We start from the raw sequence: 144,179 nt of genomic DNA, 5'->3' as shown, positions 1-144,179 counted from the left end.
TCTGTGAATACCAAAAGTCTTAAAGTTAGGATTTTTCTCAGTTTAGGCGTCCTAAAGTTAGGAGTCCTAACTTTACTACTCCTAAACTGAGAAAAATCCTAACATTAAGACTTTCGGTATTCACAGAATGCATTTAGGAGTCCTACAGTTAGGACTCCTAACTTCTGTGAATACCGAAATGAGTAAGTGCCTTCTGTGAATACAAACATGAGTAAGTGCCTTCTGTGAATACCAAAATGGTAGTAAGTTTAGGATTTTGTCTTAAGTTATTTCTGTGAATGGGGCCCATCAATGGGCCGGATCAGTGTGAGAAAGGGAGCGACACCTCTGCTTGTTGATAAAAGGGAGGAAATGGACGCCTATCTGCCTCCAGAAAGACCACTTAGGCACCCACTGGGCCGCTAGTGGCAATCAAACAACATAGACACAGCCCAAATCGGCCCCCAGGCTGCCCAAAAAGCAGCCCACAGCTGTAACTTGGATACCGGGCCCTCCGCCATTGCCTGATGCCCGCCTTACCAATCTGACTCTGCAAGTTGCAATATTATGCTACATTATATAAATCCTGGTTTCATAACAACACCAAAAATACATCTACGTGTGTGTTAGACTTGGCAGCTTTTGGCGTGTTTCCCCTGAGTTTTTGCTTTCTCCCCCCACCCCCCCTCCCATTTTGACTCTGTTTTTGCTGGCGTAGTGTTTCTGCACACTTTTCTCACACCTGATCAGTGGTAAAGTGCAAGTACTCCTGTGGGAAATTGTAGTAAACTGTGGTAAATACTGGTTCCTATTCTTTTTGGCCTATTTTTGATCTTGCCAGTTTGAACTTGCTACTTCATCATGCCGGAATCAAGAGCACCATCCGTTGCATCCCTGGAAATTTGCTTTGAGGAGGATATGTTGGAAACCTACAATGTTAGGGAATTTAAATCAATTTGCAAAAACCTAAAAGTCCAAGTCAGAGGCCTCACTAGGAAGGACGAGCTACAAAAGGCGCTGAGGGCCTGGGTAGCCGCCAGACATGCTAGCGAGCAGTCTGATGATCTCAGTGGAGAGGTGGAGGAGCCTATTCCTAGGGTGGATGTGCTTTTGGGAGGGGGGAACCCTCCAGGCCAGGCAGCAGTGGCCTGTCCCCATTAGAGCTGGAGGACAGGCGGGAAGCAAGGATAGTGGCAGTAGAACTGGAGAAGCTTAAGTTAGCTGTGGAAAAGAAAAGGATGATGTTAGATCACAAGATCAGGATAAAGGAGCTGGATCAGAGGAGTAGCGCCAGCTGAGATGGTGGCAGCAACCCATCAAGACAGGCAGACAGAATTGTACACATCCCTAAGAATGTAGGCAAGGAATTCAAGAAGTGGGATGACATTCAAAGGTGGCTTCAGGGTTATGAGGCAGCGATCCACATGAATGGGGTCCCTGAGAAGAATTGGGAGCAGGATTGTGGCCTCTCTTCCCAGAAGAAGCAAGGGATACTTTAATAGCTTTGGGTAAGGGGTATCACTTTACCTATCCAGACATGAAGGACGCCCTTCTCACTAAGTATGGCCTTACTCCTGAAAAGTACAGGGATCAGTTCAGGTCCAGTAAGAAGTCTGATGCCAACACTTGGTTGGAATGTGTGGATGGTTTTGCCGGTCACTGGATGGCGGGGGGAAGGGCAGTAATGTGACAGATTTTCGGGGCTCTACAATTTGATTGCATGGGAGCACTTGTCTAGTCTATGTTTTGCAGATCTGCTCCAACACCTAGTTGATAGTAATCTGACTGACCCCAGGAAGCTTGCTATGGAGGCGGACCGCTGGGTGAGTACCAGGGTCCACAAGAAAGTGTGTGGGGGAGACTCAGCCAAAGGTGGGCAGGGTCCCCAGCAGAAAAGTGGGGGGACAAGGGTAAAGAGCAGGAGTTCTCTAAAGGACCTTAATCCAACACCCAGGGTAAAGGTTCCCATCCCCCCGGAGAAAAGAAACCAGGGGTCTCATCAGGAAAGCCTGCTGAGACCGGCCCCCGCAAGTGTTTTGCATATGACTAGGTGAGTCACATGAAGGGGGACCCCAAGTGTTCCAAGGGGACACAGCCACCCACCGGTGGGCAGTCCAAGGTGTTGGCTAGTGTAGTGCTTGTGGAGGAGGAGTACCCACAGAAGGGTGGGGACCCCGCAGAAATGACCCTCGTCTCACTAGGGGACATTGAGATGGTCCCAGGAAACCAGGTACCCCCTAACACAAAGAAATGCAGCACCTGGGTGACCATCAATGGGAAAGGGTAGAGGGTCTCAGGCATACTGGTGCCAGTGTGACCTCAGTCCAGTGTCACCTGGTCTCTGAGAAGCAGGTAGTCCCCGGGTCATTCCACCAAATAATTGCTGTGGACAATTCGGAGCACCAGTGTCTGGTGGCGCAGGTTCCCTTTGAGTGGGGGCGGGTCTCAGGTCCCTTGGGGGTGGTTTTGAGCCCTTCCATGCCTGTAGGTTGTTTGCTAGGCAACGACCTGAATATACCAAAAATTTCACATTCACAAAGAGTGAGACACAAGCCTGTGCCTTCACGCTAACGAATTGGCAAGATAGAACAGGTAGAAAAAAGGAAGAAGAAAAATGTTTAGGCAAAAGGTGAATGATTTCTGAAAAAATAATAAATTACAGAAATTCAAATTACATCATTATATGCATATCACATTCAGTATTTTTACATATATGATGTTACATCAAGTCGACGGCGTTTCGATCCCTTAAACACAATATGTAGGATCATCATCAGGACAAAAAGTTATTGCCTAAGAATTGGTTGGCCTAAGAAAAGAAAGAATGAAATAGATCAGCCGAGAAAAGTATAATCAAAAAAACTTATTAGGTGACTTCAATTCTATAACGTGAGTGAAGGTTCTAAGGAGAACGTCTAAAATAAGAATGCGTGCAATCACGGTCACTGGAAGGTACGGCGGGTGTTTGTGGGGGAACAAGGATAATCTTGTGCTATAAATGAGCAGTGAGTTGAATAGAATCATGCACATGCAGCATATCTTATTGGCGGGGCGTAAAGTATACAAGTATCATGCATAACACGTCCGTGTATGGGATACCTGTTTTCTGTGGCAGAGAGACCAACTTCATATCCAACTATATGACATCTGTGTGGAAGGAGTGTGGTGTAACCTACAAGTTCACCACCCCGTACCACCCACAAGGTAACGGTCTGGTGGAGAGAATTAACCAGACTTTGAAGGGCATGATTAAGGGTCTAACAGAACCCATGAGGTGTAAGTGGGACGTCCTCTTGCCGTACCTTCTCTTTGCTTACAGGGAGGTACCACAGTAGTCTCTTGGGTTCAGCCCCTTTGAGCTCCTGTAGGGTCACCCTGTGAAAGGACCTCTGAGTTTGGTGAAGGAAGGCGGGAAGCAGCTCCCCGGAAAACTCCCCAGGATGTGTTTAGTTACATGCTGGCCTTCAGAAACCAAACTGCCCACTTCAGGAAACTCGCTCAGGCGAACCTAGAAGCAAGCCAGGGAGAAATGAAGAAGTGGTATGACCAGAATGCCACTCTGGTCGAATTTTATCCTGGAAAAAAGTGTGGGTCATGGCCTTAGTGGAACTTTGTGCCGCGCAGGACAAGTGGACTGGGCCGTTTGAGGTGGTGGAGCGCGAAAGTGATGTCACCTAACAGGTGGATTTGCCACGTGAAGCGCCTCAAGCCCCACTTCGAGAGGTCTGAGGTGAGCATGCTCTTGGTGACAGATGATGGGGTAGAAGAGGAGAGTGAGCATCTCCCTGACCTCCTGTCTACCAAAGAGGGCGATGGGTCAGTGGAAGGTGTGATCCTCTCCCCTACACTGACCACAGACCAGCAGAGCAACTGTTGTTAGGACAGTTTGCCCCACTGTTCTCCCTGACCCCAGGTGTTACTCACTGGTGTACCCACGACGTCGACACCGGTGACAGCCCTCCTCTGAAGCACAAGATTTAAAGGTTGACTGACCGTGTCAAGGCCAGCATTAAAGAGGAGGTCTCTAAGATGTTGGCGTTAGGGGTGATCAAGCCTTCCAGCAGTCTTTGGGCCAGCCCAGTGGTCTTGGTCCAAAAGGCTGCTGCACCCGTTGCCACTCCAGAACTGCGGTTTTGTGTGGACTACTGTGGGCTCAACACCGTCACCAGGACTGAGGCACACCCCATCCCCCAGAGCTGAGCTGAGCTCATTGATCGGTTGGGAGCTGCCAAGTTCATCAGCATGTTTGATTTAACGTCTGGGTACTGGCAGATTGCCTTAACCGATGGGGCCAAGGAGAGGTCAGCATTTTCAATCCCAGAAGGACATTACCAGCTCCGTGTGATGCCCTTTGGGTTGAAGTATGCCCCTGCCACCTTTCAGAGGTTGGTAAACCAGGTGTTGGCTGGGCTGGAGGATTTCAGTGCCACCTGCCTGGTTGACATTGCAGTGTTCAGTTCCAGCTGGGAGGAACGCTTGCAGCACCTCAGGGAAGTGTTGAAGACACTACAGAGGGCAGGCCTCATGATCAAGGCTAGTAAGTGTCAGATCAGGCAGGGTTCAGTGTTGTATTTGGGACACCAGGTAGGAAGCAGCTAGGTGGTGCCCCCACTACCCAAGATTGACACCATTCTGGCTTGGGAGCCCCCAAGACCGAGACAGAGGTGAGGGCCTTCTTAGGACTCACCGGGTACTACAGGAGGTTTGTTAAGGGGTACGGCACCATTGTTGCCCTCTTAACAGAGCTGACTTCCAAGAAGGTGATCTGGACTGAGTCCTGCCAGAAGGCTTTTGATGCCCTGAAGGCAGCCATGTGCACAGCACCTGAGCTCAAGGACCACGACTTCTCCAAGGAATTTATCGTGCAGACTGATGCTTCAGAGCATGGAGTAGGAGCAGTGCTCTCACAACTGAATGAAGAGGGCCTAGACCGCCTGTAGTCTTCCTTAGCAGGAGACTACTCCCCAGGGAACAGAGATGGAGTGCCATAGAAAGGGAAGCTTTTGCTGTGGTCTGGGCACTGGATAAGCTGAAGCCCTACCTGTTTGGGACTCACTTCCAGGTTCAGACAGACCACAGGCCCCTCAGGTGGTTAATGCAAATAAGGGGTGAGAATCCAAAACTGCTGAGGTGGTTCATCTACCTACAGGGAATGGACTTTATGGTGGAGCACCGTCCTGGCACAGAACACGCCAATGCAGATGGTCTGTCCAGGTTCTTCTGTCTTAGAGAAGAGAGCTCCAAGGAGGTTGGGTAGTTGTCCCTATTTTCAGCTGGGGGGGGACATGTGTTACACTTGGCATCTTTTGGCATGTTTCCCTAAGTTTTTGCTTTCTGTCCCCCCGGTTTTGACTCTGTTTTTGCTGGCGTAGTGGTTCTGCGCACTTTTCTTACAGTGATAAAGTGCAGGTGCACCTGTGGTAAATTGTGTTATGGATTAGTGTTTACATGATTGGCCTATTTTATTTACTTGTCAGTCCCTAGTAAAGTGCACTGCGTGTGCCAGGGCCTGTAAATCAATCGCTGTTGGGGGGCTGCAGCACTGGATTGTGCCACCCACCCAAGCAGCCTGTAAAGTGTGGCTCAGGCCTGCCATTGCAAAGCCTGTGTGCAGTTTGGGACTGCCATGTCGACTTGGCAAGTGCACCCACTTGCTAGGCCCTAAACCTTCCCTTTTCTATAAGTTAGTCACCCCTAAGGTAGGCCCAAGGTACCCCTGTGGGCAGGATGCAGTTTATGTGAAAGGTATGACATGCCCAGGTGTGTGTGGCATGTCCTGATAGAGAATTACAGCCCATTTCGTGTTTTACTATGGCAAGGCTACCTGTTCCCCATAGGACAGAATGGGAGGTTTGTTTATAACATCTTATAAACATAGCTGGCCCTTGGAACTAGGTAGGAAAATAAAATTTAGTAATCCTGAACTCAGAATCTAAAGATGCATCTTTTAGTGAAGTTGATTTTTACATTCTGTGTTTGACAATACCACTTTTAGAAAGTTGGTATTTTCTTGCTCATTCATTCCATGTACCTCTGCTGGAATGTGGTTTACCTGTCTGGGTTTTGGATGACAGAAGGCTGGGGAGCAGGAGTGGCTCCAGAGAGTCTAGGTGGGTCAGGAAAGAGCTGAATAGACCTGGACTGCGGAGAAGGGGAGGAGATTTCCTTGCATCTCAAACGGTCTAGTCTGCCTCTGACAATGCAGCCTCCACCTCCTGCCAGGAAATCACACCAGAGAAGACAGAACTGGTTCTGGCTGGGCACAGACACTCTGTCTAAGAGATCAAAGGATTTGGGGATATAAGTATTGGGCGAGAAAGCAAAAGACGGAATGCAGAACAAATCGAAACATTCTCCCACAGTCAAGAGATCTGGGTTAAATCCATCATTGTTTTGCTCACCATGCCACACCAGTTTAGACCTGGCCATATGCAAATCAGTCTTGACCCTGTGCCTCATGGGAACAGACCAGCCTGAACTGCAAAGCCAGGTCCTCTCTGGACCGGAAACAAGCATCCTAGGACCGGTTTCGGGGTTTCACCCCTCTTCAGCCAGGATAGCTAGCCCAGGACCCACGTCTGGGCATATCTGGCGTACTTAGGACGAGAAAGCAAAAGACACACAATTGATGAACAAAATGCAGAACAAATCAAAACATTCACCCCCAGTCAAGAGATCTGGGTCAAATCCATCATTCCTTTGCTCACCATGCCACCCCAGTTTAGACCTGGCCATATGCAAATCAGTCTTGACCCTGTGCCTCATTTGGAACAGTCCAGCCCGAACTGCCAAGCCAGGTCCTCCCTGGACCGGAAACAAGTATCCTAGGACCGGTTTCGGGGTTTCACCCCTCTTCAGCCAGGATAGCTTGATTCTAGTGGCACAGTGAGCCCAGGGCCCATGTGTGGGCATATCTGGCGCACTTTGGGTGAGAAAGCAATAGACACACAATTGATGGACGGAATGCTGGACAAATCAAAACATTCACCCCCAGTCAAGAGATCTGGGTAAAATCCATCATTCTTTTGCTCACCATGCTACCCCAGTTTATACCCGGCCATATGCAAATCAGTCTTGACCCTGTGCCTCATGGGAACAGTCCAGCTCGAATTGCCAAGCCAGGTCCTCCCTGGACCGGAAACAAGCCTCCTAGGTCCAGTTTCGGGGTTTCACCCCTCTTCAGCCAGGATAGCTAGTCCAGGACCCACGTCTGGGCATATCTGGCGTACTTAGGACGAGAAAGCAAAAGACACACAATTGATGAACAGAATGCAGAACAAATCAAAACATTCACCCCCAGTCAAGAGATCTGGGTCAAATCCATCATTCCTTTGCTCACCATGCCACCCCAGTTTAGACCTGGCCATATGCAAATCAGTCTTGACCCTGTGCCTCATGGGAACAGTCCAGCCCGAACTGCCAAGCCAGGTCCTCCCTGGATCGGAAACAAGTATCCTAGGACCGGTTTCGGGGTTTCACCCCTCATCAGCCAGGATAGCTTGATTCCAGTGGCACAGTGAGCCCAGGGCCCATGTCTGGGCATACCTGGCGCACTTAGGGCGAGAAAGCAATGGACACACAATTGATGGACGGAATGCAGAACAAATCAAAACATTCACCCCCAGTCAAGAGATCTGGGTTAAATCCATCTTTCCTTTGCTCACCATGCCACCCGAGTTTAGACCTGGCCATATGCAAATCAGTCTTGACCCTGTGCCTCATGGGAACAGTCCAGTCCGAACTGCCAAGCCAGGTCCTCCCTGGACCGGAAGCAAGCATCCTAGGTCCGGTTTTGGGTTTTCACCCCTCTTCAGCCAGGATAGCTTGATTCCAGTGGCACAGTTAGCCCAGGACCCACGTCTGGGCATACCTGGCACACTTAGGGCGAGAAAGCAAAAGACACACAATTCATGGACGGAATGAAGAACAAATCAAAATATTCACCCCCAGTCAAGAGATCTGGGTAAAATCCATCATTCTTTTGCTCACCATGCCACCCCAGTTTAGACCTGGCCATATACAAATCAGTCTTGACCCTGTGCCTTATGGGAACGGGTATGCTCCGACGTGGGTCCTGTCCTCTCCATGCTACTGAAGTCAAGTAATCCTGGCTGATGAGGGGTGAAAGCCCAAAACCCGTCCTAGGATGCTTGTTTCTAGTCAAGGGAGGACCTGGCCTGGCAGTTTGGGCTGGACTGTTCCCATTGGGAGCAGGGTCAAGACTTATTTGCATATGGCTGTTTCCAAACTGGAATGGCATGGTGAGCAAAGAAACAATGGATTTAGGTCCAGATCTCTGTACTGGGGTGAATGTATGACATTGTTCTGCATTCTCTCCATCAATCGTTCTTTTTGCATTTGTCACCCAGAGTGTAGCGGGTATGCTCAGACGTGGGTCTCGTGCTCTCCATGCCACTGCAGTCAAGCTATCCTGCCTGATGAGGACTGAAAGCCCAAAACTGTTCCTAGGATGCTTGTTTCCAGTCCAGTGAGGACCTGGCCTGGCAGTTTGTGCTGGACTGTTCCCATTGGGTGCAGGGACAAGACTGATTTGCATATGGCTGGGCCCAAACTGGAATGGCATGGTGAGCAAAAAAACAATGGATTTAGGCCCAGATATCTGTATTGGTGTGAATGTTCTGCATTCTGTCCATCAATCGTTCTTTTTATATAGGTAATGGGGCCCAGACCCCTGAACTTTTAGAACTCTTTTGGATCAAGAAGACTGCTGAGCAGAGGAGCTGGAGAAGCTGTGAGGAGGGACTACCACTTTGCTGTGTGCATTGCTGTGTTGGCCTGCAGTGGCTGCTTCTGTCGTGGGCAGTGAAAGGACTGGACTGAACTTTCTGCAATCTACTTTTATGAGTTTCTCCAAGGGCTTGAGGTAGAGCTGGCCCCCTGTTCAAGAAGTCTCAGGAACATCAAAGACTTCAAGCTCTTCTGCCCTCAGCACTGGGGACTGTGTGTTTTGTGCTGCAACCGAGGAAAAGCAACCCGATGACGTCTACAATGCCGCTGCCGACTCCGTGTCCTGAAGGCACCGTAGAGGGCACCGTTGTAACGCTGCACCGCAACCCTGGTCTCACGGCCGACGCTACCACCGAGCCGCTGCTCGCACCGCGACCTGTGAGCACCGCACTCGGCACTGCCTCTCTTCACAACAATGCCTTGGTTACCCCGACACTGCCACTCCAGCTTGAAATCAACGCCGCTGCTTGCACCATGGTTCGAGGGCACCGCTCGTAAAGTTACACGATGCACCGCCCTCATCCCACACCGCAGCCTTGGCCTACTGACCGCGTCGCCATCAACTCCAGTTCATCAGCTGACGGCAACCCTTCAGCGCCGCTGCCTGGACCGTGACCTGCCAACACTGTGACGAGCGCCACCTTCATCTCGCACTGTGACCGTGGTCTCACCGACGACACCTTCTGATGCCGCCACCGAGCCGCTGCTCGCACCGCGACCTGAGGGCACCGCACGCCGCGCCACTGCACTTCGCACCGCAGCACACAACGCCTGCCGATGCCAGCGCTCCTGACTCCATCAGAGAGGAGATAGACCTGCAACGTGTGTGACTTCGAGGGCCCCCGATGATTCCTGCACCTACCTCCAGAACAGACGTCTGCGGACGCCGTGTTTTCAGAAGCTCAACGAGAGGTTATCGATGCCCTGTATTTCTAAAAGGTACTATTTGCGGGTCTTCCAGACACCGTAGCTGCCCTGGGACGCAGAACTGTTTGGATTTCTTTGTTTACAACGCCGTGATAGCCCTGGACGGAGCTATTGACATCAAGGAACTATTTGTATAGCATATTTTGATGACTGTAGATTTTTAAGTACTGTATTGTGAATTTGTATCGTTTTTGGTCTTGTCTTAAAGTATATAAAAGTATTGGATAATTCTCTAAAATGGTGTGGTGTCCTTTTGTAGTCCCTACACTGTATTACTGTTGGGAATGTGCAAATGCTTTACATACTGCCTCTGAGATAAGCCTGACTGCTCGTGCCAAGCTACCAAGGGGTGAGCAGGGGTTATATTAGAAGTGTAACTCCCTTATCCTGACCAGGAAATAGTATTCCTGTTTGGACAAAGGTGCAAGCCCTTGCCAACTAGAGACCCCCATTTCTAACAGTGTGTTTCTGAATAGGTTGTGTATGGTTGCTGTAGCGATTTCAGTGTACTCTATCTTGCTTATTGTGTAAATCACTGCTAAATTTCATGATGTGTTCTGGGAAGGATATGCATTGGAATCTCATTTATTTACAACCATGTTTAAACAGCTCATGTGCAATCATGGTGGCTACTTTTGACATTGTGTGTATTTATCACTTATATGTGTCCATTTTTTGTGTCACGGATGCACTGTATGCATTGACTATGTCAGTTCCTCTTCCCTTACCGTGATCAAGACTATGGCTGAAATGCGTTGGTGCAGATTTACTGTGTGATTAAAAAGCACTAACATTTCAAGAGTGGCCGTGACATTTTTTCTGTTTGAGGCTTAACATAACATATGTATTTGTAAAGTACACATTCACCCCCGACAGGTTATCTTGGCGCTGAATAACAGATGTTTATTCTTAACCAACTCAATGGTACTCATTTTATCGAACTTCAGAAAGGATGAGGTCGAACACAAACCCCTGCAATTAATGCATTAGAACACTAAGCCACCAGACCCGACTGAGGCTTGCTTCTTGACTATTTATATATATATATATATCTATACTACTATTATAAAGGAAGAACTTTGAACCTTTGAGGCGGGTAAACTCGGGAACCACAGCGCCAATCCACACACCCGATAGATCGTTGTAATTGTCAGGGTGTGTAGATGGACATAGGCTATATAAATTTAAAAAATATAAGTTATTTAAAAAATGTACAAGAAAAAAAAAGTAGTCCCATGGAAGTAGCGCCGGCCGCGACGTGCGTGCTGACATCAGGAGCGCGGGGAGGAGCGGCGTCCAGGAGCGCGAGGAGCAGCGGCGGACATGAGCGCGGGGAGAAGCGGCGGACAGGTGGGGAGGAGCGGTGAGGAGCTGCAGGCAGGTTGGGACGAGCGGAGAGGAGCGGTGGACAGGCGGGGAGGAGCGGCGAGGAGCGGCAGGCCGGTGAACTCAGGAGCGCGGGGAGGTGCGGCGGATGAGGTAGGGCTCCGGGGGACCCATGGGCAATGTCAGGGCGGGAGGGGGCCCTGAAGCCAAGGTCGGGACGGGCTGCTACTCCGGGGGACCCACGGACAATGACGGGGCGGGCGGGGGCCGGGGCGGGCAGGGGCCGTGAAGCCTGATTGCTCCCAGACAAGGTTGGGACGGGCTGCTAGTATATATATATATATATATATAGCCAAGAAACAAGCCTCAAACGTGAAGGATGTCGCAGACACTCTTGAAATTTCAATGCATATAAATATATATATATATGTATATATATATACATATATATATATATATATATATATATATATATATATATATATATATATTCTTTTTGCCTATATTTCAATGTTTCTTTATTCTTAGATTTTCTTCCTTTCTGTAACATTTAAATCTTTTTGCTATGTTACAGATGACGTTTCCCGTGTACAGCTTTCCTGTGTGAATACAACAGATGACTATATTAATGCAAGCTATGTGCCTGTAAGTAATCAAACATAAAAAAAGATATGGTTTACTCTCAAGCTTTCAATGTTATTTGTCTTAGGCACTTGTTTATATATTCTATCCACTGACACATGGTCATTAAACCCAGGTCTCTCTAGTCCTTGTCCCATTCATTACTAATGGAGATATACCATCTCCCAGACATAATAAAGAACTAAAGGAAGCTGATCCCCTGCTGCATCCACCTCCCACCGGAAGTACTTAATAGGTACTTACCCAGCATTCGTTCTGTTCTTTATTCTGTCTGCCAACAGAATTGTACAAAGGGTGCGGTGCTCTGCTCCTGCTGGGCTAGAGTGGGAGTGTTCCTCGGATTGTCATCCTGCCACTTAGGCGACAAGGCGGCAATCATTCTTGTGCCTCCCGGTCTGCTGGGCATACTGGGAGGAGTAGATCTCGGAGACCGGCTCTTTGCGGCAGGTATGGTTCTGTGTCGTGGTGTGCTTCTTCCTGTTTGCTGGGCAGGAAGGAGGATGTGCAGTTCTTGATAAGCGAGAACTGGCTCAGAGGAGCAGGAGCCGGGGTTTGCTTCCTGAGGTGCCTGGCTTTAGGTTGAGATGGCAGGCTATGGTTCAGGTGTACTGGGATTTGAGGGTGCAACTGGGCTTTCCAGGAGACATTTTTTAGGCATAGGTTTTTGGGTGCCTATTTCTGCCACCCCCGGGGTAAGTACTGTCTAGTGGTTTTTTGGGTGTCAGAGTGCACAATGGGGAAATTCTAGGAAAAGGAAGCATGTCCCTGAGTCTTCCTCTCCTCACTTGGTTCGTCATCCTCTTCTCCTTCACCACCTGGCTCCAAACGTTGCAGGAGATGGGAATCTTGGGAAACCAAAGGGGGTGGTTCCTGTCCTATCTTCAACGTTCTCGGGGTCAAAGGAGGAGGGTCATGGTCCTAAGGAGCAGAAGGGTAGGTATGTTAGCAAGGAGATGTTGCCTGGTTTGATTAGGCATGTGAAGGCCAACATGGGGTTTCAAGATGGGAAAATGCCTGAAACGTACTCTGGTGCCCTCTATTTATTTATTTATTTATTTAAAAGTTTTCTATAGCACGAACAAGACCCTTGGGTATCAGAGCGCTTCACATTATATGAGGTAGAATAGATACACGTTTAGTATATAGTATGAGGTAGCATAGATACAAGTTTAGCATAGTGCAACTATATCCGAATCAATTTTGAACTAAGAGTGCAAACAACATGAAAAGGCAAATTACAATGTTAACACTATTATGCAGTGCATTAGTAAGATATGTGAAGAGACTCATTATGTTGGAAGATTCGACTTCCTCCTTGCAGTCCCTTTTAGATGACCTTTTCCTAATCATTCTATGTTCATCTAGAAACTCTGATCAGGAATTTGTATAGTACTCTTTGAGCGGCTATCTCCCAATGAGTTATGTCTTAAAAATGATAGGTTAATCAGACTCCCATACAGGGGCCCATACAGTAATCTAACTACAATACAGTGGCCAGAGGTATGTTCGGGAGATGTCTTCACTCACACGACTATTAGTTGATTAGAGTAAGAGTTTTGGACAAGACTATGCCATGGTGCTACAGCAGAGCCATCTTGGCTATGGTAGGAACTTGCTCATTAGAAATGTTTTCATTTCCCTCTTGAAAGTCACTGTGTTTGTTATTTTCCTAATGTTTGGCGGAAGAGAGTTCCAGATTCTGGGTGCTGCTCCTGAAAAAGCTCTATCATATGTTCTTTTCTTCTTGAATAAGGGTGGTCTCAGAATCAGCTCCTTGGCACTCCTAGCCGGTCTATTTCCTCCAGATATTTCAATTTCCTGGGCAAGGTATCTTGGTGTATTGTGGCGAAGCACTTTGTGTGTGATGCATGCCAATTTTAGTTGAATTCTGGCTTCATACGATAGCCAGTTTAATGCTTTCAGATGTGGCGAGATATGGTCAAACTTTCTTGAGCTGGTGATAATTCTTGCAGCTGTGTTGAGGTATGCTTTTAAAGGTACTGTGGAAATTTTAGGAAGACCTGAAGTAGCGCAACCATATTCAATCCTCGAAATGACCAATGATTGAACTGCTAGTTTGAGATCCGCTTGAGAGATAAAAGGTTTAACTTTTCTAATGTAGTTCAAGTGAAAACGGGCACTTTTGGCCATTACTTTGATGTGAGCTTTCATGTCAAGGTTCTTGTCGAGTGTGATTCCAAGTGATTTAGCCGATTCAATTAACGTAGGGGTACAGTTAAGAGCCGTGATCATTTTAGACCATTCGTTGACCTCAGAGTTGTTCTTTGGTGGAAAAATTAGTAGGAATTCTGTTTTCTGGGTGTTTAGCTTCAGGTGATTGATTGTTAACCACTGTAATGTCAAATGTAGCGCCTCGTTCATTAATCTGATGTCTTCTAGGGACGCGATCTTGATGTAAATCTGAGTGTCATCTGCGTACATATGAAAGGATATTTTGGACTTTCGAAGAATTTCCGTCAGTGGTTCGACATACAGGTCAAACAATGAAGGGGATTATGTAGATCCTTGCGGGCCTCCAATCGTATTAGGGCATGAAGGTGACAGCGCTTGGTTGACCAGGAATCTTTGCGTTCTATTTTTCAGGAAGGATTCAAACCACTTCAGCACATTACCAGAAATTCCCATCCTGTCCTAGAGCCTGTTCAGTAATTTTGCATGATTTACCGTGTCAAATGCGGATGACAGGTCTAGGCGGATGAGTTGACATGATCTATTTTGGTCTAAGGCCTGGAGGGCATCATCGACTATATGTAGAATTGCTGTTTCCGTGCTGTGCCCAGATCTGAAACCCGACTGACAATCATCTAGTAGGGAGAATTTGTCTATGTGTTCGCTCAGTTGTTTTTGTACACACTTCTCTATAAGTTTGGCAAGTACAGGAATGTTGGTTACCGGTCAAAGTTATTTGGATCAGCCGGATCCGCTGGGTTTTTTTGATAATGGGACGACTTGTCCACTTTTTAGGCAATCTGGGAGTATCCCTTGTGAGAGAGAGGCGTTAATAATTCTTGTTCAAATTGGAATCACGATATGGCTGATTTCTTTCAAGCATTTTGCTGGGAGCGGGTCGTTATAGTGGTTATTAGGTTTGATATCTGGAAGGGTTTTGGTGATGTTATTCTGGTCTAGCAACTTGAACGTATCCCAGTGTGCGTTATTTTTTGTCCTATCCTCCTTAAACATTGATTTGGTAGAGCAGGTTTCACTCGTTGTGGGTTCTTGTTTGTCTAGGTTATCCACTGCACTCCTGAACTCATTTTCCAACGTGTTAGATTTATTGTTGAAGAATGTTGAGAATTCTTCGCAGCTTAGTTGTATTTTTGTTCAAGTTCAAAAATTTGTATAGCGCACTACTCACCCAGTGGGTCTCAAGGCGCTTGTGGGAGGGAGATGAATTTACTTATCGAATATCCAGGCTTTAAGTAGCTTCCTGAAAGCGAGGTGGTTCTGAGTGAGGCGGATGTGGGAGGGGAGAGAGTTCCAGGTCTTAGCCGCTAAGTAGGAGAAGGATCTTCCCCCCATAGTGGATCTGTGGATGCGCGGAATTGCGGCGAGGGCTTGATTGGACGATCGTAGTTGGCGGGAGGGGGTGTAGAAGGATAGACACGTGTTGAGGCATTCGGGTCCTAGGTCGTAGAGGGCTTTGTGTGCGTGGGTGAGGAGACGGAACGTAATTCTCTTGTTGACAGGGAGCCAATGGAGGTCTTTCAGGTGGTCGGAGATGTGGGCTTGCCGAGGGATGTCCAAGATGAGTCTGGCTGAGGCGTTTTGGATGCGTTGGAGTTTTTTCTGTAGTTTGGCTGTGGTTCCGCGTTAAAGGGTGTTGCTGTAATCCAATCGGCTTGTGACCAGTGCGTGGGTGACCGTCTTTCTTGTTTCGGTGGGGATCCAGCGGAAGATTGTTTTGAGCATTCGTAGGATGTTGAAACAAGATGATGAGACGGCGTTGACTTGTCTGGTCATCGAGAGGGAGGAGTCGAGGATGAAGCCCAGGTTAGGTGCGTGGTCCGAGGGCCGGTGGCCACCATGAGTCGTCCCAGGCAGAGGGGGATGGTCCTAAGATGAGGACTTCTGTTTTGTCCGAGTTTAGTTTTAAATGGCTGTTCTTCATCCACTCGGCTACTTCTTTCATTCCTTCGTGTAGGTTTTGGCGGTGTTTGGGTCTTTTGTGAGGGAGAGGATCAGCTGGGTGTCGTCTGCGTAGGAGATGATGTTGAGGTTGTGTTGGCGCGCGATGGGTGTGAGGGGACTCATGTATACATTGAAGAAGGTGGGACTGAGTGATGATCCTTGTGGAACGCCACAGATGACTTCGGTGGCCTCTGATTTGAAAGGGGGGAGGCGGACTCTCTGTGTTCTTCCGTTGAGGAACGATATGATCCAGTCCAATGCCTTTCCTTGTACTCCGATGTTGCTGAGGCGTTGTATGAGGGTGCTGTGCCAGACTGTGTCGAAGGCTGCTGAGAGGTCAAGTAAGATGAGAGCAACTGTATCTCCGTTGTCCAGTAGTGTTCGGATGTCATCTGTTGCTGCGATGAGGGCGGTTTCGGTGCTGTGTTTGGCTCGGAAGCCTGATTGAGAGGAGTCGAGGGATTTTTTGGATTCGAGGTAGGCGGGCTGACTGTTGACGGCTTTCTCGATGACTTTGGTGGGGAATGGGAGGAGCGAGATGGGGCGGTAGTTCTTAAGTTCGGTTGGGTCAGCTGTGGGTTTCTTCAGAAGGGCTCTGAGTTCGGCATGATTCCAGTTTTCCGGGAAGGTGACGGAGTTGAGGGAGCAGTGGATGACGTCTCGAAGCTGGGGTGCAATGATGGAGTCTGCTTTGTTGAAGATGTGGTGGGGACAAGGGTCGGTTGGTGATCCTGAGTGGATGGAGTTCATCAGGCGGGTGGTGTCTTCAGTGGTGATTGGGTTCCAGGCGTAAAGGTTGTTAGAGGGGTGTTTAGGTTCGGAGGTGGGTGGAGAGGGCTGGTCATCGGAATGGTTTTGAAAGCTGTTGTGTATTTCAGTGATTTTGTTGTGGAAGAAAGACTGGCGTAGACGGGCTTACCTTTGGCGCACCTTCGTCGCGCATGGGGCGTGACCGCTGCGCGTGAACTCTGCGCTCGTAGGCATCTGTCATATGTGGATAGTGGAAAGGGAGGGGCGAGGGAGGATCAGCTGGGAGGAGGGTGCGGGGTGGAGATCCGGTGAGTGGGGCACCACAACAACAACAAAATGGCAGCGAGCCAAAAGCGCTACAGTATTGGGGCACAAACAGCGTGAACGCGAAGCAAATGGCAGTGGCACCGGCACAATCAGGCAGCAATCAATATTACAGGCAGCGCAGCAATATTTAAAATAAAAATAAAGCGTACTTCGGCAATCAAAGCGCTACGATTTTAAATGATCAAACTAATTAGCAAACTAGCAAACTAGCAGTCTAGCGCTACAGTGTACTTGCGATATTCGAGCAGGCAGAGGTGAATGTGGGAGCGAGGCGAGGTATCAGACAGCAGTCCAGGTGGCAGGCAGAGCGGGGAGCAGTGTGAGGAGCGACCGCTTCTGTTAGGAACAGGACGGTCACAGCGCTACAGCGGGGGGAGTGGGCCTAACTGTATTAGTGGGAGGGAGGATCAGCTGGGAGGCGGGTGCGGGGTGGAGATCCGGTGAGTGGGGCACCACAACAACAACAAAATGGCAGCGAGCCAAAAGCGCTACAGTATTGGGGCACAAACAGCGTGAACGCGAAGCAAATGGCAGTGGCACCGGCACAATCAGGCAGCAATCAATATTACAGGCAGCGCAGCAATATTTAAAATAAAAATAAAGCGTACTTCGGCAAACAAAGCGCTACGATTTTAAATGATCAAACTAATTAGCAAACTAGCAAACTAGCAGTCTAGCGCTACAGTGTACTTGCGATATTCGAGCAGGCAGAGGTGAATGTGGGAGCGAGGCGAGGTATCAGACAGCAGTCCAGGTGGCAGGCAGAGCGGGGAGCAGCGTGAGGAGCGACCGCTTCTGTTAGGAACAGGACGGTCACAGCGATACAGCGGGGGGAGTGGGCCTAACTGTATTATTGGGAGGGGGGATCAGCTGGGAGGCGGGTGCGGGGTGGAGATCCGGTGAGTGGGGCACCACAACAACAACAAAATGGCAGCGAGCCAAAAGCGCTACAGTATTGGGGCACAAACAGCGTGAACGCGAAGCAAATGGCAGTGGCACCAGCACAATCAGGCAGCAATCAATATTATAGGCAGAGCAGCAATATTTAAAATAAAAATAAAGCGTACTTCGGCAATCAAAGCGCTACGATTTTAAATGATCAAACTAAATAGCAAACTAGCAAACTAGCAGTCTAGCGCTACAGTGTACTTGCGATATTCGAGCAGGCAGAGATGAATGTGGGAGCGAGGCGAGGTATCAGACAGCAGTCCAGGTGGCAGGCAGAGCGGGGAGCAGCGTGAGGAGCGACCGCTTCTGTTAGGAACAGGACGGTCACTGTGGTTTCATGGGCTGTTTGTGCCAACTTGCTGGATTGTTGTTTTAATATTTTGAATAGTTTCCGGGGTCTATTTTTGGCCAGATCTAGTTCAGATCTAATATGTTCCTTTTTGGAGTTGAGGATCTTCTTATTGTATTCAGTTCTAGTTTTTCTGAGGGATTTCAGTTCTCTCTGCTAGTCTCAGTTTCCTTCTTTCCTCATTCAGCGATCCGTTAAACCATGGATTTTTGTCCTTCTCTGTAACTCTTTTCAGTTTCAGAGGCATAGTGGTGTTAACTATATCTGTTATTGTGGTATTGTAGTGGTTCGTTAGATCATTCACGTTCTTCAAGTTGTTAGGTGGATAAAGTTCCTTCTCGCAGCCTTCTATTAGTCGTTCAATGTTCCGTTCTTTAGTGTCCCGCATCCATTTTTTTACTTTACCAGGTTGCGCATGCCTGTTCTTTTTCCATGTGGGAATCAGAAAGGTTATGGCATGGTGATCAGACCAATCGCACTTCTCTATTGATAGGACTGAAGTATTCTCTTTTTTTTAATTATCCAATCTAACCTAGCTCCTTTCGTATGGGTTGGCTGTGTGCATACTTGGGAGAGGTTAAGCTCGGCTAGGAAATCTTTAATAGTGTTGACCTGTTTGTCATTGTTGTCGTTCCAGTGTAGGTTAAAATCCCCTAGGAAAATATTGTTTGCGTCGGAATTAGCATTTGCCGTGATGATCTGCATTAGTTGTTCAATGAAAGATATATTGTTACCTGGTGGGTGATAGATCGCATGTAGGTTGCAGCTTTGGTTGTGTGCCGATCTTATATTGAGACCCAGGTATTTGTATGTTTTGATTGGATCTGATTGTATTTGGCTTACTTCTATGTCCGATCGGTGTATGCAGGCTACACCACCCCTTGACTTTTTTTGTCTGTCCAGTCTCACAATGCTATAGAGGGGGGCACTAGTAGGTCCATGACCGGAGATGGTGACTCCGAGAGCCAAGTTTCTGTGAGGATTGTTATATCAATTTCTTTGTTAATGATGAGGTCAGCTATGTCTGATGCATGTTTAGCTGCGGACCTACAGTTGATCAGAAGGCATTTCAATGTCTTCCCCGCGTTGTTAGGGTCTAGATTATATGGTTCAGTGATTATCTGGACTTGTTGTAAGTTATTATGGTTGGGTTTCCTATCATTCTTCCTTGAAGTTCTATTGTTATTGATCCGGACTGTTCTGATTTCCTCTCCTCCCCTATGTTCCGTCACCTCATACTCCCGGAGAAGGGACAGTGTTTCTTCTTCTGTTAAGTCTTTTTGTTTCCTGTCAGGTCGATTATTCCTGTTTGTTAGTGGCATCGCAGTCTTCTTGTTCTTTTTTGAGGGTTGTATATTAGATCTATGAGGTGCTCAACTTTCTTGTGGGTGCCATCTATAGCTTCACGTAACTCTTCCATCGCTTGTATAGAGCTAATCATGTCCAACGCCAAGCTGTCCATTTTTGTTTGAAGCTCTTTAAATTCTCTCAGGGTCTGGGGTGGAGTTTTGGGTGTGTTCCCCGTGTTTTTCTGGATGCCCTCCTGAGTAGGTTTCAGAGCTCGGCACCTCTTGATGTTCCTGTGCACCATTATAACAATGAGTTCCTGAAACATGAATAGAAGGATCCAGACATTATGTTACTGCACTTTATGGCCAAATTGTACCCCTTGCAGCGTATGCAGAAGGAGTTGCCTGACACCATACCCATTGTCTATGTCTATATGGGGTTATTTATAAAGCGCAACTGTTACTCCAAGGAGGGTCCTGGCGCTACTGCTGAAAGGGTGTCAGCAGGGGAAATAGAGTAGGAAACTAGGGGTTGGAAAAAAGCCAAGTCTTGAGCTTTTTCCGAAACACAGGCATTGCCTAGATGCATTTGAGGGTCAGTGGGAGTTTGTTCCAAAGGGAGCGGCCCAAGAAAGAAAGAGCTTTGCCCCCTAACCTCACCTTCCTGACACGTGGAATTCTGGCAGTAATCAAGGATAAAGTGGATAAAACGGTTGATGCCTCCCGTAGAAAAGTGTATTCAGTCTCTCATATGGCTCTTCTTGTTAGGGTTTATTTATTTATTTATTTATTTAGCTGTTTTATAAAGCGCTAGCCGGACCTCAAGGTATCGAAGCACTTTACAACACTTACTAAAGAGGAAAACACATATTATAGCAATAGTAAACAGACACATATTATAGCAGTAGTAAACAAGAAGCCTCAAGGTGCAGTAGGAGACTTCACGCATTGTATAATGCAAGACGCCGGGAAGTTGCATAGTCTCGTAGTAATGAGCACAGTAGTTCAAGCTGCGCATCCTTCCGAGCAGGGGAATAGTGGGAAGGAGTTGGGCTAGGCGTGAGGTAGAGGTCTTAGTTTCAAAGTGTCCTTGTGCCATAGTGTGCCTGCTTGTAAGTTTTGGTGGCACTCTATCCATTTGGAAGAGTGCTCTTGAGGAAGAGGTCTTTGAGCTGCCTTTTGAGTTTTGGAAAGGAAGAGATGGTCTTGATATGAACTTGGATTGGAGTTCCAGATTTTGGGCGCATTACCAGAGAAGGATTGTGCTGCGTTTTTTTTGTTTACAGGTTTTCGGCGGGATGCGGAGTAGAGTGTTGGACCTCCTGAGGCTACTTGTCTGACCGGCCTTGGTGAGTTTGGAGGCCAGTTATGTGGGTTTCCCTGTATGAGGGGCTTTGTGCGTGAGGCAGGCAGTTCTGAAATTGGCACGCATTTCAACTGGGAGCCATTTCAACTCTCTGAGTGCGGGCGAGATGTGGTCATATTTTTTTACTCCAGTGACCATTCTTGCAGCTGCATTAAGGGATGATCAGTGTGATTTTGCTGTGCCTGTGAGGGTTGCATTCCCGTAGTCCAATCTGGAAAGTACCAAGGATAGTGTCGCTTGTTTGAGGTCATTGGTCGGGATGAAGGGTTTTATCTGCTTAGTAATTTAAGGTTGAGGGAGGCACTCTTGGCTGTGTTCTTGATGTGTTTGACCATGCTTAGTTTAGGGCCCAAGGTGATTCCCAGCGATTTGACGGAGTCGGCCATGGAGGGATTGTCGTTGAGAGCATCAATTGCTTTTAGTCATTCTGTGATTTGAGGGTTTTCCGTTTTGTTGGAAATGAGGATTTCTGTTTTGTCTTGATTCCATTTCAAGTGGTTTAATGAGAGCCAGTGTTGGACTTCTCTAAGAGTGTCGTTGAGTCTCTGGATGTCTTCAATGGAGGAAGTTTCAAGATAGATCTGGGTGTTGTCTGCATAGAGGTGGAAGGGAATGTTGGATCTTTGAGTATAGTGGTGAGGGGTTCCATGTATATGTTGAATAGTTGTGGGGAGAGAACTGATCCTTGGGGGGGGGGGCGCCTCTGCTGACAGGGTGAAGGTCCCACTTGAAATTGTTGATTTTGACTCTTTGAGAGCGATTCTGGAGAAAGGAGTTGAACCAGTGTATGACCACCTCTTCAGCCCCTAACCTTTCTTGGAGTACCTTAATGAGTAGTTGGTGGTCAACCGTATCGAAGGCTGCCGATAGGTCGAGGGGGATGAGTAGGGAGCATTGATCTGAATCGAGGGAATTGTGTATATCATCCATGATATTAAGAATCACTGTCTCTGTGCTGCACACTTTAATGAAGCTGGATTGTTGGGGGTTCAGGAGGTTGATGCTGTCCATGTGTTGTGTCAGTTGGAGGAGAACAAACTTTTCCAAAGTTTTGGCCAGGAGAGGAAGATTGGAGATGGGTCTGTAGTTGTTCAAATCATTGGTGTCCAAGCCTGTTTTTGTCAGTAGTGGCGTGACTTGGCCAACCTTGAGGCAGTCCGGAATGACTCCAGAGCTCAGGGAGCTGTTTATGATCCTGGTCCAGAGCGGTGCTAGGGAGAGTTTTAGTTTTTTGGCCAGTTGGGCAGGAATAGAGTCCAAGGCATGTGAGGAGGGTTTAGAGTCCACTGGTTAAGAGGGTGAATGGGTGTGTTACCATCTGCTCCTGGGGCCAGGCTCCTATGGACGAGGTCACGGTTGACGTCCAGAAAGAGCTCAATCTTGGAGATTTTGTCGTTGAAGTAGTTGGCAAACTTCTCACACTGGGCATTAGAGGCCTGTGTTGTGGATACGGGAGGCTTGGAAGTTTGTTGCCTGATGAGGGTGAAGAGCTCATTGGGTCTGTTTTTCACGTTTTCAAGGGCATTGCAAAAGTAGGACTTTTTTTCACGCTTGATGTGGTTTTTGTACTTCTTTTGTGTTGATTTGAGTTGGTCCTGGAGGATTGTAGATGGATAGTACTGCCAGAGTCTTTCCATTGCTCTGACTTGTCTTCTTTCGGCGTTTATGTCTGTGTTATACCAGGATCTGGAAGGAGTGGCCCTGGCTATTTTTTGTTTTAAGGGTGCTATTTGGTCCAGAATGTTGATCATAGTGAAGTTGTAGTGAGAGGTGAGTTCTGTAGTGGATAGGTCATCAGAGGAGGTGGGGAGGAGAGAGCTTATCCTTTCTTCCAAAACTTCCATGGGAATCTGCTTTAGATTTCTTACCCAATGGGGGTGGTCCTGATTGGGGGTTTGCGTAGGATCGATTGGTTGATGTGAAATAGGATGATATGGTGGTCAGACCAGTAAACGTGCATGATGCAGTCATTCCTGACTGCGTCAGGTTGGGCAATGATGACATCCAGGGTTAATCTTTTGTTGTGGGTTTACTCTGAGCAGTGTTGGGTGAGGTTGTTGTTGTGTAGGAGTTCGTTCAGGTTTTGAATCAGCACGTTGTTTTCCTCATTCCAGTGGAGGTTGAGGTCTCCTAGAATTAGGTTGCTGGCGCCTCGGAGTGTGCAGTTAGATCTCAGATCTGATAGATGTTCTCCAAATGGGGTGTTGTTGCCTGGCGGATGGTAGAGGAGATGGCAGGATAGCGTTTTGTTTTCCCTCGTCTTGATGTTGGCGGTAAGACATTCAAAAGTGTTGTACTTGATGGCTTCAGTTTCTGTCACAGAGATGGTATTCTTGTGCATGATTGCTATACCCCCTCTGTGATGGATTTTTCTGCCTTTGCATGTCCATGATTGGGGAGGAGAACTCATTAAGCCAAGTTTCAGTGATTAATCATTTTACGAGGATTGTGTAGCTGCCTTCAGATTGTTGCCGCTGGGAGTCGAATCTTCACCAGGACTTTAACCCACGACTTGCAGGACCCGCTCCGCGGGTCCCGCTGCGCCATCAGGAACTTGGGGCTGCAGGAACAGTAAGACCAATATCAACTTCAGGCACCGGCAGGGCTGCGAGCAGTACAGCAGGGACTCAACTTCCCAGGAGTCCCTGCTCGCCACACCTGAGGCTGCTCTCCCTGCCGGTAATGCCCCCCGCCCCTTCATAACCCCGTCGGTGGAACCTGTCTGTGGGAATCATTTTACGAGGATTGTGTAGCTGCCTTCAGATTGTCGCCGCTGGGAGTCGAATCTTCACCAGGACTTTAACCCACGACTTGCAGGACCCGCTCCGCGGGTCCCCCTGCGCCATCAGGAGCTTGGGGCTGCAGGAACAGTAAGACCAATATCAACTTCAGGCACCGGCAGGGCTGCGAGCAGTACAGCAGGGACTCAACTTCCCAGGAGTCCCTGCTCACCACACCTGAGGCTGCTCTCCCTGCCGGTAACGCCCCCCGCCCCTTCATAACCCCGTCGGTGGAACCTGTCTGCGGGAATCATTTTACGAGGATTGTGTAGCTGCCTTCAGATTGTCGCCGCTGGGAGTCGAATCTTCACCAGGACTTTAACCCACGACTTGCAGGACCCGCTCCGCGGGTCCCGCTGCGCCATCAGGAACTTGGGGCTGCAGGAACAGTAAGACCAATATCAACTTCAGGCACCGGCAGGGCTGCGAGCAGTACAGCAGGGACTCAACTTCCCAGGAGTCCCTGCTCGCCACACCTGAGGCTGCTCTCCCTGCCGGTAACGCCCCCCGCCCTAGGTCTACATAAGTGTTAGAGGTTGCCGCTGCACGGAAGCGCGCGGGATCGCCCGGGGCTAAGCCCGGGCAAAGGGCGGGCCCTCTGTGGCCCTCCGAGGCCTGCAGAGCCTGGCCTGGGCAGGCCTCTTTATCTTTTACTTGTTATGGTCACTTCCTTTGGGTTGTAAGAGAAGCAATTACTCTTTTTTCGTACCGATTATATATACAGCTAGTCTTTTGCGCCATACATATTTTAACCAAATTGTAGTTTGGTATTTGTCTAGCATTGTTATTTCTCTTTTTACCCTGCCTCCCCCTCTAGTCTAGGAGCGATCTTCTAACAATTATCATGTCTACTTGTAAAACACGAAGCCAGAGAGCGGGCAATGCTAAAACTAAAAAAGTTATTGGCACCCTAGATAACTTCATCACCCGCACTAATTCTCTGATTGATCAGGGAATTTCGCTCATGGAAAGGAGGGTTTCGATGGATCTTGTCCAAGCCAAAAGATCATCATTAGGCAATATTGCTTTAGCCCGCTCCCCGATCCAAGGATTAAATAATTCTGCTCTTCTCTCCAGCCAGTTTGTTGCCGACCCACTTCCCGCTATGTGCTTACCACCATTACCCACTGATCCTCCCCCTTTGAGTATACCATCTATTGTTACCCCCATGTTGAATAATATAGTATCAACAGTGGTGGAAATTCATCGAGAGAATGAATCCCTACATATGGGTAGCTCGGAAACTATCGTGTCAGTTTTAAATACTCTGAACACTATAACTGACATCCCTATCACTAATGCACAAGAGGTCATGGGACCAATTGATGGGGAGGTCAACCCGGGTGTTCGGGTGGTCGAGGAAAGGATCCCCCTGGCCACAAATGATCATTTGGAGATTGATATGCTGGATTCCACCCCTCATTTACTATCTATGGGTGTCCCAGATGACACAACTCCTGATAGCAGTCTGGCTAGTATCCTGGACGCTAGCGGTAGCAATGATTCTTCAATCGACCCAGAGGGTGGGATTGATTCTTTAATGAATTCCATGTCCATCCTTATTAAATCATTACTCTTGTCTTTAGAGACTAGACTTGTGAACATCGAACATCAACTTGAGTCTATTCTCTCAATGCAAGATTCTAAGATGGACAACCCCATTCCTTCTACCTCTGTCGTAACATCTTCTGTTCCTAATAAGGTGCCTATTATTAAAAACCCTCCTACAGGGGCCATCACTGTACTTATAACTTGTTTGCCCAATATTCCACTACTGGCGAACAATACAACTAGTACCAATAAACCCCCTACCTCTGTGTGTCCCCGAGTTGTGAAGGGTAAGGCTCCTAGTATCCCAGCTCTCATTACTCCACCACCACAGCCAAGAAATTCCAACATACGTCGAAGCATCAATTTACCACCTGATGCCTGTCCATATGTGGTTGTTTTGACTGGCATTCCTGAACTGGCCCCTTCTGTTTCAGAGCCCTTTTGGGCAATTAAAAACAAAATTTGCCACTGGCTTGACAAAAATTATCCGCCACCCCCTAGAATAAATAAGAACATTCTTATGGTAGAGAGGGCCCCCTGGGTAGGTGGGAATAAGAAAAGTATAAAGGGTGATTGCGTCGTTATCACGTTTGAGGACCCACGATTAGTGGAATTTATTTGCTCCTTTCCTCCTTGTGATAACAAGTCTGTGGTATTAGCCAAACCATTGTCATTTTTTTATACCCAAGAGGGCCATCAAGATGCCAGGTGGAGCTGGCTGAGGCCGTCTAATAGAGGGTCAGGGAGAGGGAGTAACAGGAGGGAGAATTCTACCTACCAGATCCCCCAAAAGTGGGGGGGGGGGTTAAAGAGGAAGGTTGGAATCTAGTTCCTGGGAGGGGGGGAGACATTGGATGGGTGATCCCCAGCCGAATGGAGAAGGGTGGGGTCCGCAGCTCAACCATCCTCTATTCCCCTGCTATAATCATTACAGTGGGTTAGAAGGGGTGGACTGACCATCATCCCAGCCCCCTGAACTTCCCAATGAGAGAGGGGTACTCACTTCCCCGGGCACTGGACCTAACAATAACAGCAGGTAGGTACCACTCAGTCAGGCCAGTACTAGTTCTCATATAATAGTAAGGGAAATTGTTAATGTGACACTATCTAAAGATCTATCATCATCCCTTTCCCCAATTAAAATCCTGTCTTGGAACATAGCAGGTTTAAAAAAAAATCTTGTTAACCCTGCTTGGAATAATTTTTTAAATGATTATCATATTTGTATGTTCCAAGAAACTTGGTGTGTCCGGCCAGAATATAAAAATGGATATTCTACATTCTTTATTCCTGCCGTCTCAATGGGGAAGGGACGTCCATCGGGACGTTTACTCATCTGGGTTAGGATAGATTTGAATTGTGTCACTATTGTTAATCATATCCCCTCAAACGACATTCTGCACATTACTGTTAAAAGTCCGTCTGGCAATAATGTCTTGGAACTTTTTTGTGTTTATGCCAGAGGTTCACCGGGTGGTCAAACCTCACCCATATTGGAGTTGCTAGATAACAGGCTATCTTCCCTCCCCACTAAATCCAAAATATTGTTGGGGGGTGACTTTAACTGCACCTTTGAGCCCCTGGATGAGGAAGATCTTTTGGGTTTATATAATGAAGTTGGGAACCAGTCTATACCATCTTTAACTCTGGCTCCAATCAAGAAGTGGTCTGCACGAGCAATTCAGTTAAATGCCCTGGTTTTAGATCATGACTTACGGGCCCTAAATGGTCGTACCTTATCAGATTGTGCGGGCGCAATGACTTTTAATCAAATAGGCTGCCCATCACGGATCGACTACATCCTCCTGGATGTTCAGTCATGGGTTAACCTAGTGGATATGAAGGTCAGTCAAAGGACAGATAGCGACCATAATCCTCCATGTATGGGAATCTATTGGGGAGACAAGTTTAGCAATAGTGGTCCCAAAGAGATGATTACCAAAGAAGTAGTTCCTTCTAACTGAAACCGTAGGCTCAAATGGAATGCAGTCAGGTGCGATGAAGGGATACTAGATAACATCAAGGTTCTAGTCCTGGCCGCATTGAGTGACCTGTCATCTGTTACTCCAATAGTCCCCCATTCCCAGGGGCCTACCACAGCAGCCAGGTGTACGAACCTAATAGGTGAGATTGGTATGCTTTTTATTAAAAAATCTAAGGGGCAGAAACAGATTAAGCATACTCAAAGTAAGGGCAATCCCTGGTACACAGCTAACTGTAGAGAAAAGAGAAAAGCTATCTCTTGGCCATAAAAAGTAAGGATCTAACAGCTGCAAGAGTTGCAAGACATGACTATCGCAAAAGTATTGCGACAGCCAAGAAGAAATGGGAAGAGGACCATTGGCAGGCGCTGAAAGAAGCAGCATATGGAAAAAATCCCACTGTGTTCTGGAAACTAATAAATACCCTTGATAGGCGAGGGGCTGAGCCTATTCCCAACCACATCACTGAGTGCCAATGGCATTCTCACTTTTCCAAGTTATACAGTGAAGGCAGTATGGAAGTTGTGCCAACATCTCCTGCACTGGGCATTGGCAGTTTGTTCCAATCGAATTGTGACAGTGTAGATGAGTTGTTCACGCCCCGTGAAGTCCAGGATGCAATCCATAAAATAATTCCGGGTAAGGCTCCTGGCCCTGATGGAATCCCGGGGGACTTACTGTCGTATAACCCCATAGTTTGGGCTGACTTTATTGTTAAAATTATGAATCTCATCCAGTCCGGCCACCAAGTACCCGATTCCTGGAAGGGCGCTGAGGTTATTACTATTTTCAAAAAGGGTGAAAGAGAGGACCCTGCCAACTACAGACCAATTAGTTTAATTGATACTATTCAAAAAGTAGTTGGCAGGGTCATTATAAATCGGACAGAGTGTTGGCTTATGGAAAACAACATTTTGTCCCATTTTCAGGCAAGTTTTAGAAGTAACGTAGGAGCCATGGACCAGGTTTTTAGATTCTGTGCGGTCTTCTGGAAATCAGTGCCAATAGTCAGAGGGAGTCTTTACCTGGCCTTTATAGATTTAAAAACTGCATTTGATGTAATCCCCCGCGCCAAACTTTGGGAGGTTTTAATGGACATGGGATTCCCGTCCTATTTGTTGCAATTCATAATCAAATTACATGAGGGCAATTTTGCTAGGATTTGGTGGGGGACCCAGGGGCAACTCACTAAGAGTATTTCTGTTAACAGAGGGGTGCGGCAGGGGTGTGTGATGGCCCCGACCTTGTTTTCTCTGTTCATAAATGGAGTGGTGGACCATCTGAGAGAAATACCGGCAGACGCTCCCATTATTGCCGGGGAGAAAACACCATTGCTCCTCTTTGCCGATGACACCCTTCTGTTATCTAAAACCCCCAAAGGCCTGCAAATCCTCCTTGATCGTTTTGGTGTTTTTTGCCAGGTTCGGGGACTAACGATAAATACCACAAAAACAAAATTAATGGTTATGACTGTTAAAAGAAATCATAGGAAGATTTATCTTTCCTTGAATGGGTCACCTCTAGAGGTAGTGGAAGAGTTCGACTACCTCGGAGTTAGAATCAGTAATAAAATGAACTGGGAATCCCATTTGTGCAAAATGACTTTAAATCTTAAAAGAGTATCCGGCGCCATTTTAAAGAACCAGCGCCTTTCAGTGAGTAGACCAATAGCTCCTGCCCTGTCGGTCTACGAGGGAAAGGCGTTAGCATCAGCAGTCTACGGTACAGAAATATGGGGTACTGAGAATACTAAAGCTCTTGTGATAGCCGAGAATAAGTTTATGAGAGACTTGGTTTCGCTTCCAGTCTCAACTCCATTAAAACCATTATTTGCCGATCTGGGTAGGAGGTCCATTTGTGACATTGTCCAGTTACGTCCTCTATTATTTTGGGTGCGCCTCAGGAGGACCCCGGAATTAGCTAATTATGCTTTGGTGTTTGACGAATTATTAAAACTAAATATCTCGGGTAAGATCAAGTGGCTCAACGATTTAAAGAAGCTTACAATTAGCGTGGGTTTCAGCGACGCTTGGGCTTCCCAATCTCCCCCACCGAAACAAACGGTAAAAAAACTCTATTGGGACTGGATAGAGGCTAAGGCTTTGCACAACCCAAACTGGGGCCAATTACCTGAGAATTTTTTATCCCACAAGCCTACCACAAAGTTAGAACCGCTTTTGGATTTTATTCAGATCCCCCGGGATAGGACTCTCTATCTGAAATTTAGACATGGCACTCTCCCTCTTAAAAATTTTACGTCAGGGTGGGGTAGGAGGGGGGAAGAGGATAGGAAGTGTCCGGGTTGTTCTTGCCCAGAAGAATCTTTAGGTCACTTTCTTTTTGCCTGTAAAGCTTATATTCAGGCTAGGAACAAATGGTTAAAGTCAGTTTTTAAGAATCTTGGAGTAAGGGACTATAAAACAGCCCTACGAATTATTGTCTCCAATACCACATGTATGGTTACTGTCTGTGGGGTTGCAAAGTTTTTAGCATGTGCGTGGATAATCAGGTTAAGGTTGTTGCAACACACGTCTACAGTCAATATCCCCATATGACTTTTATATGCATTATTCCTACTTTGTTTTAATAATTTTTCTTGTAATGATGAAGTGGTTTTTGTAACATATATGTATGTATTCTATGTTTGTACTTTTTATGATACATGTATCGAATAAAGTATAATGAAAGAATCAGCACGTTGTTTTCCTCATTCCAGTGGAGGTTGAGGTCTCCTAGAATTAGGTTGCTGGCGCCTCGGAGTGTGCAGTTAGAACTCAGATCTGATAGGTGTTCTCCAAATGGGGTGTTGTTGCCTGGCGGATGGTAGAGAAGATGGCAGGATAGTGTTTTGTTTTCCCTCGTCTTGATGTTGGCGGTAAGACATTCAAAAGTGTTGTACTTGATGGCTTCAGTTTCTGTCACAGAGATGGTATTCTTGTGCATGATTGCTATACCCCCTCTGTGATGGATTTTTCTGCCTTTGCATGTCCATGATTGGGGAGGAGAACTCATTAAGCCAAGTTTCAGTGATGAACGTAATGTCTATGTCATGGGTCAGGGTTGTTTCAGCCAGCTCTGTGCCGTTTTTGATGGCTTCATGCTCAATCTGAGGAGCAGCTTCTTTCTAATCTGGAGGCGGTTTGTGCGTTTCTCAGGGCTCATTAGTTAGTACTGAACAGGGAGAAGTGTCATTTGGTGCCTTCTCAGGATCTGACCTTCATTGGGGTGTTTCTTTCTGCTCCAAATATTCAGGTGTTACAATCTGTGGATAGGGAGCGAATGGGCAAGATCAGCTTGCTTGTACGTTGGCAAGGTCAGCCTCCTTGTACGCTTGTGGTTGCGCCTGTGGGGTGAAATGGCAGCGACTCTGTTCACGGTCCCGTGGGCCCTGTTTCACCTCCATCCTCTGTGGATTTATCTGCTTTCAGTGTGGGATCCATACTCAGGCAACTTCGAACTGATGGTGCCTGTTTCTCCTGAGGTTTTTCAGCAGCTGGAGTGGCAGACTGTGCTGCACAATCTGTCGCGGGGTATGCCTTTGCAGCCAGATCCTCTGCTGGTGATGACAACAGATGTTCATTTGGCTGGGGGGCAACTTTGGGGGACAGATCCCAGCATGCCCATTGTTCTCTGAAGGGGAGGCATTCTTCCAATTATAGGGGGCTGATGGCATTTGACAGGGCTGGTATGGGATTTGACATCTGCTGGAGGGTCACACCCTGGTGGTATGGTCCTGTAACCATGTGATTGTGGCGTACCTGAATGGTGCTGCCTTTGCTTTAGTAGAAGATGCATCTGCAGTCCCTGCTGGCTGTGCATATTCCAGGGTGAACAATGGGGTGGAAGATGCTTTCAGTTATTTGTTTCCTCCCTCTTACGAGCTAACTCTTTAGGGAGTGCAAACCACTCTTTCCCTCCCGTACTCTATCAACAGAGCAGCTGCCCTGTCCCACCCGCAAAGCTGCCTAGTGACACTGTTTAAAAGCAGTGGAGCAACTGTCTTTTGGTTTTTCCTCTATGGGGATAAGGCTTCCTCACTGTCCATCAGTAGGTGGCTCAAGCAGTTGATTGAGTTGTCTTATTCTCTGGCTGGGGCCCCTCCTCCTATGGGGTACAGGGATGCTTGACTAGGGGTAAGGCAGCTTCCTGGGCGGGATTGAGAGGTGTGTAGATTGCTGAGGTATGTGGAGCGGCCCATTGCTGTCTGCCAATACCTTTGTTCGCAGGTATCGTTTCCTGAAATCATTGAGGGATGATGCAAATTTTGGGTGGAGGTGTTCCAGGCTGCAGGCTCCTGACTGTTTTAATCCGGTATTGTTGTGAATAAATCACTTTGGGTGCTGCTGTATGATGTGGTGTATGAAGTGGTGTCCTTGGTGTTGTTATTTTGTTTATTAAGGCTGGTGTCTGGCTTGGGTAGTCTCTATTAGTAATGAAAAGGACGAGGACTTTAGGGACCTGGGGGTCATGTCCTATTGCTTACCAGTAATCTTCATTACTCCTGGTCCTGTTGTCCTCGTCCCATTTAATACCCCCCACCCTCCCTCTCGAATGGCTGGCCTTCATATGGAGGGTGTGGTAGTTCAGGACGTATGCTGGATAAGTACGTGTTAAATACTCCCAGAGCGAGGGGATCGGGTAGGGGTTCAGCATTCCGTTTGTTCATTTTTCTGTCTGGGAGATGGTATATCTCCATTAGTATTGAATGGGGCGAGGACAACAGGGCCAGGAGTAATGAAGATTACCGGTAAGTAATAGGACATCAGTATCTTCCAGTTTGCATTCCAGTTGCAACCAGCATTTTCAGCATTGCTACCTTTAGCACAATGTAGGTACTGCAATAGTTTATTCATAATCAGTATCTTTGCATTTGTATTTGTAACCCATTTGTAACCATTACCAGAAAAGGGCTCTTGAATCCATTTCTCACCAATGTAAAACACTCTCTGTAAATAGTGACCTGTAAGAAAGAGGATTATTAGTTTGAGAGGATACAAATCCATCTCAAATAGGAAGTCCAAAAATGGAATGTTATTTTTGCTATAAAGTGCGCAGAAACAGCATAGCATGTATGGGTGCAGTTGACTGAGAGATAGGCACAATTTCAGGCCAGCTGTGACACCCCTAAGGCCATTTAAGCCTAGTTTTTTTACCATACCAAAGATTGCACCTTTTAACTAAATCTTTTTTAGTTAAAAACTGTAACTGGCTGAGTCCTCTCAGACAGCTACGTGTTAGACAAGGTCTTGCTGAAGTTGATGGCTTAGGCAGGAAAGGTTCAAAGTTGGAAAAATCATTTTTCATGACAGCTGAAGTCCTCTAATTGGTCAGATACCTGTGGCACCTTTGCCCACGTAAAGTTTCTACATTGTCTTCTTTTTGAAGCATCTCTTTTTAGCCACTTCTAAGGCTACAAGGGCCTCAGGGACAGCACTTAGAGACTAGACTCCCTCTGGTAATGGCCACCAACTGAGTCCAGTGAGAGTCCACTTGCCACTGGTCAACAGGTCAATTCCAGGAAAGGCGTCCTGCAGCTTGCTGTGTTCCTGTGACCACACAGGAGGTCAGCCAACTGAACCTTGAAGTTCACGTATCAGTTCTAAATATAAATGGAAGGAGATGCAGCACTTCAGGTCTCCACACGGGTAGCAGACAGCAACTGTCTTTTCCCTCTGTTCCTCCACAGGCCCCTATGTGTTCTTAGGGAGCTGCAGGTGAGGTGTTACAGTGCACTTGTTGGTGGGTGAGGATGACTCCAGCTTATTCCCTAACTAATGGGTAAAGGGTTATTCATCTTTTTCAGCACATCCTGTATTTTCTACTGCAAACTGTCCATAGTGCACCATTCTCAGGCAAAATCAAGATGGCGGAACCTTTCTCCCTCTGGCAGCAAATTGTGGTCCACCAAGAATATGTCCATGGTAATGAGCAGCTCCTTCCTACCTCTCCACACCAAACCGGTTCCGGACCCAGCTTCCTTTTTCCTATAAGTGGAGTCAGGGTGGCTTCCAGGACAGTGTGGTGGAAGTGTACCCTGGGATCAGTAACCCCATATTCCCAGGCCTCACTTATTATTTAGCCATGAATTTAATTTGCCTCATCCAAGTTCTTTTTTAAGTTAATAAAAATCCTGGACCCTCCCAAATGGGCATTCTTGTAAAAAAACAGAACCACATGTCTCATACCTGGGTCATTCTACTAAAAAGCCCAAGCCTTTGTTCCTGCTTTCTGAGTAGTTTCCTACCTAATCCAGGTGTGATGGACTGGCAGACATGGCATGCCTTGCAGGATATTGGTAGTTAGCTTACTGGAGTTTTAAATAGGACAAGTATAACGTTCCAAAAGTCACCTTTCTTATATATTTATCAACAATTGAACATCACCTTTTAATTGTCATTTTAATACATACCAAAACACTGGTTGAATGTACTCTGTTTCTTTTTTTTTAGCTAAAGTTACACAAATAGCATTTTTTTGTACTTAAACTTTTTTTCATAGAAAAAGTTGCAGTACTTATGCAATGAAAATAGCTTTTTGAGGATTGTCACTGTAGGAACATGTTAACAGTTAAATTCTACATATTCCACTTTGAAACACTATCCACACTACTTTGTCAGCTGCAAGCCCTGCTTAGTTGTGACGTATTTAGTCTTTAAAAGAAGGCGTTTCTTCTGTCAAAATTATTTTGACAGGTCTGCCTGTAGGTTTTTAAGCTGCAGCAGTCATGGTAAACACATAGTCCTCAAGTAATTTTTGCCTTATCAGCATAGTGGTTGGCATGGCAGATGCTGCAATCCATATGTAAAAACAACAGGTGATGCCCAGACGTGGGTCCCCTGCTCACTAAGCCACTGGAGTCAAGCTATCCTGGCTGAAGACAGCTGATAGCAGAAACCGGTCCTAGGATGCTTGATTTCGGTCCAGAGAAGACATGGCTTGGCAGTTCGGGCTGGACTGTTCCCATGAGGCACCAGGTCAAGACTGATTTGCATATGGCCATGTCTGAACTGGGGTGGCTTGGTGAGCAAAATAACGATGGATTAAACCCAGATCTGTGACTGGGTGTGAATGTGTTGCCATTGTGCAACATTCCGTCCATCATCTTGTGTGTTTTGCAATCCATATGTAGCATTAAACTTCCATGTCATTGGTGTAATTCTTGCACCAAATACTATGTCCTTAATAGAAAGCTAAATATGCCAATTAGGAGTTAGCCAATATTACCATGTTTTAGGGGTCAGAACACTTGCACTGAGGACTGGACAGCAATGCCTCGGTGTGCAGGGTTCAAAACCCAGCAGCATGTGTCCAAAAAAGGAAGAGAACCACTAAAAAGAGTCACTGCCTCACATCATCCACAATTAATAATATACATATTTTTAAAGATGTTATTGAGTTTTGCTTATTAAATATGTATCTATATTTATATGTATTAGATGTTCACTTACACAATACACTGAACCATGTTTCTAAATAGTTTTGGTAGTGCTAGGATTTCTTTATTTTCCATACTTATAACAGGATCACCAGAGGTGAAACAAAAAGAAGGATACAAATTGTTTAAGCACTGAGCTCACTAACAGTCGTGGTGATGATTGGAAAACAATCATTCCCTCAACACAGGCACCCTTGCACTATGATGAAAGGGTGCCTGCATTGGGGCTAGGCAGCTGAATTTAGCACCAGTGCAGGGAGAAACACAAGTGTGCCATATTATTGTAAATATGGCACATCCCTGCATTTCTAAAGTGACGATTCACGGTGTCAGCATATTTGGAGCTAACCAGCACTCCACCACTGTCATGTAAATATGCCCCAATATGTTTTAGAATGCGCTTAAGAAAGTGTATAAAATAAAGCCATGGGGGCGTGGCGAAGATGGTGGACCGGTAGAATGTATTGACCCTGTCTCTCCGTCCCAGTCGCCACTTGTACAGCACATAAATACACCTGTGAGAGTGGAGAACACACCGGGAGTATTAGCGACCCTGATTCTGGTTCCGGTGAATGCGACAGCTGTCCTGATAGGGACTGGATAAGCTCCCGCAGCAAATTGAAACAAGTCCCTTGAGCAGCAACAGAGCGGCCTGCTGCCTAGACCCACAAGCCATGCCAGAGGAGCCGACAACCCCGGACCCGACTCCAACAGGCTAAGCAGCCAACGAGCAGAGCGGACAGCCCAGAGGGACGTGAACAGATCGCTCATGGCGATCTGGAATGAGCTGTTGGTGATGCGCTGGAGCCTTGTGACAGTGAGCAGGGCTCCCAGTGAGCAGAGCAGCGGACGGAGAAGTGATTCCAGAGTGGAGACGAACCTCTTTGTGGCCTGGTCTGATACACCGCACCAAAGCGGTCGGAGTCAAGTGGTCAGCTAGCGGAGGAGGGACCTGTGGTCTAGAGCAGAGTGACATCCTGGAGACCTGCTGATGGAGAACGGGACCGATGGTGAGCAGAGCAGCCACACAGGGGGGAGAAAACGTACAACCACAGAGGTCTGGAGAGAGAACACACCAGCGATAATTACGCAGGCCCTGGGAAGTGGGAGAGCTGGTCCGGTCCCTCGCGCTCAGAGCAGCTGGAGATGGGGAAGGCCCAGATGGAAAAGATTTTCAGCACACGGGGTGCTGTGACCCACGTTAGCTGCGGCCCATACTTGCTCAGGTGAGACCACTGTGACAGCCGAACTGTGACACCTTAGGCCTGCGGAGGCTGATAGAAAGAGGCTCTCTCACCACTGCAATTCCTAGGCCCAGAAATAAATGCGCTACAACGAGGAGCCAGATGTGTACAGGAAGAGCCAAGTAAGCCTAGTTAAGGCTATAAACATGACCACCCACTCGCAAACCACAACCCTGATACCTAAGCATGAACTCTACCATCAGTTTGCAATAGGAAAGTAGTGGGCACTGCAAAGAGACTCATCTAGGACCCTAGACGAGACTGCACCAGACGAGCAAGTGGCCCGAGTTTTTCCTGAATCCTTGTTCTTCTCCCTTAGAGACGACCTCCAGGAAATCAAAAGAGACCTCTCGCAGGATATCAGAGAAGCCCGAAAGGACATAGTCTCCTTGGGAGATCAAGTTGTAACACTAGAGGAACGTGGAGACAGTTATGAAGGGGAGATGCACACCCTACAACAGGAGGTTCTCAGACTCCAAGAACAACCTCTGGACCTCCAGACTTGCACTGAGGACCTCGAAAACCGGTCTAGATGTAGCAGCATACGCATACGGTGAATAGCGTCTAAGGCTGAAGGAGAAGATATATTTGCATATGTGGGGGACCTCTACCGCCATATCCTGGGGACAAACCCCAAAACTGTTGTTAAAATAAACTGTGCTATTCACTTGTATCCCGAGGGTGCAAGCTCTACATCTCTTCCTGATATAATAGCCTATTTATGGTTCCCGCCCTCCCCTCCCAGCCACATTGAGATGGACTACTCGGATCACTACAGAAATGTTACTTAAGTTTTGTAAGTTATGATTTACTTGTCAGCTCCAAAGGGCAGGGCGCAGAGTCACCCAGGGATTGGTAATGGATGTAAGTAAAGCACTGTAATGAGGGAAAGGCTGAGCCTCTGTATGACTAATAGTTTTGCTGAGAACTTGTGAGGAAGCTGTGAATTGTCTTTAGCTAACTAAGGTTCTTGGCATGTATATTGAGCTTGGATGAGCTACAATTGTTGTGGTTTTTCTTTTTGTTATAAAACCAATAAAAAGATTTTTACAAAAAAAAAAAACATGCACAGTGGGGTGAGCACGTCCAGAAGAAGCTCCCCGGCAGACATTTTAGTGTGTCTCCATGACTTTCCTGTGAAGGAAGACATACTTCGTAAGGCACATGAGAAACGCCCCCTTAACTTTCGAGGTAAGACACCTATATTACTTCAAGACCCAGCAGCGATTACATTACAAAGACACAGTGAATTCAGGCCGGTCACCCAGCACCAACGAGAAAAGGGAGTGACCTATTCCTGGAGCCATCCTTTCCGTATAATATTCCACCTAGGAGGAAAGCTTCACAAAATACGTTCCTTGACCAAAACCTGCCAAATCCTTGGCATTGACCCTGAATATGAGGACCAATCATCAACCACATCTCCTTCTCGCACAAGACTTTGGAGAAACCAAGGCAAGGATCGCGGGAAGAAGAGAAGTCCGACTTGTCCGGATTCAGCCAAGATAGCAGAGGGACAACAGACGGCGCTCTGATCCATTCCATAGGTCCTGGCCAAAACAGATGATTCATAAGGCTCCTACAGAGATGAGTACCTAACACACACACAGCCTGAGAGGGGCAGGGGGAGGGACGGGATCACAGGACACACTATGGACCCCTTTTCTTTGATCTTTAGACCAGGAAGACTAAAGTCTGACTCAGGAACTATGTTACGAACACTATATACTATAGTTTATACATTGATGGGGAAACAATCATCCTGGGACCGGTTGCGGGGTAACACCCCTCATCAGCCAGGCTAGCTTGAATCCAGTGGCAAAGTTTGGAAGGGACCCACTTCTGGGCTTACCCAGCCAACTTAGGGCAAACAAAGCAATTGGCAGGGTATGCCCAAATTGGGTCCCTTGCTCACTTTGCCACTGGACTCAAGCTAGCCTGGCTGAAGAGGGGTGTTAATCCGAAACCGGTCCCAGGATGCTTGTTTCTGGTCCAGAGAAGGCCTGGCCTGGCAGTTCGGGCTGAGCTATTCCCATGAGACACAGGGTCAAGACTGATTTACATATGGCTGGCTTTAAACTGGGGTGGCAAAGTGAGCTAAAAAACGATGATGGATTCAACCCAGATCTGTGATTGGGGGTGAGTATCTGAAACATTTCAACACTCCATCCATCATCTCCTTGTGTTTGCTTTGTTTGACAGGGTATGCCCAGATGTGAGTCCCTTGCTCACTTTGCCAATGGATTCAAGCTAGCTTGTCTGAAGAGGGATGTTACCCCAAAAACGGTATCAGGATGATTGTTTCTGGTATCCCTCCATCTTTAGTAGTTCCCAAACCAGGAAAGGACAAACAACAGTTGAGATCCTCTGACCTATCTCCTTGCTTAACATTGATTTTAAATTATTTACCAGCATCCTAGCACATAGATTGAGACCACTCCTTCCCACAATCATTGATCTAGACCAAGCCGGATTCATTCCACACAGACAAACAGGAGATAATACCAAACGTATACTACACACTATTGAAAAAGCAAAACGGGTCCTAAGGGAGATCATGCTATTAGCCATAGATGCTGAGAGGCCTCTGATAGAGTGCACTGGCCTTTACTAGAACAGGTCATAACACACTTTGGCCTAGGCTAAAAATGTAAAGCACAAATTATGAACTGCTCTGCTACCACTTCCCCATGGCATCCGTGCGGGTAAATGGCCACGTCTCAGACTGTTTTCAGATAGGCCGAGGCATGAGACAAGGCTGCCCATTGTCCCCCCTCCTATTTTCTCCATACATGGAGCCCCTAGCCCAGCGAGTAAGGGCAGATCCTAGGACCAGCTATGCGATCTTTGGGGGGGAGCACCACAAATTACGCCTTTATGCAGAATATATACTGCTCACTTATCTGGGAATCAAACTGGCACCAACACTCCAACAAACCTCAACAAGAAACTACCAAAACCTCTTACGGCAGGTCAGACATGAGATGGCTAACTGGAAACACCACCAGATCTCCTGGTTAGGCCGCATTGCCACGGTCAAAATGACCATACTCCCCAAAGTACTCTCTCTATTCCAAACTCTGCCTCTCGGCCCACCTAAAGAAATGCTTGCCAAGTTACATGCGGAAATCTCTCAATTCAAATGATTCAGTAGGAAACCAAGCATGCAAAAAGAACTGTGCCACACCCCATCCAAATCCAGAGATTTAGGTATCTCTGACCTCCGAAAGGAATATCAGGTAGCACAGCTACGGTACTTAGTGGAATAGTATCAACCAGAATCGGAGAAACACTGGCTTTTCCGAGACAAAGACAAAGCAGTGGCAGGAAGTTCCCAAAGGAATGTGCCCTTCCTTAAGTAACCCAATTTACCAAGAATCGTTTATCTCTTCCTTATCACACGAGTGAGCATGGAGGCATGGGACCAAGCAAATACCAAATGTGGTCTTTCCTCTTTCCCCTCACCACCAATGTTCCCTCTAATTTTTTCCTCTGTGTGCGGCAGTGGAGGGTCTCTGTGCGCTGCAACCATGGCTATGTCCCCGGAAGCTTGTTTCCTTCCCAGTATAAGAATTGGCTTGGTAGTTTGGTTTGCCCTGTTCCCATCATGCACTGGGACAGGAACAGACTAATTTGCATATAGCCAGGTTCTGAGCTGGGATGGTGCAGTGAGCTAAAAAACGGTGATGGATTAAAACCATGATCTATTGACTTGGTAAGAGTATTCTGCATCATTCAGAAACTCTGTCCATCACCACCCCCCTTTTCCAAAATCGGTTTTATCCACACTATGTGTGGGAGGGTATACTCAGACGTGAGTCCCTTGCTCATTGCACCATCAGGATTCAAGCAAGCCGGGTCGAAGAAGGCTGTGATGCCAGAAACCGGTCCCCGGAAGCTTGTTTCCTTCCCAGTATAAGAATTGGCTTGGTAGTTTGGTTTGCCCTGTTCCCATCATGCACTGGGACAGGAACAGACTAATTTGCATATAGCCAGGTTCTGAGCTGGGATGGTGCAGTGAGCTAAAAAACGGTGATGGATTAAAACCATGATCTATTGACTTGGTAAGAGTATTCTGCATCATTCAGAAACTCTGTCCATCACCACCCCCCTTTTCCAAAATCACCATGGCTATGTGCGTCAGGAACCAAACCACGCGTGTCTGCGGCGCCAAATGGCACTCAAAACGTTTACTTTAAAAAGTGAAAAGATGGTGCATTTTCATACATACAGGTCCACCATAAGGGTCTTAAGGGCAGTTTGCAAATTGGATAATCACGCCATGACATGAATAGGTTACACTGGCAAGTACACTTCAAGTTTAGAAAAGCACAAGACTTCAATGGTGGTACCATCATAAGATTTTAATAAATATTCTTAACTGGTGCACAGTTCATTGGGTGGGGAAATGTTGCGAGCCTATACAATATCACATATACACAAGATGGGAGAGGGCTGTTCAGAAACGTCAAGTGGCGTCACTAGATGGGTGACAGGGTTGCTTCTCGCGGCGATCCTTGCCATTTTTCCAGTGCTGATAAACTCAGTCTACGTCAACTTTCGCATTCAGGAGGTAGGCCTTTGTCCTCATCAGCATATCTAAATGCTTCTATTTACTCAGCAACCGCCAACCCAACGAGGAACGTAACCAGAATTACCTTGTCTTTGTGGTACTCGCACCTGACCACTCAAATCCAAATACCTTACAGACTGAAAACCTACAAGTGAAGACAAGTAAGTCAGCAAACGCCCGAAGAATTACAAACTATGCATGGGACCGGTCTAGAGGCCCAATAGGAAAAATGACCAAATAATTACCTGGGATTCCAGCCTAGGACAAACAGGGGTGCGCCCATGTGTTCCATTATTAGCATCCATTATCTTAAACTGGTCTATAAATCTGAATCCCAGGGGAAAGCGGCATCACAGACGGTGTAACACAAAATACAAACTGTGCAAATGGTTAAGGTGGGTGAACAAGGTAACCCACAGGCTGGCTGAGAAACACACAATCCATCAAAAAATCCCACCTGAAGATGCTGCAGTGGCGCGCAAAAAATATGACAACTACGTTCAAGCAATTTTCAGACAACCATAAATATGTCAATATAACTGAAGAATGATGGACCTGCTGCAAAGAGATCTAAGTTTTGCCTACTGAAAGTTGACTCATTAAGTAGTCGAGGAGTTTAAAATGCCTGATGAAAAGCTGGTGAACCATGCAGATCAAAAATCACATGCAATGTAACTAGGTCAGTGCATTACTGCTTCTGTCAGAAAGCTCATTTTGTTACTTGCAGTTTATAACTTTAAATCCTAATATAGAACAGTAACCTATTAACTACCAAACAGCTGCATTACCATTCATTGCAATGGCAGAAAACCTGTGACAGACCACCCGAGCGGAAGAGTAACAGCCTTTGATTTTAATAACTTAATGGTGTTTTTGAACAGTAAATAAAACATTTTTAAAAACGGAGCCTTAAATTTAAAAACCTGCATCAAGAGGAATAACCTTCAATCGTGTTTTACTTGTAGAGATGTTTACATATTCCCCACATCTTCATTGCTTTGATTTTGTTCACAAGAAAATGTCACCCTTAGCCATCAAAAGCTAATCATAAGTACATTGACATTATGAAAATGTCACATAAGCAATCTGAAACCTTGGTCCAGCCTGCGGCGCATGATATTGGCATGTAATTCATGCAACAAACGTCATGTAAAAAAATGGCAGACTCACAATTCCAAAAATGGATACCCTAAGGAGTGAAATGCTTTTGTCTGTACACATACTGAAGTTGTGGATTCAAAGCTGCTATCAAAAGAAGGAAAAAGGAAGCACTGTGAAATAAAATAACTGCCTAAGATCACACAGTTTGGTCAAGTGGGGAAGCCGGCAGTCTGTGTTACATCAAAGAGTATGCTTTATATTTAAATATTTGATGGGCTACATCAGTACTGTACATTAAATAAATACACGAATAACGTGTCAAATCAAGTTGTGCAGGAAGCCATTCTGCCCCTATATTTCTGTATTCTGTATTTTGCCTGTCCCACTAGTTTTTTGTGCCATTCTGCCCTCTGTCCCACTCGTTTTTTGTGCCTTTCTGCCCTCTGTTCCACTTCGTCTTCCCCTTGTTTTTTGTGCCTTTCTGCCCTCTATTCCACTCGTTTTTTGTGCCTTTCTGCCCTCTGTGTCACTTGTTTTTTGTGCCTTTCTGCCCTCTGTCCCACTCGTTTTTCCCTCGCTTTTTGTGCCATTCTGCCCTATGTCCTACTTGTTTTTTGTGCCTTTCTGCCCTCTGTCCCACTCGTTTTTTGTGCCTTTCTGCCCTCTGTCCCAATCGTTTTTCCCTCGTTTTTTTGTGCCATTCTGCCCTCTGTCCAACTCGTTTTTTGTGCCTTTCTGCCCTCTGTCCTACTCGTTTTTTGTTCCTTTCTGCCCTCTGTACCACTCCGTTTTTTGTGCCTTTCTGCCCTCTGTACCACTCTTTTTTTGTGCCTTTCTGCCCTCTGTTCCACTCGTTTTTCTCTCGTTTTTTGTACCATTCTGCCCTCTGTCCTACTTGTTTTTTGTGGCTTTCTGCCCTCTGTCCCACTCATTTTTTGTGCCTTTCTGCCCTCTGTCCTACTCGTTTTTTGTGCCTTTCTGCCCACTCATTTTTTGTGCCTTTCTGCCCTCTGTCCCACTCGTTTTTTGTGCCTTTCTGCCCTCTGTGCCACTTATTTTGTTTTCCTTTTTTTGTGCCCCTTTTGCCTTCGGTTCCGCTAGTTTACCCAGCCGCTGTGGCCTTTTGTTTAAGTATTGCTGTTAATCAGAACCCCTTTCATGGGCTCCGATTAACAGCAATACTTAAACAAAAGGCCACAGTCTGCCCCGCGCTTTACTAACAAAAGTGTAGAGACAGTACACGCTGTGTTTAGAAACTGTCTCTACGCTTTTGTTATTAAAGCGCGGGCAGACTGTGTCCTTTTGTTTAAGTATTGCTGTTAATCGGAGCCCGTGAAGGGGCTCTGATTAACAGCAATACTTAAACAAAAGGCCACAGTCTGCCCCGCGCTTTAATAACAAAAGCCCTGCCTCGCGCTCCAACATAGCCCAAGCGCCGCAAGTGCCACAAGCCCCACCAGCCCCCCCGCCTCCTTACCTGCACTCCTCACTACCGCTCCGCCGCCACTGCCACGAAAAGTGCCTCATGTTCGTGCCGCTTGCCTCTTTAAAGCGGCCGGCGGCGCAACTCTCTCTAGCGACGTCCTGTGTGCGCGCTCCATGCGAGGTGGTGCGCGCTGACGTCAGGGGAGGTGCGCGCGTGCCCTAGAGGGAACAGTGGCTATGAGCATGAGAATTTCTTACCCCCAAACAGTCTGTATCTGTTTCCTTACTCAAAGATAACACCACATCATCTCTCCAACTCTCATTCGTTTTACCACACTCACATTCACCTCCACACTGCTCCCTTCCTGACAAACGTACTTCACCTACATAAGACACCTTAAACTTCCAATTGGTATTATTTTTCTTCAAATCCTTGCACACTCTGGCAAAATGTCCAATTCTCCCACATTTCACACACTGTTCCCCAATAGCAGGACACTTAGGGAAAGAAGCAAAATGAGTTGTGCTACCACAACAATAACACGCAGCTCTATCCTTCCTATAAACTCCAGGTTTGTCATTCCTTTCCGCTCTTTCCCCTTGTTGATCAATCTAATAATTAAAAGCGCTCGATGCACACACACTGCCACCTTCATCAGCCTTTCCTTTCTCCGAATCATGCACCAACTTCATCCATCTTTCTGACTGCTCAAATACCTTAGCTGTAGTTTTGACATCTTCTAACTTAGGGTCTCCCATAACCCACAATTGTTCTTGGTCTTTCTTACTCTTGGTGTGTACCATTATCTGATCCTGTATCATTTTGTCATAAATTACACTAAAACTACAATGCACAGATAGTCCACCTAACGCAGTAAAGCATTCATGAAATTATTCATCCGTTCTTTGAGCTCTATTTTAAAACTTATATCTATTTAGAACAACAATGGATGTGGGTTTGAATCTGTTCTCAATGCGTAATAAGGCTTCCATGAATACATCCTCATCTTCATCTTTATCTTGTGCTGTAGTTAGTGGTAAAGTTCTGAAGACAGCTTGTCCCTCGGAATCCAAACAATGAAGTAAAATAATATTTTTCCTTTCTTGTCATCATCAATAGCTTTCATGTAGGTCAAAAATCCTTCTTTCCAGAGCATCCAAGGTATCGGGGATCCCCTTCTTGTTGAAGGAACTTAGTGGGTGGCTCAAACTGCATAGTGTACAATACTCAAAACAAACTTACAGAACAATAAATCAGTACTTTTGTAAATAGCTGGAAAATCTGTCACAAATGATGCAGAGTGGTACCCAGCGTATTATTTTCCAATGACAGGTACGTACTGTCCTTCCGATGTGGAGATCCACTGGTAAGTGCCATTCCAATATAAAGTTTGTAAAAGATTCGCTGTTGCCTGAATATAAGGCCAGATCAGGCAGAATCAAAATGTCCGCCACATACGATGTACAATGTGGGAGTTTCCTAAGCCCAACAATGTGCAGTCGATGACAACACAGAGGCCAAACGTGTGTTCTTCTTCCATCATTCGTTCCTACGTGCGCAGGACAGCGAAGACCATTGTAGTATTTAAAAATAAACAAGACGGTAAGAGTTATAAAAATAAGCTAATTTACCAAGTAAAGCACACAGCTGAAATGTAAATTCTTGATACCGAATCTGCCATCCATAAAATGGAAAATCCGAGACTTTCCTCAACAGTAAATGTTCAATTCCTCCTCCGGTGTAGTTTGAGGAAATACAGGGTTCCCACAGTGCCGCAACGTAGCAGGTGTGTTCTCCAACTCGTCGCCAAATTTTGTTGTATTCATTAGCAGATAATTTTGAAGACGATTTATTAGTGTGTGGCACAGTGCATCCTCACACGACCAAGGATATCTCTGTTCTCCACCCACCATTCTACATTCCAGAATCTCTTGAAAAGTTCAAGAGATAGACATGAAAGAAAGCATGTATTATTAATGAATGTACAGTACGTTAAACATCATAAAATACAACATATAGGTGTTGGAGGAACTGTGTTAATCAAGGGACCTTGGAACATATACTATGGGACTGCCCCCGACTCCAGCCATACTGGACCCAAATACTAAACGAGATAGACACTCATTTCGAGATGCAGATACCCAGAATCCTGACCTACGTTCTACTAGGCCTACCAAATCCCTTAACATGAATGAATGAATTAAGTTCTTATATAGCGCAACTGCCATCCTGCGGGTATCCTGGTGCTCAGACTTAAATAAACCAACCTTAGCGTAGACCGGAATGACAGCGGGGACAGGGCTAGGGATCGGTCCTAGGAAAGAGCCAAGTTTTCAGGCTCTTTCTGAACTCAGCCAGAGAATTGACTTGTCTGATATTCTGAGGCAGCTTGTTCCATAAGTGAGCGGCTGCCACACCGAAAGCCCTCCCCCCCCATCCTGGAGCACCTAAATCTGGTAGTTGTCAGCAAATTTGTGCTGGAGGAGCGGAGCTGCCTATTGTGATTGTACTAGGTAAACTTCTCTTGCTGTGGGGCAGGACCCAAGTCGTGTACTGCCCTGTGAGCAATACAGAGTGATTTAAAGTGAACCCTTTCTTTAATAGGCAGCCAGTGAAGGTCTCTCAAAGCCACCGTTGCCGAGGCCCTGCGTTGCCTATTTAACACCATCTTTGCCGCCATAGACTGGACTCTCTGCGGCCCCTGAAAGATGTATTGCGGTGCTCCCAAATACAGGGAGTTGGAGTAGTCCAGCCTACTCGGCACTATGTTCCTCACTACAAGGGAGCGCGAGTCTTTAGGGAGTAGCGGAAGGATCTGTTGTAGCATGCGCATTAAAGAAAGGCACATGCTAACAGTTTTATTGGCCTACAACTACATTTGGAGGTTACCGTCCATCAAAACTCCGAGATTGCGCACCGTTTCGAGGCTCCTCCTCAGGAGTGAGCCTGAACTCCAGAGGTAGATGTTGGAACATTCTGGCCGTGGGGCAGTTTACCACCTCTGTTTTCCCCCTGTTGAATTGTAAAGAGTTTCTCCTAAGCCATCCAGCAGTCTGACGCATGCACTCCTGGAACATATCCATGGATACTGCTTGCTTCCCCTCCAGGGAAAACACCAGTTGAGTGTCGTCAGGGTTGTTGACCTGGTCAATGCCAAAAGATTTAATAATGGGGAACAGGGGCTGTAAGTAGATATTAAAAAGAATGGGACTGATTGCAGAGCCCTGCGGCACCCCATGATGTACTGGAGACTTACTGGAGGTGAAAGGTGTCATAGTCACATCTGATGTCTTCCTGATAGGTAGGACTGTAGCCATTGTAGGGCCCGTCTTGACAACCCTATCCTCTCCAGTATTTCAACCAGTACTGCGTGGCTCACCGTATCGAATGCGGCTGACATATCTAGTAGTACTAGGATGGTATCATTCCCATTGTCAGCACACATTCGTAAGTTGTCTAATACAGTGCCCAAAGCGGTCTCGGTACCGTGACCTGGACGAAACCCAAATTGGTCCCTATCCAACAGATGGTTATCTTCCAGATAGCATGAAAGACTTTTGCTGACTGCTTTTTCCAACATTTTAATTGCATATGGCAACAGGGAAATGGGTCTAAAATTCGCTGGTGTCTTAGGGTCTAGTGAGGTTTTTTTTAACAGAGGTGTCACTACTGCCTGCTTCCACGCCTCTGGGACTATTCCTACTTCCAGGAACATATCTCTTTAAAACTAGGCGCGGCAGGCAGATCGGTCTCGCATTAAGAGCAATGACGCAGAACATCCTAACACACGAGGTGCACCACAACTACCTACCCATGACTACATAGGTTATGGACTATTTTGGACATGGAGAGAATATCTTTGACACTCACAAATTAGGGTAATAACTTTGGGAAGCTATAACGTACCTATTTATTCCTTCTAGCACAAGACTTTAGAGACTGTTTTGCCCAAAATACCTATGACTTCAATGTCTACTAGAAGCAAACTCCACTACATTAGTGACTACGAATACGTATGATGTGAACCAACTATGCTTAAATCAGATGGCAATGCTGAACCCACCCTGGGGATGGGAGGGGTTAGGGGTGGGAATGCTTTCTTTTACTTATTCTTGTTGAGATGTCTTTCTCACTCTCTCCTTTTCTTTTAACTTCTGAATGATGGCAACTATCCTAGCCTCAATGTCTAACATGACGCATATAATCATGTAAGTTCCTTGCTTTTCGCGCTTTCCTCAATAAAAAGATTTAAACCATAAAATAAAGGCTATAAAATGTACTAACAAAACATAAACTGCATCATAGATTGCACAGATGTCCCATCACAGGGACAAGCAGGTAAACTATCTCCCCAAAGACTAGCAACAACTGGGAAACATATAAGCCTCCACACAGTAAAAATACTAATCATAGTATAAAAATATTGAAAACATGCCTACTAAAGGTTAGCCATAAAGCCTCAACAAGGCACCAACCTCTTTATGGGCCATAAACAAAACATTCACGCACCACACACAAGACTTTCATACTGCCAGCCACTGGACCAATCCAACACATCAATGCACTCACATAAGCTTACGCCGCCATTTAAGGGTCTGATCCAGCGCCCCTATAGAAAATATGTCATAGCAACACTACCCAACTTCACTATACTCACCATTAATCATAAAACTCTCACAAGGCCCATAAACTAATGTGACATATTTTGAGCAACTGAATCATGTGACCTAATTAATAAAACCTATTCACAAATTATATACACATTTATATACAACTGCAGTATAATAATTTCACCATGGTTTTTGTAAACCTTGCATTTAATTAAGTCAATTAGACTAATGGATCTGCTGATGATAACATGACTCTGAAATAACAAGACCAGCTTGTCTTTTCAAATATCTTAATTATTAAATATTTATTCGAGGAAAGTGCATTTTATTAGAATCTTTTTATTCAAGCAGCATTATTTGAAGTATAGTAAATAGAGCCAACAGTTTTAAGCAAAATCAATTAGCATGATTTAATGAAGACTAAACAGTTTTCCATCACCTAAGTCCTAACTTCTCTGTCTAAAACTCACTTCAGCTAAGGAATAAAAGTAAAGTCATTCAGCCCTATTGATCCTTACGTGCTCCAAAGAGAGTCCGTCAGCACGTCACGCCTAACAGGAATCAGGAGAAGAGGAGCAGCAAGAGCCCCCTCCCTCCCATGGGGACAGTTTCTATACCTTTTCTGACTAGCTAAAGTATCATTATCAGACATTTTTCTGTCAATCCAAACGTCTCATTGGCTAAGCCATGTCAGTCCACTGACGGGTCACGTACTCCTGACCAAGTCCGGAGCCTCATCATAGCCCTTATTGTTCTTAGATTCACCATCCTCTTTGCTTCCTCAAAATGATACTTTTTCCCGGGGAGAATCTTTTACTTCCTAATCTTGGCAGGCCACTCGATATCCTGTCCTTGGAAATGTCACCAAGAACACGTTCAACTCGACCAGGATTACTTCTGTATTAAACGTTGTCAGCTCAGCAAAATATTCTGAGCATGTGTGAAAGTTTCACTCTGGTCAAGTTTGAAAGCTGCAGTACTGGCAGCCATTTTCTTTAGGCCCACCCGCAAAACTAATGTATAAACAAACACAAAACATCGATTAATGTGAGAAATAAAGTTCGCTCTGTTACCCACCCACCTTTGCTAATTATTAACCCATTAATCTATGTTACCTAGCAGAAGCAAAGAAAGCAACACACAGATTTGTGCAACATAAAGACAAAAAGGACAAAACATGAGCACATAGAAATAAGCACATGCCATTATTAAAACAGCCGCATTTAATTCTGACAAAATCGATAAACAAAATTAGTTTATTATTTTTCTCAATCATGCATTTGCAACATAAAGCACATAAATGAGCACATATATTAGTTTACCGCGTGTAATGATCTGCAATTTACTCTAGGTTGATTAGTAATTTTTACTCATTTCACGTTTAGTATAATTATTTGTTATGGAAGTTTAACTTTGCGAGTTAAAATAAATATATTTCTAAATCTCGCTCCATCGACTCCCTCATCTGATGATTTCAAAATCACCAAAATACACCCAAAATTTAAAAAAAAAAATGTATCCCACAGAAGAACATGTTTTGATTTTCACTGTGTTAGTATTTCTAAAGACTTGTCTCAGCTGTTTGTTTGCAACTCTCATATTGAGTTCTACGAAACTCTTCCAGTTCTATTTCTCTCTCCTGTTCCTTTCTAATCTTGTATATTCTTTTCTTTACCCTCAGGTATTTCTTTCTCTTGTGTAACATGCAACTGATCTTTAACACCAATATCACAAAAACTATAACTAATAAAGGTGTCAGTATTTTGCCAAGAATTTAACCACCAATCTCCTGAAACCAAGTTTTAATTGCTGCAAATCTTTTGGATAAATGTTCTGAAAAATCATCCTCTTTCAAGGGTACAATTTCTGATTGCAACTCAGTAATATTTTTGATATACATTTCAAGGTAGTGAGACAAAATATCGAAATTAAAATATCGATATACAATAATATCGATGTTTTAATTTCGATAGTAAAGAATATCGATGTCCAAAATATCGACAGACAGAATATCGTTTTTTAAGGTATGTATCTTACTAATATCGAATTTTACTAATATCGAAATTTTGTTTAGTGTTATGTATTTTATTATGTTGTTTATATGTTTGTTAAACATGTTTTGTAATGTATGTTTGAAAATTTGTAAATTTGTTTACATTTTGCGTTTTAGTATCAGAGCGGGTTGTGGGTTTATAGGGGAATAGGGTGGGAAGTAATTTAATAATAATTAATTAATTAATATATGTTTGTAAATATTTTTTATTAATAATTAATTGGTAATTAATTAATATTAATTAGTTAATTAATTAATATAATTTTGTACATATTTGTAATTATTAATTAATTGGTAATTAATTAATATTAATTAGTTAATTAATTAATATAATTTTGTACATATTTTTAATTAATAATTAATTGGTAATTAATTAATATTAATTAGTTAATTACATTAATTAGAGTAATTTTGTAATATATATAATTTTTTGTTATTGTTAATTAATTATTTGGGTAAAATTAATATTATTTAGTAAATTAAATTAATTATAGCTAATGTGCTAATATATTTACTTTATTGTTATTGTTAATTAATAATTAATTGGTAATTAAATAATGTTAATTAATTTTGGGTAAAGGAGTATTTTTAGGGTTCAGGGTCAGTTTTCAGTTCTTGGGTAAAGGGGTATTTTTGGGGTTCAGGGTCAGTTTTCAGTTTTTGGGTAAAGGCGTATTTTTAGGGTTCAGGGTCAGTTTTCAGTTTTTGGGTAAAGGGGTATTTTTAGGGTTCAGGGTCAGTTTTCAGTTTTTGGGTAAAGGGGTATTTTTAGGGTTCAGGGTCAGTTTTCAGTTTTTGGGTAAAGGGGTATTTTTAGGGTTCAGGGTCAGTTTTCAGTTTTCGGGTAAAGGGGTATTTTTAGGGTTCAGAGTCAGTTTTCAGTTTTTGGGTAAAGGGGTATTTTTAGTGTTCAGGGTCAGTTTTCAGTTTTTGGGTAAAGGGGTATTTTTAGGGTTCAGGGTCAGTTTTCAGTTTTTGGGTAAAGGGGTATTTTTAGGGTTCTGGCTCAGTTTTCTGTTTTTGGGTAAAGGGGTATTTTTAGGGTTCAGGCTCAGTTTTCAGTTTTTGGGTAAAGGGGTATTTTTAGGGTTCAGGGTCAGTTTTGGGTTTTTGGTATTTTTACGGTTCAGGGTCAGTTTTCAGTTTTTGGGAAAAGGGGTCTTTTTAGGGTTCAGGGTCAGTTTTGGGTTTTTGGGTAAATGGTTTTTTTTAGGGTTCAGGGTCAGTTTTCAGTTTTTGGGTAAAGGGAAATTTTTAGGGTTCAGGGTCAGTTTTGGGTTAAGGGGTATTTTTAGGGTTCAGGGTGAGTTTTGGGTTTTTGGGTAAAGGGGTATTTTTAGGGTTCAGGGTCAGTTTTGGGTTTTTGGGTAAAAGGGTATTTTTAGGGTTCAAGGTCAGTTTTGGGTTTTTGGGTAAAGGGGTATTTTTAGGGTTCAGGGTCAGTTTGGGGTTCTTGGGGTACAGGGGTATTTTTAGGGTTCAGGGTCAGTTTTGGGTTTTTGGGGTACTGCGGTACAGGGTAAAAATCAAATAAAATTAAATTTCAATTAAATAAAATTTAAAAAAAATTACATTAAATTATATTAAATTAAATTATATTATTTTCAATTTTTTTAAATTAAAATAAGAAATATATTCTTACCAATACTGACGTTGTAATGGTATGCGTTGTAAAGGTACCTGCGTTGTAAAAACATGCGTTGTAAATACATGCGTTTTAATAGTTTTTGTGTTAATTTATATGTAGAGTTTTTAATTTATTTTAAATGTATATGTATTAGTTTTAATTTTTTAATTATGTTTTAATGTTTTTATTTAATATTTGTAAAATTATATGTATTTTAAAATTATTTTTACATTATTAATAATACATTTAAAAAAACGATATTTTTAATTTCGATATTTTTGTACTACGATAATAATTTTTCGATATTTTTGTACTTACTTTTATGAAGATATGACTCCGATATTTTTGATTTCGATATTTTTGTGTCGATATTTTTGTATGTAGATATTCTGTCTGTCGATATTATGTCATAGATTCACATTTCAATATTCTGACTTTCGTCAGGAATATAGGTACAACAGTGTTGGACATGTAAAATGCCACAAACTCCTCCCTCTTTTGATAGCAGAATGTCGAAAGCAAGACGATTCTGCATTACCATGGACCGTATAGCAATCACCTCAGTATCCACTAATTGGAACCCACTAGCTGTGTCAGTTGACAATCTGTCAACAATTGTAAACAAATTTCTGATTCTACCTGCATTCAGGGTTATACCTACTAAAGGTATTACTGCTTCAAAAATGTCTCCCAGAATTTCTGAAAAACTTTCTCTTTTAAACCTATTTACATGACTACTGATTTCAAATGAACCTTCTGTATTTCTGTCAACATGGAATATTTTTGGAAAAACAAGTCCAACAAAACATGTCCCATACCAGTGATCTGGGAGGTTATAGTAAGCTTTGTCTCCACATACAAAATAAATTCCAGGAAAAATTGGGTCTTTGCCACCCTTGAATCCCCAACCCCCCATGATTTGATAAGTGTCCTCACAATGGCTTGCACCCACAAAATAATTATCGAACAAAGTGTTATCTCTCCTGATTCAAAATTTGCCACTAATTGGTTTGTCAATGTGAATTGCAACATTCTCAAATGTTTTGCCATTAATTTGTTTGTCCTCTTTCTGCCAGAACTTTGATTTGGTCTGTTTTAACATCTCATTTCTTTTGTAAATTGCTCTACTCTCCTCAACTAAATTCAAGAAAGACTTTTCCTCATTTCTCAATTTACATGTCAAATTGTTCTTAAAAGCATACTCATAGGTGAGTTCATTTGTCACAATGAAAAATTTCCTCATCTGTTTGGCTTGTTTGTGCTTATTTAAGCTTTTCTCAATTTTCAGGTTTGCAAAAATTTCGTCGTAATTTGAATAATAATATTCCAAACGACCAGTCTGATAAAATAAGCTAGCTATTACACTACAGGTTATACCATAAGTAAGAGGAAGCATATTATATGTCACTCCCTCTGAAAAAGAAGCAGGCAATTTTACGCAAATATAACAATCCTTGACTTTCATGACCTTTACATACTCAGGCAGAAGTCTTGAAAATGTATTGCTAGAAAAATCACTAACAGATCTATCTTGATGAATCTCTGGTCTATGATCAATAACTCCGTTAGTTTTGCTTGTCGCACTATGTTTGTCTTGTTTAACTGAAGCTTTGCTTGTCATATTGACCTTATATGTTTCCTTATCAATTCCAAAAGGGAAAATAACAGCTAGAACTAACCAAAGTACGAATATTAGAATCACACAAATCAAATACATCTTACAGCATTTCCTAAGAATGGAGCACCTTGAACTGTTATTAACAAAAACGTAAGGCATTTTCACTCCTTTAACAAAGCCTTGTAAAGAAAACAAAATTAAAAAATAAAAAATTTCTAAGTTTTCTAAATTTCTAATACCTCCCTTATTTTATTATTTATTATTTATTTTTTTAATAAAACCCCACCTTCTAACAACTTTTCTTTGACCTTGCGTCACAATTTGTTGTCCAGCTAACAAGATTTCTTCGACCTTGTGTCACCTAACACAATTTCTTCAGCCTTACGCTAAAAACAAGAACTATAAAAACATTTTTTAACAGAAAATATTTCAATCGTTGTCACTATTGTCTTCTATCTCTTCCTGACTACTGCTGTTGACCTCTACAACAGGTGGAATAATTATATAAGTCCACTCAGGGGACTTATACTTTTGATTTGGTTTTACAACTCTCTTTGCTCTACCACTAATGACTTCTATTTTCTTTCCTGTTTCACTTTTCTTTTCAGGATTCTTTTGACTTGAAATCTCATTAATTTGCTCCATAGATTTCTTTAATAATTTGAATTTCAGGCCTTCATTTTCATTTGGCCAGTTACCACCTTTTCTCAGTAATTTCCTCTTTGGCTCGGTCACATTACACTCTGTTCTCCAAGCCCTTTTTCTGAAATTTCTTATCTGAAATTTCTTATCTGAGAATCTTCATCACTCTCTTCAGTTTCACTGTCAGAGATTTGAATTCTCGACTCAGGTACTTCTTTACTCGGCAATTTCACTCCGTTAGGAACTCTATCTTCATAGCTGGTACTCGGTAATTCGTCTTCTTCTTCTTCAATTACCTTCAACTTCCCAGTTTCAGATTTTCTGTTCCTGCTTTCAGAGCTTCTTTTCTGCTTTTCAATACTCTCCTGGTCTTGAATCACAACTAGATCAGACTCTTCCTCTGCTTCTTTTTCTAGCAGATCTTCATCATTTTCAGAATCTAGTATCACAATTTCCAAATCCTTTTCTTCAATGCTTCATTCACAGTAGAATTTTCCAGATGTCGACCTGCCTGTCGATCTTCAGAATCTGGATTTCTCTCAGGTTCTTCTTCAGAATCCGAATCAGCTGTAGTGTCACTTTCTTCATCAGAATTTTTAGGAGTAGGTACACGAATTGTATGACTTGCGTGGATCCACCTCTTTAGACCCTTACACTTTACTGCATTTGTTGTGACCAAAATGACTTGTCTAGCTTTCTGCCATCCAGGTACTAGACAGTTTCTTCTTCAAAAAACTTTTGTTCTTACCCAGTCTCCTGGTAACAGATCATGTGCTTGTTCTTTTTCTCTTGTTTGTACTTCAGTTCCCACCTGATGGAACACAGAAGTCATGACTTCAGACAAGTTCCTGCAGTATTCCAAAATGACGCTATCATTAATAGTCATCAACTTTCCTACTGGTATAAATGCTTGTCTCATGACCCTGCCCATGATAATATCATGTGGACTTAAACCTGTCTTTTTATCAGGTGTACTTCTCAAAGACATCAAAACAAGTGGAAGAGCATCAGTCCACTTCATGCCTGTAGCTAGACACATTTTTGCAAGTCTATTTTTAAATGCTCTGTTTACTTGCTCAACAACACCTGATGCTACTGGTCTGTATGCACAATGTAGCTTCTGTTCTATGTGTAAAGCTTCACAAATCAATTGTAACAATCTGTTTTCAAAATGTGTTCCACGATCACTTTCCAGAGTCACCGGAAAACCGTACCTAGGTATAATTTCCCTTAAAAGTAATTTTGCAACATTAATTGCATCATTGTGACGTGTGGGAAACGCTTCAACCCATCTTGAAAACAAACATATTATTACGAGGACATAACGTAATTTGTTGTGTTGTGGCATCTCAATGAAATCCATTTGTAACCTTGTGAATGGACCACCCTCCCGTCCTATGGTTCCCATGCTCAGAACTGTTTTTCTGTTAGGGTTCATTTATTGGCAAATCAAACACCTTTGGCAAAAAGACTCTGCTATTATTCTGCACTTTGGATTGAACCAAGTCTGTCTGAAAAGCCTAATCATAGAATCTCTACCAATATGTCCTTGACCATGATACATCCTGGCCATGTCAGCAATCATGCTATTTGGTAAAACAGGTCTGCCATCTTTGTATGTCCAAATTCCATCTTCATCTCGCTGTCTACATTCTGCTTTCAACCATGTGTTTTTCTCCTCATCACTTGCTTCATCTTGTAAATATTTTACTCCCTACCATGTTTCAACTACTGATGTTAGCATAAGTGAGCTCAGAACATGTTCATCATTTTTCTCCCGATTAATTGGACGATTGTTTTTTGCACAGTACCTAGCAATCTCATCTGCATAGGCATTTCCTTTTGAAATGAAATCTTCACCCTTTTTGTGTGCTGCACATTTCACGACAGCAATCTTTTCTGGTAATTGAATGCCATCGATCAATCTTTTAATCAATTTTGCATTTCTGATAGGAGAACCTGCAGAGGTTAAATAACCTCTTTGAGACCAGAGCTGTCCATAATCATGCACAACTCCGTATCCATATTGGCTGTCAGTCACTACAGTGATTTTTAAATCTTTTGCTCTTTCACATGCACGAATGAAAGCAATCAATTCTGCTACTTGAGCTGAACGAATTCCTTCATGACATGATGCTTCAATCACATCAGCAACTGTGCAGACAGAATATGCTGCTCTCAGAAAGCCCTCCTCTGTTCTTAGACAAGAACCATCAACAAAGTAAATAAAATCTGACTCAGGCAAAGGAACATCTTTTATGTCCTGCCTAGGCTTGGCGCAATATTCCAAAACATCCAAGCACTCATGGTCAATATCATTTTCATTTCTGATTTCTGTCACAGTACCATCAGGCAATAATGTGGAAGAATTTAAATTCACACACCTTGCTATTGAAACGTTATCTGATCCCAGAATAACTTTTTCGTATTTTGTAAGTCTGTTACTTGTTAAATGCTGAGTTTTACTTCTAGTAAGAAGAATTTCAACAGAATGGGGTACATAGACTTTTACAGGAAACCCCATTATAATTCCCTCACTTTGCTCAAGACTCACACTAGTTGCAGCCACTGCTTTTAAGCAGCCTGGTAATGCCTTTGCAACAGGATCAAGTACTGCTGAGAAATAAGCAATTGGCTTTCTCAGTTTTCCATGTCTCTGTATTAGAACAGACAATGCACATCCTTCTCTTTCACTGCAATATAACTCAAAATTATTTTCGTAGTCTGGCATACCTAGAGCAGGTGCTTCACACCAAAATTCTTTTTAATTTTTCAAAAGCTTCCATTTCAATTTCTGTCAGAACAATTGGATCTTTTATATCTGATTTTGTTAATCTTTGCAGTGGTTTTGCAATTACTGAAAATCCACTAATCCATTGGCGACAACAGCCAACCATCCCTAGAAACATTCTGACCTGTCTCTGTGTTTTTGGAGGTTGCATTCCCTGAATCATTTTAATTCTTTCAATTGTTACTTGTCTGATTCCTTTTGCAATTCTGTGACCAAGGTATTTTACCTCTTGTTTACAAAATTGTAATTTTGCAGGTGACACTTTATGTCCCTCATCTGCCAGATGATTCAAAAGAGTAATTGTATCTGTGACACAGTTATCTCGAGTTTTTGCTGCAACAAGTAGGTCATCAATGTACTGAACCAATGTCGATTTTCCAGGTAAATTTAGATTCTCCAATGATTTCTTTAACAACTGATTAAAGATAGATAGACTCTCTGTATACCCTTGAGGAATACGACACCATGCTAATATGCGACCTTGAAACTGGAACGCAAAAATTTGCTGGCTGTCTGGATGCAATGGAACAGTAAAGAACGCATTGCAAAGGTCAATGACAGTATACCATTCTGCATCATGCGGAATCTGGTAAAGGATCACTGCTGGGTTTGGAACAATTGGACAACACGGAACAACTATCTGGTTAACCCTTCTTAGGTCTTGAACTATTCTATACGTACCGTTTGGCTTTTTGATCCCCATAATCGGTGAATTACAAGGACTGCTTTCAATTTCTTTTAAAACACCTTGTTTTATGAATTTATCAATTACAGGAATGACACCTTCAATTGTTTCTGTTTTCATTTTGTACTGCGGAATGTTTGGAAAATCTATTCCCTGTTTTACTGTGATTTTAACTGGATCTACATTTTTCATTAAGCCCATCTCATTTCCTGACAAATCCCAAATTTCAGCTTTGACTGTCTTTTTCAGTTCCTCAGGTAAATTGTCTTTATCAAATGCAGGAAATAATTTACTTTCCTCCGCTTCAACCATTAGCATTGTCAATCTGTAAAGCCCATCTTCTTCTAGTGTTTGAAGCTCAATACCCTCTGGTGAACAATATATTTTGCAATTCATCTTGCAGAGAATATCTCTCCCTAACAAGTTTACAGGACTGCTATTACAAACTACAAATCTGTGTTTGTCTTTAAACTTACCAATTTCAATTTTTACAGGCTCTGTCAAATCTGTTTTAATCTGTTGATTAGCTACACCAACTACTTGGATGCTTTCACCAGAGAGAGGTAGGTTTTCTATTTTCACAGTAGAACGGGTAGCACCAGTGTCCACAAGAAAAGTGATTTCTACATTATTCACTTTGCCATTTACAAATGGACCAGACTGGTCAACCTCAAGAGTGGCTCCAAGCACACACTCTACCCCCTCTCTCAGGCGCCGTCATAAATAATCCTCAGAATCACTTCCACTATTTTCTGTCATCAAAAATTGTCGAGAAACATTTGGCACATTCACTCTTTGTGGTCTAATTACCTGATCACCTCCGCTGAATCCTGTTTCCGACTTATACCTCTGACCACTCACACAATTAGGAAGAGGAGGTTGTGAAATCTGATTTTGCTGATTCGCTAACTGTCACTGTAGCTGTAGATTTAGCTCATTTAACTGTCGCTGTAGCTGTTGCTGCAGATTTACATCATTCTGCATCTGTGGATTTAATGATGTATTTTTAAAATTTCTGGGCGGATTTTTACACTCGCACTTCCGGTGTCCAATTTCGCCGCAATTAAAACAAGGCAGTTTTTGTTTTAATTCTTCAATATTAACATTAAATTTCGGTTTATTAAAATTGCCCTTACATTTTCCTTGACTCTGATTAAAATTTACATTTTTATTCTCCAAACTTGCAATCTGCTGTTCAGCTACTTTTACCTGTGCCCACATTGCCTTTTCCTTAAGCTTTTTCTGTCTTGCATCTATCTTATCACTACAATATTTTGCCTTTCTCAATATATCGTCAACTGAGAGTGATTGCCAACCGACAATTCCATTTCTAATCATCTCTCCAATTTCAAGTCTCAGGCCATAAACAAACCTGTATATGAACTGACTCATGTCCTTTTCACTTAATTTTTCATAGCCACTGTACTGTTTAAAAACCAACAATAATCTTTTATAGAATGAATGCACTGACTCCTTTGGTTGCTGATTTGTTCTGTCAATTTTAACCCAGTCTACTTCTTTAGGGGCAATTTTGTTTTTCAACCATATGTATGTATGTATGTATTGCGACTTATATAGCGCACGTATCACCCGAAGGCATCAAGGCGCTTGCCTTGGGAACCCGTCCTGGCTTTTCCCTGTGAGATAACCCCTGGTGGGTATCCCCAGGGTGAAAGCCAGGCATCCCGCAGCGGGTGAGACGCCGTAGTGGAGATTAAGCAACTATTGCCCAGAGTTGCAGCGTGGGACCCCATGATTAGAATAGGCACCGAGGCGAGAATTATCGAGTCCGTGGACATTTTGGGCCCAGGACCCTGCCGCGTCGGGAATTGAACCCTGGTCCCGGGCCAGACCTCTGCATCAGGGTCTGCCACTCTAATCAGTGAGCCACACTCCTCCACTCCACCATACAATTACTTTATCATATAAATCCATGACAAATGGTGATGGAGCGCCTGTTACTTCATCTCGAGCAGGTTCTACCTTAGGCCAACTTACAGAAACTTTACATTCTGTCCAAAGATCTGACGGGACAACAATGTCAAAGAATCCATCTAGATCAATCCACAGAACTTTCAAAACTTTTATGAATCTGTCTACCTGTCGATACCATTCCACTGGTTTTTCTCTCAACTGAGGAAAGTCATTTGTAAACAAAAGAATGTCCTGTCTAGACCAGGGAACATGCACATAACCACCTCCTGCTATTTCTCTCATTGGGTACTGATTAGCCACCATGCCCTTTTCTCTCCTTTCTTCCTCTCTTTTCTTTGTCCACTTCACTCTCCACTTACTTAAATCACCCAATTTTTTGATGTACACAATCAAATCTTTTATATGAAGAATTCTTCCCATCGCATTAAAATTCCCAATGTCTTTTTCAGTAAAATCTAATCTGTAATGTTTTCCCAAATCTTTTCGTTTGCTCAGGTCAATTTCTAATTCTGTAGCTAATTCTTCTAACTGTTCATATTTATTCTTTGTTTTCCATTGAATGCTTTTACAAATGAATAACAATTCATCATCTTGATAATGCTTTAAACTATCAGGACCAATTGTGCCAATGATTAATTCCTCCGAATCTGCTTTAAGTTTTGCGACATCAAGCTTTGATGTTGAGTCTGTTTTCTCAACACTCTTTTCTGGAGATTCAGTATCTGACTCTGCATCCATTGGAGTTCTGCATGATGAACCTGGATTAAAAGTTAAATCAGGTATCATCGTTTTGTTCACGATGTATTTCAGTTAATTCTGAGTAAAATTTTTCAGCCACTTTCTGAATTTCTGCATTTAATAGAATAGTCAAACCTGGATGTCTAATTTCTCCCTGATCAAAAACAGGCTGAACAGGACCAATCGTTACTGGAACTGTTACTGCTTCCATACTTTTAGTTAATTGCCGAATTAATTCTTCTTTTGATCGTAAATGTTCTGAAGCACTTGGAGTTTCCTCATCTCTTCCAGCACCCATTAGACCTCTGGAAGGAATCTCATTTCTTGAAATTGGAGTATCAGGAAACTTTCTACTTTCACCATATGCACTAGAATTAGTTCTTGTCTCTAATCTTTCAGGGGTTTCTGTATTATTCGGGTAAAATCTAGGTGATTCCTCATTAAGTGGAGGTGCACTCGGTGTGGTTCCTGTAGAAACCATTGGGGTAGACCATGAACAAGCTGGTTTTAAAGGAGTCTGTTTCTTATTTGTAAGGTATATTTCTTCTAAAACTGGATCTTCCAAATCAGTTTCTTCAAGATTATTTCTCTTTTGGGTATTCTTTTGACCTGGTATTTCAGTAATCATTACTCTCACTGGATAGAGACCATCACACATGTCTGCTTGTCTCCATCGACGCATTCTATCCTCATTGGTTTCTCTTTTAAAATTTGATTTTGGAGGTCTTATTATACCACTAGCTTCCCGTTGAAGTTCAAACATCTCATCCTCCCATTCAACTAAAGCCTCAAATTGCGTTGGTCTAGGCTTCGGTACAAGAGCCATCATTTTTTCTCTCAAATTTTTTTTAATTCTCATATTAAATGAGCCATCCTCTGGCCAAGCTAAAACACCATAATTTTTGGTATAATCCATCCAATTATCAAACCAAAGGCAAATATGATAACCATATTCACCTTCCATATAGGCTGCCGGTGTTTTATACCTATGAAGTAACTTTCCACCTCGTGTCTCAATTTTCTTATCAGGTGAAAAGAATTTTTTTTATTTCTGAAACCATGTAAGCTTTTTCTCCTTTTTTTGTAGTAATAACTCATGTTTTAATCAAATTCACTTAATTTAAATTGATCGTAAATGTTTCCCGGATGTTCCGCAAAACCAACCAATCCGTGCACGAAACACACCAACAAACCAATCAGGTTAAGCCACGTCACTACCCTGCTCAACCAATAGAATTGTTGCGTTTTAAAGAAGAGCCAATCAGCTAACAGCTCGTTAGAGTTACATGAACTAATTAGCGCGCTAGCTGTGACGTATGTTAGCCAAACACAGCGCGGACCCTGTGAGGTACAGAACTGCTGCAGCTTCTCGTCTCTCACTCATAGCGCTCACCCCTCTTTCACAAAATATTTTCACAGCGCCAATTTAAGAAAACCTTTTCAATGAGTTTTAATTCATAACAACAAATAAACAAACCATTTGTCTGTTTTGCTAAAACAAAGTGATAGTTTATACTGTCATTCAAGTATTCTTTTGCGTGGAATAGATGACGCTACTCTCACAGAATATGCAATCAATGATAAAGTAAACTTTTACTCCACCCTTCTGTCAAGTAATATCAAACTCGTTTCCCTCTGTTATGTTATGTTATGTTATGTTAAATTAACTTGTTGAGCGCGCTAACACCATTAGGTTTCTTGGCGCTGTTCGGAGAGAGCAAAAAGAGACAAAACTAACATAAAAGAAGAACAGAAGTTAATAATAAGCCTCAGTGAAAAGATGAGTTTTAAGGGAGGATCTGAAGCTAGAATAAAGAGAGGCTGACCTCAGCGGGAGAGGTAAGGAATTCCAAAAGGACGGGGCTAGGAAGGAGAACCTAAGACCACCGTGTTTCTTCCGCTTGAATCTGGGGATGGATAGAAGAGCCATGTGGGAGGACCGGAGGGTGCGGGAGGGAACGTAATGATGTAGCAGGGAAGAAATGAAAGCGGGGCCCTGACCAGAAAGAGATTTAAAGATGATACAGCCCAGCTTAAATTTACAGCGGGCTGAGACCGGGAGCCAGTGAAGGTCCTTAAGAAGTGGTTGGACATGTTGGTCTCTCGGCTGATGATAAATCAGACGGGCAGCCTGATTTTGAATCAGCTGTAGTCTCCTAAGTTGATAAGCAGGAATGCCTACATATAATGCGTTCGCGTAGTCAAGCCTAGACATGACTAACGCGAGTAAAGCCAAGATAAGAGCATCGGCGGTAAGTAGGCGCGAGATCTTACGTATCTTCCTGAGCTGAAAATGGCTAGAGGAGACTACAGCGCTAATCTGGGGTGTCATCGATAGATCGTTACTGATGACAACACCCAGACTTTTTGCTGAGTTGACCGGACAAGGCGGAGAGCCCAGGCTGGCCGGCCAAAAGGAAGAATGCCAGGGATTGGAGGGTCCCCCGACAAGCACCAACTCGGTCTTGTCGGGGTTAAGTTTCAGATGGTTTACACCCATCCAATCACTGATGAAACAGAGGGCATTTTGGAAGGTAGAGATAGATTCGGGTCCAGAGTCAATAGTAAAAACCAATTGAATGTCGTCCGCATAATTGAATGCAGAGACATTAAAACAGCGGAGGGAACGGATTAGTGGGGCCAAATACAAATTAAAAAGAAGAGGGGATAGGGAGGAGCCCTGAGGGACACCGCAGGTCAGCTCGACTTGAGAGGCAGAAAACTGAGACAATCTGACAGCCTGGTGGCGGTGGGTCAGAAAGGAGCGCACCCAGTCCAGGGCAATGCCCCGGATGCCGGCCTCTCTGACACGGTCGACCAAAATGTCATGGTCGACCGTGTCAAAGGCGGCCGACAGATCCAGAAGGACCAGGGCCTGACAGGTGTTGGTGTCAGCGCCCCTGCGGAGTTCGTCCATCACAGAAAGGATGACTGCTTCTGTGGAATGTGCTGGTCTAAATCCAGCCTGCTGGGGGTCCAAAACACAGGAGTCCTCCACAAAAGAAGTAAGGGTCTGGGTGACGTGAGACTCCAGGACCTTGCTAAGAAAGGGGAGGAGGGAAATTGGGCGGTAGTTGCTCATGTTGGACTGGTCGGCCGTGGGTTTTTTCAAGATAGCAACCACTTCTGCCCGTTTGAATGCATATAAAGTAGCAATTCAAAGTTTGACTCGAACGAATTTACAAAATCATTTACACACTTTCAAACGGAAAGTTTCCCTAACCATACATACATGAAATCTTGGTAGGACTTTAACCAACCATAGAAATCGACATTCGCTAGTAAGAATAGACGACACTTCCTTACCCTTCACACAAGCTCGGATAAAATTCTACTACTCTTTTCACAGTAAGTTTTAAAACAAGCTCTAAGTCCCTATACTTGAAAGCTACAATTTCATAGACAATCCTCACTATACATTCTACCTAACACACCTAAAATCCCTAAATCTGTGCTGTACGTCCACAACACTAGTGATATATGACAATACCACTAATTTGAAACAGAACAAATGCACTGTGTAACTTCACTTTGTCACACCACTCATATGCCGGCACAACTAGAATTTTTTACACTGCAGGAAAAAAAAACTTTCAACTACATGTAACAAGTGAACAAACTCAACATATATTAAACATAGATCCTATGTAATTACCATGTAGCATGTCAGTTACCATAGCAACCGAACTCTGCTACCAGAGAATTGATCCAGCGCCACTATAGAAAATATGTCATAGCAACGCTACCCAACTTCACTATACTCACCATTAATCATAAAACTCTCACAAGGCCCATAAACTAATATGACATATTTTGAGCAACTGAATCATGTGACCTAATTAATAAAACCTATTCACAAATTATATACACATTTATATACAACTGCAGTATAATAATTTCACCATGGTTTTTGTAAACCTTGCATTTAATTAAGTTTCTTAGGCTAATGGATCTGCTGATGATAACATGACTCTGAAATAACAAGACCAGCTTGTCTTTTCAAATATCTTATTTATTAAATATTTATTCGAGGAAAGTGCATTTTATTAGAATCTTTTTATTCAAGCAGCATTATTTGAAATATAGCAAATAGAGCCAACAGTTTTAAGCAAAATCAATTAGCATGATTTAATGAAGACTAAACAGTTTTCCATCACCTAAGTCCTAACTTCTCTGTCTAAAACTCACTTCAGCTAAGGAATAAAAGTAAAGTCATTCAGCCCTATTGATCCTTACGTGCTCCAAAGAGAGTCCGTCAGCACGTCACGCCTAACAGGAATCAGGAGAAGAGGAGCAGCAAGAGCCCCCTCCCTCCCATGGGGACAGTTTTTATACCTTTTCTGACTAGCTAAAGTATCATTATCAGACATTTTTCTGTCAATCCAAACGTCTCATTGGCTAAGCCATGTCAGTCCACTGACGGGTCACGTACTCCTGACCAAGTCCGGAGCCTCATCATAGCCCTTATTGTTCTTAGATTCACCATCCTCTCTGCTTCCTCAAAATGATACTTTTTCCCGGGGAGAATCTTTTACTTCCTAATCTTGGCAGGCCACTCGATATCCTGTCCTTGGAAATGTCACCAAGAACACGTTCAACTCGACCAGGATTACTTCTGTATTAAACGTTGTCAGCTCAGCAAAATATTCTGCGCATGTGTGAAAGTTTCACTCTGGTCAAGTCTCGAAAGCTGCAGTACTGGCAGCCATTTTCTTTAGGCCCACTCGCAAAACTAATGTATAAACAAACACAAAACATCGATTAATGTGAGAAATAAAGTTCCCTCCTTTACCCACCCACCTTTCTATATATTAACCCATTAATCTATGTTACCTAGCAGAAGCAAAGAAAGCAACACACAGATTTGTTCAACATAAAGACAAAAAGGACAAAACATGAGCACATAGAAATAAGCACATGCTATTATTAAAACAGCCGCATTTAATTCTGACAAAATCGATAAACAAAATTAGTTTATTATTTTTCTCAATCATGCATTTGCAACAGCAAGCACATAAATGAGCACATATATTAGTTTCCCGCGTGTAATGATCTGCAATTTACTCTAGGTTGATTAGTAATTTTTACTCCGTTCACGTTTAGTATAATTATTTGTTATGGAAGTTTAACTTTGCGAGTTAAAATAAATATATTTCTAAATCTCGCTCCATCAACTCCATTACAGTCATACCCAAAAGGACGGAATCCCCAATCAAACCACATCTCACCAAGTCACCAACCAACATGCATACAAACACACCACAAGCAAAGCTCTATAAACACATATGCTGATAGTTGGTGCCTCAACAACCTTCAGAAAAGAAAAGAAAGTTTGACTATGCCTTTGCTATGTCAAGTATCTGCCTCGTCAACATTCTGAGCATTACCGAACACGTGCCTAGTGAACCTTCACTAACGATGCTCACGAGAGTAACATGAGGTTTAGGAAGATGTGTATTTCATGTGCCTGTAGCACAATCACTGTGCTAAATCCAGCTCCTTCCAGTTTGTGTGCGAAAGTTAGAGGTATCTGAGAATTCCTTCTGAGGCCCACATTCCTTGAACTGAGTGAGCATATCTACCTTTGAAACCAACACAAATATGCTGGGGAAAACTGCATATGTTCCCTCAAAACCTAATAAAGACTTTAGGTTTTGCTTCACAGGGTACTCGTGACAATGTGGCCTATGTTCTGTCCACTGTTATATCCTGCGTGGTGACTGAAATGTGCTTTTCACATGACAAACAGAACACCAACCATGTTCTGATGGTGGATAAAGGTGTCAAGCAGGCCATAAGCAAATCCATGATTTACTAAAGTAGAGGAACTTTTGGTAAGGTGTTTTGCCTAGTGAAGTAGTGGCCTTTGGAAAGTTAGTATCCATGCACAGCCATTCAGAGAAATACATGAGGGCAGCTCCACCTCAGTCAATTTCTCAATACTTCACCTTTGCATGGTACAACATAAAGCAAGTTGGAAAACATAGGCCTGGCTGAGATGGACACTTGTTAAAGGAACAATGTGCCTCCTGCCTCTTTCCTTGCTTAAAGTAGACTGTTTAATGTCAGCATGCTTCAGTCATTCTAGTTGTCGCACGAATACGGTTGGCAAAGTGCCGATCCTGCAGCCTTGCCATGTCCTCCACCTCAGATGAAGTGGAGGCTGCTGCTACTGGAGCAGAAAGACATTTAGTGATGGCTAACTGAAAGTCAAAGACAGACATTGGCCTCCCTGTGGTAGTCTGACAATAAACAACATACCCATTGTACGTTGGCATCTGGATCAAGTGGTTAAACATCTTCTTATACCAGCTGTGAGTTTTACGACTCGTGTTGTATGGCTGAAGATTCTGATCATTCTTATCCCCTCAACCTATGTGCATGTTGTAATCAAGTATCCAGGTGGGCACACGGCCAATCTGGAATACTGTGCAATGTGTACTATGTATTCATGCTTCGTTTTATGTTTTGTTTTATTTGGAAGAGGCAATAAAAAACAATTCTAAAAAAAAAGTATTCAGGTGGGCTTGTGAAGTTCTGCTAGCTGACCCCCAAACTGTGATGGAGAAGTGCTTTTGTCATGGAATGTAGCGAGCACGTACACATCCCATTGCTCGTTATGTACTGCCTGAACAGCAGCTGTCCTTTGTACAGGATCAAGGACTCATCAATAGCTATATTCTTTTTAGGAGTGTATTTCTCTGGAAAACAGGCAGACAAATGTTCCATGACAGGCCAAATTTTGAGCAACCTGTCATGGTCTGGATTGTCCCGGAACAATGCAGCTGAATTATCAGTGAAATGCAGGATATGCTGCAATCGCAAAAGACGATCTCTGCTGTTGTACTTTGCAAAGATGGTAATTACCCAAACTGTGAGAGTGCAAGTAGATCAGTAGGACTGCAAGCTTGGTTTGTATACTATCTCCCTGTTTGAGCATGAGGCCCAAACCTTTCTTCAACTTTTCAAGTGACTTCTCAAGTGAAGTGAGAGTGCACCGCTGTGCCTTAGAATGAGGCCCAAGAGTGCCTCCTGGCTCCCTCTGAAATTGTTCTGCATGCAAATTTGGTTGTTGCACAATTTCTTTTACTGCACAGACTGTGCTCGCCAAGACTGTGCTCGTCAAGGGGCATCACGACTGCCATCACTATATTCTTCAAAATTGCTGGAAAATGAGTCATCGGATGGAACTCAGCCAACTCAAAACTCGCCTCCAGAATCTTTGCTATTTTCCCTCCCTCCAAGGTTGTCACAGTATCTTATCCTGCCATTACTTGAGTTAGGACGTGGGCAGCAGTCATCCTCCGAGACATCATCTCTGTTGATTGTCTAAAACCTGCCTTTTAAAACACTGTGTCCTACGAAGAAGGTGTAATCAGTGGTCTGCATCTGTAAGATGTGGGTGGCAAAGCATAAAAGCAAAAAAGCACTTAGCTTGTCAAAACTGCAATGCGATTGGCTTTTCTAAAGAACCTCTACAAAGTCACTAAAAAAGAACAAAAAAACTTAAATTATGGCTTCAATTTGTCACATACCCAATACCACAACATACTTTATGGCACAAGTGGTGCAAAGCAGTGGGCAAATTTGCTGCACTGCATCGTCTGGGGAGAGCAAAACTGTGTCATATCTTCCAAGACATGGCGCAGTTTTGCTCTCTCCATGTGCCGCCTTGCGCAAAACCAGAAATCCTCTTGCCATAGTGCAAGAATGTCTCCATTATGAACAGGATAATTTTTATGCAGGAAGGCACTCCTCCCTGCATCCCTGTATAAAACAATGCTTTGACTGTTTTTCCTCTATGTATAGGAGCTGCTAAGGACAGCACAAATGCGAACAAAAAATGATGAAAGGAAAATACTTCTCCATGTTAAGACCGCCTCAGGCTCGTGCGAGAGTTAGTTGTAAGTCCAGGTCTACGAGTCTGGACCAAATTTGCCGCAAATTGCATTGGATTAGCATTAAAAAAAACGAGCATCTCTTTGTAAATCTCAGCTTGGCTTTTGTATCAGATCTGCGTGCCACATGTTTGTGAATTTGATCCTATATTTATTTTAGTAAAATATAAAGGTTCATGCAAAACCTAAAAGGTAGCCCACATATGAACTTACAACTTGGAAAGGCATGCTGTACAGGTGTTTTGCATGTTATTAGAAAACTACATCATTTTTTTCTTGCTACAACCAGTGTTTGTGGCAGTATCGGGGAAATCAAACGTATACGCCTGACTTCATATTCCCTGGTGGTCCAATGGATTTAGATTGTATTTGTTACTGGGGAGGGAGATCGCGCATTCACAAAAAAGAGGGCCGGCCCATATGCTACAAGATTTACTAGTGGCAGCAGCCACGATCCAAGAGCGGAAAACAGTTTAAGGGAGGCATCGCAGGAAAGGGGAGATTGTTCCCTTTCCAACACTGCCTCTCTCAACCCTGGAGATCGAGGCTGTTCTTTTAGGCCTATAATCCCCACAGGTACTCTAGACTCCTAGAGAGCTCTCACCTGCTTCTTCGTCGCTCCTGTGGGGATTAGTAACCTAGCAGGCTAACATCAAGGGTGGGCAGGAAGAGGGGTTGGGGCTGAAGCGGAAGAGATTTGCTTTGCCCCGACCCTGTCTTTTAAAGAAGCATTTGCAATGCAATAGGTGATAGGTCTCGCTAGTGCGAGATTTTGAGCTACTGGCATTGTAAATGGCAATGCCTTTTATTTATGTGTTTAAAAAAACCTGCAATAATTAAAGGCATTGTAATTTTATAATACCAAAAGGTCAAAGTTTCGAAAATGCTTGTTTACTGAAACCTCGAGGTTGGCATTAACCCTTCAGATACAGTTGCGTTTAGTAACAAAAAAGTAGGGAAAAGGCATGTCATGCTGATCGATTCTACCCATTTGAACCACCATTACTGTGTATTATCTATAATAGATGAATAAGGCCGGTTAGGACAGTACTCGATGTAAAATTGTGTTGAAGGACAACAAATATCTAGATCAAAATGCAAGAAGAAATGGCTTTGTCTATGCTTGTTTAAACTTTCTTAGTTACTGTTTGGCCGGTAGATGCTCTGCATGGCCTATTTTACCATTTTATTGGCCAGTTTTTACATTTGATTTCCATGATATTACCACAAACATTGCTTACAGCAGGCACAAATGGATGCAGTACCCCTTCCTTGCAAGACACCCGTACAACTTATATTTACAAGTTCAAAACGACCTGGTTTGGAAATGGGGGACACTTTTTTGGCCCTCTGATTTGCTAATCAGAGCCCCTTTTATTTTGGTGCTCCAGTCTACTTTCTGTCCCAGTCCGACCAAGTGTAAATGGAGAGATGCCATATCTGGCATATTACTATGTGCGTATTTCACATATTAAAATGATGCAGTAATGCACTAACCCACATCCAACTCTCAAGTACTTGTTGCTAGACAAACAAACATCTCGATCCAAGGGCAAAAAAGAAATGGGAGAATTAATGTTTGTTCAGGGCTTCTATCAAAATTGGGCCCAAGTCTGTTAACATGGAATGGATACAGTGGTGTTTCTTTGTGGCATTCATCTACGGCTTATCTTATCCCTCACCCCCGCCTAGTCAAAAGTGTGCATTTCTAAACCAAGCAATGTTTCTACCTCTATACATTAGTTCAGATCTGTACAGATTAGGACAGTACATTTTTGAAAGGGGATTTGCAACATAGGTCCAGGAAAGTTGAGTACTTAGCACAGTTTCACAAATACTGACCCCACTTAGCTCCATTGAATGTACATTTATGTTACATGGTTATCCAGTTAATCTGGTAAAGATATGGCTATCCTATCCTGAATATATGTTGGACATCACAGATTCAGAAGTGTAAGGTAAGGGTATATGATGCAACAGGGATAATGTACTGAAATGTGTAAGAAGGTAGAAAAAAAGTAGAAGGCGTTATTTAGAACAATCTTCAGTAGTATATGCAGCAGGTGTGGAATTTTAAAGGTATCATAGAAGTAGGTAATGCTTCAAGTTCCCCATGGATTTTACAAGGTGGGGTCGTAAGTCCTGTTTTGAACTGGATCTCATTAAAATTTCAGTTGGCCCAGGCCACTCCTACAAGGCTCTGGGTGGATCCAAAGTCTCACAACCCTGTTCAGTGGTGGGTTAGTACTTAGGGCTTTAAGTGGGCTGGGTCTCAACGGTGCTGAGCACCAGCAGTTTTTTAAAGGGGGCCTCAAATCGGGTCTCTATCGGGCTCTGTTTTGTGCCCTGGCACTGGGTCCATTTTTTTCCAGACTGCAGTGACAGCGGGCACATCGATGTGCACGTGCTCACATTGCTCAATTCTCACTAGTGTGGGCTGCTCACACTGCTCACTTTTCAATAGTGTGCGCGTGCTCACACTACTCACTTCTCACCAGCGGAGAAGTTATGGCATAACGTCATGCCAGGTGAGCCTTGTAGGGGAAGGGAAATCCTTTAAAGAGAGTAATTTTCTCTCCGGATTTCCCTTCTCTTTTTGAAACCCAGGAGCAGCAACATTATCGTGGTGTCACCAGGGCTTTAAGTGGAAGCTTTTTCAATATTATATACAAGCCATAGTTGCTGCTTATTTATCTTATGCAACGACCAACAATTGGCAAAGCCAATAGTCATGACTTCTTGTAGGTATGATGTTACTTGTTGTATCATATATCTGGATGCAATGACGGAAACAGCAAAATACAAGTCGGGCGGCACACTATGCTAAGCACAGCTTTTTAGCTTATGTGTTTGTAAGCCACGCCCTTAATTACATTAGCCACGCCCTTTTGAGAAGCCCCCCCAGTTGTTTCAACCCACTTAAAGCCCTGTTAGTACTTACTGCTCACTAAGTCACCTGTGCATGCCTGCGCACTGAGCAGATTGGCGGCCTAGTTATAACGAGCTTTAAATAAGAAAAAAAAAATGACTATGTTAATGAGGAAAGAGAAACTCCACCTCCAATAGAACCACTGTGAACTGAGATCCTATCCTTTAGCCCCTGTAAACTCTTGTCTCTTCAGTGGGTATATTAGGATGAGAGTCCCTAACACACATCACTAACAGTTACGTAATCATGAAAACCAGAACTTACATACAGTCCAGTGTGCGTTTCTTCAAAGAAGGGGAAGGGCACCGAGATGGCAAAGAAAACCGAGATACTATCATTCTGCTTGTTGTTCACCGCGTCGCCTCTCTCCAGCCTGAAGTGTTAGAAGTCCTCAAGGAGCACCCAGCCCCTCACTGCTGCAAAGCTCAATCAATCAATCAATCAAAGCATTTGTATAGCGCACTACTCACCCGGAGGGTCGCAAGGCGCTGGGGGGGGGGGGGGTCCGCTACTGTTCGAACAGCCAGGTCTTGAGCTGCTTCCTGAAGGCGAGGTGGTCTTGGGTCAGGCGGAGGTGGGTCGGAAGGGAGTTCCAAGTCTTGGCGGCCAGGTAGGAGAAGGACCTTCCTCCTGTGGTGGCTCTTCGGATGCGGGGACGGCGGCGAGGGCGTGGCTGGTCGATCGAAGCTGGCGTTTGGGAGCGTAGAAGTTGAGGCGGCAGTTGAGGTATCCTGGGCCTTGGTTGTGTAGGGCTTTGTGTGCGTGGGTGAGGAGCCGGAAGGTGATTCTCTTGTTGACCGGGAGCCAGTGCAGGTCTCTCAGGTGTCTGGAGATGTGGCGGGGGATGTCCAGGATGAGTCGTGCTGAGGTGTTCTGGATCCGCTGGAGTCTCTTCTGGAGTTTGGCGGTGGTTCCGGCGTAGAGGGAGTTGCCGTAGTCCAGACGGCTGGTGACGATGGCCTGGGTGACCGTCTTCCTGGTCTCGGTGGGTATCCATCGGAAGATCTTACGTAGCATGCGCAGGATGTTGAAGCACGACGAGGAGACGGCGTTGACTTGTCTGGTCATGGAGAGAGAGGAGTCCAGGATGAAGCCCAGGTTGCGTGCATGGTCTGTTGGTTTGGGTGCGCTGCCCAGGGCGGGGGGCCACCAGGAGTCGTCCCAGGCGGAGGATGAGGATCCCAGGATGAGGACTTCAGTCTTGTCCGAGTTCAGTTTCAGGCGGCTGTTCGACATCCATTTGGCTACGTCTGTCATCCCTTCGTGCAGGTTGGCTCTGGCGGTGGCGGGGTCGTTGGTGAGGGAGAGGATCAGCTGGGTGTCGTCGGCGTAGGAGATGATGTTGAGATTGTGCTGGCGTGCGATGGCTGCGAGGGGGCTCATGTAGATGTTGAACAGCGTGGGGCTGAGCGACGATCCTTGTGGTACGCCGCAGATGACTTCGGTGGCCTCCGATCTGAACGGGGGGAGGCGGACTCTCTGTGTCCTTCCGGCGAGGAAGGAGATGATCCACTCCAGTGCCTTCTCCTGGATTCCGACGTTGCTGAGGCGCTGTACTAGGGTACGGTGGCAGATAGTGTCGAAAGCTGCGGAGAGGTCCAGGAGGATGAGGGCCGCTGTTTCTCCGTTGTCGAGCAGGGCTCGGATGTCATCGGTAGCTGCGATCAGGGCGGTCTCGGTGCTGTGGTTGGCCCGGAAGCCAGACTGCGAGAGGTCGAGGGAACCGTTCGTCTCGAGGAAGGCGGCCAGTTGCTTGTTGACGGTCTTCTCGATGACTTTTGCCAGGAACGGGAGCAGCGAGATGGGGCGGTAGTTCTTGATGTCGGTGGGGTCGGCTGATGGTTTCTTAAGTAGAGCGCTGAGTTCGGCGTGCTTCCAGCTCTCCGGGAAGGTGGCGATGTCGAAGGAGGTGTTGATGATGTCCCACAGGTGGGGCGCGATGACGGCGTCGGCCTTGTTGAAGATGTGGTGAGGGCAGGGGTCTGTCGGAGATCCGGAGTGGATGGAGTTCATCGTGCGGATGGTGTCTTCGGTGCTGATCGGGGTCCAGGCTCGGAGGGTGGTGGTGGGGGGCGGTGGTTCGGTCGTGGCGTGCGTCGGTTGGGTGCTGAAGCTGTTGTGTATGTCCGCGATCTTGTTGTGGAAGTAGGAGGCGAGGGAGTTGCAGAGGTCTTGCGAAGGGGTGGTGTCGTTGTTTCCGGCGTTGGGGTTGGAGAGCTCTTTCACGATGTTGAAGAGTTCCTTGCTGTTGTGTGCGTTGTTGTCCAGTCGTTCCATCATGGCGATACGCGGCATCCTGGGGGTGATTTCACACATGCCAGCCGACGTCCTAATGGGTGATGGGGAAGCAGTGCTTAATTTGAGCAGGTGCTTTCAGGTGCTCAGCACCGGCACTTCTTTCATAGGGCCGGGGCTACAATTTCTGACCCTACAAGTGGTGGTCTCAATATTAATTGTTCAAATTCAAAATAAAAATAAAGACATAAATTGCAGGGTGACTGGCTGGTAAATGTTCATAGACAGGCCAGCATACGCCTGTCTAGGCAGGCATGATTGTGTATCACCACGTTAGTGATGATGTCATCACGCCGATCCCAAATCCAAGAGGTCATCAACAAACTATGGCTTGCATTCTATTCCCTTAGTCTGCTGCACTGCCTGAGCATAAGCCTCCCATTGGATAATTGTAGCTGGGGGCTGGCTTATGATGGAGTTGAGGCAAGGAAGCTGCGAGAGCGCATTTGGAACTTGGGAGTGAGAGTTCTCGTGGAAGAATACATGAAAGTAAGTGTGGACTTTCCACTTGCTGCGTAGCCAGAGTAGCATATCATGCAGCCCTGCATTTTTGCTATCCTCAAAGTGCTCGATGTGACTGTGGCCCAATACAACTTTTGTGCGCCATGGTGTCACCTGTAGAATCTGTGCGCTGCACCCAAGCATGGTAATTGCTGAGCATGCGTCAGTCCAGTAGGCACCACAGCCCTACTTACCGGCATTGGCTGTATTACGGCTGGGGACAATGCCTATGCTGTAGCAGGCAGGCTCACAGAAATCTGAGCAGTGGATGCCAATGCCATCGTCATCCCTGGACCTACTAATTACATGCAGCACGAGCAGTAACATCACCTGCTTTGCTTGAGCAGCCGTTTGTTACACAATAAACCCAATCATACTGCACTGATTAATATATGCAAAAAAAGCAATTTCATTTGGTGTACATTTTGTTTTTGCACTTGGTGTAGGTAAGATAGTACAACATGCCATCTTCCACTTCTTTAGGAATGACAAAAGGAAACACAGAGTTCAAAATAGCAGGAACATGTACAGGCTGATGACAGGGGTCACAGGCAGCAGCAGTGTTATGGATGAGAGAGAGAGAGCAGGAGTAAAGAGGAGAAAGAAACAACATGAGAGGAGAGAGATAAGGCTGAGCTAAGTAGAAGAAAAGGAGAGCAAATCAGATACGAAGAGAAAGCTGCCATGATGTGAAGAAGAGAGCATTAAGAAGAGAGAAGATAGAATGAAAGAATGCAAGACAGAGAAAAAAAAGCAGACAAATGATAAAACGGAGACACCGCTAATCACTGCTAGAAGAGTGATAGTAAAGAGCCAAGATCGAGGGGAGAGAGAGCAGAGCATGGATAAAAGTGAAGAGGAAAAAGGGCAGGGCTAGAATGAATAGAGGGCAAATCAGAAATACAGGGAATAAGGTAACACACCAGGTGTGACAAAGATGATAGAAAACAATTTGAGAGTTGAGAGTATAGAGTATAGACTCTTAGAGCAAAGACTTAGGGGACAGACAACAGATCAAGGTTAGATGATAGAGACTGAGGCAGTGAGAGTGTTGAAAGTGGGGCACACAGGAGGAAGAAGTGAGCTGTGGCCTCCTTGGCAAAACTTTCAGCACCTGCACTTCTTTTTCTACAAATTAAGAATTGTGTGGAAGGCGACACACAAGCTTAAAAGACTTTAACAAACTAGCGGCGTGTAGCTGAAAATGTGTGTCCCAAAGAAAATCCCACATACAATCCCATATACGACGAAGAACTCAACCCCGAAGCAAACAAGAAGGCGGGGTTTTAGGTCTGGGTGGTGGGCGGTGAGGGAGGAGACAGACACGAGAGCGACAGGTTGGGTGGGGGATTGAGATCATGATTCATGAATGCAAGCGCCCATGTTTAAGTGAAAGCGGGTGCTCATGTGCTGCCTGCAGTAAGAGAAAATCAATAAAGAAAATAGTGCTCACAGACTAAATGAGACATACCCTGTAACAACCGAAGTAAAATGCCCAGTCGTTATGGGCGGTAACAAATGGAGTCAAGGCAGTACCAAGGAGGGACTAAAAAGCCTACTTACGAATCAGAAGCCAGCATTTATGAAAGACAATGACACACGCCAATGACAAGTATGGGCAGAGAGTGGGAGGGGCTTCCAGTGCATACCCTAATACAGCATGCCTCTCAGAGCAAGCAGCGCATGCGCACTGCTGCTAGGCTCGACTTAAAAAGGAAACCTACGGTGTAAGCATTGGAGGTTTCTTTAAAGTCCTCTCCAGTGATGGCCATTGGCAGACAGATGCACTGGGGGGTGGGGGAGGAGTGTGAGAATCACCATTGGTACACGCGCCTCGTGGCCCAGGGAGTTCTTTAGAGGCACATTCTTCTGAGCTATATTGGTTTTCCAGTCCCTCAACCTGAAATGTCACCTAACCTCCACAGATGTCCCAGCTGCCATAATGAATACCCTAAAGACAGCTGGCGCTTTAAAATATCGCCTTGGGGATTTATAACTTTCAATAACATAGCAGAACCTAATCCCTCTTAAAAATGGTATTGAAATGCTTCTGATGCCCCCTGAGGGGAAAGGGACACATATGCCACATGCATCCAGCTCAGAGTAAAATAACAGTATACCGCTTCTTGAGTATTTCATTAACTATATGATCTGCTTGATTCACTAGAGAGGAATCTTTAAATGCCACACACTAAGGATGTGACATACTGACTAGCAGAGCATTCCCTACAGGAAATCAGGGAGTACTGTCTTCCGCTTAATGTGTGTATATACCTGGATTGTTTACAAAGGTTAGCACTATGGCCTTGCTTCTCCAATTCCTAGAATGCTAGCATGCTACATAACAAATTATCTGATGTTGATCAAGGAGCACTTGCCTGGCGCCCAAGATTTTGCATAGTACAGGGCCTCAGAGCTGTAACTGTCTTGCTTATCTAACTCTTCCTGGGCCAGTGGTGATGAAGATGATGGAGTTATCTGGAGAAGAAAGCCTGCTTTCTGCATATTCAATGTCAGACAAGCCTTTGTCAAGAGTTGAGGAAACTGCCTCCTAGTCGAGATCCTTCAGTTGTTCCTGAGATACAGAAGAGCAGGATAAGGCAAGCCACTGCCTCCCTAGAATACTTGAAGGAGCGTACATTTTCTGCGTGAAATTCCAAGCACCTGTGTTTAGTTGCGATAGAGATTGGTGAGTATGCTAAGACATGACCAGTTTAACCAATTGTGTCAGGATTCAGTGTACTGTAATCCTCTTGATGGAATGTGACTGCTTGCTAGTTTGCTCAGAGGTAGGATGCACTTGGATTGTTTATCCTGATCTCATTTATGAAGCAAGGTGCCAGTTAATTCAGTTTTCTGTATGTGGGGTGTGCTCCATGATTGACTTTCTTGTATGAAGGCGAGGCAAAAATCCCCATCCTATTTTATTCCCCTTCCTTCTTTTTTGTCTAAAATAAGATACCCACCCACAGGCAAAAGATCTGTTTCAGCGATCAATTAGAGACCAGTTTCTAGTATTCTCTTGGTATTCCATTATCCTGCATCCTTACATTCGGGCAAGGGTCAGAGCCAGAAACAATTCTCGAATACATTTCTGTTCAGTGTCTTCGGTTCAGCTGAAGGCTGTGACTTTTGAGATTTTGTTCCTATTCCTTTCCAAGGTCTGTTGTAGGTATTAGGCTGATTGACAGAAGAATTTCTCCCAAATATCATAGTGAGGATGTACATGTTTTTATCTCAAGTTATATCTGACCAAAACCTAATCTGTCCTCCTTGTGGCTGCTAGCAAACAGAACCAGGTCCTGAGCCTGTTTAGACGAAGTTAAGTAGGAAGATTTCACCCATGACTCGACAAAAGTACTATGGGGTCTATTAGGATGGCATGCCGATTGCCAACACCCTACTGACAGTGGCGATCCGCGCGCCAAAACACTCAGCCGTTCAGCCTTTTACCCCGCCATATTCGCATGGCGGGGGTACCGCGGCGGACAGAAAGACCGTCTGCCACTTTTCCGCCGGTAGGGAGTCATCACAATTGCCTACTGGGCGGAAAAGGCCTGCAATATGGTGGCGGTGCCTTGCAGGTACCGCCATCCATATAACAATGGTGGCGGTGTAATGCCTTCCATGACGGAGACTCCGTCATGGAAAGGCATGTAGTGTTTCCTTTGGGGGCCCATTGCGGGCCCCCAGAGTAGTGGGTGAGTGCGGGGCTGCACTTGGGGGATACCCGTGGTCCGCCCCAACATTGGCATACACAAGGTGGCAGGCACCGCACGGTGCCTGTCACTTTGTGGATGCCAATGCACAATATGTTTATATTGCATTGTGGTGGGTGCTGCTTACAGCACCGCCCTCCACAATGCAATATATATGTGATGCGACTACCAGGGTGGCAGTTGCATCCTAATTGGTAGTGCGGGACCGCCGCACCACTGGCAGCTGGTCCTGGCACCGCTAGAGTGGCGGGTGGACTGGAGTCCGCTCGCCATCCTAATAGACGCCTATGTCACATGGCCTCTACTTTGAGCGCAACCTCAGTTTTAAAACTGATATCACACACAACAAAGATTGTCTGGAATCACATTGTACTGCTTTAAACTATGATGGTATTCCTGCCAGATGAAGACTTCAGAACAGCTGTCCCAACATAAGCCTTTCCCATCTCTGTTGAACCAACACACTTGTCATCAACATCAAACAGACTCCTCTAGCCCCCATTAATGGCGCTTCAGATTTTAGCAGTATAGGGGTGCACCATAAATTGTTTACCTTCCACAGCAGTAAAACGAAGCCATAAATTAATGTTCTCTTACCCTCAGTGTGGGCCTGTTGTCATGAATAATAAATATAACACAACAAAACGTGTATTTGCAAATCACACGTTCACCGTGAAGGGTATCTTGGCTCTGAACAACAGATGATTATTGTTACCCAGCTCAATGGTACTCCATGGGTTATCTAAAAGGCATCAACCCAGTCTGTTGAATCAAGAGAAAAATACATATTGATCACATGACCATTGTTGAAGTATTGTTTAGGCTTCCTGTACAAATACGCTATTTCAGTGATTGCATTATGTCCATTCACCTGTAAATCATCCACAGATTTGCAACATTGCAGATGAAGATAAATATATACTCCCAGAGTTGGAGCATTTTCATGCCAAGCTTTCAGATGTTCTTTTATTAACAAATACTGAGAACAATGGCGGGGGGAATACTGAACCAAATGTGGATTTTTCATTTGAGCAGCCTTTTAATCGTATATCTTTAGGCGCACAGATAGGCTAGCACTCTTACCCTGGGGTCTCTCGGTGTGTCATTTCTGTGTGTTTAACTCCATAGCATGCTTTGATCTTTAGATATTTGATCTTTGTAATTTTAACATTATATAATGTATATTATAAATAGTTTTGTAGGTTATTCTGCATGTATGGCTACCCAAAGGGTAGGTTGCTACAACTTGGAGCTTGACACCTCATTTAAGAATATGGGGGCATATTATCAAGGGGCTTTATCTCCGCTTTTTTGGCTTTAAAAGCCAAGAAAGCGGAGATAAAATTATCTCCCTATTACCAAGCTGTCGCTAACACCAGTTAGCGACAGCTAATAGGAGATAGTGCCCATCTTGGGCCCCGCTTTGCATGTCAGTGATATTTATCACTAATGACATGCAAAGTGGGCGTGCCGAGATGTTAGCGACTGAAAACAGTCGCTAACATCGCTATCTCCTATTACCAACTTTTGGAGATATTCGCGCTAAGCGCGAATATCTCCAAAAGCTAACACTTGCCCAGGAGCAGTTCTTAGCCATGTTATCCAGTGGGAGGTGGATAACATGGCTAAGAGCATTTGCTCGATAATGCATGAATATCGCTGACTTTTCAGCGATATTCATGCATTGCGGCCGTTTTTTATCGCATTTGCGATAAACCTTGCTAATAGCAAGGTTTATCTGCGATAAAAATCGCCGATTTGCGGCGATAATTTTTGTCTCTAAACAAGTTAGAGACAAAAATTATCTCTATTGGTTGGTAATATGCCCCATGGTATTTTTTATTTATTTTGAGCAGCGTTTGTGCTGATCCTTACAATCATTTAAAACACAATCTCACTGCTGTTTTTATTTGTGGATTTGTTTTCAGGGCTACAACTCACAAAAGGAGTTTATTGCTGCACAAGGTCCACTCCCTCACACTGTTCCAGATTTCTGGCGCATGATTTGGGAAAAGGAGATATATGCAATTATCATGCTGACAAAGTGTGTTGAACTTGGGAAGGTACAGTACAGAATGTTATGCAGTATTAACATATTCAGCTTTTTATGAAACATGATTTTTCATTGAGATGTCTTTGTATGCAAATGTTTCAAAAAAATATTCAGATCCATAACAAATTAGTAAATTGAAGTTTGAAAGGAGAAGTGTGAGGAATTGGGTTGTTGGTTGAGAGAGTAAAACCCTACACAAGCAACAGTCACAATCCTTGCCTGGGTGGATCACTAAAAACCACTATATTAACATTTGCTTAACCCTCTGGTAGCTTGGCACAAAAGCAGTCAGACTTAACTTAGAAGAAATATTTAAAATATTTATGCAGCACCTAAACAGTAGCAAAGCGAAATAACCACACAAGAATAATCCCACACTAATTTAGAGAAATAGTGTAAATAAAAAAAAAAAATGGATGCCAGATCAATAAAAATCCACCCAATTGAACTGGAGAGATTAAGTTTTATAGATTTAGATAAAGGTAGTGCCAAAAGGCACAAAGCACCAATTGAGGGTATCTGGTCGCTCTGGACCAGGATAAAGTCACAAGTTCAGGCTCACCGTGTTGGAGCACAGGCCAGACACAGGACCAAGTTTGGCCCACTGAGGATTGAATCTTATGTCCTTAGACTGCGGTCTTCTGAGCGGCATTGCTTTGTAGGGCTTCGTGTTAACCTCCATCAGTTTCGATGAAGTTATGCAGAGTGTTACGTTGTTCTGTGTCTATTCTGATGAGCTGTGCAGTGCAGCTTTGCACACTAACCCATCGGTTCCAATGAAGTTGGCAGCTGTGCAATGAGGCATTGCGGGACATTGCGTTTCTTCACTTCACACTTGGTGGAACCTTCAGTTATCCTAGGAGGAGCTTTCTCATATGCCAGCCAAGGGCCCAGGACCTGGGGAGGCACCACTTGGTGATCGGGAACTGACTCTAGCAGAGGACAGCACGGCTCATGCAGGTCCATTTAAAGATCTAGGCAGGTCCAGAGCAGCAGGTCAGCTGAGCAGTTGCAGGGAGGCCTCTGAAGCATGTTGTATTAGAGGTCAGTCAGGAGGTCAGTCAGCAGACCCTAGTAGTCACTCAGGGAGCCTGCGATTGAGGGAGCAGGTCCAGTCTTCCTTTGCAGGCTGCAGGGCAGGCCTCAGACAGCAGGGCAGTCCTTCTTCTCACAGGTCCAGAAGTATACTAAAGAATGGGTCAGAGGGTTCTATATTTATACCTGGTGCCAGCTTTGAAGTGACAAACATATTTGAATTTTCCTGTTTTGTCCCAGTCTGTCTGCTGTCACAATAGGCTAGTGTGAAGTTCTTTGTGTGTGAGCTAAGGCTGAGTATGTATTTGAAGTGCAAATAGGGCTGTGCCTAGCTCCACCCCCTAACCTATCTTGGATGTCCCACCCTGTCAACATCCACTCCCTCTAATTTGTGTCTTTCTAGGCGGAATACACAAAGGCCAACTACACCTAGTCATGAGACCCAGGAAACAAGCTGCAGGCATCAAATAGTTAAGATAAGAAAATGGCAACTTTCTAGGATTGACATTTTCAGAACTGTGAGTTAAAATCTGGCTTTACCATTAAAGTGGATTTTAAATTGCAATTCCCACAACACCAAACATGACATTTCTACCTGATCTCAAACAAAAGTTACCACTTATTAAATGTAATAAGGGAACCCAGTGTTGTCATATGAGAGAGGTAGGCCACACAGTAGTAAAATACGAATGTGTGAGTTTTTCACTAGCAGGGCATGTAAAGCTTAAAAGTGCATTCCAACTTTTGATTTACAATGCACCCTGCCTTAAGGGCTGTTTAACCTTATGAGTTATGTGTCTGTACTGAAAAGGGAGTTTTAAGCCTGGCAAGGGGTTTCAACAGTCCAACTTTTGACTCTCACCTCCTTCCTTTCCCGCCTACCTGCCTGCACCAGATCCAGGCCTCCTCATGTTCACGATCAATATGGTATATCCCTTTTATCACAGTCCATACTCCTCTTCTCCTAACCTCCTCTTTTCTCCCCCGGCTAAATCTTCTTCTGATTTCTTGTTTTCGCCAGTTCTTCTTCATTCTTCTCCCTCTGCCATTCCTCCAACACCTCCCTCACCTTCCACACACACATAAATTATGTTCTCCAACAATTAGAGGTGCATCCAAACAAAGCTTGCTACTTGAATGCAGTGACCAATCCAATGCTATGCGCTTTGCAAAATCCTTCTACTTCCCTATTTACTTCCTTGTGCATCTTGTTATTAGCATCCGGCTTTCTTACTCTTAGCATCAGCTGTGTCTAGATAACATCCATCCTATCCCACATCTCTCTTTGTTTTATCTTCAACTATTTTCTCATTGATTTTAACAGTTTCAGGCCAGAGATTTGCACCAAATAATTTTCCCCTAGCCGTATAAGGATCACATCTGACCACAATCTCTTCCTGCTCAAATCCCATATGATGGGCAAAATTGGCTCTGTCTCATCCCCCAAATCCTGCCAGTGCACTGACAGCTTGTCATCCCACAATCCCAGCTGTTCACCATAGCACTGCATTTTAGCACAATCCACGGCCCATCTCACATTGGACTGGTTGCATTCTGCTTCCTGGAGACTGAATTCTCCTTAACAGGGTGATTAAACTCATCAATTACCATCTTACGCCCTTGACCCATATCTCGCATACCTCTACTTTCTTGCCGGCCTCTATCTCGCCAATCTCTACAAACTTTTACACACCACCGCAGTCTGTATGCTGAGTCGCTGCCCCCATTCTGAACTAATGCATTGTGCTCCTTTTTCTGACAGCTTTCCAGATGCAAACACTTCCTAAAGACATTCACAGCCCCTGTTTATCGGTCACCATGCCCCCCATGCACAAACAGCCCACCCTCCTCTGCTTCTCTTACATCTGTGTACAGTGCATATGCCATCAGTGGACAGTTTCCTTGTTATGTTGCCTCCTCAAAGTCACCCAGCATCCCTTTTCTTTCTGGTCCATCTCACTTCTTCCCACCTTCACCAAAATCCTACCCTCTTTGCACTTGAAATCTTCAACCTGTGTCCCATCATAGTTCTTTGCTCTCACCCATTCTGACATTCAATGCTTCAAAAAAATCATTGAAATGTTGCCTCTAAGTAAGGCAGTCTCCCAAGCAGATGCACACACAAATCCTACCTGAACTATAATCTCTGGTGGTGCTGCTGAAATGGGAGGCTTCCTACTGTCTGTCCCTTTCATTTCGACATAACCTTCCAACCATTCAGTTCATACCCCAGAAGCATTTGCCATTAAATGCTGTGCCTGCCATCTTTCCCCAGGCATCAGGAGTGATACACCATTTTCCACCAGTGATATTAAAAAATGGTCATCATTCCTTGCCAATCTCTTCCTCTCCTTTTTGCTTCACTTAGAATAAATTCCATCCGTGCATGTTTATAAGTCTTCCTCATCTCTTTGGTCAGAGAGTTCTCAGCTAAATCCAGTGAATTCATCTCTCTTGCTTAGGGAACTCTTGTTCCATCCTGCTCTGCTTCTGGTGCCAATCCACGGAACCTCAACCGATGATAATTTGATAAAGCATCTGCTACCTCAATATACAGGATATACGGAAGCCAGAAAATCATGTTAAGATGCAAACAGCTCATCCCCAACTCCCTCAACAGTTTCAATACCAACTTGTCACCCACCACTAGTTTATGACTGTCACAAACTTTTCAATGTCAATCAAAACAGATAACCATTTCATTTGCCAGGAACCCGTCCCATACTTTCAACATCAATGATCACTGATAAAAAGTCCAATAAAGGCAATGTTATGATTATGCCTCTTCCAGTCCTCCAGAAACCTTTCAGGACACAATCATCCCTTCTGCTAAAAGCTGAAGTCCAGGATGCCCAATGCATCTGAAAATATTTCAGCAGCCCATCTGTATGAGTCAGTATCTATCCACATCGTCACACTGTTGTAACCATGTAGAAAGCACGACCAGGTCAACCTGTCCTCAGCCGCATTAATCTTTGGGTGGTGGTGCAGCCTGGTGACTGCATTCATGGCCAGTGCCATGTTCCTGATGAACTCTTTCCCAGTGCCACTACTTTCACAGCAAAGTTCAGGAGCACAATATCTGCTTTGATTGATCACATTTCTGATTGATGACCACCTTGCACAGAAGTGTTCATAGTGCTGCCAGCTTCTCTGCTGGTAATTTTGACACTATTGCTATAGAATCTTAGTCGTTGCCTTAAAAAGTCAGTATTATCAATGGCTCTTTCTTCTTCCCTAGATCTAATAGCTCTCCCAACTCCTGTGTCACCAGCTACATCGTTTTCATTAAACAGGCAATTTACCTCTTTCTAGCTAGCCTTCTTCCGAACCATTGTCCCTAAACAGAATCCTTCATAACGTACGATCCACTGTGTAGTGTCTTGCAAGTTAGCAATGAAGGAACACTTTTGCCTCCTGAAGAACTCAGTAGAGCTGAATTCAATGATGGCTGATTTAGAATGTTGAGCTTCCAGTTACACGCAGATGAATAAAAACGTGTAATACTAAGCTCTGTCTGTGTTGTAGTCATTAGCGGGTACCCAGGCTAGGGAGGACATTACAATTGCTGATGATGATGTGATTGTTTGTATAGAGATGTTGAAGATGTAATTGATGCATATGAAGAGACTGATAAAAAGTTGATCAAATATCTTGCCGGTGATGGTGTAAAATAGGTCATACAAAAATGCAGCGAACTGACAAATAAGTTGCATACTGACAGATTAATGAAGGTTTGAATCTCAAGTTTAATCCAGTGCCCAGTGTTGAGTACAAAAGATACATTTTCAGTCAAGAACGACAGAAAGTTAATGAAACCATTGATGAGTTTGTGAAGAGACTCGACACACTCATCAAACACTGGAAGTTTAATGAATGTATTGAAGAAGAAGCTTTAGGTCTTAGAATTATTGATGGATGCTTGTCAGATTCATTCAGATGACGAATGTTGAGAGAAACTCTTAGTCTATAGTGAGTTGTAATGGCTGCCAGAGCTGAGGAATGTGCTGATAGACGAGCTGCTTATATGGAGGCCAAAGGCGCCCAGAATAAATCAGTCCTGAGTGTGAAAAGTAAGCCATAGCAAAAGACTGAAGGACACAAAGCCATGTCTAAATGTAAAACACAAGTTGTGTTTTAGATGTCGATTTTTGTTTCCACACAAAGGTAAATATCCCGCCATTGGATAGGTGGGTAAAGGCTGTGGGAAGGAGAACCATTTTGTGGCAGTTTGCAAAGTGAAGGAAAAAGTAAGTGTGTCACGGCCCGAAGACAGAATGGCCAGCAAATTTTCCAGAAGCAACGATCGGCGCACACACGCAAGGCCAAGAGGTGGCACTGAACAAAGTCAATTGTTATCTAAATCATCGTCAAACAGCTCTTCTGCATCAGTATCAAGTGAAAGTGAAGAAGATGGTTGTGCCATGTTGATGTTTGCCTCATAAAACTGTGTATTTGTTGGACTGGACGCTTCAATGATAATGAAACACAAGAAAACTAAGGAGCAAGCACCCATACATTTGCTTCGAGGCACAGCGTCAAGTGCCTTTTTACTTAGTTTCTGCACGCTTCTGATATGGGGCTGATTTCCATTAACTACAACATGAATGCTCACAACGAAATAGTAAGTCAATTCCCTTTCTTGTTTCATTGTTAGGGAAAACTTAAGACTTTAATGAGGAAATCTCTCCTGTTGCTCAAAGACATATATACATTGCTTTTCATTTACAGGAAGCTGTTGAAAAAGAACTTGAATTGTTACTCAAGCATGATACCATGGAGTGTTCTACTGGTTCAATGACATGGGCTTCTCCCATAGTGGTAGTGCCCATTAGACAGTTAAGGAGTTTCAAGTTGATCCCCCCCCAGAATGCAGAAAGACCATCACCCACTCACTCATTACTAGCAGACTGGACCACGGCAACGCTCTCCATGCCGGAATCAACAAAACCCTGCTACACAAGCTCCAACCCATCCAGAACACCGCAGCCAGACTCGTCCCCGGAGCCCCATGACACAAGCATATGACCCTGCACCTACGAGACCTCCCCTGGGTCCCCATCAAGAAGAGAGTAACCTTCAAGCTACTCACCCACACCTACAAATCCCTCCACAACATCGGACCCAAATACCTCAATGAAAGAGTTTCCTTCAACGCACCCAAAAGGAACCTCCGTTCCCCCGACCTTGCCTTGGCAGAGACCTGTGCATCTGCAGAACTGGAGCAGGTGGAAGGGCCTTCTCCTACGTCACAGAAAAAACCTGGAACAAGCTCCCAGTCAACATCAGATGCTCCCCCAATCTGCACACCTTCAGGAATAGCCTCAAGACCTGGCTCTTTGACTGATCCGGAGCTGCCCCCCGCCAGCGCCTTGAGACCCTCACAAGTAAGTAGCGCACTCTATAAACCCCTGATTGATTTATTGATAACACAATTAAATAGCAAACAAGTCTTCTGTCACCTTGATTTGATTAAAGGTTATCTTCAGGTGTAACTTGAAAAAGATTTCAAGTACATTACAATCATTTCTACACGTGTTGGTTTGTTTCGATTACATTTTTGTGTGTCATCGGTTGCAGACCTTTTCAAGACGTCATTTGACGTATCATACAGCCTGTCAAGAATGTGTTCAATTACAGCGATAAAATATTCGTTTTTGTTGCTACACAAAAATAGCACAATAAATCTTTCACACAACTATGTTGTTTACTTTCTGATGCAGGTTTGACTTTGAATGCAGACTAGTGTGAGTTCCATAAGATAAAGCTAAAATTCTTTGACCATAGCTTTTCTGATGGGACTATGACATCTGATACTGCTAAAGTACAAGCTCTGTCAAATGCTGATCCCCCATAAGATTTTTCTATGGTGGGGGGCGCTTGAGGGCGCACACACGGAATGGCCGCCTAACAAGGAGGCTCCCGTTCCCTGGAACAATTATCCTTCCTTAATCCTGCCCCACTGGTGACCGAATGTCCCCGAAAGCAGCTCATCCTGTGTAAAGTACTGCCACCTGTACCCGGTTTGATTTCTGGGACGCTAGCATTTCCTGGAGCCGAGAGAACGATCCTGTTGTGATACCCCGGAGGTGTCCCTGGAGCCGACGAGTCGGGCAGATCGGACGCCTGCAGCCAGGACAGACCGGGGATTACCGCGAGGTGACAGGCCCCAGCCGTTGGCACCCACTGTGTGGGCTGCACACTCGGACATCGTCGGATCGCCGCCTGAACCTCCCCTCCCCTGCTTGCTGTAGGATCGACGTGCTGCCTGAGTGTTTGACGGCGAGGGGCTGCCGGACTTGATGGGCTCCGTACCGGTCCCTCGCGCGACTGCCGCTATCCCTGGAGATTTGCCGACGAACGCCCGGTGAGTGACTCGGCCCTGGCTGTAAGGGGAACGGGCTCTTTCCTCACTGCGGAGGCGGGCTGAAGAGGCTGCCAAGTGAACTGTTGTCCTTGGACTGCTCCGCAATATTGTTTGTAAGGCTGGCTCTCGGCCTGGAGCCGTTATTGCCCGCCACTGCATGCCCTGTAATGTGGAGAGACTTTGGTGCGCTTCCAGAACCTGCCGGAGGTACGTGGGGACAGCATATGTAGATCCTCCCTCCCCGGGGGTCTACCTATGTCGCACACATAGGGGTGTGTCTCCCCACCCCTGTGGGGGCCTGCTTCGACATGCATTGTGAGGCACTGGAGGGAGAGTGAGTAACGCTGTTGGGGTAACTTGAGACTACTGCAATATTGTGAGTGGGCTAGCTCTAATAGCCTGTGTGAAAGACTATACTCTGACTTGTGCATAGGCCTGCAGTGCCTAATCCCAGCTCTTGCGTGCTATGCCGCAGCTGCCTTGCTGCTTACACGTGAGGGCCCCAGCTCTTTCATATGCACGGCTCCGCATGTCCAGCCTGAGACCTGAACAAAGCCTTCTGCATGGAGTCAGGCACATAACTACCTTGTCTTTTTGAGGGACGCCTGTGGGACGCCCCGGACACACGTGGTGTCTGCAATACTCTCTTTCTGACTGACCTACACTTTTCGGGGCCTACCTAGTAGTAGTGGATCCTAACCGGCCGAGTACTGGCATTGTCGATCCTTTGTACTATCCTACCTGTGGACGTGCCCGGACTTAAACAATTGACACGCCCAATCGACTGGTGGGGGAGCACCCCTGATTTGCTGACCTCTGTGTTGGCGGGTGGTGAGAGAAACAGAGGCACGATGGTGCTACCGGATAACCGCCAACCGAAAATACGTTTTGACGCCGCAAAGAAAGGGTCGAAAACAACACCGGAGGATGCTAGAACTAGCGGAGCGGGAGCGGCCGCCACTGAATCTCCGGCTGCGGAACTTGACATGCACAAACTGTTGCAGGAGATGTGCCAGGGATTCGCCACGGTGGTAGAGAAGGTGGACAGGATGTCTTCCAGGATGGACGCTCTGGTGCACAAGGTGGACCAACACGAGGAGCAAATCACGACAACAGAGCAACGTATCTCGGACAATGACGATACCACCGCAGCACATACAACTCAACTTGCTCGCATGGACAACCTGTTGCGGGTTATAGCTGCAAAAAATGAGGATTTGGAAGCCCGTAGCCGACGCAACAACATCCGCGTCACGGGCGTTCCGGAGTCCACGGACACGGGCAAGATGGAGCTCTACGTCGAGAACCTCCTCAGAGCGTCGGTGGGAGAAGATGCTTTCTCACCCAGTGGTAATGTATTCCAGGGACCACTATCCCACCTTTGCCTCCGCCGAGGGTGGTACAGAACGAGAGACTAACAGGGGGAGAAGTGGCTGTGCGCTCTTGATGTTGTCTCCCCTACGGGTATACCCCATTCATTGTTACAAGTTGTGGGTGTTTTGGGGGGCAGGGGAGATGGCCAGGGAGGGAATAGGTGGCTACTGGCATGATTGGGATGCGGTAGTGGGAGGGTAGCCTAAGCGGGATTTTTTGTTCCACAGGGGGGGGCACTGTCATTTGGCATACGTGGTCCGGTTGTGCACCTGAGCGGGAATGTTACTACAAACACTATTATGGCATGTTATATCTGTACACGGCTTATTAATTAATGGCGGGGTCGAACCTTAATGCACAACTGAATTGCATGTCTTGGAATATCAGGGGCCTTAATGATGCAAAAAAAATTCGGAATGTGATTGCATATTTGGAACGTCATAAAGTTCAGATTGCTATGTTGCAGGAGACGCACCTGTCCCCGCAAACACGAACCACGTTTGCCAGCAAGTGGGCAAGTGCCAGAGTCTTCTCATCCTATTCCACTTACGCGCAGGGGGTGGCCATCCTCATTGGGCGTACAGTACCTTTCCAGATATGTGGCGAATTGTCAGATGTGGAAGGCCGCTTTGCTATGATTTGGGGCTGCCTAGGTCGTGATAACATTACATTAGTGAACTGTTATGCCCCTAATGTAGATATGCCAGTTTTCTTCACAACCTTATGGGGCAAGATCCTGGATGTCGGTTCCAGACATATCATTTGGGGGGGCGACTTTAACTTGGCGCTGGCGCCTCCCCTGGACAGAGCGGACGGAGTGACACATTATAAGCCCAGATCCAGAGAAGCACTACTGGGTGTGCTCTCGGAGGGCGGCTTAATAGACAGCTGGCGATCTCTACACCCTTCCCGGAAAGAAGGTACACACTTTACCTCATTGACAGGCACATGGGCTAGATTAGACTATTTCTTCATGACTAAAGAGATGGGTGCTGGGATGTCCAGGGCAGCGCATCTGCCGAGAACATACTCTGACCATTGTCCGGTATTATTGCAACTACGGGTGCCTGGCTGGGACACCCCCCGACCACACTGGCGACTACGGCCTGCGGCCCTGTTAGACATGGTGTTCCGAACCGAGCTTGGCGAAGAGATTACTGCTTTCTTCCCTCGAAACAAGGGGTCTGTTGACTCGGTTGAACACATCTGGGAGGCGTTCAAAGTTACGGTCAGGGGCTACTGTATATCGAAAAGCTTCGGAGTGCTTCGCGACATACAACACACAATCAATACACTGAACAGTGAACTGAAAGAATTAGAAACTCGAATGGTGGCGGAATGTACACCTGACATACAAGCGGAGTTTGGGGCTAAATTGTCGCGCTATGAGGAAGAAGCGGCCAGAGAAGTCAAGTTTAGGGGGAAATATTGGCAGGCGAGTAGGTACTGTGAGGGGGACAGACCTGGCAAAGCTCTTGCTGTGTTGACACGTACACCTAACTCACAGAACACCATCCTGAAAATCGTGAACGACCTAGAACATACGGTCAGAGACACAGACGACATTTTGACTGCCTTCTTGACTCACTACCACGCACTCTACACCACGGCCACTACCACAGATGTGTCATACGATAACTTCCTTGGCGATGTGGCTTTATGCAGGCTTAGTGACACAGATAGGGCCTTTCTTGCCGCTCCCTTTGATCTAGACGAAATCAGGGATGCCATTATGTCTCTTCAAAATGGCGAAGCACCCGGTCTGGATGGACTCCCAGCTGAGTTCTACAAAGCATACATAGACATCATGGCTCCTGTCCTCCGAGAAGTCTTCGAGGAATCCTTGGCTGATGGACTCCTTCCCCTTTCCATGCGTGAGGTCGTGATTACCTCTCTCCTGAAGCCTGGCACAAGCCCCAGTGCCCGCGACTCATACCGTCCGCTCTCGCTCTTAAACTGCGATGTTAAAATACAGGCGAAGGTACTGGCCACCAGATTGTCTCTTCTGATGACCCGTATTGTATTACCTGATCAGTCCGGGTTCGTCCCTGGCCGGTCTACCTCTCATAATCTTCGTACACTGTTCTCCTTGATTCACACGTTGCACCCTGATCTCCCCGTCGCAGCGGTTTTTCTGGATGCCACCGAGGCATTTGATTCCATCGAATGGCCGTATTTATTCGCTGTCCTGGACCGCATGGGGTTCCCTAAAATGTTTATTTCCTGGGTTAAGTTGTTGTATACGCACCCCTCAGCGAGGATATTGATTAATGGGCACCTCTCTCCCTCCATTGCCATCACGAGGGGTACCCGCCAGGGCTGCCCATTATCCCCCCTCCTTTTTGCGATAGCTGTTGAGCCACTAGCCTGTAGGCTACGCCAGTTGCACCGAGAGAGTGCGGTCCGCTGTTTTCGGCGTCAGATAGGTGTGTCTCTATATGCTGATGATATGACGCTATTTGTCAAAGATCCGCTTCACAACTTAAATCCCCTGCTGAGGGAGTTCGTCGTATTTGGAAGACTCACTGGTGTCCATGTCAACTGGGCCAAGTCTCAATTCTTCCCCCTCACGGATGCGGTATCTGACTTCTCACTCGATTTTCCTTTAGAGTGGTGTCATTCGGACCTGCGTTACTCGGTATTCAAATTTCTCGCGATAAAGATGAAACAATATGTCTTAACTACGGTGTAGCAATCACAAAACTAACTGCTTCAGTTGATCGCTGGATCTCCCTCCCTCTATCTATGGCAGGGAGAGCCTCGCTTATCAAAATGGTGGTATTGCCCCGCTTTCTGTACCTATTTCTTAATATCCCTTACTATCCGAGTGCGTATTTTTTTAAGACATTAAAGACGGAATTATGTCGTTTATTCTGGGGGGGGTAAACAACCACGGTTGCGGTGGGCTACACTGATTCTACCATATGATAAGGGGGGCTTTGACGTGCCTGACTTCGAGGCTTATTATCTATGTGCACAGGCGCATTACACCTATCACTGGATGATCCCCACTCCCTGCATGCCGCAACTGGCAGTCGAAGACTAGATAGCGAACCCCCTACCTCTCAATGGGCTTCTACATTGCCCAGCGGCGTCCATAGATACCCCGTACACTACTGTCACATGCACTATAGATGCTTGGAGTCGCCTGGCCAAGAAGTTGGGATGCTCCCTACCATACTCGCCTAGGTTACCAGTGGCATACCACCCTCAACTCGAACTACTGCAGGAGCGTGGCTTTCAGTTGCTTTGCCGGCGCATAGGAATCACCTGTTGGGGCGACCTCTTCTCCAATGGTCAGTTTCGACCTGCGGATCTGTTTTTTAAATCTCACACCCCTACTCCCCTTGACTCGTTTTATTACATACGACTCCGCCAAGGAATGAGGGAAATTCTGCCTGGCTTCCCTGATGAACCTGAGGTCCTCCTTCCATTACACTTCATGCTATGTTCCCAGGATGGTTCCCATTTAGTGTCAGGCAAGTACCGCCATGTTAGGACATCTGGCCTAAGTCCGGAAAGCCCGGCCAGGGCACACTGGTCTTCCGATCTAACATCAGAGGTCACTGACTAACAGTGGCTCTATTGCTGTAACCTAACGGCCAGGATATCTGCCAGTAGCAGGCTTAAGATGATCCACTACAAATTCTTGCACCGGTTGTACTATACGCCTGTCAAAAAGCACAGGTTTCATCTGTCAAGTGATGACAGATGCGAGCGCTGTCATGCGGAGCGTGCCGGATTCCTCCACTTGGCCTGGGAGTGCCCCCTCATTCAGGTCTACTGGCAACAGGTACATACCGCCCTTGAATCTATGGTTGGTAATCCGCTGCACCCGGACCTGTTATTGATACTACAAGGGTACACACCACATATCCCTAAGACTTATAGGAAATTCCTGGATGCCGCTCTGCTTCTTGCCAAGCGTCGCGTTGCGTGCAGATGGGGCCGTGGCAGGGCGCCAAAATTCAAAGACTGGCTTGCAGACATGACCCATTGTCAGGACCAATACATGATTTTTGCTGAGACGCTCCCACTCTCCAACAGACCTAGAGACATATGGGGTCCTCTTATCACTTACACGCTAGCCCAAGCAGTTGAGGATGAGGGATCAGGTGGAGACGGGGCTTGCAATGGTGGAGATGTAGATATGGAATCTGCCTGACTTACTATGTGGTACTACCAGTACATATACTATACTTGTATCCAACTACTGCATAAATTACTGCATGTCTGTCCATATGGTTTGCCTCTGACTGATGACTGTTGCAGAGCGTGGGGGAGGGGGAAAAAAAATAATAATAATAATTTCAACCTATTTTCTCTACCTCCTTGTACTTAACTGGACTATGATACTTCTAAAGATATAAGCCGATTCCGGGCCGTTACTCTTGAATGACATGCAACGTATTTATACTGATGCTATATCCCCGTTCTATGATGCTAATGCCTTGTTGATAACTGTATGAAGATGTATGAATACGGTAGTGCTTATCTGTGCCACATTGCCAACCGCTGTATTGACTCATGGTGAAAATTTCAAAAATAAAGTTAATTAAAAAAAAAGATGTTTCTATGGTGCTTACATTTCTTAGCATGGCCGGATAGTGTTCTAGATATATATGAGACTCCATTGAGAGACTTGACAAAAAAGAACATTTTATATTATTGGTCACATCAATGTGAGAAATGATTTAAGAAAACCAAACAAGCCATTGAGAATGCTACTGAAATGGAATGGCATACTTCAATCCAAATCTTTACAAAGAGATTGTTTTTGACGCTAGTCCAGTTGGGTTAGGTGCTATCCTTGTACAGCACAGCAGACACCCAAATGCTCAAAGGCATATTGCGGCATATGCAAGTAGACGTTTGTAAAAAATAGAACATTCTTATTCACAACCTGAAAAAGAAAGTTTAGCCGTGGTATGGGCTTCTGAACATTTCCATGTAATCCTGTACAGAAAAGCCTTTTTATGCTGCTAACTCATCATCAAGCTTTACCAACAATCCAAATGCAAAGATTCCTCCTCGCATTGAACGATGGGAACTACGATTCCAAAAGTACTATTATTCCATTGTGTATCATCCAAGGAAGGCTCAAAACCCTGATGAGTCCTTTTGAGAGTGCCCATACAAGGACCCGGTAATACATCCAAGATGGCTAAAGCCTCTATCAATTTCATTTTAAAGTTAGCCAAAATTATCACTACCACGAGCTATGATAGTGATATGCTAAAGTTGAAACATGTATAATTACACATCAGTCATTGAACCAACAATCTCAACCTCTCACCAGTGATAGTGAATATCAAAAATAAAAAAGTGGCAAACATGAACTGTCCATAACTCAAAAAGGAGTTACACTGTGAAAATCGAGATATCCTGCTTCCGGAGAGTCTGCGACACAAAAAGATTGAAGTGGCCCACAAAGGACATTGTGGAATCGCTACAAAAACGAATTCTCTGCGACCGAGTCTGGTTTCCTTATATCTATGAGAGGGTTGAGAAGAAATTCAAGGCTAGTCTTATGCAACTTCTTTTCTACAAAAGTTACTCAACACAGCTTAACCCCTTTGCTGCGGTGGCAATTCCGCCGCAGCGCTAGGGGGGATGGGGGGCCGATGACGGAGCGGTTCCATCACGGCCCCGCCCGCTCAACAGAACGTCCAGTGCAGGCACGGAATCAGCACCGCGCAGGCGCGCCGATCGGGCCATGACGGAACCGCTCCATCATCAGCACAGCGCGTCCGAGGCTGGTGACGGAGCGGTTCCGTCACCAGCATGGGAGGGGTTAAACCTGTTAGAATTCCCAAAGCATGCATGGGAGAGAGTAGCCATTGACTTTTTTGGTACACTTGACAATGGACATAACCTGATGGTGACTTTGGACGAATACACACGATTTGCATTAATTGAGGATGTCTCAGCTACCACTCAAGACAGAGTCATTAATAGACTAGATGGCACCTTTGCAACATGGGGTATTCGAGCCATATTCAAATCTGACAATGGCCTGCCTTTTAACAGTCGAGAGTTCAAGATTTCTTAGAGCATCTGAATATAAAGCATCAGGAGAGCACATCTCTGTTGCTCCAGGCCAACGGACTTGAACGGTTTTTGAGTATACAAAAGAAAGCAGTGCAGCGTGCTATTCGACCACAGATGAAAGTCCTGCAACATTGATGTTTGGGAGAACAATGACAAACAAGATATCTCAATGTACCAATCCGAGAGAGAAAAACAAGAATGCAACTCTTGAGAAAGGACTTGGTTCTAAAACAAAAGATGAAAGCATAAGCTGACAAAGACAACATGTGAAGAACATCATCTTTAAGAAAGGAGATCAAGTGCTTGCACGCCAGATGTGGAAAGGAAAATCTGATGCTCCATTTGATGCACAAACATTTCAAGTGGTGTCTAGCAAGGGCCAAATGATGACTGCCCAAAGCCCTGGGAAGTCTATTGCAAGCGACTTTTCTCACTTTTGGCATTAAATTCATCGTTCATCAAATCTACCTGTTGAAGGAGAGAATACTCCTGAAGCACCAGTGACTGGTGTTGCCTCTACACTATTGACGCAGTTCCTGGACGGTGACAGTTCCAAGTTTCCCAATGCAAGATCAGGCTAACAATTAAAGCGCCAAAAAGATTGATTGAAGAGACTTAAATAAATAAATAAATAAATTATATATATATATATATATATATATATATATATATATATATATATATATATATATATATATATATATTTTACCTACTGGCGATAGCCAGTAGGTATATATAGTTAGGATTGTTTTCCATAGGGAAATCGCAACATTCTATTGGGAATAACTTTGGCGACGGTTGAGGAATCTTCCTGAAATTTTCCTTAACTTTGCCTCGCGGCGCTCTGGTCCTTCCCTGAAAGTTTGGGGGGGATTCGTCAAGCGGGGGCCGAGATAAAAGGGGGTCCCAAAACGTGTTTTCCCCATGTTAATTTCCATAGGGCGGTTGGACTCACTTTTAGCCCGAACGGCTGAATGGTTTTCCACCAAACTTGGTAAAATTGTAGGGACTGGTAGCCCGATGTGGCTTTGCTATGTCTCAAGATATGTGCTCCAGTGGTTTTTACGAAAATTAACTTTGAAAAAATATATATTGGGCTACATTGGGCTATATATATGTTAGAGCCCAAATGTAGCCCAATGTAGCGCAAAGATGGCCACCAGAGACAAAAAAAACAAATGTAGCCCAAATATCAGCCAGATGTAGCCCAACTATAGCCCAATGACAGAATGTCCCAGAGTGTTCTAAAGAACAACTAGAGCGCTAACAGTCTTACCTATGACACAAGTATGGCACACCTGAAGTTATCTTGATTGGAATAAAGTGTTAACACTTAAAACATTTAATTTGCAAAGGAACAAAATGAGGGGGTTCATTTTGCCATAGAAATTATGATTAGTGCTGAAGAAAGAAAAATTAGGGCACATTTTGAGTGACTTCTCAAATCCTCTTATATTTCATTAAAAGAATTCTGATATGCAGTCTCCCAAGATGGCCATCAGAGACAAAAGAGCCTGTGCTTAAAAACTCTGTTAGCAAAGCAGGCATTTGAGATTAAAAAAATAGTTACGATTGTTTTCCATAGGGAAATCGCAACATTCTATTGGGAATAACTTTGGCGCCGGTTGAGGAATCGTCCTGAAATTTTCCTTAACTTTGCCTCGCGGCACTCCGGTCCTTCCCTAAAAGTTTGGGGGGGATTCGTCAAGCGGGGGCCGAGATAAATGGGGGGTCCCAAAACGTGTTTTCCCCATGTTAATTTCCATAGGGCGGTTGGACTCACTTTTAGCCCGAACGGCTGAATGGTTTTCCACCAAACTTGGCAAAATTGTAGGGACTGGTAGCCCTATGTGCCTTTGCTATGTCTCAAGATATGTGCTCCAGTGGTTTTTACGAAAATTAACTTTGAAAATATATATATTGGGCTACATTGGGCTATATATATGTTAGAGCCCAAATGTAGCCCAATGTAGCCCAAAGATGGCCACCAGAGACAAAAAAAAACAAATGTAGCCCAAATATCAGCCAGATGTAGCCCAACTATAGCCCAATGACAGAATGTCCCAGAGTGTTCTAAAGAACAACTAGAGCGCTAACAGTCTTACTTATGACAAAAGTATGGCACACCTGAAGTCATCTTGATTGGAATAAAGTGTTAACACTTAAAACATTTAATTTGCAAAGGAACAAAATGAGGGGGTTCATTTTGCCATAGAAATTATGATTAGTACTGAAGAAAGAAAAATTAGGGCACATTTTGAGTGACTTCTCAAATCCACTTATATTTCATTAAAAGAATTCTGATATGCAGTCTCCCAAGATGGCCACCAGAGACAAAAGAGCCTGTGCTTAAAAACTCTAATAGCAAAGCAGTCATTTGAGATTTAAAAAACGTTTTAATATATAAAAACGTTATCCGCTAATAGAATTAGCATTTAAAAAACCTTGCAAATTCAATGAAAAAACCATAGGTTTCAGGCCTTATATAGTTAGGAATTAGCATTTAAAAAACCTTGCGAATTCACTGAAAAAACCATAGGTTTCAGGCCTTATATAGTTAGGAATTAGCATTTAAAAAACCTTTGAAATTCACTGAAAAAACCATAGGTTTCAGGCCTTATATAGTTAGGAATTAGCATTTAAAAAAACCTTGCAAATTCACTGAAAAAACCATAGGTTTCAGGCCCTATATAGTTAGGAATTAGCATTTAAAAAACCTTTGAAATTCACTGAAAAAAACATAGGTTTCAGGCCTTATATAGTTAGGAATTAGCATTTAAAAAACCTTGCAAATTCACTGAAAAAAACATAGGTTTCAGGCCTTATATAGTTAGGAATTAGCATTTAAAAAACCTTTGAAATTCACTGAAAAAACCATAGGTTTCAGGAGTTATATAGTTAGGAATTAGCTTTTAAAAAACCTTTGAAATTCACTCAAAAAACTATAAGTTTTAGTGGTGTTATAGTTAGCTGGACGTTTTACTCATACAAAACCATTGAAATGGCTCCTATATAGTTAGTTGTACTAACTACATTTCGCGCACCCGCAATCCACTGCTGATGATGTCACATATTAGATAATTCATGACATGGTCAGTGACATCACTGATGACATCTCAAATGACATCACTGATGACATCACTGATGACATCATCCACGTGACAATCACATACACCTTTTCATACACTATTACAATTTTTCATCACTTTGTAAAATACAGAGTATCATATTTAAATCCATTGTCACAGCAATACAAGTATCTAAAAATCCACTCAGTGATTCATAGATGTATACACACATCTAATCACTTACCTATGGATTCACTCATACATGCTGTCAATGAACAATAGAACACTATCAAAAATACTTAAACATCTATATAGACATTAAACAACAGCACGCATCCTATTCACATATAAAGTCATCCTACTCACTTATGCAAACAATGGATCATACTTACATATTTACTTAGCAAAACACTTATACAAACACCACTTCTTCTATTCATTTAGATAGTAAGTCATACTTAGTGAATTATAAAATCATTATTACGAGTATACAGTTATCCATACAGTCACTCACACAATCATTGTGTCTTATGTATACTTATTTATATACAACAACTGACACATACACTGCCTTTTATTTTTCTCGTTTGTTGGACCTGTACCATTGAGAAATATATTTGCTCATCACCACACCCATAAAGATATTCATTCACCCAAACAACTGTTAGAACATGTAGTTTTAACTTCATATATCTACTGAATCAACTATTCACACATCTTTGGACAGTCACACACCCCCCACCGAACCACACACACTTTCACACTCCCATACAAATACTCAGTTAACTAATCAATAACTAATATAGACTTTCACATAGCTAGTAACCAACTGTAGAATCAGTTTACACAACAACTGACAAAGTGATACAGATATTCACACAGTTTATTCAATATCCACTATATTTAGTGAGACATTATAAATTGGTCAAGTGAACAGTCAATTACACTGCTACTAAATCCTCCATCCAAATATTTATTTATATATATCCACTTATTCTTCAATGCAAATTGCTATATATATAATGCATATTTAAATAACGAAGCAAACCACATTCACTGGATGATGTCATCAGTGATGTCATTTGAGATGTCATCAGTGATGTCACTGACCTTGTCATGAATGATCTAATATGTGACATCATCAGCAGTGGTTTGCGGGTGCGCGAAATATAGTTAGTACAACTAACTATATAGGAGCAATTTCAATGGTTTTGTATGAGTAAAATGTCCAGCTAACTATAACACCACTAAAACTTATAGTTTTTTGAGTGAATTTCAAAGTTTTTTTTAAAGCTAATTCCTAACTATATAACTCCTGAAACCTATGTTTTTTTCAGTGAATATATATATATATATATATATATATATATATATATATATATATATATATATATATATATATATATATATATATATATATATATTCAAACATCAACAAAGTTGCCCTTGTAAAGACGCCAAACACTTGGGGGAGCTTAAACCATTCTTTTATTAAGGATCGCTGGTAAGTTGCAAGTGCTTCCTCACACCACAAAAGCCTGACGCGTTTCGAACGGCAATCGTTCTTTTTCGAAGGCTCCATTGTCCATTCACCTGCAAGCTTGTTTTCTTAAGTATCCATAAAACAGCATGAGCCCCGCCCCGAGGGGCGTCAGCTCAGCAAGTGCCGCTGGTACTCGTAGTTTCTCCAGTGAGTGCTGCAGGAAAGGCAATGCGAAGTGTTACCCCAGTGGGTTTGGGATGAGGCGACACTTGGCAGCCTCAAGCTTTTACAAGTCCTTAACACCGGAACTCCCCTCTTCCAATTGCAGTAACCCGAGTGAGTCACTGCTGGATCCGCCGTGGCAGTGGGGCGTCTTCGCGACCGGGCTGGCCGCCAAAAATTCAAACATCAACAAAGTTGCCCTTGTGAAGACGCCAAACACTTGGGGGAGCTTAAACCATTCTTTTATTAAGGATCGCTGGTAAGTTGCAAGTGCTTCCTCACACCACAAAAGCCTGACGCGTTTCGAACGGCAATCGTTCTTTTTCGAAGGCTCCATTGTCCATTCACCTGCAAGCTTGTTTTCTTAAGTATCCATAAAACAGCATGAGCCCCGCCCCGAGGGGCGTCAGCTCAGCAAGTGCCGCTGGTACTCGTAGTTTCTCCAGTGAGTGCTGCAGGAAAGGCAATGCGAAGTGTTACCCCAGTGGGTTTGGGATGAGGCGACACTTGGCAGCCTCAAGCTTTTACAAGTCCTTAACACCGGAACTCCCCTCTTCCAATTGCAGTAACCCGAGTGAGTCACTGCTGGATCCGCCGTGGCAGTGGGGCGTCTTCGCCCATAGAGTAAGATATGGCTTCCAGGACGTCCCATCGTGTCAGCTAAGGACTGTCTTTTGGAAAAAACGTCGATTTATATAGATAACTTTATTGCACCATTGGTGAAAGATCTAAGCTCCTACCTAAGGGACACAAAAGACTTTTTACGAACAATACAAGGGGTGATTTGGGAAGAGGACTTAATATTGATAACATTGGACATTGCAAGCCTCTATACCTCTATAAGACATGAAGACGGCCTGAAGGCCATGAGATTCTTCCTGGACAGAAGGGCTCTAAAATACAGGACACACAATCAAATGTTAATTGACCTAACTGACTTTTGTTTAAAAAATAACATTTTCCTGTTTTCAGGTCAACTGTATCTGCAACTCCAGGGGACCGCGATGGGCACGTGCTTCGCCCCCAGCTATGCGAATTTATTCGTGGGCTGGTGGGAGGAGCACGTGGCCTGGGCGGAGCCGAATGAGAACTGGGTGGAGAAGATAGTACTCTGGACCCGCTATATAGATGATCTTTTCATCGTATGGCGTGGGACACAGATTGAAGCTGAGGAATATATTAGGATCCTCAATGAGAATCAACAAAATGTAAAATTTACCGGCCATATCAGTAAGGAAGAGGTTTTCTATCTCGATGTCAGAGTGTACATACAGGATAACAAAATTCAGACAGCTCTCTATAGGAAACCAACGGCGGGAAACACTATCCTGCATGCAGGGAGCTGCCATCCTCGCAATGTGGTCAACAACATTCCGTATGGAGAGTTTCTACGGATTAAGAGGAACTGCTCCACAGAAGAGGAATACATTAGAGCGAGGACAGAATCCAGAAAGAGGTATGAAGAGAGGGGCTATTGCAAAAGTGTTCTAAATGAAGCTAAGCACAGAAGTGATGCCAGATCTAGAGATGATTTGCTCATTGATAAAGCCAAAAACAAAGATGCAAAAGTAAGAGTAATTACTAATTTCAATGACAAATCACACCAAATGTCTCAAATCCTGAAGAGGAATTGGAACATATTAAAATCAGATGGTGTAGTAGGAAGCTTGCTATCCGAGTATTCATTAATTACCTATCGGAAGAGCAATTCTCTTAGAGATCACCTAGTAAATAGCCATCACAAATCAAAGAGAAGAAAAAAGATGCCTGCTGTGGGATTTTATCCTTGCTTGAAATGCAAGGCATGTAAAAACTCACAGAGAGTGAAGGAATATGAGGTACCAGGGAAATCACATAAGATGACAATTTCAAAATTGCTAAACTGCAATTCGGAATTTACTGTATACTGCCTGCTGTGCCCGTGCGGCAAAAAATACGTGGGCAGCACCACCAAGCAAACTAAACTCAGAATTCTTGAGCATATGAGAGCCATAAATACAAAAGACCAAAGTTATCCGGTGGCTCGTCATTATGAAAAAATGCACAAAAGCAATAGCAATTTGTTAAGCTTTTTTGTGTTGGACCAGCTGGTAAAAACAGAAAGAGGAGGTGATTGGGTCAAGAAATTGAGAACCCTAGAGTCCAAATATATCATAATGCTCCAAACAAAGAATCCTGTAGGATTGAATAACGAAAAAGAGATGTGGGTGCACATTGGATGAATGAGATGTCTTCCCAATAAATTAACATGGCAGTAGGGAACCATCAGTCACCGTATGTTGTGTGAAAGAAAGGAATTTTTCCCCCTAGCCTTCCTTTCCTCCCTTCCCTCCTTTTCCCACAAAAGTTGAAACCTGGTTTGAAATTGACCTGCAGCAAAACCAAATCTCCGGTCTAGAGGTGTCACAAGCCCATTCAGGGCAGTATTATTGAAATATACGTGATGAACTAGGCATAGGCCGATCATAAGTACATCTATAATGTTGATTTATGAAATGGATCTGATGAAATCAATAGCCCATTCAGGGCTTGATTGAGGGTAGAAATACTGATTTACAAGTATGATATAATACTCTGTATCAATAACAATTGCATATGTGCGAAAAATACTGTGATTTATACTTTTAGAATACATGAATGTTGATGTACGTAGACATTAAAAGATGGCCGCCGCATAACAATGAATGAAATTGATATGCCTTCTTTTATGTTGTTGTTTTTAATCATGTGACATGATGTCATGGTGAAGCTTTATTTAAACAAAAAAAATGTCTCAGTCAGTCAACACTGACGAAGGCGGCAACGCCGAAACGCGTTTTTTGACTTGATATGTGTGTGAAGAACGCTTTTGAATAAATGTGGCTATGGGACTACAAAGAACGAACAACAACATACCGATCAGGTTGGGGACCCATGGGAATATTTAAAGACCTCAGCTCTGGGAACGTTCCCAAACTATACTCAACAACAAAAGGGTTCCAGAGGGTCTAGAGAAATAGTGAGTCAACCGTGCAAGTCACCATGAAGCATATCAACCTACCGACTAACTGCCAAAGATGGTACGCCTGGACGCCCTGACAGACGGTCCAAGGTACCCATCAGTCACCACTCGGAACCGCCCTTCATCATTTGGGATTCCTTAAGTAGACCATCGATATACACACACTATTCTCATGAACAAAGATAACCAAGATGGTACAATGGTTCCTTTGACTGGAATAGAATTTAGTATGATCCTATACTTCCTTCGAAAGGTAAGTGGCAAGTCATAAGGTGACTGATAGCATGCAGTGCAAAACAGAAGATAAAATATAAAAGAAAAGGGTGAAAATGTGCAATTAAAATTGGATTGGGGAGTAAAGAACAACTTTAATCGGGTGATACTTGCCGTACCAAATTTAAAAATTTGCCAAAACAGGTTGAAAAATAGCTGTCTAGAGGTGGTACTAGGTCGACATGTTTCAGCAATTATGGATACAATTATGCTTGCTTTCCTCAGGACCTAACAACAAATGGATTGCTACTGCAAAGAATAGAAACAGTGAAAACAGTGAAAACACAAAAGTAAAGACAAGTATAGAGATCACCTGAAATTCCTAGGTGTCACTAGATGTCTTGCTCTTACAAATCGTGTGTTTAGTCACAGATTTGTAAGAAGTGAAGACCTCACACCACCTGGCAGCAGCTCAGGAATGATGAGAAGCACCGCTCTAACCGTCGGTACTCCAGCGCCGGCTTCCAAAGAACGACCTGAGTGTCCTTAATTGAGGAGCGGTTCTAAAGAATCTGAACTGTGTGTTTTCGATAATATACGCATCTCACCGTGCGTTAAGGAGTCACCCGAGGACAAGAGGAGCGGCAGTTGGTGAAATGGAGTTTGGAATATATATATATATATAGATATATATATATATCTATATATATATATATAGTTGGTCAAGGTATTGACCAGCGGCAGCCCACCTCGTGAGTCGAGGATAAGCCAGGGACGCTGCCAGCCGGCAGTCTGTGACTTTACAGAAGTTGCTTGGTTCACTGCAATCAGTCCACGACCCAGCGGACCTCCTCTCATTAGGTTGGAGCGTAGTGTGGGGACTCAAGAGGCTTTCGAGAAGAAATACAAACTGATTTAAGAGAGTCCAATACTGCAAGGCCTCACAAGCACCAGGATTCCACTTGTGGTTACCCCACGTCCCACCAGCCCAGGTATGCAGGTTTCTGGCAGTTTCTGGGAGTTGTAGTTTGCCATCATACTACAGCACGGTGGATGATCACATGGTTGGGGGTGGCGCCTATTCCTTATCTGGGGAGTGGTGCAGAACTATTTAAAGCTGGACTGTACTTACCTTCGTCTGGCAGCGGCATCTGAAGAATGCATCATGCCACATCTGCTGTTTCAATAAAGAAAGCCTCACCCATAATCCCTGCCTTTGGCCTCTTCATTCCGCGCTGCTGGGGGGTTTTGTTGCATATATATATTTATTACAGCTTGTATACTGCCATGATTATAATTGAAGCTGCTATTATCCACTGTGTATAGTATGGTTTTATCTCATTGCTAGTATTTTGAGACATGATCTAATTTTGCCTATTGGAAATTTTTACACAGATTTTATTTAATCGTGTTTGATAAATATAATTTCTTTTAAATGGCGAATTGATCAAATTGCTTTTATCATGGATATTTATAAATATTTATTGATGATTTGCACAGAGGATTTGCATTGCTTTGCACAATTATATAATGTATTTTACAGCTATTTTGAAACATGGCAGTTTGAAAGTCTTTTGTCCATGTTTATTTTCACATAGTTGCACTGTCACTTTAAATTTGTGGCCTGCCCCATGTAACGTTTCATGTGATCAAGGTCCGAGTGGGACCGAAACGCGTCTTGGCGGGGGTGCTGGGCGAGAGAAAATAATAAAATATTCAGCACGCATCTGGGTTCGCCTTGTCTCTTTTGGAAACGAATTCCTGTGGTGTGAGACGAGTACAAGGGGATATATATGTATATATATATATATATATATATATATATTTATCCAAACCAAACTCTTTCCGATGAGAAAAGAAAAGCGGGGACGAACTCGGGTACTTTATTTTTCCATTTTTATTGCCATCCTTTTTAAATCATGAGGACTTTTCCAGATGGCAGGCCAACTACATGATTAAATTCAAAATTACCATGACAGCATTTCCTGCTTGGTATTTTTATGGCCCTAAGCCTTATGGAGGATGTAGTTTTTTTGTTTTTTTATATAAAAACATACATTTTAAGTGTATCTTCATACAAACTGAAATGCTTTAAACAAATGTGATTAATCAAAACAATTACGTGACCATTATTATTTATAATCTCTTATTTTTGATCACGTTGTCAGTCAATTTGCAGCAAACAGTTTCCTCCATAAGGCTTAGGGCCATGAAAATACCAAGCAGGAAATGATGTCATGGTAATTTTGAATTTAATCATGTAGTTGGTCAGAAGCAAGGTTGATCGTGAACAAGGGCTGTGGCAAACGGCCTTCTGTGCTGCGCCCCTGGCAAGCGCAGTAAACATGACGAAAAAATCCCTCAGAAGAAGAACTCAGAGGCCAGAGGGGATATCAGGGCAGGTAACATGCTTTATTCAAATTGTCCCAGTGGTGGCGAATGCATTTCGGCAAAGCTGCCTTCCTCAGCGCCCTGCACTGTAGCGAGTCCTTCTCCAATTAACTTCATCCTGTTTGAAATACGTGTTTGCACCCTAATCTCCTCCCCCTAATGCAATCAGCACACCTGTGGAAGTTCGTGGTGAAAACATTAAACTTCATGTCTCAGAAAGCACGGTATCTGCAAAGCTGAGTTGGTGGCGTGGGGGAGTGAGTAAAAACAATAGGTCGGTGCTTGCCTGCAGGTGAGTGGTGAAGGGATCCTCAGAACAATATATATTTTCGCTCGAAATCCACCACTCGTGAAGCACTCTCGGGCAGGTGCGATATGCGGTAATGGATGCCGCAAACAATTCCTGCTCTCGTCTATTCAATTTGCAAAGAAACATCGCCCTCTCGGGGGCATTTAAACTTGCTGTTTATTTAAAAGCCATTAACAAACGCGTTTCGGCGTTCTGCCTTCTTCTGTGTTACTGAGACACACTGGAAGTGGCCATTTTAACGAGGCATCATCAAAACAGTGCACTTGAAACAGACAAGGGACTACAATCATATCGATCAAATGATCGCCATCTTGGTAGTTTTCAGGTTATTTTTCACATTGGTATTCAAAATTATTCGTTGGCCGGTGGGAGGAGCAGGTGCCCAGGTCGTATGAAAACGATAACCAAAGAGGAGAAATCATTAAATGGTATCGTTATATTGATGATCTATTTATCATATGGCAAGGGACACTAGAACTGGCTATGGATTACATTGAAAGACTTAACACCAATGACTTGAATTTACACTTTTCAGGGACTGTTAGTTCAGTGGCAGTGGACTACCTGGACCTGAAAGTGTTCATAGACAATGGAATGATACAAACTTCATTGTACCGCACGTCCATTGCGGGGGCTGAGCTGAGCCACAGGCCTCCTTTATGCTGTTAGTGCACAGTGGGGTAGTGAACCCCTTGTAAATCCAAACACAATGGGCCACCTTCACAGCATGTCTTTACGACCACCCAGTAAAGACAACACACTGTGGCTCCAGTTGCGTAAAGCGTGTTTATTCAACAAAGTGCAGCAACAACATCCCAATGCATTTCGGAGCCGCATGCAGTGAAAACTGGCAATAGCCAGTAGGTAGTTATAGCTAGTACCGTTTTCATAGGAAAGGCATTTTTTATTTTGCCAATAACTTTGATAGCGCTTGACGAATCTTTATGAAATGTACACAAAACTTTGCCTTTTTGGTTCAGCTGGTGTGTTGAAAGTTTTGGGGTGATCCGTCAAGTGAGGGTGTAGAAAAAGGGGGGTTCCAAAATGCATTTTCCGCATGTTAAGTCTATGTGGATTTTTTTTTTTAACATGACTACAGCCCTAACAGCCAAACGGAATTACACCAAATTTGGCAAAAAGCTAAATGTTGGTCCAAAAAGCTTGTTTTCTTGTGATTTGATGTGAATCCATTTGGTCATTATTTAGATATTTAAGTTTAAAAAATATAGATATCAGGGGACCGAGTCCTTGCAGTGGACTCCCAGATCCTCCTGAAATGTGATTGACTGCCAACACTTCAGCCAGGAAGTGTTGGCAGCCATCTTGGGACTCGGCTTGAAGCTGAGTCCCACAAAAAATGTTTTAAAAAAGAAAAGGAGCAGGGTGAAAATACCCTAACCCCGCCGGGGATTAAGATCATTTTTTTATTGAAATTTGCCACAAATTGGCAGGTGGATCCGCAGCAAAATAAAAAAGATGGGCACCAGATAGGCCAAATCCCTGGGGAAATTTTTATAATATTTGGTGGTTGGTGCCCATGCGGCCTCCCTGCAGCCCTGGGAACTGCCCCCTCTCCTGGGTTTTATGCATAAAGAAAGCAGGGGACCGTGCGGACACCGATAGCCCCAGGGTCCACCAACTCCCCAGGCTTTAAATTTAAATAATGCGGTGGGCCACGTGGACCCCCCCCAGAAGCTCCAGGGATGACACCTCTCTGGGACAATCAACACTGAAATTAGGGGGCCCACATGGCCCCCCTGCGGCCCCAGGGACCACCACCTCCTCAGTGCAATTTTCATAGAAACTGACCTCCTCCTGGAGCCAAAGATGACCTAGGGTGGGAGCTTTACCTCTCCCGCAAAGCCATAGCACATGGTGATCCGCTTTCGGCAAGCGAGGTGAAAGCGGAGCAGAATTGCTTTTGGATAGAAGGAGCTGAATGGTCGGCAGCACCCACTGCCCAATAGCAATGCCGGCTTCTGCAAGACGTAGGGAGCTAAGAAGGATCCCAGGGGTCTTCAGGCTCGCCCGCAGTCCCCAAATGTACAAAGTGGGTGGCCTTGGTGGGACCAAGGCACCCACACTAGAGGCCGGGCCCTAGGGGATGGGGTACCTGGGGCTGAAATTGCCCTATTCAAAATAGATCTGGCTCCAGGGTATGGGGTCCCCAGGGCTAAAACACTGGCCTCCTCCCAGAATAAATTAAATATTTAACAAATAAAGACTGGCAAGTCACCAAAGGCCATGCCCACTTTCTTCACCACTCTGCAAACGCACCTCCCGATGCACTGCTGGTTGGGGGATGAAGTTTCCTTAGGGCCAGAGGGTCCTTGGGGGCCAACAAGCCCTCCTGTTACCTCCAGTAAGTCCCGTACAGGGGGATTGCTGAGAGTTTATCTGAGGCAAAGCCCCATTTCTCCACCACTCTGCAACCCTGCCTCTGGCGCACTGTTGGTTGAGGAATGAAGTTCCCTGGGCTCCGGAGGGTGACTGGGGGCCAAGAGGCCATCCTGTTACCGCCAGTAAGTCCCACACTGTGGGATTGCTGAGAGGTCTTCAGAGGCCATGCCTCTTACTCCACCACTCTAAAAATCCTCCTTGCATACTTCTGGTGGAGGGATGAAGTCCCCTTGGCTGTTGAGAGTCCTTGGGAGCCAATTTACCCTCCTGTTACCTCCAGTAAGTCCCACAAAGCAGTACTAATGAGAGGTTGTCGGAGGCCATGCCCCCTTTCTCCACCACTCTGCAAACTCACCTCCTGGCACACTGCTGGTTGGGGATGAAGTCCCCTTGCCTCTAGAGTGTCCTTTGGGGCAACTATCCCTCCTGCTAATCACCAACAAGCCTCCTGCTGTAATACTGGTCGGGGATGAAGTCCTCTTGGATGCTGAGGGACTTTGGGTGCCAAGAAGCCCACTTGTTGCCTCCAGCAAGTCCCTTACAGTGGAATTTCTCAGAGCTGGTTGCATGCCCCATCCCCTTTCTCCACCACTTTGCAAACATGACTACCTGTTAAAAAAACATAGAAATTCACTTAAAAAAAGCTACAGGGACATTATAGTTAGGAAATAGAATGTAAAAAAACCTTAGAAACTCACAGAAAAAAACAGGTTACAGAGACGTTATAATTATGCTCAAATTTCCCTCACACAAAACCATAGAATTTCAACAGTAATAGTTACCTGAGCCAACTATATCTTACAGCCTCACAATGCACTACTTATGACCTCACATATTACATTACTCATGACATGGTCAGAGATTTTACTGATGACATCACTGATGACATCTCAAATGACATCACTGATGACATCACTGACAACTTAATCCACAGAACCAATCGCACACCCGCTCACATACCTATGCAACCTCTCGTATGCCCACTCACACACCCATACAACCACTCACACTTCCATTCACAGGCCCATATCAGTACTCACATAACCACTCACTCCTCCACAGAGGCACTTGCACTCCAATTCACACACTTGTACAGCCACTCACACAATTATTCATTCACCCATACAGCCTCTCATACAACCAGTCACTCACCCAAACAGCCACTCACATAGCTACACACTCACCCATACATCTACTCACAGCATTTCAACGCAGCGTCACACTCACATATACAAGCACTCAGCCACACAACCACTTAGATACCCATTCTCATATCCATACAAGCACTCACACATCTGTTCACTCACTCATACAGACATTCATGCAGATACTTACTGTCCAATACAGCCACTCATGCACTAACTCACTTAACCAAACACCTATTCAAACAGCCACTCACTCACTCATACGGCCAGTTACATGCTGAGTCACTCACTCATAAAGCCATTCAGACACCCACTCACTCACCCATACAGCCCCTGACACACACCCTCACTCAGCGATAAAGCCACTCACACAGCGTCTCACTCACCCACACAGCTATTCACACATTAACTTATAAACACATACAGTCACTTACATACCCATACACACAAGGACACAGACACACAGTGACTTACATAATATAGGTTAGAAGTAGTATTACTCAGTATTAATGCACCTAGCATACTAATTTAACTTTTTAGTAGGTTACTACATATGTTTAACACTTACACTCAATCAATCAATCATGATTCTCGTAAAGCGTGATTACTCATGTGTTAGGCTCGCGAGGCGCTGTGGGGAGGGATCCACGGTTCAGTTAAAGAGGATGGTCTTAAGGCCCTTCCTGAATGGAGGCAGTGTTGGTGGTTGCCCGAGTTGTAGAGGCAGGGTGTTCCAGGCCTTTTTTCCCATGAGATAGAAGGATCTTCCTCTGGCCGAGGTTGTGCAGGTCTGTGGGGTGGTGGTCAGGGTCAGATAGGCAGAGCTTCACTTGAAAATCTTCCAAAGCAGGAGGAACGTGTGGAAGCAGTAGGATAAGACAGCGTTGATTTGACAGTTCATAAAGAGCAAGGAGTCCATGATGATGCAGAGGTTTCATGTGTACTCCAAGGGTGTCGGGGGGGGGTTCCAAGCACTGACAACCACCAGGAGTTGCCCCAGGCAGGCGGGGTGGAGCCCAGGATGAGGACTTCGGTCTTTTCTGAGTTGAGCGTGAGGTAGCTGTCCTTCATCCAGGTGGGGACTGACTTCATCCCGTTGTTGAAGTTGCACTTGGCGGCTGTGGATTTGTCTGTGAGGGAGAGAATCATCTGGCATAGGAGACGATGTTGAGTCTGTGGCTTCTGATGATGGTTGTAAGTGGGGCCATGTAGATGTTGAAGAGGGTGGGGCTCAGGGAGGAGCCCTGAGGCACTCCACAGCTGATTTCTGTGGGTTCTGAGTAGAACAGTGGAAGTCTGACTCTCTGTGTTCAGCCAGTGATAAAGTAGTGGATCAATTCTAGGGCTGGAGGAGTCATGGAGTCTTGCACAGATGGTGTGGTGGGAGACAGTGTTGAAGGCGGCTGAAAAAAAGGCTGGGCCCTGGGGATGGGGTCCCTGGGGCCGAGATCAGCGTGGCAGTGGGGGCTGAATGGTTCCCCTCCCCTATTGCATGTAGGTCGGCCCCCAGGGAATGGGGTTTCCCGGGGGCTGAAATCAGACTTAACTAAAGAAAAAAAAGCGGCCGACAAGTTGCTAGAAGCCCACCCCCATTCACTACCACCTTGCAAACGCACCTCCTGGCACACTACTAGTTGGGGATGAAGTCCCCTTTACTCCTGAGGGCCCTTGGGGGCCAACCGCCCCTCAGTAAGTCCCACAAAGTGGGTTTACTGAGATGCTGTCAGAGTCCACAATCCCTTTCTCCATCACTCTGCAAATGTGCCTCCCGGCACACAACTGGTAGGGGGATAAAGTCCCCTTGGATTTTGAGGGTCCTTGTGGGCCAATTACCCCTCCTGTTACCTCCAGTAAGTCCCACACAGTGGTATTGCTGATAGGTTGTCAGAGGCCACGCCCCCTTCTCCATCACTCTGCAAATGCACCTGAGAGCTGGCTGAAAGCTCCACCCACTTTCTCTATCACTCTGCAAACGTAACTACTAGTTATAAAAAACATAGAAATTCACTTAAAAAAACACAAAGGTTACAGGGACAGTCTAGTTAGGAAATAGAATTTGAAAAACCTTAGCAATTCACTTAAAAAACCAAAGGTCACAAGTGTGTTATAGTTCGGAAATAGAATTTAGCAACTCACTTAAAAAACCAAAGGTTACAAGTGTGTTATAGTTAGGAAATAGAATTTAAAAAAAACATTAGAAATTCACGGAAAAAAACCATACGTTACAGCGACTTTATAGTTAGGCTCAAATTTCACTTGTACTAAACCAGTCAAATTTAGAAGTTATAGTTACCTGAGCAAAATATTACTCCCTACAATGCACTGCTTATGACCACAACCGGTAGGGGGATAAAGTCCCCTTGGATTTTGAGGGTCCTTGTGGGCCAATTACCCCTCCTGTTACCTCCAGTAAGTCCCACACAGTGGAATTGCTGATAAGTTGTCAGAGGCCACGCCCCCTTCTCCATCACTCTGCAAATGCACCTGAGAGCTGGCTGAAAGCCCCACCCCCTTTCTCTATCACTCTGCAAACGTAACTACTAGTTATAAAAAACATAGAAATTCACTTAAAAAAACACAAAGGTTACAGGGACAGTCTAGTTAGGAAATAGAATTTGAAAAACCTTAGCAATTCATTTAAAAAACCAAAGGTCACAAGTGTGTTATAGTTAGGAAATAGAATTTAGCAACTCACTTAAAAAACCAAAGGTTACAAGTGTGTTATAGTTAGGAAATAGAATTTAAAAAAAACATTAGAAATTCACGGAAAAAAAACATACGTTACAGCGACTTTATAGTTAGGCTCAAATTTCACTTGTACTAAACCAGTCAAATTTAGAAGTTATAGTTACCTGAGCAAAATATTACTCCCCACAATGCACTGCTTATGACCTCATGTATTACTTCACTCTTGACATGGTCAGTGACAGTTTTTTGTATTTTTTTTCTATAATTCGATATTGTATGTTATATTTATATCATATACCACTCATTTTTTTATTTGGTATGTGCTTATCAAAAAGTTCATTAATAACTGGTTTTATTTTAAAGAATTTTTTGAGTCTGCAGAACATTTTCGTATTTATTGTGGTAAATCTGTGATCAGCAAATGTATTTCACATACTGAAAAATACACTTAAAGATTTTTTTAAATCAGAGCCATCCAAAAGTACAAACTTTGTTCATTTTCTTGTCAAATCATTATTTTTACAATGTTTTTAATCTGTAGCGATCACATTGCAAAATCGCAAAAAAAAGCAGACATTCAACTACCACCACCTAATTAAAAAATGTTAACTTAAAAATGTCATTTTAACTATTACAATACACACATTACTAACCCCATCACTGTTTAAAAACATAGTTGTACCCATATATTTGTAGTAACTTTTTAAAAACTGTGTTTGAACCCTACTTCTAGTTTTCGCGATTCCCCCGAGAGTTGTGATGACTCGGGTAACCACCACGATCGTACCATTTTTAGCGAGTGCAAAACACTTATATACACACATTTTACAGCATTTTGGACTCTAGGGGTTTTTACTGCACTGTTTGAACTCATATTTTTGTAGGGTGTTTGCCAACCATTTAAACCGATTTTCAGTTTTCGCGGCAACTCCAGAAGTCACGATGATATCGGTAGCCATTATCACCACGTATGCAATGCAGAATGCAAAACAAATGCAGACATTCAAAAGCCACTAACACATTCAAAACTTATAACTGCAAAATGAATTATAACCAACACACTAAACACATTACTATCTAAATGACTGTATGATAGCATTTACAACTCCCTTAATACCGCTATAACATAGTGCATGACTTTTTCAGTGTAATTTATGACTGCATGCATCACTGTATTACTAAGTCTCTCATTCACTGTATAAGTGTTTGAGGGGATCTGTGAGACGATGCAACAGTCTATAATTAATTCTGTAACTAAATGCATGACTGCCTCAGTACATTTATGAGTGGGTGCATTAGCGTCACGATGGGTCTGTGATTGGTTGCATAAGTCTCTCACTCAATGTGTGAGAAGGTGCATGAGTGCCTTTGTGCATTTGTAAGTAAGTATATGACTGTCTGACTGGATATGTGAGTGAATACATGAGTATCCATGTGTGTGTCAGAGTGGGTGCATGAGTGTCAGAGTGGATCTGTGAGTGAGTGCATGAGTCTCTCAGTGGGTCCATGACTGGCAGCGTGAGTGTCTGAGTGGTTCTGTCAGTGGGTGCGTGGGTCTGTGAGTGTGACTGTGCACATGTACATGAGTCTGAGTGCATAGTCTATCATACTCTATGAGTCGGTTGTGTGAGTGACTGTATGGCTGTGTGAGTGTCTCAATGGGTCTGTGAATAAGAGCATAAGTCTCTGTGGGTGAGTGAATGGGTGCATGCATGAGTGTCTGAGTGGGTCTGTGACCGGGAGGGTGAGTGTCTGGGTGGGTTTTTGAGTGGATGCATGAGCCTTGACTGGGTGAGTTAGTGGGTATGTGTATATTTGAGTGAGTTTCTCAATGAGTGTATGAGTTTCTGAGTGTATGAATGACTGACTGAGTCCATAAGTCTCTGAGACGGTTTGTGACTGAGTGTGGGAGGGACTGTATGGGTGTGTGAGTGAGTATATGAGTGTCTCAGTGGGTCTGTGAGAACATGCATAAGTGTATGAGTGGGTCTGTAAGTTGGTGTATGAGACTCTGAGTGGGTCTGTACATGGGTGTTTCACTCTCAGACTAAGTCTGTAAGTGGGTGCATAACGTACAGGTAATAGGGAAGACAAGAGATGCTACCTGGAGGCTATGTCCTCTTACTACAAAAATGTCAAAAAAGCCAGGAAAATGAGTCTGGCCACTCAAATTGCAGAAGCAGGCAACTCTACCAGAGAGTTATTTAAAATCGTTCAAACCTTCACTAGTCCTGAAGCATGTGAAAATCCAGACACCTTCACCCAAGAACTATGTGATGATATATCTCAGTTCTTTGAGGAAAAAATTGAAGCAATATATAAAAAAATCACTACAGTCTCTGACACTCTGGGGACTGAGGCCCCTGAAACTGCTCCACATCTGACCTCTGGTGAAACTCTTCTGGACATCCCCAAAATTACTACTAAGGACCTGACTACTCTCATTAATAAAACTAAATCTGGTTCTCCCTCTGATTTGATACCAGCTAAATTCATCCCTCCGCTAATCGAGATATTAGGTCCTCATGTTCAGAACCTACTCAACTTGTCTTTTGCCAAAGGCCAACTTCCATCTGCCTGGAAGGAAGCGGTAGTGAACCCTATCCGCAAAAACTCCACCATGCCCTGGTCTACACTCTCCAACCTTCGCCCGATTTCTCTCCTCCCCTTTATCAGCAAGCTGGCTGAGAAGCACGTCAACACCACTCTCTCCAGTTTTATCGAAGCGACAGGGGGCCTGGACCAATCCCAATCTGGATTCAGGCCCAACCACAGCACTGAATCAGCCCTCCTCTCTGTGACAGATCAGATCAAAATGTCACAAGATAGAGGGGGCTCTATGATTCTAGTGCTGTTGGACCTGTCCGCAGCCTTCGATACCGTGTCTCACAACACCTTACTGAGCCGGCTGCAGGGAGTAGGAATCGGAGGCGTAGCACTATCTTGGTTGGAGAGTTTCCTCGCCGGGAGATCACAATCTATCAGCCTGGGCCCCTTTCGTTCCATCTCAAGGGGGCTCACGAAGGGGGTGCCACAGGGCTCATGCCTTAGCCCTACTTTGTTCAATATCTATGTGGCCCCCCTTGCTGAGATTGTGCGGAAATACGGGTTCATACCGGTTTCCTACGCTGATGACACTCAGCTTCTCTACCCTTTCAGCTCCCTTGACTCGAAAACCAAGGGGAATTTTGCTGAGGGTATGAGAGCGGTGTCACACTGGATGGCAAGGAATTGCCTCCAGTGCAATGTAACAAAGACCGAGGTCCTGCTCTTTGGCAAAGCAAATATCCTCTGGACCCCTGACTGGTGGCCACTCGACCTTGGCCCAGTACCGGTACCCAAAACACACGTTAAAAATCTTGGAGTGAAGTTGGATCAAAAACTGACCATGAAAGAACACACCAATTACATCGCGGGTTTGTGTTTTTACACCATTGGTTTACTCAGGCGTGTCTTTCCTTTCCTTCCTGCCACATGCAGAAAGACACTTGTACAGGCTTTGGTAACCAGCCGTCTGGACTACTGTAACGGCCTGCTGACATTAGCCAGTACGGATGCAGTAGGTCGTCTGCAGGTGGTCCAGAACACGGCAGCCAGATTGGTCATGGGTGTACCTGCCAGGACTCCTTCCAAGCCCTTGCTGAAAGAACTGCACTGGCTTCCCATACGACAGCGCATCCACTTTAAGATCTGCTGTACGGTACACAAATGTCTGTATGGAGTAAGCCCCAAATACCTAGCCCAGTCTCTTGAACTGTATCAGCCTAGCAGATCCTTGCGCTCCTGCAACCAAGCCCTGTTAAAACCCCCCATTACAAAGAAGACCAGACAGGGTGACCGTGCCTTCTCCGCTGTTGGTCCTGCCCTTTGGAACAACCTTCCCACTAACCTAAGAACCACCATAAACCACCTGTCCTTTAGAAGGGCATTAAAAACCCTCCTTTTCCAAGAAGCATTCCCACCCACATAAACCACATAAACCTCAGGTTGCTCTACCCAATAGCTCTCTTAGCTGGCAAAGTGCGGAGATACCCCTCCGGGATTGATTCCTGCGCTCTATAAGAAATTAAAATAAATAAATAAATAAAATAAATAAATAAGTACCTGAATGGGTATGTGAGTGAATGCATGAGTATCTGAGTGGGTATGTGACTGGATGTATTAAATGTGTGAGTGGATATGTGAATGTGTGTATAAGCGTCTGAGTGAGTTTGTGAGTTCATACCTGAGTCTGGGACAGTGACTGGCGAGTGTGTACAAATATATATATATATATATATATATATATATATATATATATATATATATATATATATATATATATATATATATATATATATATATATATATTTTCATGTTTTCACCAATATTTGCGATGACATTGCGATATTCACAATATCCTCGTGACGGTACATGGGGGCGCGCTGAAAATCAATTTTGGACATATAACTTGTGTCAATAACAACACCCATTTCTCAAACATGAGGTCTAAGTATCTCCACCCTGACCCCTTATGTTAGCTTTCACACATATTTTCAGCCCTGGGAACCATGCCCAGACGATAAAATGGCAGGCACAACTTTTTGTTCAGGTTGTGTCCAGCCAATCTGAGCATTCCTGTTGAAGTGAGCATTCGCAATTAATCGTAAAACCATCACAAAATATCCAGGGCCAGTGATATATCCATAAATGTTGGCTTAAAAACTACTAGACAGATTTGCACAAAATAACAAAAAGCACAATCTGCATAACAACATCTACCTTTCTGCAAATTTGGTGTAATTCCTTCCAGCGATTCGGGCTGTCGGTTCAACAACAAGTTCCTATGGGAACTAATAATACAAACTCACCCTTTTTTCGTGCCCCTATTTCTCAGTCCCCACTGCACGGATCACCCCCAACCTTTGCATGACACACAGAACCTACTTTAAAACTTTTTTAGGAAAATGTCATGAAGATTGGTAAAACAATGCCAAAGTTATAGGTAAGTCAAAAAATACTTTTCCTATGGCAACTAGGTCTTAACTATAATTACCTCCTGGTGACCGCCAATAGGTAAATTATATATGTCATCAGTGAAGTCATCAGTGATGTCATAAGTGATGTAATATGTGAGGTCATAGGCAGTGCATTGCAGGGCTAAGAGTTATAGTTAGCTCATCTAACTATAACTACTGAATTTCTCTGGTTTTGTAAGAGTGAAATATCAGCCTAACTATAACATCCCTGTCACCCTTATTTTTCTTCAGTGAATACATATATAGTCATTTTTTTATTTAACGGAGAGGGAGATGTAGAGTCCTGCGAGTGCGCAATTACGGAACCTTTTTGGCTCCTGATGGAGTCCGTAAAGTTGTGATGTAAGTATTAGAGCAGAATAGAGAGTTCTCAGTTACATGCAGACAAATAAAGAGGTATAATTCTAAGCTCCGTGTGTGGCGTAGTCATTGGCGGGTACCTAGGCTGGGGTAGACGCTACACTCTGGATTTACCAGCAGCTGTTTGAAAGCAAATTGCATGCCTGTTTTTTACCGCTCTTTAATAGAGCCTTGTCTTTGCCTGTGTAGCACACTGAGCATCCCTCCGCTGCTAGTGTAGTCAATGAACAAACTGCTTTAGGGGTACAATAGGTGATTTAATAGCCTGTATTCTCCCTTCACCTTCTTATACACAATATCCAAAGAGATAATCGTTAATTTTTGAATGGGTCATCACTATAACAGGCTGCTATTTTACTTGATAACACTTCCTTTTCCTATTGGTTATGTACAGTTTCCTCCAGTCCTTTTATGGACTTAAGATTGTCATCCCAGCACCTCTTTCTGTAAAATCCAGTCTTAACATCTCTGCAGCAGTCCTAGCAGATTATTTGCACAGCAATTTTTTGATGACCTCACCCCAATACTTTGCCTAAGCCTTTCCACACAAATATCTAATTCATGCTACCCTACAAATTTGTATATGCCACTCTAATATATCTAAATTAGGCCACACAGTTCTCAGGGGGATTTGAACTAATTGTCAATGTTAGACAGCATGCTTGGCCTTTTGGCTAATTCTCTTTTCCCCACCTCAGATCTTTCCTTGCTTCATTTCTCCGTATGTAAGCACTTAAGACCCACTAGCCCAAATCTTCTCTTTGGTGGTAATCAGCAAATGACCCCCCAAAGGACATGCTACTATCATATAGGGCAGATGCACCATTCCTGGCTTGCATTGTTTTTCTTTCTAGACTGACTCTGTCTGTATCCCTCCACTATTTCATCTATTCTTGCTCCTTCAGTCCTACCCAACTCCTCTTTCGCTTGTTGCCATCACTAACTCCTGAAGTACCTGCTGTCTAGTATCACACAGTGTCGTACCATCTTACTTACTCCCTCCCTTACTTCTTAATTCTGTTGATTTCTCAAGGAAATCTTCCAATGCTCTCCACCACTTATTTTGGAACTTCTGGAATTCACTTTAATGCTTGTTTTATTCTTTGCACCTTCCATTTTTCCCTGTGTCCCTTTCCCCTTTGTTCTGTCCCTTGGACAATTGCCTCTTCGATCCTCTGTGCCTCCACTCAGCTCAACACAGACTGCAGCTTACTGTCCTTAACCCTTCTCGTACCCACTTTTCCCTTTAATCCTCGCACTCCTGTTTTCATCACCACCCACCAATCCTACCTTCCATCTTTCCCCCTTGCTTGCCACAACTGAGGCCAGTCACTATCTCTTTTCCTCCTCAGTGCTCTCTTCCTCTGAAAAGATTCCCCTGAGCATCCTGTAGGGGGTTTGGTGTTTGGCAAACAACCTATTTCTATAATGTGCTGTCATCCAAGTGTTAATCACTGCACAAGTGTCTCTGAGCTGTTTTTACCTTCCTGCATATGAGCTTTTAAAAATGTAGCGATCTGTGTTCTGGCCATTATAGTAATTTTTGTATTACCATCACCAATCCCAATCAAAACCACAACCAGCCTCTCTCACTACAAAGAGGGCATCATGTGTAAATGAGTTACTGGGGGTGGGAATGAGGGATAAACGAGAGAAGAAAGGTATAGGAGTAGATGAAAGGTGAGTAAACAAAAGGAAGAGATATGGGTCTGAAAGGAGGAGAGGGGGCCAGTAGGAAAAATGAGAGGAACACAGGAGAGATGCAACATGATTGGGAAAGACAAAGTGAGAGAAGGAGAACATGCAAGTGAATTAGATAGAGACAATGGGAGGAAGATGATGGTGAAAGGATGAGAGAGTCATAGGAAAACTGAGTCTGAGATTGTAGAGGAGCAAAAAAGGGGTGAGAAAAAAGTTGGAGGTAATACCAGATAGGAAAGATGAGCATTTTCAGAGAAAGGCAGAGATGAGAGCTAACGTAGAGGTGAAAGATAGCAGTAGGGAGTGAGGAAGGAAGGAGATAATTAGTATGTAGAATTTGATGACATCCGATGGCTACATCAGAGAATATGCATAACCTGGCCTCTACCTTGATTCTGGTTTATAGTGGTCAAAGAGGATGGTGTAAAGTACAGGTTAGCTGCTGTGTAAAGTACAGGTTAGCTGCTGTGTTTTATCTGCCATGAAGCAGCAGTTTTTAGATCGATACCAGATCTGTTTGTTAAAATTATCAATTCCTTTGAGACTAAAAGTGTAATGTCCCAAGTGTTTTGGACACAAATTTGGGTATAAGCTCAAGCAATATAAATGTTGAATCAGCCTTTGACATGCTTTTGACTAAAAATAAACATAGAAGTTCCCAATTTGTTTTTGAGGTTCCAGTGATCTGAACTCCACTAAAGGTATCATAGTGTTAAGCAACTATAGTGAAGTATTGAACAATGCCACCATATTGTCATTCCTCTGCTTGGTTTTAGATAGAATATGCACCATATTGAGCCTCAATGGATAAAAAGAGTGCCTCAATATCATTGCATTAATAGTCATTATCATATAATAAATTAAAAACAATTCAACCACATGTGAGACTGTAACGTGATATTTTCTACCACCACTCTCTCCAGCATAGACTAACACAGAAACAATGGGTCTGATTTACATTTGTATGTTTCTTCACAATTGTATGTGTACAGCAGACAAAACCTCCATTTATGTCTGCTGGTAACTCACACAGGGATTCCTGGCAGGCTTAAATGGACTTACACAAGTTTGGTGTCAGCTGCTGTATTAAATGCCACTCGCTTTGAAAATGTGTGTATGCCACAGGTATGTACATGTACAAACTGCTCTTTCATCTGATCCCACCCTGGAAAAGGTTAGAAGGTTGCTCCAGCTAAGGACAGGGTTGGATAGAAGAGTTATCTTAGTTTTGGAGCGTTTATGAAGATGGGCATGGAAGGAGAGATTAAGTAGTAGAAAGTAAGAGGATTTGGCAAGAGTCATGTCAGAAGTGTGGTTGGAGACCAAAAACTTATAATAGTGGAACTTCACACATGAGGGGCGGTAAAGGCTACGCTATTAATCTTCCAAAACATGGTATGCTGCTGGCACTTTATGGGCCGGTCCCAGGACAGGGACTACAGTCCTCTGTCCTTAATGAGGGCATGCTTGGGACTCCTCTCCAGGTTACTGAGCAGGCCCAGGACTACACATAGTCATTGTTAAAAAGAGGTCTCTAGCTGGCAGGGGTATGCACCCTGTCCAAGTAGGGATCACAATTCTAGTCCGGGTAAGTCAGATACACACTGAAAGATTACCTGTGCTCACCCTCTGGTAGCTTGCCACAGAGCAGTCAGGCTAATATAAAGAGGCAATGTATAAAGTTGTTGTGCAACACAACATACAGTACCAGAATGAAGAATAAAAACACAACAAAAAGGCTCCACACATGTTCAGAAAAATAGACAAAAATGTATAAATAAATCAAGACCACAATGACAAAAATCTAATAATTAGATGTCGAGATATACATTTTTTAAACATAAAAGGGTTATAGTGCTTAGAAGAATTATGTTACAATAGGGGTTATCTGTTAGCACTGGACCACGGCAAAGTCAACAGTTCAGGTCAACCGTGTTGGAGCTTGGGACAGGTACAGGAGCCATGCAGCCAGGTTAACAGAGTACCTTGATCCATGCCGCAGCAGAGAAATATGGGGCACAGTCGAGCAATGCGTCAATATTGATCCTGCAGTGACGGTGATGCAACAGTTCCGAAGATGAAGCACCAAAGCCGAGAAGCATTAGTTCCGATGCGAAGCACCGGGATTCTCCACACAGCCAAGGGGATGCATCGATCTCTCCACAATGTTGTGGCAGTGATGCGCGGTTCTGGTGTGTCAGACTGTGAAGGCAATGTGCTGGTTCCTAGTGTGCTGCACTGATTCTTCTTCCGCAACAGGGTCAAGTCATGGATTCTGCTCAGAGCAGACTGGAGATATGTTGATTTCTCTGGTGCAAGTATCCAGTTCCACTTACAGTGGACCAGGCACAGGTGCAGGTGTAGAGACTTTCATAGCCTGAGTCTCAAGCAGCAGGAGGCAAGCCAACAACCCCTTGGAGATCACTTTGCTTGCAAGGCAGAGTTCAGCTCTCCCTCAGCAGGGTCAGAGAACAGCAGGGTGGCATAGCAGAAAAGCAGTGTCAGTCCTTGTGGCAGCACAGCAGCCTTTCTAACAGAGGTTTGTTATAGGTCCAGAAGTGTCTGATTGGAGGGGCCAGATACACAGTGCATACAGCTGTTGTGCTTTGAAGTGGGGGTGACTTCAAAGAAGGGCCTTTGAAGTGCACAGAGGCTCCTTCATTCCCAGCCCTGGCTCCGGGTCCAGACTATCTGTGGGGGGTAATCAGTCCTTTGTGGGGGGGGAGGGCAGGACACTGCCTATTCAGGTGTAAATTTCAGCTCCTTCCGCCTATCCTGCCCAGGATAAGCCATCAGGATGCAGATTGGAGCTCAGGCACACCTATCCTCTATTTGTGTGTGGCTGACTAGAGGTAATGCAGAAAGTCAAGCTGTTGCTCACCCCAAACGTGTATTAGAGACAGGCGCAGGCACACAGAGCGTTAAGTGCAGAGAAATGTCCACTTTCTAAAAGTGGCATTTCTAAAACAGTAATTTATCATTACCATTTCAAAAATATAAAACATTTCAAAGCTACTCCTTTCCAATCAAGAATCACAGCTTGAAAGTATTAAGGAATTCCCAATGTTAACCCACGAAAGGAGTAGGCCTCACAGTAGTCAAAAACAAATATAGGTGTTTTTCCCAACCAGGTCATGAAAAACTTAAAAGTACATGTTCTACCTTTTACTTACACAGCACCTTGCCATATGGGCTACCCAGGGCCTACCTTAGGGGTGACTTATGTGTAATAAAAGGGAAATGTATAGCTTGGCAAAGGGTTTTAAATGTCACGTCAAAGTGGGAGTAAAACTGCACACACAGGCTCTGCAGTGGTAGGCCTAAGACATCTTTCAAGGGTTACTTATGTAGGTGGCACAATCAGTGCTGCAGGACCACTACTCACATTTAATTTACAGGCCCTGCACACAGGTAGTGCACTCTACTAGGGATTTATAGATAATCTAAATATCCCAATTGTGGATATACCAAATATATCCATGTTTATGGGAGCTAGTCAGCAGTGGTAAAGTGCTCAGAATTTTAGGGCCAACAAAAGAATCAGCGAAAACAGGAGGTAAGCAGCCAAAAGGTTTGGGGGAAGATCACCCTAAGGCAGACAGGTCTAACGCGTGTTTCCCCCCGCTGTAAGTGAGGAGATCTACCCAACCTCGAGGGAGTTCTCATCACTAAGGCAGAAAAAAATAGGCCATCAGCATTGGCGTGTTCTACACTTAGTCTGTGTTTCACCCTGAAGTCTAAACCCTGTAGGGAAATTGACTACCTGTCTAACTTCACCTTTCACATAATACAGAATGTCCCATAAGATGGCTCAAACACGGCAAAGCAAAACATAAAACACAACACCTAGAAAAGGGGGGTTATTTTACAAAATGCAAAGAAGTCTCTTTTAGAATAAGGCTTGGGGTTTTATTTTACACAATGCTCTCTAACAGAAAGGATTTCCCAGATGCCAAAATGAAAAACATTGAAATATATACAGAGATATATATTTATAGTTATATGCAAGCAGTAATAACTCACTTGGTAAATGAACCTAACTGATTAATGCATGAATAATACCATTAATAAACAAGCAGCAAGTAATAAGAGATAACACTCAAAAAAATATGCTGGACGTCCTGCAAGAGATCAGAAAGATATATACGCTGAATCACAAGGAAACACCTCAAATGATCAAAGCCACTGGCCACACATCACAATGACAATAATCAAAACTCAAACACCTCAAATGACCACAGCCACTGGATCCACGCATCACAATGGCACTAGTCAGAAACAAATCACCTCACCCGATCGTTCACTCGACATCCTTGCCAATTTACGCTGGGGGGGGACCGTTCACAGCTGGCTTGGACTCTCAACCGGGACTCAGGTTCCGTTTGTCTTTCAGCATTATGTCTACTCTGTAAGTGAGCTCCCCACTCACCTGTCAACAAAGCTCAGCTTTATTGTCTCAAAACACACACTAGAAGGTTTAAGGGTCGTCCTCCCCACGCCAAAGGAATCTTACTGGAACTGGCCAGCTTCCAGGCAAGCATTCCATGGCAGAAAGGAGTTCCAACGTCCCCTTAACATTCTCGCATGTTCCAGCCTTTATCTTAACGAAGCTCACAAAAGGCTTCCAGGGTACATGAAACATTCTCTGGCAAAACAATCCTTGAACATGATTAACCCAAGCAACTTGCATGTGTGGTTGTGCGCGCAGGTAAAGCTCAAGCCAGACAGAGTCAGAATTCAGGATGACCCGAGGCCATGTCAAAGCCCATAGTAAGAACTTAATAATACTACCAATGTACATATTTGTGCACCACTGCCGATAGCATCACATACTTCATCTCTCAATGTACAACACAGTGCTCATTTGTGCACTACTGCTCATAACACTGCACTTCGAGACCAAAAATAACATTCCACACCACTCTCTCTCTCTCTCTCTCTCATGCGTTCAAATGCACATCCCACACTTTCTGTTCTTGGCAAGGTTGTCCTACTCCGTGACAACTCCCACTGAAAGACTGCAAGATTACAAGAAAGACACCTTTAAGAGAAACAAGACATATGCAGGATGTCATACATTCAGGCTAGGATAAAGTGAAACAATTAAAATAATGGTAGTCAAAGGTCATCACACGGTGTCAGATCACAAAGAGTGCATCTAGCACTACACCAACTCAACAGTTTTGAATTCTCAACCCTCATTTGCATGAGCCACCTGGGGGGCCTGTGGTCAGTCTGAATCAGGAATTGAGTCCGAAATAAGTATAGTGTCTCCTTCTTTAGTACCTAGACCACAGAAAAAAATTTCACATTCAATAGAACTCCACCTTTGTTCCTTGGGAAGTAACCTCCTGGAGATGAAGGCTACAGGTTGAACTAGACCCTCTTTATTAAGTTGTGGAACTAAGGCCCCTAACCCATGCACTTTGGCAGCTGTCTGAACAATAAATTCACTGGAAAAGTCATGGGCCTTGAGGACAGGGGCTGTGAACATGGCCTGCTTTAGGGAGTCAAATGCTTTGTGGCATTCCTCTGTCCAAATCTAATTTATGGGCTGATTCTTAGATCAGCTTAGAAGTCAGCTCAGTCAAGGGAGCAAAAATGGTGCATATCCCTTGGCAAAACTCTTAGAGTACCCACTGAGGCCTAAGAATGCTCTGACCTCAGTTTTGGGGGGCTCCCAGGCCATGATAGTCCCAATCTTGGCTGGAGGGGCTGCTCCTTACCATGGCCTACCAGGTGTCCCAAGTACACCACAGGCCCCTGTCCTATCTGGCACTTACTGGCCTTGATAGTCAGACCTACCTGTTGCAGAACCTGAAGCACTTCCTGGAGGTAAGAAAGGTGGTCTTTCGAGCTGCTACTAAAGATAGCTTTTCTATCCAGATAGGCCACACTGAAGGCCTCCGTTCCAGCTAGTACCTGGCTCACCTACTTCTCAAAGCTGGCAGGGACATTCCTTAATCCAAAATGCATCACACTAAACTGATAGTGGCCCATTGGAGTGGAAAAGGCTAGCCTTTTCTTTGCTCCTTCTATTAGGGCAATTGACCAGTACCCTGATGTAAGATCAAAGGTGCTTAAGTTCTGAGCAGTTCCTAACTGGTCAATAAGTTCATCTGCCCAGGGAATGGGATGAGCATCAGTCTTGGTGCCTTATCTGAAGGCCCTGTAATTCACACAGAGCCTGAGTTAAGGTGTACTGCTCTGCCCGACAGGGCTGGGCTAGGGTTTACTGGATTGTCTATCACCCCCAAATCCAGCATTTTGGAAATCTCTTCCTTAATGCTGGCCTTAAGCTTGTCAGGCAACCTGAAAGATGTATTCTTGAAAGGAAGGCTGTCCCCTGTGTCCACATCATGCATACACAGGCGGGTAGTCCCAGGGATGAGGGAAAATAGAGAGGAGTACTTCCCCAGCACTTGGTAGCAGTCCCTCTGCTGTTCATGAGTCAGATTGGGGAAAAATGTTACTCCCTCCGCTGACCCATCTTTCTCCGTGAAAGCTAAGAAGTAAGGGAGAGGTTCACACTCCTCTTCCTCCCTCTCCATCCATCACCAACAGCATGGTTAACTCAGACCTCTCAAAGTAGAATTTGAGGCATTTAACTTGAAGCACCTGCACCAGGTAGGTAGTCACGTCCTTCCTTTCAACCACTTCATAGGGCCCATTCTAGCAGTCCTAGAGGATCCGGGCTCCACAGGTTTCATCACCCACACTTCCTTCCCAGGCTGCATTTTTACAGTGGTAGAATTTTGGTCATGCCATTGCAAAATCACTTCCTGACTGGAATTCAAAGTTGTCTGAAGCCTGTTCCCACAACTTAGCCAATTGGCTTCTGAAGGCCAGCATGTAGCTCACTACATCCTGGGGAATCTTCATGGGAGCTTGCCCTCTTATTGGGTGCCATACAGAAGCTCAAAGGGACTGAATTCCACTACATTCTGTGGCACCTCTCTGTAAGCAAAGAGAAGGCATGGCAAGAGGATGTCTCACTTATGCCTCAAGGCCCCAGGCAGGCCTTTGAGCATGCCCTTCATGGTCTTGTTAAACCTTTCAACAAGTCCATGGGCTTGTGGGCGGTAGGGGGTGGAGAATGTGTAGGTTACCAAACACTCCTTCCACACTGCCTGCATGTAAGCAGACATGAAATTGGTGCCCCTGTCAGACACCACTTCCTTGGGGAAGCCCACTTGGGTAAAAAGAACAATTAGGGCTTTAGCCACTGCAGGTGCAGTCATGGTACTTAGGGGGATGGCCTCTGGGTACCTAGTGGCATGATCCACCAGATGCAGGATAAACCTGTCACCTGAAGCAGTCTGGGGATCAACAGACCAACAATGTCGATAGCAACCCTCTCAAAGGGTGTGCAGATTACAGACAATTGATTAAGGAGGGCTTTCAGCCTATGCCCTGCCTTCCCACTGGCATGGCATGTCATACAAGTCATACAGAACATATCTCTGAAAGTCTTGATCCTAGGCCAATAAAAGTGGGGGACAATCCTTCGAAAGATCTTGTCTTAGCCCAGGTGTCCTGCCAAGGTAATTTCATGAGCCTGCTCTTGTGGAAAGGCCCTGTAGCATTGGGGAGACAAAAAAGGCCCTTGTTGTCCCATGTACAGGAGCCTTAGGCTCACTGTAAAGGAGGTTGTCCTACCTGTAAATTTGATGACTTCTAGAACATCACTTGCTGATGAGCTTCAGCCTGTTGCCTCATGCCCTTAAGGTTTGGGCACTCTCTACATAACTCCTCCTTTGTGGGTCCTCCTTCAACATGCAATCCAGCAAGCTCTGGCAGGTCACCAGGGGAAGCGCTTTTCTCCTCAGTGGGCTCCGGGGCAGCCACTGCAGGTGCCCCATCCATATCAACTGGAAAATATTCAGGGGCTGGTTTACCACACCCTCTGCCTTTTCCATTCTTAGCAGCTGGCTGTCCCATTCTATCAGGCTCCAGCCCATTTTGACTAGCATCCTGGCCAGCCATGGATCGGGTTGTTGCACAAATCCACTTGAGTGACCCTAAACTTCCCAGGTGTGCCTTGAGCTCCACTTCCTTTTGGGTAGTGTGCTCAAGGTCATTACCTAGCAAACAGTCTATAGTCATGGGGGGGGGGCTCACTACAACTTACAGAATATCTGAATCCCCCACTCAAATGGAACATGGGCCACTGCAAAGTGACCCCCTTTTATAATCCCCCATAATCTGGTAGAATGCATTGGGTAGTATCACCTGCTCTAGGGACACCAACTGACCCCTTACCATAGTCATGCTGGCACCTGTGGCCCTCAGAGCCTCAACAGCTTACCCATTGATGGTAACATCCATTATCTATTCTTTGCAGCATTTGAGGGCACGTGGATTTTAGGAACCATCTCCGATCCCCCAGGGGCACTAGGGTAACCTCACTGAACTCCCCCCTCTTACTGGGATGAACTGCTTCCCAAACACTATACTTACCCCCTCTCAGACTTTTCTTCCAGTGGGAGGATGTGCTCTTTTTGGGCACTTGGGATACCCCTTGTAGTGCTCATACTCAAAACACTCATTGCACTTCGGAGTTTTTGCCTGCTGACTCTTGTCTGGGTAGTTCTTCTGGTGGCCATCTTGGGAATGAGACCGTTTTCTCTGTGAGTTATATTGTGGGCCTTGAGAGAACTCCTTCTTTTTATCTACCCCATCTTTCTTCTGTTGGGAACCTTGACCACCTTTGTGGGAGTTCTCCCCAGGTACCTTCTTGGGCATTCTGGTGCTGACCGGGCTGTCCGCCTCCTCAGCAATCTTCCTGGGGTCAGAAAGCTTACTATCAACCAGGTGTTAACGCAGCTCTAGAAAAAAAATATCAAGCATGTGCTCCTTCAAAAACAGCCCTGAATAATCCTCAACCTTGCAGTCCATCAACATGGGGAGGGCGTGACCAAAATGGCATCGGCATTAGATGCTTCTTAGCAAGCTCTCAGTCAGGCCCAATAATTATCCTCTCTAATTTTACCAATCCAGCTACAAGACTTAATGTTACCCAGCTGATGCTGTGTGTCAATGATTGGAACCATCTGCCACTGAATAGAGAGGGTGACCTCCGTTCTAGCGTCTCCATTGACAGCCAGAGGCCACTGCTGTTGAGGCCTGTGACACGACGGCTTCACTACTGCTATGGGCCTCTTGCTTTGGTGAGAGCAGACCCCGGCTGTCTCGCAATTGACTCTGTGTCCCTGTGTCCTTTGCCCTGGTGGCCTCAGCGTGGTCATGCCCTATGCCTGAATGCACCTCCATGCCAACAGCCAAGGTCGCTGCAACCCAGGACATCTGCTTACTGCTGCGCCCTGCTGGGCCCTCGTGAGTGCTGCGACTACCCCCTCCTGAGCATCGGTAGCAGAGCATATCCCGCTGAGCTGTTGTTGGCCTGCTCGAGAGATCCAAACGCCCACCTGCAGTGGGCCTGGCTGCCATTGATATTATGGGATGCTGCCTCATAATTGCCCGCACTTCAGCAGTGTCCTCAATGGCCCAGATTCAACATGACAGCCTTCTGCAGAACTTGGCAGGACCCTAGTGATAGCTGATGTAACTTCCTCCCCAGACACTTGAACCTGCATGCGGCTCGATGCATTGTGACTGGCCAGCCCAGAGGGCACAAGATCTCGCCAGTGGAGTGCTATGACCCTCATGGATTTTTTTAATCACTGGAGAACTCCTCTGGGCTGGACAGGGAGACTCTCTCATTTTTGCTGAGAACTGGGCGCCTGGGGGTGAAATTAGGAGTGTGCAGCATAGCACTGCACATATGACTTAATGCATTGTGGCCCGAAGGCCTAAATGAACTGTGGGGAGCCCCGGCAAGTGGGCCTCTGCCCTCCATTTGAACACTCCATCCGTCAATCACACGATGCAAGGACTTCTGTGGGCCTTAGCGCAGGGCCACCCATTACCATATCAAATATGCTGGGGCAGTCTCTGCACCGCCAGCACCATTGTGCCAGGGGAGATAACAATGTACCTCTTGCGCTGTCTACCTAATTGGATTGTGCCCTCTTTACAAGCACCCTTCTGCATACCTTGTGGGACTCCAACAGCACACTGCTTTATCCCAAAGAGGTAGGGGACATTTGTGGGTCTGACCCCCCCTCCTGGGAGCCCTGATTGCAGATGGAGACTCAATCTGCCCTGGCATTGAAACACTTGATATCAAGCACCTAGGCTTGCAACAGGACACAATGCTTCTTTGCTGCTAATGCTGGGGCAGACTGCTCCTCCTGCAGCCTGTTTTCCTGGATTCGGATTGCTGTCTGACTTCCCAATGCCTGAGAGGCCCTGCTGTGCCCTCTTCTGACCAAGGAAGGGTGCCACTCCTGTCTGCTCCCTTGCCTGGTGCACCACTACCGGCTCATTGGTTTCCAATATCATCAGCTGCAGTGTGACACCAGGGCCGAGCTTTCCACCTGAAGCCGTGAGTGTGCTAGCCTGAATGGGGTTGACTATGGACCTGAGAGTACGTCTCCTGCATTTGAAAGGCGCACTCAGCGGAGCTAGTCTGGTACCATGTTCCTTGCCCTCGCACCGCTGATATGTGTGTTGACCATCTATCTTCAATGCCATCTCTGTCTAGTTTCTTAACTGTGCAACAGTACCTCAATGATGGTGAAACCAAAGACAGCCAAGCTCCCCCCCATGTTGGGAGTTACTCGTCAACCTCCGCTACACCTGCAGAACAAACTCTAAATTCATTGAATCATCTCAAAGTAACCCTCCACACTCACTCCACCCAATTTGGTAAAGTACTGCAGGGCATCCTGGACACCAAAACCTCCCTAGAGACCAACATTGATATGGTCTCACCTGATGTGAACTTTTTGAGGGCCTACTACCACAAGCTAGCAGACCGAGTAGATGATATAGAGCCTGATCTGATAGCAATGAGACTGACGGTGCAGGAACAAGTGAAGAAGATGGGAGACGAAACGGCCTGCCTATACCGCAGGGCAGAGGATGTGAAAGGTCACTCCAGGTGCAACAACATATGCATCTTTGGTTTCCCTGAGCTATCCAAAGGACCGAGTGTGGAATTGTTTTTGGAAGACTGGCTACTGATGACAGTACTTGCGGATAAAGTGCCTACGTTTTTCTCCATAGAAAGGGCACACCGAATGCCTGGCAGACCACGTCTGCCATGTGCCCCACCACAGTCCATCATTGCCAGACTTCTTAACCATCTGGACCACACCCTGCTATTTCAGCAGTTTTGTGTGAAAGGTCCCTGGCATCATGGGAATGGCACAATGACAGAACATCATGATGTCACCGTGGAGGTACAGTGACTTCGTAACTCTTAGTTGAAAGTTAAACACCGCCTACTTAAATATGAACATAACATATGCGCTACTCATTCCAGCGAAGCTCAGAGTAATTGATGGGGAGATGACCCACATTTATTCTACCCTGGAGGATGTGTGGAACTGGCTCCATGCTGGGGGATGGTTAGTGTCTAAATCCCGAAGAGAAAGGCAAAAAACCCTTAAAACTAAGTTGTCCTGGGATCTGGCAGTGGCGGAACTAGCACAGCTGTTGATGAAGGCCTCACAACACAGCACAAACTCCTTTACTCACGTTTTCCGACCAACACTTAAAGTCAGGTTAGGACACAAGCTGCTCTGTGTCCTCATCGGCTGGTATTTTTCAAGGCCCAAAAATTACTCCACGATCTGCAGATGACCTCTGATGCAGGTAGAGAAGCCTCCTTCCTAAGTAAGTGTATTCGTAAGCTCTGAATGCAGACGTGCCTGGGCACTCTGAAGGTAGTCTATACTATCTAAGGGAGCTGGATGTTGACTTTCTTGTTATGGACCTGGATTGTGGGATAGAAGCACACTTGTATTCCCATGTTCCACAGAGAGAGACTCCAAAGTGGACATGTTTTGCCTGTTATATTGTTCCTTCATTTTGTGGTTTCTGTTTAGGGGCAATTGGCAGGTAACACATGTCTTAACTGGCATGGGGGGAAGACAATTATTATGTTGATTTTGTGGTTTTAGGTTTGATGTTTTGAAGCCACTCTACATATGTTGATTCTTAGAGAGAGCATACCACTGGGAGGGGGTGATAAATCTGGTGGTCAGTAGTTGTTGCACACACCATCCTGGGCTTAGGTCCTCCTTCCTGGCACACACGCTACTGCTGCACTACGTGGGAACACGCATTGATACTACTACCCCCATTACAATGTGATGACAAGGAATGTGTGTGGTATGGCGACTCCTGCTAAATGATATTGAATCCATGCATACCTCAATTGCCCCCACATGCATATTGCTTTGCTGCAGGAAATGCACCTCACGCCCACTTAACTTCAAAAGGTCTGGGCCAAATGGGGAGGGCAGGTATATGGCACATCCTCCTCTGCATTTGTCTGTGCTGTAGTTACATGGATAGCACAAGGGGTTTCATACGTGGTAGAGAGACATTACACAGATGAAGGGGGTAGACATGATACTAGAGGGTTGCTTAGATGGCGCATGGCTGACACTCATGGATATTATGCACCAAACTCCAATCAAATGGATTTCGTTGACACTCTCACAGTGCTCTTTCACAACCCAATGACACCTGACCTTTAAGGTTGCAACTATAATAGAGTTCCAGAAATACTCTGGGACTGCTCTACCCCCCTTTGTGGGGTTCATCGGGGGCTCAAAAGACGCAACACTTTCCATACTTGCTGACGCAGAGATACCTATATGATGTGTGGTAATTCGGTCACCCAACGGACCTTGAATACTCAATCTATTCACCGGTCCACGCTCTCCATACTAGGCTCAACGTATTACTCTGCACCAACCACCTGGGTCCGTTGATCTTCATATCTGAGTATTTGGACGACACCCTTTAAGATCATTGGCCGCAGCAGGTAGCCTTGCAGTTGGGCCGTCAGTATCCCTACCTAGCGCCTCCAAGCTGATGCATTATCGGACCTTCCCTTTACTGAAGACGTAGCTGCATGCCTTACCCACTACTTTGACTTTAACAAGAGGTCTACTCCCCTCAGGGCCATTGGATGGCTACAACATGGGAGGTTCGGCAGACATTGCAAGAAGAGATGCTAAAGGTAGAGAGGGAGCTACACCCCTTGCAGAGAGCAGTGGCTGCCCGGGAGACGGGGTCGAGCATCACCAGTGCCTGCACTAACGATACAAGGAAGCAGAGATGAGGTTAGGGTTCATGATTACAAGCACCGCCTGACTATGCTGCATGAGGAGGGTGACTGATTGGGCAGATTATTGGCATGTCGGGTCATGGAAGACCAATAACACATTCCAATTGGAGCCATCAAATGCGACAATTACTCCAGGGCCACTACACATGCCAACATCAATGATATGTTCCGCGACTACTACCGTGCTCTATACAGAGTTGGGTTGGTCCATGTCTCCAGTCTGGTATGCAGATTCATGACTGGACTTCCACTGGCACGACTGTCCCCAATCCAGCGAACTGAGCCATGTGAGCCCATCCAGTTGGAGGAACTTAAAGCAGCTGTGGCCCAGATAGCTCATAACAAGTCCCCAGGCATTGATGGGCTACTGGTTGAATACTGTGCTGTGTTCTCTGCCCAACTTGCCCATCCCCTCCTGGAAGTAATTGGGGAAGCCAGATCGCACAGCCAGCTTCCGGTATCGCAACGCAAGCCCCATATAGTCATCCTTCCTAAGCCGGGATGAGATCCGCTTAATGTCTCGTTGTACCGCCTCTTATCAGTCATTAACCTATACTGTAAAGTCCTGGTGCTGGCCAACTGATAGCTCCTGATGATAGGCACCTAGGTGCGCAAAGCCCAATCTGGTTTTCCACTGGGTGTTAACATTTTGCTCAACATAAAATGACTCTTACGGATCATTCTTGACTGCCCCAGAGGTGTACGATAGGGTTGCGGTGTCCCTTGACACCAAAAAAGTCTTCGATACACTGAGCTTGCAGTTTTTACTAATGTCCCTGCAACATATGGGTTTTGGCCTGGGGTTCATGGAATGGAACAAAACACTGTACTCAAACCTGATAGCCAGAGTGAGGATGGGTCAGGTGATATTAGACAGCTTCCCTATACTGAAGGGCACCAGACAGGGACGCACCCTGTTGCCTTTTCACTTGCAACGGAGCCACTCGCCTGCAGCCTGCGAATACAGGCGGCCACTTAGGGGATTTCGGAACTACACACTCAACCTATGGTGTTCCGCTACGCAGATGATGCACTGGTCTTCCTGGGAGATGTTGGAGCCTCATTGTTGGAGTTGATGCAACTACAACACGAATTTGGGACCATGTCAAACCTTAATGTCAATCTGGCTCAAGTCTTGTTTGTTTTCCCTTACTCTGAACCTCGAACTACGCAGAGTTGCCTCAGCGGAGCACAGCGTCAAATGGTTTTATGACACATTTGAATACTTGGGAGTCCAAATATACCACACCGACAGGGCTCTAAAGGAGGGCAACATGGACTGGCTGACATGCTCGGTGTGGGTTTCACTTCCTTTCTGGGGTTCCCTTCTTCTGTCCCCAATGGGAAGAGTGGCAATCACCAAGACGCTGATCCTCCCCAGATTGCTGTATTTTTTCAATTCATTACCAATTGTGCTTCCCAAATGTTTCTTTTGTGAACTCAACGGCGCACAAAAACTATTACTTGAGGGCGGACTGGGTGAACCCACTTTTTAACTTTAATATGCAGTGGCACATCTGCAATGGCCGTTGCACTGGTTGGACACGATACCAAGTGCCGAACGGATGACTGTCCGAGCTTGACTCAGAGACATGACTGTTTACACCTGGCTAATTGACTGCACTTGCCCTCCACAAAGTGGATCGAACATTATGGAAACGATCATCACAGAAATCACAGCTACCATTGCAGAAATAGCTAACCATGCACTACCACCTGCCACTAAATCTTGATTCCTTGGACTATCCTCTAAAGCCAAGGGACTTAAGCATTTACAACGGTTCACTGACTTTGTGTTTGTTCTCTTTAAGAGGCAAATAGCAATCCCTACTGTGGGCATGTACCCCACTCTGGGATCTAGAACACTCTTAGAGCCACTTCATAGGCTGCAAACCATTTGTCTATGTCATCCCCAACACGTAACTGGGCACCATGTCTTTGGGTATGCAGACTCTTACTTCACTAGCAGGTACCGTATGTATGCTACCACCATTACTGGTGGACTCTACCTGAAGTGCTCTAATGTCCAGCTCTTTGAGGCTCCATTCATTGGCCGGTTTCTACTCCTCAAGAGCGAGCATCCTCTCTTCTAGAACTTATTCTATCTCCAGCTTCAATCTCTCCTCTGGGAACAGGTTCTTAGATTCAACACCACTCCCTGCTCTAGGGACAAACACTGCTCCAGACTGGATAAGGTGCCATATAGTATTTCACAAACCCAAGTTCTATCATCCCAGCTGATCACCAATGTTAGACATTGGGTCTCTAGTTGGCAGAGGTACGCACCCTGTCCATGTAAGGACCACAATCTTAGTCAGGGTAAGTCAGATACACACTAAAAGATTACCTGTGCTCACCTTCTGGGAGCTTGCCACAGAGCAGTCAGGCTAATCTAAAGAGGCAATGTGTAGAGCATTTTTGGAACACAACACATAGTAACACAATGAAAGCACCACAAACAGACTCCACATAGGAGCCACGCAGGCCCAGGGAACAAAATACCTTGATCTTGGTTGCAACAACGAGATGTGGGGTGCAGTAGAGCGAAGCATCCATGTCTATCCCACAGTGGCGGCAATGCGTCAGTTCTGAAAATGAAGCGCCAAAGCCGAGAGACGTTGGTTCGAATACAATAATCCAGGTTTCTCTGCATAGTCGTGGGGATGCGTTGATTTCTCCACACTGCTGCATCAACGATGCACAGTTCCAATATGTTGAGTTCTGAAGGCGATCCGCTGGTTTTGAGTGCGATGTGCCGAATGACTCCCACAACAGGGTCAATGTGCCAGTTCTGCTCCAAGCAGACTGGAGATGCATCGATCTTACTTAGGGGTGATATGTGTAAAAAAGTGGAGTTTAAGGCTAGGCAAAGGGTTTTAAATGCCAAGGCAATGTGGGAGTACAATTGCACACACAGGCTCTGCAGTGGCAGGCCTGAGACATGTTTAAAGGGTTATTTGCGTGGGTGGTGCAGTCAGAGCTGCAGGCACACTAGTAGCATTTAATTTACAGGACCTGGGCACAAGTAGTGGACTCAACTAGGTACCTAAAGACACATTAAATATCCCAATTGCGGATATACCAAATGTAATCATGTTTACTTAGAAGCAAATGTACTTTAGCACTGGTCAGCAGTATTAAAGATCTCATAGTCCAAAGGCCAACAAAAATAATCAGGAAAATGAGGAGGTAAGCAGGCAATAAGTTTGGGGGAAGATTACCCTAAGGCTGACTGGTCTAACAGTCATGGAGAGGCTTAGGCCTTTGTGCACATGCTTAGATTAGTATGATGCAAGAGAGCAAATAAAACAAGTCAGGATACAAAATATGCATGCAGTCAGGCACTCGGGATAAAAGAACCTGTCTGAATAACATGCATGGGTCTTTCCCAACCCAGCACCTTTCCTAAGAACCTTTCTGGCAAGATAATTAAACTAGCTAGTCCCCACTGCAGCTAATGCCAAGGTGCTTGATTCACTAAAGAAAGTTTTAAGTTTGCTTTTATTGAAGTACTCCTAAATTTAAAACACATTCTTGACTTTATTTCATTTCAGAAACTATTTCAGACACACTCTAGAAACTCTTTGACATCCCCATATGTCCAGGATTAGCAAAATGCATAAATTCTCTTTAATTTGAAATTGAGAGAGAATAAATTACTGCACACATATTTTTGCTCAAGCGTAATTGTAAAGCATCAGTGCAAGTCGCAAGCAAAAGAAAATGTTTGATCACTCGCACATATTGAAAGGTCCACGTTGGCTTCCATTGCAGGCCTGGATAAAATTCAAAATGGGACGCATTGCCTTTAAAGCACTTTAGTTGGGCCATCCAAGCTACCTCTCAGGTGAAAATGTCAGGTGGAACCAGGCAATCCCATAGGAAAACCTCTCTCCTACTAGAACCTCCCTAATCCAAATTATTTTTAGCTCAAAGAAAGCCTTTCTCCAATACAACTGTGGGTGATAAATTCCGGTCCACAGCGGAGTTGGTGGAGTTTTGGCCACTCATCGTTACGGTTATACTGCGGACTTCTGGTCAAATTCCATTATTCATTGCATGGTGGATTTTTTTCCCTCGTGCAGGTCGCCCACATTATGCTGGCACGTGGAAGCAAGAATTGGCATCTATCGCGATTTTCCAGTGCTAGCAAGGCACCTGGCGACGTTTTCTCAAAGTGGGCAGTCGTGATGGTTAGCAGTGAGAAAGCCGCAGCTGGAGTAAAAATTCTACTCCAGCTGTAGGAAAAGTAATCTTGACCAGCAGCACCCTCTTGCATGCTGCATGGTGCCATTTGTGCTGATTTTTCAGAGTGAGCTGCTAGCGCTAAAAATCAGCCCTGCCCCTGCACAGACCACACAGCAGGAATCACCCGTCACCACGGCTGGCTCCCAACACTTCACCAAGGTACACATCGCATTCCAATGACAGGTGTCAGAATGCCAAAAGGAGGTGTCCGAACAGGTGCGGCTGGGCTCAGAGCTCATGGAAGCCAAACTACATCACATACGGGGTGTCAAATTCCCATCAAGGACCACCTACACCCCACAAAAGAGACCCACACTGTGACAGAGACACATGCACTTGCACATTTCCTCTACTGAACCACGCCCAAAGCCCGGGAAATACCATTCACGAACCTACGCTGGTCCTCCGTACAACGGCCCAGTACATCCCTCTTACATATTGAGTGGCTGACAACAAAGCTACATCTCCAAGCTCTAACCTGCTGCCTGTGATGACATGGTTTGCGTCCGCCTCACACAGCACAATGTAATGTTGTAGGGCCTTGGCCTTCATGCATACATCATGACCACACGGACACATGCAGATAGTTTTTGGAACTAGCAACGGGCACGTGCTGCCGGCCCCTTTAATGGCAGGGTCACATGTACAGTGATGCCTGTGCTGGATGTGTGTGGGGTGAGTGTAAGCCAGCCCTCAGGGTGTTGTTGGGGCTGGCAACAAATGCAACGGTGAACACTATGAATACGGAAACAGAAAACACCAGCATTACAGAGACAACTGCGGAGCATCATGGAGGTAGTGGGAGCAAGTACAGAGGTTACACAATGAGTAAACAGAAGTGTCCGTGAGTTGCAGTGCACTGAGGATGGGGCACTAGAGCTGAGCATGCTCATGTGAATAAAATTCTAGGATTGTGTCCCTTCGGTACATTTGTGATACAGCTGCAGTGAGGGGTGTCACACCTGCATCATCTTCCTCATCATCATCCCAGGTCTTCCATACTGCCTGAGGTGACATTGCTGCATGAGCTCTCCACAGCACATAACCACAACAGTAATGGACGATGATTTGTGCTGCACTGAGTTAGTGGCACCTGGAGTGCTGAGCAGGGGATCAGGCAGAAGATGGCATCCACGACCGGTGTGAGCAACTCCGTCAGTCTGCCAGTATGACCTGGTTCTGGCTGTGGTGGCGTGTGCCTCCTGCAGTGATGCAAAGTCCGGGCTGGTGAGGAGTCGATTTGATGTGTGAGCCCCGGTGGATCGCAGTTGAGGCTGTAGGAAGCGGACAGCGCAGGGCCACAAACACATGGCCTTGATGACCCAAGGCCATCTTCTCAGAGGCCATCCAGTATTTCAGAAGAGAGGGTCCCTGACTTGAGCTGCACACAGTTAGTGGCCCCGGATGCACAGCAGCCAGCACAGCACCCCGCCACAGGACGGTGACTTGCGGTGCACTGAGGTAAGGCCATGCGGACTGAGTGAGAGCGAGTCCCCATCGATGTCCGAGGTGAATGTGGCAGAGGGATGCTGGGGACAGTAGAGGGCAGAAGCTGTACATAAACAGCAAATGGAGGAGTGGAATGCTGCAGCCTTGTTTTCACCACCATTTAGGGATCAGCTACATGAGGATGATGAAAACCCCTAGTCCATAGATTCAGCTGCCACCAAAGTTCAAACATAGAGTGTCCATGAATGACGGTGAGCAGACTTCATGGCACCGGGGCTGAGAGAGGATGCAGTCTGCGATTATGCCAGTACAATGTTATGAACTCGGCCATTGCTAAATCAAGACTCAGTTCCAAATGTGTGACCCACTCGACCACAGTGTGGGCTAAAGGCGTTGCCAGCAAGGGGCCACAGTCACGTGTGGTTGTAATGCTAAACACAGACTTGGTGGCACAACATCGAAGGGAGTATAGTGACATGAAATCTACCATTAATGATGTTCTCCCCCATAGTGCAATCAAGACTCAGTTCCAAATGTGTGACCTACTATTCCCCTGTGTAAGCCGGTAGAGTATGTTAACGAGAAAGAAGTACTGCGGGCCTTGCTCGCAGAGGCTGTGATGGTCATAGCAGGTTACCAGGGTTGCAGGCCTCGGGCTTGGAGCTTGCACCGGCACAAGGGTGGGCCATCTTCAGCACATGAGTGAAAAATTGAACAAAGTCCCTAATGGCCCAATATTTGGGGTTTTCGTAAAAGACAAGGGCAGACAATTTAGGTTTAGTACTCGGCAAAGCCACTAGTTCGCTTAAACCAGACGTAAGCTATGTATATACAAAACAATTAAGCCAACAACTAATAGTAATACAAACAGATTTAGGAACAGTAAAAAGAATTATTAGAAATACATTTTATTACATCATTTCATAATAAAAACAATACAGAATGTCAAGGATAAAAACAATAAAAAAGTTTATTTTCGTTAAAAACATACACACATAACAAAGTCACAAGTTGATGTCATTGAAGTTCTCAATTTTTTTAGAAAACATAGGTCGACGCGCCGTTTCGGTGATTTGTTTATATTGTTCACCTTCTTCAGGACTGTTTTCTACAAAAAACAATATGCAATTATTCTCTAAATCTGTTGTTGGTGACTATTGCTCTTGTAAATACAACATACTATGACTACCCTGGTTCAACCAATCAAACAATTTTCCTAAAAAAAAGGTGAGATTTTTCGACACCTCGTATACAAGTTTAGATACTAATACTGAATCCCACCAGGAAACGAATAAGAACTCAGACCGAGAAACTGGACCTAGCTCCAGTAGGGAGTCGTTATCTTTTTTAGAACAACGTCCAAAAAACTACGGCCCCCCGAGAGGGAGATGGAGGGGCAGATGGAACTTTCACTCACAGAACCAATTCCAACAACGTCCCTATACCAGGAGCCAGAAAAAGTGTAATTAGAGAACAAGGCCCCCATTATTAATCTCTGCCAAAAAGAGCTATCAGTGGCAGATAAATCAGTACTAGAAAAAGGTCTGGGATATGCAATTGTACAGCCTATTAATAAATATAGTCTTGAGCGAGATCTACAAAATTTCTTTAGAAAAATTAGGCTAAATGCTTTCTTTGAAGATAAGGTGAAACCCCATACAACTAATAAGTCAGGCCTAAAGCCAAAATCCAATTGGACTCCGTCCATTACACAAGTTAGTAAAGATATTGAGGCCTTCGAAAGAAGTGTTAGTAAAAGCATCGAAAATCTTCTCAACAAAAAATCGTGGACCAACAATAATTTGAATAAAGAAGAAGTCTTGGCCCTTAAGAAACTAGAACAAGACACATCACTTGTTGTGAAACCAGCAGATAAGGGCGGCAGTATTGTTTTAATGTCCACCTTAAATTATAATGAAAGGATGCAAAAAATGTTAGACAATGAGTCACATTACTGCAAGTCAAATAGATCCGAATGGGTAGAATTGAAGAATAAAGTAAGAGAACTTTTAAGCTGTGCAAAAGAGGAGGAAATCATTTGAAATGATGAGTACAAATGTTTATTAAACGAACAACCAGTTATTCCAGCAATGTACGGACTTCCTAAAGTCCATAAATGTACCACTGACCCACCCATGAGGCCCATGTGTCTAGCATCAACTCTCTCACCGAACCATTAAGCCAATATGTAGATATCTTGTTACAACCATATGTAACCCAACAAAAGGCATACATAAAAGACACGACAGCTATGAATAAAATTGAGAACATTGTGTTTTGCCCAGATACCCAGTGTCTAGTGACTCTGGATATCGAGGCATTATACACTAATATTCCTCAACAAGATACTATTAATATGATCAAGAAGCTGCTTACATCAGGTGATGACGATCTGTCGCCACATGCCAACTTCATCGTGGATTGTGTCAGTCTGATCCTTAAGAATAATATTTTTTTATTTGAAAAGGAATTTTACAGGCAGATCAAGGGTACCAGCATGGGAGCCACCTGTGCTCCTAGCCTGGCCTGCCTGTACGTGGCCAGCTTTGAAGATATACATATCTTCAATGAGTTGGCACCATTTTATGAGAACATCTCAGTATGGTCACGTTACATTGATGACGTGTTTTTTATTTGGATAGGATCTAATGAACTTCTCAATGATATTATAACATGGTTAAACCTAGGTGACGAGAACCTTAAATTCACCTCCAATATCAGTAAGAACAAATGCGAATTCTTAGATATTCAAATTAAAAATGGTAATGGATACCTAAATGTCGAATTGTACACCAAAAGTACCGACAGAAACACAATGCTCCACTATAAAAGCAACCACCCGGCCAGTCAAAGGGACAATATTCCGTTTGGCCAATTTTTAAGGCTTAAACAAAATTGTACAAACACTAAAGACTTCGATAGACATGCGGCAACTTTGACCCAAAAGTTCATCATCAGAGGTTACCCGAAAAAATTGGTCAAACACGCTTACAAAAGAGCTAAGTACTTTAATAGGGAGACTCTGTTCATGGAGAAAGATAAAAAAGCCACGGAAGCAAAAAGACCACTCATTTTTGTGACAAATTTCTCAAATATGAGTAATAAAATTAAAAACATTATTAACCGAAATTGGCATCTAATAACAAACCAGAATAGAGAAATGCTTCCTAGACCCATGTTTTCCTTCAGAAGAAGACAATTAGAAACTGTCTTGTACATACTTATAGAGAAAGCCTAAAAACCAATCGCCAACCTGTACTACCTAATGCAAGCTTACCAGTTGGGACTTTTCCATGTCAAGGGTGTAGCATTTGCCCTCATATTATGAAAGGCTCAGAGATAATCATCAATGACAGTAAACACAAGATAGGCAACCTAATCAACTGCCACTCCAGCAATTTCATATATCTTATCAAATGTCCCTGCAATTTGGCATACATAGGGGAAGCATCAAGGGAAGTGAAGATCAGGATCCTTGAACATAAGTCTGCCATTCGGACAAACAAGAAAAATGCTCCCCTTGTAGAGCATTGGATAAAAGAGAAACATAATTTAGATGCTCTGAAATGGTGTGGCATTGAGACTATAACCATTAGCTTCTGAGGAGGAGATCAACAGGTAAAAAGGAATAAACACGAACAATACTATATGAGTTTCTTTGATACAGTGAAACGAGAATTGAACAGTCGAGAAGACTGGGAAAAACTGTTATAATCCTCATCACAGTATAATCTTCCTATATCGGTATTGAAATGTTGGAATTAACACTAGTGTCTTAAGGGGTACGGTGTATTATAAAAAGGAGGATAATACAAGCAGTTAAAAACTAAGGGTAGGATACGCCTGTATTTATGAGCAAGATATGGTGTATCTCTAGCATACACCCGACAAGACATTTGTGGTACCCATCTAGCGATATTGTTCTATGTATATTGTCTTCATCATTAAGTTGACTGCCTCAAATAACGAAGAGGCCAAAAATGCCCAAAATGCTAAAAATAAACAAATAAAAAAATACTGCCATGGATAGTACAATACAATATCCGACCTGCTAGGGTTTCCTCGTGCTCACGTCCTTTCATCTGAGGATGATGGTGTAAAATCTAAAGCGCCAGGATACCCATAGGGTGACAGCATGCGCTATATAAGTACCACATACAATAATAAGGAGTATTCCTAGCTTTGTGACCTCAAATAGAACTAGGGTATATTAAGGACATGTAACTATATATTATAAATTGTCTTTCCTTTCTTTAAATAGGCAATATGACATCTAAAATATGCTAACATATATTTAAATATGAAATTAGGCATACTAGGATTAAGCATAAAATACCACTTAATTACGATTAAATTTAGAAAATTAGAAAAGAAAAAATCTTTGTTTCCCGTTCCAAAATGGCCGCGATAGAATCCAGAGGCAGAATGTGTCGCGGTTTATGGGATAGGGTCCCGTTTTGCCATACAATATGAGCCAAATATATTGTAAATTGCGTTGGTCCTATGGGTATTTAGACCGATATCTGGATAGGCAGTTTATACCTGCGAGTCCTTAGCTAGTATTTTATATCTGATATCTTCGAAAGAATCTCTATCCCATTCCAAGATGGCGGCCATAATCCTTAAGACTCGAGCGAGATGTAATATATATTTTTATTAGATTGGTAACAAAATATAAATTGATTCAGCACTAGCACCACTGTGTTAAATATATATAGTGCATATTTAGCCAGAATTATATCTCATTTGAAATAAGTTTCGGCCGAGGGTCATGTGTTAGCACTTGACCTTTGAACCCTCACAGGCGTCTTAAAAACCGTAACGCACTCGATGGCTTCATTCCTGAAAAGAAAAGAAGCCGTGTGGGTGCAGGGAGGCCGCTATACAATTTAAAGGTAAGCGCTCTGACGGGAGACTAATCCGGCACTGTGGGGTGGGGTCGGGTATTTCCGCAAATTATGCATTGTGTTATCGAGGCACTTCATTTTAATAAACTACTCCGGGAGCATTCCTCATAATTTCATAATTGTACAGAGATTATATTCCTTAGGTACAGTCTTGAATTACAGATGGGCTAAACTCTCGTAAAGCACCCAAAACAAGAGAATAACACGAATGTGACTTTAAAATATATAAACTTTTAGCACCTTACAAATGAATACTACAGGCTTTCGGTGAACTTTTTTCACAACAGTGTAATTGAGAGTTACTGCGATGAGTTATGAATACCAAGATAGAGGTTCTACTTTGATAATGTTACGAAAGCATAAGAGCTGTGAGCGTGTTAGAAAGTTTAGGACATTTTTTCTTTAATATCGGTAACTAAATAGACACGAACATGTTGCGGGTATTTATGACTCTATCAAATAAAATAGATAAAGAGTGTTGATAGTATTTACTTAAAATATCCAAAATATTCTCGTAAATGATGAACAAGTGTGTTAGAACCGGGGTCTCTAGTTGGCAGGGGTATGCACTCTAGTCCAAGTAGGGACCACCGCTTCCGACCTGGTAGCTTGGCGCAGAGCAGCAAAGGCGTAACTTCAGAGGCAATGTGTAAAGTATTTGTGCAACACGCAACGGCGATGACACAGTAAAAACACTCACAAAAGGAACACCACACCAGTTTTATATAAAAATAAGAATAGCTTTATCTAAAAATGATGCGAGAACCAAAAGCAGGTAAATCCAGCTCCAGGCAAGATCAATAATAAAAAGGATTCCAGTTTCCAAGCAAGATCAATAATCAATAAGAATAAATCCAGTTCCCAGGCCTGATCAATAATAAAAAGGATTCCAGTTTCCAAGCAAGATCAATAATCAATAAGAATGAATCCAGTTCCCAGGCCTGATCAATACTAAAAAGGATTCCAGTTTCCAAGCAAGATCAATAATCAATAAGAATGAATCCAGTTCCCAGGCCTGATCAAATCACCAAAAGCTCAGGTGTGCCAAGGGCTCCTGCTGGTAATGTCTTTCTCACAGTGTCCTTGGATGGCAACAGTTCACTTGAGGTAGGTTCTTATGGTCAGAATTCACTGGGGGAAGGTTCTTAGGCCAAAGTTCCCTTGTAGCGTAATAAGTGTGCCTCTCATAGAAATGATGCTCCCAGCGTAGGAAGTGCGGCTGCCCAGGCGCTGCTGGTAATGCTAAAAAATGCCCAAGTGCCAATTACCAAGTAATTATGCCCCCGTAGGCCGGTCAGTGAAGGACGGTTCCCAGCCAAGCACAAAGCCCACACTCCAGGTACCCGGCCAACCCGCACCCCGCCCCCTCGCAGCAGCCTGGTTGCACTGAGGCGTTACCTGGGGTGGTGGTTGCGGGTGCGAGGCTCCTCTCCCCCTGGGGCCTCGGGCTCAGCAGGCGCTGCACGGGTGGGGGTCACAGCCACACAGAACTCCTTTAGCACAGCGCTTAACAGTGCCTCCAAGTCCGGGGCAACGACGGAGCCTCCTGTCACACCGCGCTTCGCTTCTCAGCGCTACACAGCGTGCTCCGGTCCCAGTGGCGGTGACCTCAGGGCCAGTTTCAGTCAGCTTGCGCCAGAAGCAGAGGCAATCACAGAGCCCTCGGGAGGATCACGGGGCAAGCAGTGCTGAGGGCAGGCACAGCGTTGCAGGGCAAATCTTGAGAGTGTTGTTGCTGTTCCAAAGGGCAGTCTTTAAAACGCTGTGGTCCAAGAACAGGTAGTTTCCTTTAGCTTAAAAAGGGTGCAGTCCCAAAAAGGCAATCTTTAAAAGGTTGAAGATTCTTTAAAATGTGGTTCAAAGAAAAGTAGTTCCTTTGGGATGTTGTGGAGACACTCTGGTGGTGATGTTGCAGTCTCCCATGCAGGGCAGGGTAAGCAGACAGTAGGGCAGCTCAGAAGGTTGTGGGGCAGCAGTTCCTTGGAGCAGTCAGCCTCCTTCCCAGTGGCAATCCTCTTGCGCAGCAGTCCTCACTCCAGCAGGGATTCTTCCAGGTCCAGCAGTGTAACAAGAATGTGAGGCCAGGACCCTCCCTTGTATATCTTTTTAGTCTAGGCTAGAAAGTGGTGGAAGTCTCTGGAAGGGTCTGGGGGGCAGGGGCTTCTGGAAGAGTCCAGGGAGTTCTGGTATGTTCCCTGCCTTCCCTGACCTAGCTGTCACAGTGACGAGAGACAGGCCGTTAAGGCTACAGTGGGCAGCCCATCACAGCTCATCCCAGGGAAGAAGGTGTGAATCACCACTCCCACCTCCCAACCCAGGCAGGCTATCAGTATGCAGAGGGGAGGGGGGAGTCTGCAGCCTAATCTAAGTGTAGGCAGGAAAAAGTCCCCTTTATAAAAGTGGGATCCCTAGCGTAGTAATGCCCAAACCCTATATATCATTGGAAAGGGTTCCCCGCCCCGAGTCCAACAAGACCAAACATGATAGACTTATTAGGTCCCTGTCAGAAGTTAGTCCATAAGGGGAGGTTCCCAATGTTAGCCTATGGAGGA

The sequence above is a fragment of the Lissotriton helveticus genome, chromosome 3_1, assembly GCF_964261635.1.
Source record: "Lissotriton helveticus chromosome 3_1, aLisHel1.1, whole genome shotgun sequence".
In the NCBI taxonomy this organism is placed as follows: domain Eukaryota; kingdom Metazoa; phylum Chordata; class Amphibia; order Caudata; family Salamandridae; genus Lissotriton; species Lissotriton helveticus.
This window is presented reverse-complemented; position numbering follows the sequence as displayed.